The sequence below is a fragment of the Herpailurus yagouaroundi genome, unplaced genomic scaffold (assembly GCF_014898765.1).
Source record: "Herpailurus yagouaroundi ecotype Mexico unplaced genomic scaffold, PumYag 163, whole genome shotgun sequence".
In the NCBI taxonomy this organism is placed as follows: Eukaryota; Metazoa; Chordata; class Mammalia; order Carnivora; family Felidae; genus Herpailurus; species Herpailurus yagouaroundi.
In genome coordinates, this window is record NW_024412404.1 from 49672358 (window position 1) to 49783973 (window position 111616).

General features: G+C 45.4%; 1 protein-coding gene and 1 long non-coding RNA gene across 6 annotated transcripts; one reads left to right on the forward strand and one right to left on the reverse strand.

Moving 5' to 3' along the window:
- Nucleotides 1-15560: 15560 nt before the first annotated feature.
- Nucleotides 15561-79237, reverse strand: GPAM (glycerol-3-phosphate acyltransferase, mitochondrial). Of its 5 annotated transcripts, XM_040486428.1 has the most exons (22): nucleotides 52421-52598; nucleotides 50772-50941; nucleotides 50554-50684; nucleotides 49319-49441; nucleotides 46466-46539; nucleotides 42945-43058; nucleotides 40570-40716; nucleotides 39874-39970; nucleotides 39060-39196; nucleotides 36151-36250; nucleotides 35612-35824; nucleotides 32288-32401; nucleotides 30464-30549; nucleotides 29164-29279; nucleotides 27007-27077; nucleotides 25933-26197; nucleotides 25313-25455; nucleotides 24085-24162; nucleotides 23308-23448; nucleotides 21514-21703; nucleotides 20263-20321; nucleotides 15561-19594 (listed from the first exon to the last, which is right to left on the reverse strand). In XM_040486428.1, exons 3-22 carry the CDS (start codon nucleotides 50653-50655, stop codon nucleotides 19478-19480), a joined length of 2487 nt encoding a protein of 828 aa, XP_040342362.1. In that variant the 5' UTR covers nucleotides 50656-50684; nucleotides 50772-50941; nucleotides 52421-52598; the 3' UTR covers nucleotides 15561-19477. The 5 variants fall into 5 exon arrangements, with proteins under 5 accessions (XP_040342362.1, XP_040342363.1, XP_040342360.1 ...); XM_040486429.1 differs by lacking the exons at nucleotides 50772-50941; nucleotides 52421-52598 and adding an exon at nucleotides 79010-79237; XM_040486426.1 differs by lacking the exons at nucleotides 50772-50941; nucleotides 52421-52598 and adding an exon at nucleotides 79001-79237.
- A 27447-nt stretch (nucleotides 79238-106684) lies between these two features.
- On the forward strand, nucleotides 106685-108527 carry LOC121037232 (uncharacterized). Its single transcript, XR_005793665.1, has 2 exons — nucleotides 106685-106792; nucleotides 108269-108527. It is a non-coding gene; the product is annotated as an uncharacterized LOC121037232 (long non-coding RNA).
- The last annotated feature ends 3089 nt before the right edge of the window (nucleotides 108528-111616 follow it).

Genomic DNA, 111616 nt, shown 5'->3' on the forward strand with positions numbered 1-111616 from the left:
CCTCTGAAAGCTCCAGGGAAGAATCCTTCTATGCTTTTTCCCGGCTTCTGGTGTGGCCAGCAATCTTTGCTATTCGTTGGCTTGTAGACATCACTCCAGTCCACCTGCCTTCTCCACAGAGAAGACCTCTCCTCTTCTTTTAAGGATGCCAGTCATTGGGTTTATGGCCCACCTTCAACCAGGAAGACCTTATTTAAACCACATATGCAACAAATCTATTTCCAAATAAGGTCACATTCTGAGGTCCCAGGTAGACGCGAGTTTTAGGGAAACCAGTCAACCCACGACAAGATTTGAGGCAGGGGACAGGTATGATGGGATCTGTATTTCAAACCTATGGCTCTGGCTGCAATCTGAGGGATGGACTAGGGTGGAAAAGTAAGAGTCTGAGGAGCAGAGGGGAGATGAGGGAGGTGGGGGCTGGGCTGGGGGAGATTGGAAAGAAGAAGACAAATTCTACATCTGTTTTGGAGGTTGAGTTCACACCGTTGGCCATGGATGATGGGACATGAGAGACAAAGGAGAGGGATCAAGAATGCCTCCCCATGGTTTGCCCACGGGACCAAGCACACTTTGAAGGTATAAAATGATACTTTCTTCCCCCTGGGTATTTCTTCCCAAATACCCATGTGTTGGTGGATGGTTCAGTTCTGTTCCCAGGACAGAAATCCTAGGAGGTGAGCACGAAGCCTCTTCCTCCACTTTGCAGCTGTCCCCTCCAGGCACTGTCTTTGGCTTACGTGAGGGTTTCCATCCCGTAGGAGAGAGAGTAGACCCATGCTCCCTGATCTACCCTCCTGCCCTCCTCCTGTTTCCAGGGCACCCTGGGTGTTGGGGTGATCACTGTCACTTCAGCTTTCACGCCATCTCTGCCACATCAGCCCATGAGACCTTTGGGCCAGAAGCAGAGGCTCACATCTAACTTCTCAACTTCGGCAAAGAGCCAGCACTGAATAATGGGGGTGGGGAGGGGGAGGAGAAAGCTGGGTTCTCAGAACTTTCAGGGTCCCTGACAGGAAGGACTCTACGTCAAAATATGAGCCACAAAAGGAGGCAACAGCAGACCAGAGTGCAGACATCACAAAGAATTGTGTCCCCCCCGAAGAAGGCTTTTTCGAGGTAGCATCCCAGGGACTGACTTTGAGAAAAGGGATATTTTCTACAGCTCCTGGCCTTCATTTTGGCAAGTAGCCTTGAAGCAGCTTTGCAATCTTGAGAGAAGCCTGGGAACATCAGAAAACAGTGGCTTCTGGGAAGTGGCCAAAGGGGGAAGAAAGTAGCCCATAGGTAAATGCACATGTGTGTGCACACACTGGAAAACACACACACATTGCTCAACAGGCTGCCATTCGATTTTGTGCTTTAAGAAAGCCAGAGACACAGGCGTGCCTGGGTGGCTCAGTCGGTTTAGCACCCAACTTCCACTCAGGTCATGATCTCACAGCTCAAGGGTTCGAGCCCTGCGTGGGGTTCTGCACTGACAGCTCAAAGCCTGCTTCAGATTCCCTATCTCTGTCTCTCTCTGCCCCTCCTCTGTTCACACTCTCTCTCTCTCAAAAATAAACATTAAAATTAAAACAAAAAGAATGCCAGAGACACAAAAATTGCACCTGAATGGGATCAAGCCTCCAGATCCAAGTTCCAGATTTCCAGATTACAGGCAATACAGGGGACAGAGGAACATGTTATACAGGACATCGAGGATGCCAATGACAAGAACCAGGTGTGGGAAACCACAGAGTAACGCACCGGTGCCTTAACACACTCATTGCAAGGAGGAAAAAATGAGAGAGAAAAAGTACAGCTCAAAAGAAACTTAAAAGACCTCATTGCTTGCCGTGTGTGGCTCCTACTTGGATCCTGACTTGAACAAACAAGCTGTTAAAAAAAAAAAATTGAGGTAATTGAACATCGAACACCAACTAGAATGACTGCTGTTTTTAGGTGCGATCATGCTATTGTGATTATGTTTTTAAAGAGTCATTATCCTTTAGAGCTGCCTGCTGAAATATTTATGGAGAAAATGATCCGATGTCAGGGATTTGCTTTGAAATAATTCAGAGGTGGGGGAGCAGGAAGAAAACAGATGAAACGGAATTGGCCCGAAGTTGGCGGTTGTTGAAGCTGGCTGATGTAAGCGTGGGGTTTTGTGGCACGAGTCTCTCCACTGTCGTACGTGTTTGAAATTTTCCATGATGAACAGGAATTTTTTTTTTTTTTTAAAGGAAAGAAAAAGTCCCCTGTTCAGTAGACTCCCAGCCTCCACTGACCAGCTGGGGGCCCCTGGCCGCTCCCAGCCAGTCCCCTCAGGGTATGGATTCCTGCTTTGCAGGACCAGCGTCTAAGAACTCCATCCAGTCAGTTATCTCTGCTACTTCTCTGTCTTTTTGTTAGTGTGTCCTCTCTGATTCTCTTGGGACATTCTCAATGGGGTGTCTAATTCCTGGATTATCCTCCAACAGAGCTCCACTATCTTACACTTCCTCTAAGAAGTCTGGCTTTGTCCCCAACTCAGCCAAGGTGAGTCCTTCCTCTGAGTCACCCTAACACCCTGCCGGGCCTTCCCACACAGTGTACCCATCATCCTTATGTGGTAATGGCCCATCCATTTGTCCTCATCCCCCATCAGACCCTGAGCTAGCCTCAACAGCTAGCATGCAGGAGGGCTTGAAGATTATTTGACCAACTGAATACACGAAACCAACCACCTTTCCATGTCTCATTTTGCAGAAAGAACTCCGAAGCTCTAGAGGCAGAAGAAATCTGCCTTCTGAGCCTTGCTCTGTCTCTGCTTTGCTGTGTGGCCCTTGGCAGGAATCTAAGCCTCTCTGAGCCTCTCCTCTAATAAAGTCACACTACAATCACGTTGCAACACAGAATGAATGGAAATCTGGCCACGGCTCACTGCCGCCTGGTTTCTGGCGAACCCGTGTTGGTAACACAACCCCTGTATCCGTCCATCTTTGCCTTCAGAAGCAACACCACCACCTCCAACCCGCTGACCCTCCCTTCATCAGACTCCACCCTGTTCCACCCCAGCTCCCCGAGAGTCCTCAGGCTCTGGACAATTTCCGTCGCTAAGGCTCTCCTTAGGATGGAAATCCTCTACCAATGACATTTGAAACCAAATATATGAACATTTCAGACAAGCCCTAGACACAAAGAGGGTTTATTTTCAGACCCAAGAAATGGCTGCTGGAGATTGACAAACGAGCAATGTCCTCCAGCTGCCAGCGTGGAAGCTGTATCCGCTGGGGGAAGAGAAGGCCACCTGCCCAGGGTGTCTACAGCCCACACCGCGAAGGCGGCAGACCCAAGAACTTGAGGCAGCGTCACACGCGGTTGGCGATGTTCAGAGATGCCGGCAGCAAGACTCGCCAACCGAAACCGCTGCAAACAAGACACCTGTGCCCGCAGCTGTCAGGGCCTCAGTGGCCCCCGGGGAGCACAAAGGCAGCTTTGGATGGTGGGTCTCCCCGGGTCCTCCAGAGAGCTGGGCCCTGTGCTTAAAGGGAAACATCCCTGCGCCCCAGTGCGGAGCAGCCTGGAGGAGACAGCTTTGGGGGTGGAAGCAGAGCTGGCTTAATGGGTTGCTCCTCGAACAGTGACAGGCCACGGTGGCCACCGGGCCAAACCTTCTCTGGGTATAGATCCTCCCTGCCTGTCTGAACCCTCCTCCGCCCTCCCCTGCCTCCTCCTACCCCACTTCCTCCTCTAGGTGCTGTGGTCCCGCCTCCCCCCTCCTTCCGGCTCAGCCCTCCTCCCTCACTCAGTGTCCCCTCACCCTGCAGGACCCGAGGAGCCCCAGCCTCCTCACCCACTCGTTGCTTCCCAAGGCATTGCTTCCGCCCCAGCCAGCAGTGTGCAGGAGCGGACCCGTGTAGACACACAGGTCTAGTGCATTTGATGAGCTCCTACTGAGTGCCACAGCCAGCCAGGCCTGAAGGGCGGGGGGGGGGGGGGGCAGTGACAGGCCCACGGCGGGTTCTCCCCCAGGAAACTCACCCCGTTAGGGAGGAGGCTGGAGGCCCTCACAGGTTCCTGGACAGGCAGACCCATCTACACACACTGGACCCAACTCGGGGAGCCCTTCTAATGTTCACCACAGCGGCCCAAATACCCGAGGGCCCTGGCCAGAAGTCCCCACTCCCAGGGCTCCCATGGCCAGTTGTGGGGCCACAGCTGGTCTGCAACAGGCCCAAGGAAGCAGCAGCCACGTCTGAGCACCAGAGTGGAGGAGGGAGCCCAGAGGATGCGAGACAGCAGTTCCAGGCACTACAGTATTTCTATATGAGGTCCCCGAGACACCCCCCAATTCTCCCACCAGCGGCTTTCAAGCCTACAGACAACTCCGGGCCACACTGACGGGGGCTGGCGCCCTCTAGCTGTGGAAGTGCCGAAGGTCCTATTCCGCCGCGCCTGCCTGCCGTCTCCAGGGGCGGGAGCTGCTTCCCTCTGGGCGGGGAGGACGGTTCACGTTCAGGGTCCCAGAGGGGCACGACCAGAGCAAAACTGTGAAGCGCGGCGCACCAGCCGCCAGGCCCCAGTCCCTCCCTCCGCCCCTCCTCAGCGTTTGCCCATCTTCCCGCAGGTCCCGGACCCAAAGTCACACTTCCTCGCTACCCCCCTTACAGCTTGCTCTGAAAAGTTCACTAAAGGTGCAAAATTTACACTGTAAAGGAGACCTAATAGGGTAGCCTTCTCAGGAGGAAGGAGTTTAGAGCCAGCGAAATCTTCGTTAGGAGTGAAGTTCTGACTCGATTCAGACATCCAGGATGTGTTTCTGGGTGGCATGGGAGGGACACCCACTGTCCCTTCTGCAGGCCCATCTATCTGCCCTGCAGGACTCCTGAGGCACCCCACTTTCCAGAGGTGAAGAAGCATGCAGGTGGGCCACAACGGAGAACAGGAGGGATCTGGAGCTCTCTGCTTACGCAATAGCCGTGAGGGCCGAGTGGGCTCAGAGGCCCTTGGCACAGAGCAAAGGGGACAAGAGACAGCCCAGCCTGGCCCCTCACTGTCTGCAGCCATTACAAGCATTCCTCGGCCAGCCAGCGGCAAGAAGAAATGGGGGACCCTGCTTCAGCCCTGTTGGCACCCGTATCCCCAATGGTTTCAAATATTTATGCTTGTTTTGCCAAACGGAGCCCCCCCCCCCGCCCCCAGGAAACGCTTTTGGGGACACAACAATTAATCAAGCACAGTTCCTGCCTTCCTGAAGTTTTGAGTCTATGCATCAAATGTCACATCATCCTTCCAGGCCACACTGCCCTCCTGCACTCCCCCCAGGGCTGGCTGCAACCCGCGTCGGGTTCTGTGCTGACATCCCAGAGCCTGGAGACTGCTTCGGATTCTGTGTCTCCCTCTCTCTCTGCCCCTCCCCCACGTGTGCTCTGTTTGTCTCTCAAAAATAAATAAATGTTAATTAAAAAAAAAAAGTCTTAAACCTTGGGGGCACCTGAGTGGCTCAGTTGGTTAAGCTTCTGACTTCGGCCCAGGTCATGATCCCACAGTTTGTGAGTTAGAGCCCTGTGTCCGGCTGTCGGCTGTCAGCACAGAACCTGCTTCAGATCCTCTGTGCCCCCCTCTCTCTGTGCCCCTGACTGGCTCGCTCTCTCTCTCTCTCTCTCTCTCTCTCTCTCTCTGTGTGTGTGTGTCTCAAATAAATAAACATTTAAAAAAAGAACCAGAGGAAAAGTCTTAAACCCTGTGGATTTCCCTTCCATGGCTTCCTACCTTGTGCTCTGGTGCTGGGTTCCAGCCTTCTTCCAGCTTCTCTACAGCCCAGTATCTTCCCATCCCGGCACCCTACTTGTGCTGTCCCCTAGGCAGGAACGACCCACTCCTGAGCCCCTTGCAAAACTGGCTCTTTGTCAGACTTAAGTCTCTCAGCGTAACTGTCAACTTGCTCAGAGAAGTCTCCCCCAGTCCACACCCCACAGTTACACTCTCTCACAGCACAGCACCCCATTAGCTCCGTTCACTGCGCTCGTCCTAGTCTACACTCCCGTTTACTCCTTCCTGACCTATCTCACAGACTGGAATGCAAGCTCCCTGAGGGCCGGCATGTCATTACCGTTCACCATTGCACCCCCAGCACCTTGCTGCATGTAGTAGGTGCCGGAGAATACCGGGATGAAAGGATCAAAGAGTCCAGGGCCACCGGAGGGATGCAATGAGGCTTCAGAAGAAGGAACAATCACAAGACAAAAGGGAGACAAGAGACCCAGGGTTGCACGAACCACACCCAGTGCTGCTTATATCCCACCCCTCTCCATTTCTGTCTCTTCCCTTCCCTTTCCTCCACCTGGAGGCTCCATCCTGAGGTCTCATCTGTGGCAGTCATTGCTAAAGTGCATAAGGAGCCTCTCCAAGCCCTCCTGGAAGCACATACTATAGTCCTGAGGTCTGGGCGGTGGCCGGACTTTTTTTCAGTGCCGGGTCTGGGAGCCCTAGATGAAGTTCTAGCACCACCTAGTGGACAGAGCTGGAATGCGCGGCATAGCCCCAGCCTGCATCAGATTCAAGCAAACTGGCCTCTGAGACTTCATGACCTCAGGAAGGCTAAGGAGGCTAGGAAAACACTACTCCCGACCACGGGTGTCCCTGCGTGTGGCTGGCATAGCCTTTTTCAGAGTATCCCGGAGGTCGCTGGCGGAGGGAGAGAGTGGGCAGGTGGAAGTAGAAAAAGCAGAGGGTCCGGACAGACCCTTTACAGAGCTAACACTTATAACGCATTTTCCATATGCCAGACCTGATGCTAAGTGCTTCCTCAACATTTGTTATTTCATTATATCCCTGATGGGTGGAGGAGGTTAATCAAGAAATAACTGCAAGGTCTCTGGGCTGGTGAGTAGGGAGCTGGGATTTGAACCCAGGTAAGCCTAGGCAGATTCTAGGCATGGATTGAATCACAAAGCTATGAATGCCTCAACAGCAGTCACGTCACGAAGACAGTTAACCCAGAAGCCCCCAGACTTCCACAGGGGACTCTACCTGCTCAAAACTATGCTGGCAGTTCACGGCTCTGTACCCAAAGAAAGCCACGAAAATGGAGTCACCCGTGACTTCCTGGTCATGGCCTTCTTTTTCCTAATCCAGAGGCCCCAGACTTGGGGTTGACCCATCTGTCAATGGGTCAACACCAGCCCTCAGGTCCCCCCACCCCCGCCCCCCGGGCAGAGCGAGCGGGGGGGGGGCTGTGGCCGTGAGTGGGCGAGTTTAACCCCTGAGGCAGACGTGCAGGTCCTGGGAGCAGGACTTCAAATCATAGGGGTGACCCTAAGACCCCACCTCCAGGTGCGTCACCCTTCTCTCCCTCCCACTACCCCCATCCCTACCACACCCCCGAATGTGGTGACAGACTTACCACACCCAGATCCTGACATTCAAACACTCAGGAAGAAGCTCATGGTCAAGGAAACCCTGGCACTCGGTGGAAAGAGCAGAGGTTTGAGGACCAGGCTGGCCACGCTTCCCTGAAGAAACTTGAGGCGTTTCCCAAGATGTTCACGCCTCCACTTCTTCATCTGTAAAATGGGGAGTGGCTGGTTGTGCCTGTGAATCTGTTAGCTCAGCGACTGGCAATTAGTTTGCGCTCAATATGTACCACGTTTTCTCCCCTGAAAATAACAAATTTCCCATCTGCGCACTCAGATGGCTTTCTTTTTTGTCATTTTAAGCACAAACACGCATTTAGAGACATTGCTGTCTATTTGGGGGGAAAAAGAAGAAACTGCAAGCCCAGTGGTTCAGTGACCCCTGACCCTGACGCGGATGCCACAGGATAATCCGGGGGGGGGGGGCCCCGGCGCCGGGGCGCGGAGAGCTGTAGCAAACTAAAAGGCACACGCCTCACCTAAATAACCTCTACTCATCATCAACCCCCTGTTCCTGGTAGAATGCAGACCCAGGGCTGCCAGATCTTCTAGTAATCCTAACAAAAGCTAGAATTTTACTCGAACTTTAGAATTTAGAAACCTTTTGATAATCTTAAACACTGACTCCATTTGTCTGGCATTTCAAGTTACCAAACGAGGCAGGTCTGTGGGCTGAATTAAGCCTACAGGGCACACGTGTGCACGGGTCTGCACATGTGCACTCCATAGTGAAATTTGGGGCACCTGGGTGGTTCAGGCAGTTAGGCATCCGACTTTGGCTCAGGGCACGAGCTAGCAGTTCGTGAGTTCGAGCCTCACATCGGGCTCTCTGCTGTCAGTGCAGAGGCCGCTTTGGATCCTCTGGCCTCCTGTCTCTGCCCCTGCCCAACTTGCACTCTCTCTCTCAAAAATAAATAAACAATGAGGCACCTGGGTGACTCGGTCTGTTAAACGTCTGACTTCGGCTCAGGTCATGATCTCCGGGTCTGTGGGTTTGAGCCCCACATCCGGCTCTGTGCTGACAGCTCAGAGCCTGGGGCCTGCTTTGGATTCTGTGTCTCCCTCTCTCTCTGCCCCTCCCCTGCTCATGCTCTGTCTCTGTCTCTGTCTCTCTCTCTCTCTCTCTCAAAAATAAGCATTAAAAAAAAAAAAGTAAATAAATAAACATTTTTTTTTTAATAGTTTGATAAAATTTAATTATCAAGTGAGATTTTGTAAGGATTCCTGTCCCCACCATCCGGTTCTCACCCTTCCTTCCAGGTCCAACTGAAGACTGATTGTCATGTATCCCCCTCAGTCACCACCCGATCTCCCACAGCTGTTTCTGTATTTGCCACCAGGTGACTTTTGCTGGGAAAAGTCCTGCGTCCCCTAGGAGACAAACACCACACTTTATGCTTTGTATCCTTTCTCCTGCCTATTAAACTCTGTCAGTGGTGGCTACTGATAACAGTAACACTCCCTCAGCATTTACCACCCTGAATTCTAATCTCTCCAAACACCGTGTTGATCTTTCTCACTGGCAACCAGCAAAAGAGGCAGGGCGATGTTTATAGATCGTTCCTCATCGCCATCATTGAGCATGGATCTCAAACTGGGAATTAGAGATGTCGGGTTCTCTCTTTCTCTCTCTCTAATTGTTCGGCTGGCTAGTATGTCAGTGCACTGGTAGGTCCAACTTCACAGTCTTTGGAAACACTCTTAACATCGCTTGTAGCTCAGCATCTAGTCAATGAATAGTCATGAGGGCTGTCTTAGTTTGGGTTCCCCTAAAAGCAGCTCGTGAGACGAGAATTTGCCTCCAAGTCATTTATGTGTGAGCTGATGCCAGGAAGCAGGGATGACCAAAGGGACACAGTCTGAAGAGGGAAAGCCAAGAAAAAAGTATAATGAGTGGGTGACTGCCATGGCCAGTTGGAGCTTAATCCCATTGGGGATCCTCTGAACTGTGCCGACGAGGGGCAAAAAAGCCAACTATTTATCCCCTGGGTCCAACCCCTTCTTGGTTGACTCGTGGGATGTTAGCACCCCAGCGCTTCTGGCTTGCTCTGTGGTCCCCCCATGCTTCCCAGTCAGAGAAAGCCCTCAGCAGGGAGATCTAGGCAGACAAGGGGTGCAGGAATGTCCTTGGGTGACCCCCAGGTGGCCATGCGGGTATAGGCAGAGTCCTAGAGAATCTACTGCAAGGACTCTGCCTCCAGAAAACACAGTTCCATGACCCTAAGAGAATAAATCATACTTTCAAAGCATCGCCCACAGGCTCATTTTGGTTTCCTGTGATAGGTGCGGGGTCATTTCTCGGTGCTGTAATTTACAAAGGGGAGAAATCAAGCGTTTGCCCAGATGGATATAAACAGTAACTGACTCTAATTTGCAGACTTGATGAGCTTTCTATCACTAAAGACCTTGCCAGGAGGTTACTTTACATAGAAAAGCATTTCATCCTTCCAAACTATTTTATAACTTTTAGAGTTGATTTTCTCACATCTTTTCAGGAATTTGTCTGGTTCTCGGTGTCATCTGTCTTTGTGTGCTTGTGGGTCGTCTCTGCTACAGGAACCCCCATATTCAGTGTCTGCCATATTCTGGCCCCTTCCAGTGTCATGGGACCCGGATGCCCTTTCCGACAAGTACTCTTTCAATCTCTACATTTCCCCTTTATTTATGTAAAGCTATTTTCTGGGTACTGACAGAATTCTATTGTTAATAAAATTGAATTAAAACAGTGACCGTGGACACACCATTCTGCTGATGCTCCGGGTACAACAGACTAGAGAGCACAGTGAATTTTCATCGAGGATGGCCTCAAATGGAAGGTTGTTGCCAATAAAAATTAAGCTTCGTCCTGATCAAAGACAATGGCTGCGTTCCACCGCCCATTTGAAACATTCTTTCCAAATTAATTTCCCGCTCTGTGCTTACCGGGAGAGGGCACTTCAGTGGGGACAGTTAATGAGGCTGGAAGGCCCCTACAAAACAGATTCTGTACAACTTCCCAATCCAGAGATAGAGACAAACTTTCTATAAAAACTGACTAGCGGTTTTGAGCCTTACACCATTAGGTAGCTATGACCCTGTTAATATCATTACTGGCCCAGGAGTGCAGGTTCAGAAGTGTTTTACTCAGTGCTTTGTAGGGGAGGGGGTATCTCCTGACCCCAGATGGAGGGGCCAGGACTGCAGACTGCAGCGGGGGAGGACAGGTGGAAATGCCACCTCTTCCCTCCACGTGAGACAGTGACTTTTCCAACCCAGTGAACACAGTGGAAGACTTCAGAGTGAGCCCAACCAAAGTCTGCCTTGTGCTCAAAACACCTCCCAGATAAATGCCATCTGCAGATTCTGTTTCAGTGTTATTTGTTCTCTCTTCCAGACATGGACCCACCAGGGAGGCGGAGTGCCTCCACTGAGCATTTGTAAAACACAGTGCTGAAGATCGAGTCTGAAAACGAGCCCCACAGCCTGCGAGAAACATGACCTTGAGTAATTGCTTACATTCAGTTTCCCCTTAGGGTCTTTTGGACCACCACCAAGGGATCCGCGTGGTGCTGGATATGCGTGATCATCAAAAAGCTATCGTATGATCGGTTCACAAACTGCCCTTGTACACGAAGGGCAGGAGACACCAAAGAAAGAGGCAGACCACTCCAGATTGGTAGGTGGTGGACTTAAATAAGCAAGGGAACTTACGAGGCTTATCCTGGGCAGCTGAAAGACAGGGAGATCTCTGCACCCGCGTGTCGGGATCTTAAAAGTTCACAGACAGACCCTAACTGGGATCCGTGCCAGAAACTGGTCTGAACAACACCTTCCTCTGCCAACACTTCCATCCCTCAAATGGCTGTTAGCACGGGAATAATGGGCGAAATGTACATTCCACCGACAGGGGAGAGGGTGAGGACCTCCCACTGCCCCGGTTCAGTTTGCGGGTCAAGTGGAGGTCACATTCTCTCGATAACCTCCTCCAACACATGCGGTTAATCATTGCCGAGTTTTGGCTCTGTCTTGTATCAAATAATAAATGGTAGCCAGTTCTGACCATCTCACAACCTCAAAAGCTCTCCTCCTGCTCAACTCTGTTGCAAACAGCACAGTGGAAAGAAGGCTTCTGCAAAATTCTCTGAGCAAGTCACAGCACCTCAGGGAGCGTGGCTGTCCTATTGTGTGAGGGTGACCTCACAATGGATCCTCGAAGAAACAATTCATTGGAATGAATGTGGAAGTGCTTTGTAAATTTTAAAGGCTTGCAATTGGGTGGTATTTGCTGTTCCATACATCCACTTTAGGACAGAAGGTTTGGCTCTGAAAGGGAAATTAGGAGTCACCTAGCATCCGGCTGCCAAGCGTTACAGAGGAGAAAATTGCCCGCATTCACACAGTTAAGTTGATGACAGAATCTAGAACAGAAGCGTCGTTGTTTGCGGAGTGCAAACGAGTAAGTAAAATGATCAAACTGCCACGCAGCGATGTAGAGACGATTTACCCATTTAGTGCGGAACTTAGAAAATTACATGAAGATGTGAAACTACAAGAAAGTTGATTGGCTCCAGCAAAACAATGTGTTAGACATTTTATTAAAAATAATTTTTATGACAAATAATAAAAACTGGGACAGCTGGCTGGCTTAGTCGGTTAAGCATCCAACTTCGGCTCAGGTCATGATTTCTCAGTGTGCGAATTGAGCCCCGTGTCAGGCTCTGTGCTGACAGCTCAGAGCCTGGAACCTGCTTCGGATTCTGTGTTTCCCTCTCTCTCTGCCCCTGCCCCGCTTGTGCTCTGTCTCTGTCTCTCAAAAATAAATAAAAGTTAAAAAAATTAAAAAAAATAATAATGACAAACATTGATTTGAAGGGCTCTATAAAATTCACACACAGAACAACACTTGGGCATGCCTTTCTTTTCATAAATTGAGTGCTGAGAACCACCCAGATGACAAGTCACACAAGGCAGGAGGTATGCCTGTCCTCATCTAGAGACAGCTAAGCGATGACCAGCCTCACTATTACCGTTTCCCAATGCAGATGTGCCTCAACATGCATAGAGTCCAAGCTCTGTCATCCCATAGCCCAATTCGGTCAAGTTTACTTGATGGCTTTCATACTTTCCCGAGAAGAAGGCTTTTGGAAAGGGTATTTATTACCAATCTCTGTCCCCTCATCTCTACTTCCTGATTAAAATGTGCACAAGTGTGACACTTCAATTTTTGCCAAGGCAGTGTGTCTGGAGCTTCTCAAAGGTCTCCAAAAGAGCTTCTCAGACCACTGAGGGTTTGTTAAAACAGACCGCTGGGCACTGGGGTGCGGCCAAAAGTATTTGCTTTTCCAACAAGTTCCCAAGTGGTGCTGATGTTGCCTGTCTGGCGATCACCCTAGAGAACCACCAATCAACAGAGAGCAACCGTATCCATTCCCTCCTTGAAATCCTTATCCTGGGCCCCAGGCCGCTCTGGTTTTCCTTATTAGGTGAAGGGAGACAGGTAGCTCTCTTCCCCACCATGCACACCTAGAGTCATACAAAGAGAAGCAGGGTATTTTGCTCACCATTTTAACAGTGGTATTTAACAGGGAAATTACAAAGCATGCAGATTTGGCCTCAAACCCTCCAAAAGTACTAGTGGGGATGCACTTTGGGGGATCCTGAAAAACGGAAAGATTAGAGAGCATCGGCGTTGTGTCTCTGCTGTCCCCCCATAAGTGCTCAGATTTGCTCAAGAGGCGGCAGTTAGATGTTTATAAACATTTCCTTACAAGCAAATTTGAAGTTGGTAAAGTTCTCAAGTGGTAAACATCTGAGTATATTAAAAAAAAAAAAAATGTAGTGAAGTCCAAACTGCAACAGCCAGAGTCATGGCAGGACAGCCATTTAGAAAGTCTCTTCCCTTGAGGACGCCTGGGTGGCTCAGTTGGTTGAGGTTCGACTATTGATTTCAGCTCAGGTCATGATCCCAGTGTCGTGGGATCGAGCCCTGACTAGAGCTCCACACTGAGCATGGAGCCTGCTTAAGGTTCTCTCTCCTTCTCCCTCTCCTCGTCTCGTGCTCTCTTTAAAATAAAATGTAAAAAACTTTTTAAAAAAGAGTTTCTTCCCCTCTCTGAAAGAGTTTTAGTTGAAAAGAGAGCAGCCAAAACTGTAACAAACAGAGACATCATGCTTCCGGAAAAGTCTCAAGGAACAATACTGCAAGCAACAGTGGTAGCAATACCACCGGAGTGGATCAGACTCTAAAAGCAAAGGGTGGAGAGATTCCCCGTGAACATTGGAGATAGTTCTTCTCCTAGAATATGGAGGCACCAAAGTAGTTCAGATGACACGGATTATTTGAGAGATGGTGACAATATCGGAGAGGATGCAAACTGAAAGAAATCATTATTGAAACAGCATCAAGCAAAGCTGCCCATTCCAGTGAAATCGTCCACCATGCAAATAACGTCCATGTCTTTTATAATAAACTAATGGTATCCCAACAAAGTAGCTTCTTTCTCCAGGCTAGCAGGAGGATCCTCTCTGTCACTGACCGGCAGATGCGTATCCCCATGGATACAGTGACCACATGACCTATGATCTGCACCTAGTCTCTTCTGAGAGCCAAAAGGGCATTACTCATAGTTAGGAAGGGACCACAGCAGGCAAACGGGAGTCTAGGTATAGGATCAGCTCACCAACGAAGAACCCCAGAGGAGGTCTTTGCTGTATGCAGGCACCTCACTGAGTTCTCTACCTTGGCTGCACAACTTGAGGACTTTCGGCAGGTGTTTGACAGAGTATCTGTACGGATTCTTTGCCTTCTAATTTTCAACTGACCTGCAATGCGAAGGTGGCAAGACGTCTTCCCAGAAGGCTGGAAATTGAGCCTGTGAATTTATTCTAATCACTTCCTTCCAGAAGCAGCTTTTGCACTAACACCAAAGCCACCGCCTGTGGCAACACTGACTTGTTTGGACATGCACTTTCCTCGACGTGGGCATGGAAATGAGCCCAACATCAAAGGCTGACTCAGAGGCCCATTGCCTGCCTGGTTAAACACTAGACAGTGGTCATCATCAAAGCCTTGGCTTGAGACTTCATCCCTGCCGAACTCAGAGGAGCAAGGTCAACCTTCTCCCAACAATGGATCGCCCTCTGGCTCTTGGAAGGGGCCTCTGGAACTGGTGCTTTCGTAACTGCTTTCAGCCAGGCCAGAAGGCGTGAACTGGCAGCTGCCAAGATCTACGCGGTCCTGGAAAGCCGTGTACACCATCCACACAGTTTGTCGCACCACCATGTAAAAACCAGGTGCTTTCATATTAAAAAAACAAATAAAAATTTCGGACAAAATTCACTTTTTTTTTTTTTTTTTTTTTTTTTTTTAACTCAGAGGTTCCCGAAACAATACCAGGACCATCTGATAAAGGGTGGGAGGCAAGGAAGAGGTGAAGGGTGGAATCCTGAAGAGACAGAAGACCAGAGGGCCATGGAAACTGGAAGAACAAGAGAGCATCGCAGTGAGAAGACAGGCTGTGGCAGGGACAACACCACAGATGCTGCGGACAAGTAGGAAAATGACTTTGTATTCATCAAGGAGGGACATTAGAATTTTACTAGATAGGTGTGAGGACTGCAAGGTGTGAAAAGGGGGAATAAACAGGACTAAAATGAGTGAGCACAGAATTGAACATTAAGAGATGAGACTTCAAAATCAATTAACATCCATTTAGAGTAAGTGGTTGTAAAAAATGGAACTTTGTATGATAAGGGGAAGGTCACGTTGGGCGGCAGCAAGAAAGTTGCCAATGCAAAGAATGAACGCACCAGAAGGCAAGGATATAGTCCTGGCAAGAACCTTCCAGAGCAAATCAGAGGGAACAAAGTACCAAGTTCAGATAGAGGGTCTGGTGGAGAGCAGGGTTCGTGGTCTGGGGTGTCAGGGTTACAGACATGTCATGTACCCAAAGGGCATGGCTGCATGGTCCAGGCACGTGGTCGCCACCCTTTCTGGAGGGCGCACTCTCGAGAAGGCTGCATTTGAAGGCTTTCGAAGGATCCACAGAAAATAGTGCTCTAAGAAAATACTTGCCTTACTTGTCAAAAAAGTAATTTCTGAGCAACTATTATGAACTAGTGGAAAAAACCTAACACGTCAGTATAGAAAGATATGACAGAAGCACCAGGTTTAAAGGAATCTTTACAGAAACTCAAAGTAGATCTCTGTGATACGAATATTTATTAAGGAGATAAAAAGCTTGATCAAATTTGAAGAGCTCTGGGTCAGTGATAAAAACCATCCACTGGGGGTCCATAAATTTATGCAAGGCTATTTCCTATGAACATTTTATTAAAGTCCTATGTAAAGTCCAACAAGAGCAATGGTATAATAACCTATTAGGGAACTTTCAACTACGAATTTGAGATATCAAGAATATATTCATTTTTTGGTTTATTAAAACAAAACTACATTTCTGTGCTTCTGACAATACATTAACAGGCATAAAAATCAATCAACGTTTCCAAATAAGTTTCGTTCACAAAATCACATAGTATTATTTCACAGTACTTTATAGTAAGCCTTTTTACAACAATTTAACATTTCTTTGTACAACAGGAAAATAACACCTTCCATCAAGGCATTTCAGAGCTTTAGATGTTTAGAAATAAAGGCAAAATTCTTCCAAATGTGCGATCATTAGTTTGTATTAAACTAGAATGCCAGATGCCAAGTCTCAAGTTCCTAAAAAGAGTGTTTTAAAAAACAGGTTTACATCCAAATTACGTCTTATAAACTTCAGTGATAGGTCTTATCATTTCTAAACACTAGAACTATCTGTGGATAAAAATCTGCATTCAGTTGTGCAATATTTTCTTCTAGATCTGAATTAAAATCTTCATTATTTACCCCAGTTAATCCTTGTGTTAATTTTGCTACTTTCAGGGAAAAACCCAGGATCATTGACAGCTGATCTTTCCATCAAAGGAAAGATATCAGACTACCTATATTACAGTTTTCTGTGCTTATTGTCTCCAGGGGAGGAAATGTACACCCATTAACTAGAACATTAGATTATACAAAATGCATGCAAATTCTGCCTCCCTGCTGTTACTGTTTAACGTAGTGCTTCCCAAAATGTTTTCCATGGCTTCGTGGAGGTTCATAGGGGTGTAAAGGGGTTTTGAAAAAGATCCTGGGGTCACAATAGTTTGGAAATGCTGGGTTAAATAGGCTTGGGACCGGCACACCCTGAGCCCTTGCTACACTAGAGCAAACCATGAGTTTCTAAAAAAAGAGGATTCGCGTACACTTTTATTTTACCCAGCAACACTTCTACAAAACACCAATGAGCATCTCACAGCGCACTCAGATTACATGGAGAACCACGGGATGTGCTTTTCCCCTTTGGGGGACCGCAAGTTCCACAATCTGAGTTTACATTCATTGCAATCCGCTCACCTCTCTGACTTCCAGAGACGACAAATCCGAGAAGGAAGATTCGGAATACTTTCTCTGTTACTAGTGCTACACGGTTCACACTAGTGCCTTCCCTTTGTTTTTCTTCAAAGCTAAGCGAGCAGAAATTCCTTCCCCTTTTCTGAAATCACTTAGGACATTGGTAATTTGAAAGCGTGCAGTTTCGTATTGCTTGTTATTGGATTTTGTTTTTTAATTTGACTCACAGTCTTCCCCTGGAGGGCATGCATTTCAGGTTTACAGAAATGCAATAGAGTAAACTGTAATAAATTATTTACAAGCACCTAGTTTGTTTATTCTTACATGGAAGCCATTCGCTTTTGGAAAACAGTGAGAATAAATCTTTAAGCAAAACAGTGCTATCTGGAAGCCTTACTGTGATGATGTATGTTGTTTTCAGTAATGAGGCACTGAAGAATGAGTTGTGCTAAAATTAACTCAGGGTCAGCTTGTGTGGATGAGCATAACTTTGGTTGAGATTTTTCTTCCTTAAAAAAGGTTTTCAAAGCACCAGTTAATTACAAAAAGCATGCATATTTATTCTCACAGTGAGTTAAGTTGCAAGAGAGCTAGCAAATCATACGTTGCATTCCTCAAAGCATCTGATTAGATTTCTAGAAGACAAACCAACTGAAAAGGGAAATGAAGCCAGAGAAGCCATTGTTTCCTGCTTGGGCGGGCATGGCGGGAGCTCTTAGCAGAAGTCACAGGCAGTGCAGCCGATTCCACTCACGGTCAGTCCCAACCCTGACCCTCCAGGTAAGTAAGAGACAGCCTGAGTAATCCTTGATCTATAATTTAGAAGGGGAATGAGAGAGATGAGTGCAATGACTGCCTGCCTAGAAAAGGGCCACTCACGGGGAATAAGACAGCCTCCGTGGATGTTCCCCATGTGCACAGCTCCAGCCAAAAGCAGACACGTTCCTCTCTCCCGGTTAGCAAAATGGAGTGCTACAAGGTGAAGAGCCCGCTCCGCACCAGAGCCGCTACAACACTGACGATGGCTTAAGGGTACATGAGTTCCTACAAAGAACGAACATATTTTAAACGTGGAATTTGAGAAGACTGGAAAAAGATCGCAACGGCACAGCGTTATTGCTAGGAGTTTCAAACGAGCTATTTCATACACTGTGAAATACCAACCAGTACCCTTCCCTCTCCCGACACGCACGGGATATTTATGAGATACTATTAGTGTTTAAAGTCCAAGCTTATAAAAGTACAAACTTAATTCTCAGTACCTTTAAATTCAAAGACTATATGCCATATTCATCAGGAAAAATTCCTAATTCCATAATACCGTGAACAGAAAGAACAATAAGCTGTTAGAAAATGTTTTAATATCACATGATCTTTATGAAATCCACACCATCACTACAACAAATAATTATGCTCCTGCTCATAAAAAGGCACCTACCCATTACGAGCAATTTTTCATCATAGTTTGCCACTATGTGGCCTCAGGGTTTCGGCATATTAGCCCATACACGTTTTTAAAAACCTATTGTTTTTCCTCGCAGCTAAAACTCCATAAATGCTTTCAACCATTTGCCTGTCGAGAGGGCCACCACATGCTGTATACCACACAGCCTGAGTGGGTACCAGTCACCTGGACTGGGGCAGTGCACAACGTGTACGCAGTACATGAGAGCCCCGGGTCGGCAGCCTAGAGCCCCAATACTTAACACTATCACAGTCCATCAGGCCAAGCTAATCAAGTTAGGCCAGGTGCTATTTAGCGGAAAGATCCCTAAGAAGTAGCTGCACCTGTTGAGAGGCAGGTGCCAAGAGGGGTGGGAGACAGTGCAGAAATAAAACAGGACTTGTTCCTAAATACTTGCTGGTCATTTAAAACTCAATGGCACTTTTTATATGGGCAGAAGTGTTCAAAGTCAGTGTTCTGGCAAAGTTTACCTTGAATTTTGCCAGCCAAATTTACTTCCTGATGTTAACTGTTTGATCACATTAGCTCTATTTCTGACCTAACCTCATGTTTTCATGTAGTTCTTAAAACACTTTCTAAATCTGACTGCAAAGGACAGCACAGTGATAGTGATACCTGGGTGTGATACAGATCAGTCCGTTCATTTGTAAAGCACTTTGGGATGAAAGGTGTCCCCTTTAAAATTTAGCTACTATTGACAAATATAAAACTGGAAAAAAAAACAAAAACAAAACAAAAAAAAACAAAACCACACACAGTGAATGGATGACCCGATCATGTTTAAAGGAAGCATTAACCGTTAATCAGAAAATATACCGACGAATTATCCAACAGTATTAGGTACACTATACAAGATTCGGTTCTAAAATGAATCTACGTTTTTGTGTCCATCACAGGAATTAGTTCTTAACAGTTATGCTTAAAGGTGAATCTCTAATAGACTCCAAGATGATTTTTTGATATCTCATTGTGTCATCTACCGACGATTTGCAAGCGGAGGCAGAGGCCCCAGCGTCACCTGCACGGGGGCTGCTGTGTCATCTCAGGGTGGGAGAAGCACAGGGCCGCGGAGGGGAAGGCACTTGTGTTCCCGCAGGTCACATCAGGACAGGTCAGGCCTGACCACACGCCGGCGCCTTCAACTCTCGAGCCGGAGGCTGGAGCCCACGAGGGACATGCCCCACTCCCTTCACTCGCCACGGGGCCAGGAGTCACCTACAGCACCACGAAGCTCAGAATGTATTCTAGGAGTTTTTGCCGGTTGCACTGAGGTAGAAACGTGCTGCTGAGTTCTAAAACAGACACTCTCTTTTGTTTGGTCTCTTTGAAAACCTAGAGAGAAAGTTGAAATTAAAGACAAACCGAAGAAAGGAGACATTTTTGGCACCAACCCTGACCTGTGTCCTAGACCCCGAGAGGCAGGAAGGCACATAAAATCATATCCTGGCTTTAAGCAAATGTGCATGTGGGTGTTTACGAGTACGGGGTGGGGAGGTTATGGACGTGGGTGTGGTGTTCTTGGGCAGAGTCCAATCAGTATACTTTAAAATTTGTGTTAAAAAAAGTCACAAATAAGTCCCTTACAAAGGCTATCAGTACCTCCATGGAACTCATGTCCCACAGCAAGGTAAAGTACACTGGACAATACTTCTCGCAATACCAGCAAAAACACAACAACTGAAAATCATATGGCTTCATTAACATCCCTACCAAAACTGTATTAGCAGCTTGAAACACCCCAGCACCTGTTGTATGTAAATGGTTTGGGGATGAAGAAGAAAATCGGCAAAGTTCTGGAACATCCAAATAAGTCTGTACTGATGGGCCTCACCTTCAGCATAACCCGCCCTCTCTCAAGCCCCAGAAACGCTGTCATGATTCGTCCAGCAGAAACTGCTTTTCTCAGGGCCCACCCCAAACAAAGGTGGCTCAGATAGACTAGATCTGGGCGGAAAGAGAACAGAAGACACAACTTTGTACTGTAAGTGGTGGGCACTCACCCCAATATCCTTGAACATTTTCACAGCATTCTTCACAAGGCAGTAAGTGGCACTCTCGGCTGTAGAGACAGGATAAGACCTTGTCAAAAAGTTCAGCAAACACAAAAAATGCCAACATCCACAGTAAGAAAGCGCGGGAGGTGCTGGAGGCCTTGCGCACATCAGCAGACTGGGGCCAAGCTCCATTTCTGCTACCGCAACCCGTGAGGTCTCAAAGGATCTGCTGTTTCCTTAAACTTGCTCTGTCATCTTTTAAGGAAAAAACAGCAAGAAGACAGACAGAGAGAGGGAGGGAGGGAGGAAACGAGAGAGAAAAGGAAAAGAAGAAGAAACACCAACAACCATCTTGAAAGGTTCTTGAGAGAGGCAACCAAGACAGGGTGTAGAAATTCTGTTAAACTGCACAGTGACGCACAGACGATGCTCACTTCAGTGGAACCAGAATGGGCACAAATCTAGAGGTTAGAAGAAGAGAATTCTGGACCCGGGTTTGCCCATTAACTAGCTATGTGATCTACGATAGTTTCCTCATCTATTAAGTGGGTGGCTCTATCTCTAGATATTCATCTATATGGATATGGAGAGACAGAGAGAGATGCCTAGAGAGAAATTATCTCTAGATCCCTTCCAGCTCTAGAAAATATCGATTCCAAAGCAGTGTCAGTCCTAAGCCGTTAACTATATAAAACACTATTCCCACCAGATCAACTTCTTATACAGCGAATGCCAGCCAGGTGTGGAGCACTGGAAACACGAGGCTGCTGGAGTGCAAATGGGCACGACCACCCAGGAATCACCTGCAGTGCTTACTGAAGCTGCCAGACGACTGCTAGATGCACCCAGTGTACAAGTGGGCGTGTGTTTGCCCAGGACGTAGGACACATTCACAGTGGCGCCTGTCAGAGTAGCTCCGAAGTGCAGACAACCCAACTATCCATCGGTGATGGATAGAAATTATATGCAAGGAGTATTTATATGGTGGAGTACTATAAGGCAACAGAATGAACAACCGCCCACATGCACTAACATGTACGAACCTCACTTACGATGTTAGGTGAAAAAAGCCAGACATAAGACTACGTAACTGTATCATTCCGTTTATATAACGTACAAAAACAGACACTAACAGGAGTCTATGAAGTCAGAGGTCAGGTTAAGTGTGCAATTTTTCCTAACTGTCTACAATTAGCAGATTCCTATAATCGAAAGAGGCACAGCTTTTAAAAGAAGCCACGGTGGCGACACACATACCATACACAGCGACGCTTCTTTCCGTCCTGGCGATCAGGTATTTGTGCAACTTCTGCAGATACTCTGGCTCCGGAACCGGGCCGGCGAAGTTGTGGATGAAGATGGCGGCAGAGCTATAGGCCTCCAACAGGGGCCCCAGGAGCCTCTGCAGGAAGGTGATGAACTGCTGGTGCTCCTTGGACTGGCTCACCTGGGAGTGCGAGAGCGGGCCATGCGGTCACCCGGCGGGAGAGAAGAAGCAAGCGCGCGGACACAGGGGCCTCCCGAGAGGCGGCAACTGAGACGGCGGCCTCTCACTAGTCACCCCCCAGAAGCAGCCTGCCACTCCGGGGGCACAGACCCTCTGCCGGAAAGGACTCCGGATGTGAAATGGGTTCTTCACGACAGTCCTCTTTCCTGCAGTACTTGAGATTTACATTCACTAAGCAGCTGCCTGGAAGAACCGGTCATACTTAAATGACAGAATTATGACATTTTGCCATCACTGAAAATAGCGGGTCCCAAAGCTGGGCCCTCCAGGGTTCGAAGCCCAGCTCCACAGCACTCGAGTGTGAAAGAAGGCACCTGGCAAGACCACCTGGCAAGGCTTGGTCCTTCCCAGCCTGCACTGGCTGCCACCACTAAGTGGCCTCGGGCCCACATGGTAACACAGTGGGGATGACAGTAGTGGTGACGAGGTGCGTGTGGCAGACGGGGCTCTCACTGCACCCACCCCTAACAGGCCAGCTCGGACAAGCCCCTGGCAGTGCCAAGGTAAGACCGCTCCCCCTCTTAAAACCATGAACACTCAAAATGGAAAAACTCCTAAAGGTCATTTCGACTCTCCAAAAGCTACACCTCCTGAGTCTGTGGGGTGTGTGTACACGTGTGTGTGTGTGTGTGTGTGTGTGTGTGTGTGTGTGTGTGTGTATTAGAGGTATCATACCACTGCAAAAAGAGTAAACTACTTAGTGCCAGGCCGCCTGGGTGGCTCAGCTGGTTATGCAGCTGACTCTGGCTCAGGTCATGATCTTGCAGTTCATGAGTTCGAGCCCTGCGTTGGGCTCTGTGCTGACAGCTCAGAGCCTGGAGCCTGCTTTGGATTCTGTGTCTCCCCCTCTCTCTGCCCCTCCTCTGCTCACGTTCAGTCTCTCTCTCTCTCTCTCTCTCTCTCTTTCAAGAATAAACATTAAAAAAATTTTTTTAAAGAGTAATCCACTTAAAATACTCAGAAAAACATAGGTCATCAACTTATAAAATTACAAACCAGAGACAATCAATCTCTTAGAAATCTAAATTTTCTCCTCTGATGATCCGGATTTGTTTTAACTGAAGGCAAAGACCTCAATGTATGAAATTCTGAGAGGGTTGGCAAGACTGAGAATGACTCAGAAAGAGTCACCGGCCAGTGACAGAAGAATAGAAATCCCTCCCCAACTCTGGGCACTGCCTGGCTTTACTGATGACTGAGTGAAAGTCCTCCCTCTTCAGGAGTGAGCGTAAGTGTAGGGAAACACATTTGCACCTGTGCATTCTGATGACAGGGCTGTGACAGGTCTCCTTCCCGACGTTCATCTTCCCGAATTTGCACTTCTATGTCCTTTTCCATTGCCTACACCCAAGCTGAACCACTGGGGGGTATTCATTCACCTCAAACATTTGAGTATCTTTACCAGGCAGAAAGCACTGTGGCTGGTTTATGGGTGCTAGAGATAGGAATAAGCCACCCGAGTCCCGTTTATAAGAACCTCACTAAGGGCAACATAAACCCCAACTCTTCAGTGTAACGTCCACCAGAATTCTTCACCGAAGTACCTTCAGGTAGCAATCTCGCTGCTCCTCACCAAAATCACTGTCTTCATCTTCTTCATCGCTTCTCCAAGACAAAGGCTCCGGAAGCTTCTTGTCCCACTGCTGGTCAGCGAGACCAGGACTAGTATCTTCTTGGTCATCTTGCTATGCCAAAGAGATGACCAACAGGAAATAAATAGGCGCAGGCACACAGACATCTGCCTGGCTGGACAGCAAACAAAGTATCCTCTCTCACTGCCCTCCCCTACTCCTCTTAGCCATCCACAGCATCCACAGAGCACCTCCCTCTCCAAACTCAGAATCACTTGGGAGAGAGCAAGGAAGGAAACAAGAAAGAGGCAGCGGGGGAAGCTACCAGACAGAGCAAATAATAATACCCCCACCTCCTCTAAATTGGTATCTACTTTCCCAGGCCGTACTTGCTGTCCTAAATCTACAAAACTTAAAATCTCAAAAGAGAAAAACGTGTGTGTGCAAACCACAAGCACTGATATGTAAAACATCTCATCTTGGAATGAAAACTTCTGGGTATCACAGAATCAAGTCACAATGGGTTCTGGACAAGACCAGTGACACAAAAGAAACCAAAGTATTAAAAACAATCCCCAAAGACATTTACTCTCCCTATCCTTACTTTTCTTTTCATGTGGGCTTGACTATATACCAAATGTGATTACTGGCTGAAACAACTGCCTGTAACATTAGTTAAAATAATCGGGAGGAAAGAGAAGGAAGAGTGAGAACCTAAGCAAAGGCGAATAAAGCAAAGCCACCTCTCACCTCTGCCACTGTGAGAATGCCATACTGGATAAACCTTCCTACTGTCTCGTGGCAAATTTGGTAAAATGTCTGGCAGGGCTGAAAAGAAAAGACATTTAAATATAAATGTCGCCGACTTTTCTAAAGACAGAAACACGGTACAAGGTGACTGCCAAATGCTTCCGTATCAACCCCCTCCCGCCACTGGGAAGCCTTAAGATCCCCGTTGCCCACCCTCTCGCTAAATGCCTGGTCAAAGGCAAAGCCCATGAAGAGCCCTCGTTCTGTCAGAGCACCCAGGGTGCCACCACGTGCAAAGGGTGCCCCGAGCTCAGCGTCTCCCGCAGGGGAGCAAGTCCTCATCAGGACTGCCTGTCGGGCCCTACCACCTATTTCTTTTTCTTTCTGAGACAATTTCTCTGCAAATGCTACCTCACAGTAAATACTGTACATAAAAGTGGTAGATGAGGAAAGACAATACTCAAATAGCTCAAAAATGACTCAGGAAAAGGACAAGGTCAATCCTGGGAGCTTTACCTACCCCATTCCATCCTGCTGTCCAAAGTTCATGCAAAACAGATTCCCCAACGGGACGACAATATACCACACATAAATAATGCTGCTACGGAGGAGGGCTGTACTCACAATACATGTACTCATAAATGTTCCAGGACACGTTCAAATGAGTGGGAAAGAGTATTAGACTTTAAATAGAATACGAGTTCTTTTTGTTGATGATTTTGAGGAAACAGAATCTATTGCCTAATATGTATGTCTCATTGTGAATGTCTAGAACAGACATTGTCTGAATGTCTGAATAGAACATAATTGCTCATCAGTACTGCTGGGTCTTAGTTTTCCCATTTGTAAAATGACAAGGGCTTGCAAAGATGATTTTTAAGACTGTTTCTAGCTCTTATCTTCTGGGCATGTTAATAATTTACAAACCTCTGACCCAGTGCCTTATGTACAATAAGAGCTCAGTAACTTTGGATCTGATGGAGAACATTGAGCCATCTGTCCCATCACGCCTCCCAGCTGCATGAAAGGTTCACTGGAGCAGTGACCCCAACAGCAAACAAAGATAGTACACAACATGTTGACCGGATGGTCACTGAGACCCAGGAGTAGAGCGTACAGCTTTAAAAACAGACCAAACAGCCTCTGAGACAAAAACACAAAGGTGGCTCATGTTTTCACAAAAATGCTCAAGAAAAAGAACAGGCAACACGAAGGACTGTTCACTTACGAGAGCTATGGTGCCTTCATTAGAGAGCAGATAGCACAGGCTGGCGGCCTTCCGCACGAGCTGCTCCTGGCTGATCAAGTTAGGGGACGTTCCCGCAGACCCTCCGGAGCCCCTCTTGTGCAGAACCGCATAAAGGCTGCAGGCTTAAGGAAAGAGATGCGTCAATGAAGCCAACAGCCTTACAGCTCCAAGAATTTCCATAAATCCCTTCAGGATCCAGGGCTCATGATTCCATGGGATCCCAACTCCATCAAACACGTTCCTCAGGCACTTCCGACCCTCCTGCTCTCCTTCTCCTCTGCCCCCTCTTGATCGCAACTGAGCACCCTACACTCATTTTACTGCTACGTGTAGTGCTGTCTCAGTCATGTTTCCAGCTCCTGAGAGCAAAACATGTTCCCTCTCCTCCTCAGTAATAAGTATACTATGCAAACAGTAATTCAGTAACTATTTGCTGATAAATGTATGAATAAGCTATAGTGATCGAGATTCTATTTTTATTTGAAAACTGAAAATACAGCAACACATTCCCTTAAACAAGGGGCTACCATCCAAATCAACACCACTCTGTGCTTTAGGCCCTTTTCCTGCCCATAAGGGTACCCTGGGGCAGGCCATACCTATGATGGCCTCCATGATGAAGACGTGGAGTACCCCGTTGCTGTAGAAGTTGAGTTCAAAGACTGACGGGACAGTTGTGCTAGGAGTAATAAAAAACTCATCGTTCCTGCTGGTGTGAGTGATCGTGACACAATTTCCCAGCAGCTGGATGGCGTGCATAACTACGTCTTCGGAGTTTCCTGAGAACCCCAGGTCAAAATCTCGAGCCAGGACTTCCTCCTTCATCACAAAGAAGTCCTCCACTAATGTGGAGAGATCAATTCCCTAGAGAAACAGACAGAAATGGTCTCACGACAGTGGAAAACCTACGTCCCAGAAGGCCATGAGGCCATTCCGAGGAGTTTTCTCCTTGCCTTGGCTTTCCTGCAGCCTGCTGTTGGCACATACAGGAAAAGGGCCAGAATATCAGTGCACAGGTGGTCAGAAAACTGGTGAAAAGGCCGGTCCTCCAGAAAGCCAAGATATTCACATCCAGAGAACACTCTGGCCACCACACGTGATAGGAGCATATAAGGTGACAAAGGGAAGCAGCAGCCATCTAAAAGTAAGAAGTGCTTATTTCTTAGCAGTAATTTCCCTCATTTTAAATATTTATCTGACAACTACTTATTTGGTGCATATGTATACACACATACACACACACACACACACACACACAGGCACTATGTTTGGTGTTGAGAAATGATTGTGAATGGGACAGACACACTCTCCCGTCACGGGGCTTAGACAGACCCATTAAGGGAAGATGGTCCTAAATACAAATCAAATAGCTTGGAAACCGTCAGCTGTCAGAACACTTACTGCACATCAACGCGATATGCCTTATATACGTGAACTGTATTACTCAAGGCATGTCTTACTGCCACATATATCATGCAGTCTCTGAGGTTTCTTTTCACATGGACTTTCTCCATCAGAGTTGTAAGCTCCTGTGGGCAGGCTGCTTAGCTTATTTTACTGCGTATCTCACGAGCACAAGCCGGAACTGGGCCAGACTTATTAGAGAGCGAGTATCTGGACAGCTGCCCAAGCCTTCTCGTGCTTTCTCAACTCCAGTAACACTGCAGACATACCTGCCTGTGTCTGTAGAGGAGCAGGCAGGCCACGATGTGTGTTGACATAATGGCACAGGACTTGCTAGCAGCTGGAAGGCAAACACAAAGCTTTAGGTTCCCTTCTCTTTTAATATAGCTGGAAGTTTCTAAAAGTACCTAAATCTTTTATTTATTTTCAAAGAGAGAGAAAGAGTATGAGCGAGCAGGGGAGGGGCAGAGAGAGAGAGAGAGGGAGAGAAGGAATCCCAAGCAGGCTCTGCACTGTCAGCATGGAGCCTGACACGGGGCTCGATCCCACAAACCATGAGATCATGACCCGAGCTGTAATCAACCTAACCAACTAAGCCACCCCGGTGCCCCTCAAAGTACCTAAACCTCGAACAGGAGTATTTAAAACTCTAAATACCTCCACATCTGCCACATTTCCCGGAACTATGATTTACTGAAGGGAAATTACAACATTATACCATGTTCTGGGCCCACAGAACCTTATTAGAGATCACTATTATAACAGAAACTAGCCTAAGATGGCTCCACCTTCCAAACAGGCCAGTGGAACTTTGTTACTGAATGACTGAGAGACACCTTTAGGGAAATACCAAGACCCAAATTATACGCCTGTTGTGATGCTTCTATGGGGCATCACACTTGCGTGTTTTTGGACTTGTTCCCAGCTGCAGTCCACGAGAACTGTGCCTCCTGCTCTCCTGGTGCAGGCAGATTCACCATCACAGTAAAAGAAAGGTGTAGTGGGAGAAGAGGGTAGTAGGCTTGAAGTCAGAAAATTTGGGCTCAAATCCTAATTCCTACACTAATTTCATAACTTGGGGGAAATTGCTTCCACCCCATGCCACAAGTTCCGCACTGCTAAGATGAAATGTGCCGCGTGCACTGGACTGAGGGTACATGATCAACCTTCCAGGTCAGAGGGAGGGAGGGAGAGGACAGAAGTGTATCTGAGAGTTACTATGGCCCCTAACCCAGTACTCTGAGTTTGTAGAAAATTATCATCATATAAGTCAAATAAGTATCTATGGAATATTCCGAAACAAACACACAGCTTGTGAACATTCTGAGATAACGAATTCATGAATACTCCACTCACAGTGTTATCTCCAGTGTTTGAAAAACAACGTACCAAGTACCATATTTATTGCCATTAAAAAGAATATTTGTCAAGAGTTTTTTAAAAACATAAATATGTGTGTTACAACTGGAAAACAGCACTATATAAACCTGTAAAAAATACTTTTAAAGACCAGATGGCAACATCCCTGGTTATCTAGGCAGTGGGTTTTATCTTTATCTCCCAACTTCCCAACATTACGCACGTATTATTTTGAGCACACGGAACTTAAGCAGGAGAGAGACACAGACGGGAGCTTAAGAAAGGAGACTCCGCCCTCGTGTGAAGCAGGAGGGCAGGAGCGAGGCTGGGCGAGGAAGCCCCCACGGTGGCGCCACCAGGAGGGGCTGAGAGTCTGGCCTGACTCGCGGTGAGGCTCGGGGAAGGGCAGGGACAGCCCACCTGGGCTGTGCACTAAGGGACCACAGCACTGCCTGCCACAGGACGGCCAAGCAGATTCTACAACATGACACACGTTGCCACTTGGGGCTTAGAGGAGGCTGATTCTGTACCCCCACTCTCTCTACCCCGGCTCACTCCCACTTGAATTATTTGTGCACAACTATGCCACCAGGAGCAGCACAAGCTCGTAGAGAACTGCTAATTATTCAGTTTGTATTCCCCACAGCGAAAACAAAGCTTTACACATACATAATGGCCCCTCGATATCTGCTGGGTGAAAATAAGCATGGGGTCAGCAGGCAAAGGGACACGCGACTGTAAAACTAGATGCCATACTGCTAGTTAGTTCAAACAAACAAGTTCGTGAGCAAAAGAGGCAACAGATCATCCTGACGGTACTACTTTTTAGAAAGCAGAAGACCTACCACATGAGCACCTAATTACCAGGCACTGTGTGTGAGGTTTTCCTCGATTCGTTCAGATGCCCACAGCATCCCCTTTCTAACAACTTGCCATCACCACCCCTGTAGCGGGTGATGCCACCAGAGGTACAGCCTGACTACAGCGGTCTCCAAAACCAGTGTGGTCTGCCCTGCCTGTGCTGAGTCTGCAGGGCAGGATTATAAAGAGTCTGGCGTTGGACTTACTGAAGAGGATGTGCTCGGCCAGATTGGCAATTAATCTTCTTCGGAAGGATTCACCTGTTGCATTTCTGGGCTCGGTAACGGATGTGTCTGCACCTTCATCAGCAGCATCACTGGGTCTGAAAAGATTTTTTTTTAATTAGACTCTACAACCACACTCTTTTATAAGCAAACTATCTAGAACTAAGGCGTAAATGTATCAGACACTTCCAACCACTACACAGTCTACATTTAAACCACCAACAGATTATTTCTGTGCACTGTCTTCCTCCATAATATACTTTATTGGGTTTAACACACTCTCCTGACCAAAAGACTTTTATTGAATTAGGACTAGTCTATTGGTACATCACCCCCAAAACCCACTGGCTGGTCAAAAAAACTGCATAAAGCAAGAGATCTCATTTTATTATCGTTAGTTTTTTTTTTTTTTTTTGAGAGAGAGAAAGAGCACAAGTGGGGGAGGGGGAGGGAGAATTCCAAGCAGGCTCCGTACTGAGCACAGAGCCTCATGCGGGCTTCATCCCATGATCATGTGAGATCATGACCTGAGCCAAAATCAAGAGTCAGACGCTTAACTGACTGGGCCAACCAGGTGCCCTGATACCTCATTTTATTTTTGATTTTTTTTTAATCTTTTAAAAATGTTTATTTATTTTGAGAGAGAGAGAGAGAGAGAGTGTGTGCACACAAGTGGGGGAGGTAGGGAGAGAGAGAATCTCAAGCAGGCTCCATGCTATCAGAGCAGATCCCAACACGGGGCTCAATCTCACAGACCATGAGATCGTGACCCAAGCCGAAATCAAGAGTCTGCTGCTTAACCGACTAAGCCACCTAGGTGCCCCCGATACCTCATTTTGAAACATTTCTAAAATTTCAACACTTGAACACATTAAGGGAAGGGCTTAATATTTAATTTCTCTAAGTTACAATTCAATTTGAGTTCTGGAAAACTGACATAGGAAAACCCTTTCATACTCTGCACTAACAATATACATAACCTAAGCTACTACCAAAAGGAATTCAGTTCCCACATTCAAAAGCATAAATCAAATAAGAACTCTTACCCGATTCATACACTCAAAAGGATTTTATAAGGCAAATAATCAGAAACCTCCAGACTAATACGAAAACCCATCACTTCACTATCCTTTATCAAACCAAGAGAAAAGTTCCTCAAAGTGAGGAAGTGAAAACGAGAACATGCACATTCTTCAGAAAAGTAACCTATTTTTCTATGCCGTGGAGGGAACAATAGATACTTGTTGGTTTGGTTAGTATACAACATTTCCACAAATCTTACCTTGGAGGAAGGATGGCTGGTAGCAATGCCTGCTCCAGGGAGAGTGGAGCAGATGCGGGTTTCTGACTCTGGCTTTCTAAATATTCCTGGAGCCGTGGGGGAATACAACACAATCATTAACTCTCATTGTCTTGCTTACACAAACATACATAAAATACAATTTGCTCTTCAAAAAGTAAAAAGGGAATAGTTTATAAAATGAGCCACACTACAGGGCAGAAGTACCACACTCAAGGACCTTCAGAAGCGCGGACTCACCCCAGAATGCTGGCAAGCGCAAAACCGAAAGACTGATGATAGAAAGGATGGGACAGTGATGCTTAAGCTCAATTATTTAAAAGTTAAAGGAATGAGGGGCGCCTGGGTGGCGCAGTCGGTTAAGCGTCCGACTTCAGCCAGGTCACGATCTCGCGGTCCGGGAGTTCGAGCCCCGCGTCGGGCTCTGGGCTGATGGCTCAGAGCCTGGAGCCTGTTTCCGATTCTGTGTCTCCCTCTCTCTCTGCCCCTCCCCCGTTCATGCTCTGTCTCTCTCTGTCCCAAAAATAAATAAACGTTGAAAAAAAATTAAAAAAAAAAATAAAAGTTAAAGGAATGAGAAAGAATGAAATATGGCCTTTTGTAGCAACGTGGATGGAACTGGAGAGTGTCATGCTAAGTGAAATAAGTCATACAGAGAAAGACAGACACCATATGGTTTCACTCTTATGTGGATCCTGAGAAACTTAACAGAAGACCATGGGGGAGGGGAAAGGGAAAAAAAAAAAAAAAAAGAGAGGGAGAGAGCCAAACCATAAGAGACTCTTAAAAACTGAGAACTGAGGGTTGATGGGGGGGGTGGGGGTGGGGTGGGTGATGGGCACTGAGGAGGGTACCTGTTGGGATGAGCATTGGGCGTTGTATGGAAACCAATTTGACAATAAATTTCATATTAAAAAAATAAAATAAAAATAAATAAAAGTTAAAGGAAAACTCATAACTTTTCTCACATCTACACGAAATTATTTGACATTCCCAATTATTACTATTAGTGATAATCAACACAACCATGCTTTTTAAAGGAAATCTGACAACCTAAGGGTTACATAATAGTCAAAAGAACCTCCATCCAAAAGCAAATCCTAACAATATAGGGCAGATGTGCAATGGTTTTGAAAAAGACAAAATGGTAAGAAATGGCAAGGCTCCTAGAAGGTGAAAGCGTGTAAGGCCAGGAAGCGTCCAGCCCGGCAGTTAGAGTCTTTAAAGTAAAGGTATGAAAAAGGAAAAAGCAGGACTTCTGCTCCTTACCCCTGGGCTCCCGATTTCCATACTCATCCTTCTCCTTCTTTACCAACTTGAAAATCTTAGGAATTTCAAACTGCCAGGATCCCAGGGACCCACAGCCCCAGGCTCCTGCATAAGAACAGCACTATCCCTTTGAATGTGCAGGTGCGAGATTCCACTCAGTAGAACAGAACATCATCCTGGACTCTCAACTGTACCCTACTTTAGGGGCTAGGTTTTGAAATTTTTCCATAAAGGCGATTTTAGAACATAATATAAAATAGCAACATATATTATGAAGCAACATGCAAAATTCCCGCGAACTAAAAAAAATAATAAATACGGACCCCGCTATTTCCCAAAGACAGACATTTAGTATCATGCCAACAGGCATACTTTGGTGGGATAATTTAGGAAATGCCATTCTTGACATAGTCCTCATTTTACAAGAGAAGAAACTGAGGTCACACATAGAGGAGGCAACAGAGGCAGGGGCAGAGGCCACATCTTCTGACTCGGAGCTACACCAAGGCTTTAACAGAGCCTCATTCCACCACTCACCTTTAAGGAAAATGGTTGTGCAAAATCCACTCTGACACATCCGTAGTTTTTTCGTAACATTCTGATAACGCCTCTAGCTACGCTCCAAAGGCTCTCGTTCTTCTTAGGTTTTCCCTAAATTCCAATTTTCAAAATAATAGTGTGGATAAGAGATAAAGCTAACAGGTATTCTGCTATACAAAAACTACCAGTTATTTTTATGGAAACTGGAGGTTTGTATTGAAAAGGACAACACTGAATAAAGAGGGAAAGTACGTATTCATTGACTGAGACCTGTCAGAAAATGGTCAGCACGCAAGATGCTACAAGATGTAATCCTTTCATGAGGGGAGGCAGTTTGGTCAACGGAAAACAGAACACTTAACGCTAATTCATATAGTACACTGTTCACACCATTCACAAAAACACCACTACAAACTACGGTGCTGGCACAAAAATAAAAACATAGATCAATGGAACAGAGTACGAAGTCCAGAAATAAACCCACAATTATATGGTCAATTAATCTTTGACAAAGGAGGAAAGAATATGCAATAGGAAAAAGACAGCCTCTTCAACAAACGGCGTTGGGAAAACTAGACAGCAGCAAGCAAAGAATGAAAAACGGACCACATTTTCACCACACACAAAAATAAACTTGAAATGGATTAAAGACCTAAATGTGAGACCTGAAACCATAAAAATCCCTGAAGAGAGCACAAGTAGTAATTTCTCTGACATCAGCCATAGCAACATTTTTCTAGATAGGTCTCCTGAGGCAAGGGCAAAAAAAGCAAAAATAAACTATTGGGACTACATCAAAATAAAAAGTTTTTGCATAACAAAAGAAACATTTAACAAAACTAAAAGACGTCCTACTGAATGGGAGAAGATATTTGCAAACAAAATATGTGATAAAGGTTAGTGTTAAAATATACAAAGAAGTGATACAACTTAACACCAGAAAAAACAAATAATCCAATTAAAAAATGGGCAGAACACATGAATAGATAAGTCTCCAAAGAAGACTTACAGATGGCCAATACATGAAAAAATGCTGAACATCACTCATCATCAGGGAAATGCAAATCAAAACTACAATGAGATATCACCTCACATCTGTCAGAATGGCTAAAATCAAAAACACTAGAAATAACAAGTGTTGGTGACGATGTGGAGAAAAAGAATCCCTCTCGTGCACTGCTGGTGGGAATGCAAACTGGTGCAGCCACTGTGGCAAACGGTATGGAGGTTCCTCAAAAAGTCAAAAACAGAACTACCCTATGATCCAGGAATCGCACTACTGGTATTTACCCAAAAATCAAAAAAAAAAAAAAAAAAAAAAGGCTTTAAAGGGATACACGCACCCCTATTTTATTGCAGTATTTACAACAGCCAAATTATGGAAGGAGCCCAAGTGTCCATCGACAGATGAATGGATACAGATGTGGTGCATATATACACAATGGAATATTACTCGGCCACAAAAAGTATGAAATCTTGCCATTTGCGGCGACAGAGAGAGAACTAGAGAGTATAATGCTGAGCAAAATAAACCCACTCAGAGAAACACAAATACCATATGATTTCACTTATATGTGGAATTCAAGAAACAAAACAAATAACAAAGGAAAAGAGAGAGAAACCAAGAAACAGACTCAAAACTATAGAGAACAAACAGATGGATACCAGAGGGGGTAACCTGGTAACCTGGGGGTGTAGGAAACAGGTGAAGGGGGTGAAGACTGCACTTGCAATGAGCACTGAGTAATGTAGAGAATTGTTGAGTCACTATCTTGTACACCTGAAACTAACATAACACTGTGTAACTGTACTGGAACTAAAATTTAAAGCTTAAAAAAGAAAAAAAAAATACCACTGCAAATCAACGAAAGATAAAACTGGTGCAACAGGAAGGAGAACGGTTTGCAGTTCTGAGAAAAATAAGATGTCAAAGAAGCCACTTAATATGAAGTCTGATGATCACCAGCGTCCAAATATCTAACATTAGGCAACTGAACGCCAAATCCAGCCCCACGGTGGCCTTTAACCCTATTATTCATTTAGTAACATTTCCTGAACATTAATTGACATAAGGCACAATGACAGGCATATAAGGGACACAGGACTCTGATATGGCCTCATGAGACAGGGTGAGTGGTGCACACCTTCAAGACAGACAAATATACCCAAGGAGGGGTCTCCTAAGAGAAACTCAGGTGACAGTTCAGCTCATCACTTCATTCGTAAAGCCTCTAATTATCTAGTGTCCTTCAGCTTCTGGCATGCTTCCACACTCAACAAGAGCAAAACAAAATCTCTCGGGAACTCTCACAATGCAGGTAGGAATGGGAAGTTGGTAAGAGCACTCTCGAAAACTCAGTATCTACTAATGCTGAACACATGTATACTTTATGACCCAACCATTTCCACTCCTAGGTACATACCTAACAAAATGCATACCTGTGTTCATCAAGAGAAATATACAAGATTGACCATAGTCAAAAAACTAGAAACCAAACTGTTTTCAACTGAATAAACCATAGTACACTCATACACTGGAATACTACATGACTATGAGAATGAACACACTCTAACTATATGCAGCATGGATGAATCCCACCAACACCTACTTGAGCAAGGAAAACCAGAAGACCACACACTACACAATTTCATTTAGGTAAGAGTCCAAAAATAGGCAAAACCAATCTATTCTGTAAGAAGTCAAGATAAACAGTTACCCTTGAGGGGACAGTGAAGAAAGGGGCACAAGGGGGGCTCCTAGGGGCTAATAATATTGTCCCTTGCTGTGCGTGATTCCTCGGGCATGTTCACTTTGGGACAGGATAATTCAAGCTACAGGCTTATGATCTGTGCATTCTTCTGCAACTTACTATACTCACTTCAATAAATAGTTTACTAAGAAGTTACTGCCACCTACCAAGTTAATTTATTCTAAATTGCTTTATCAACATGATCTCAGCATTTCGTCAGGCTGAACTTACAATTTATACGCAAACTACAACCCCGGGGAAAACGACATATATATAACCCTCCAGGCAGAGATGGCAACATGGGGCCAAGTGTTCTCCCGTTTCCCGATCCCGATCCCACGATCGAGGCCAACACTGAAGAATCTAGCCACACCACTCCCTCCGAGAGCAGGGAAGCGCCACATTAGCACTACCCATCAGGCGGGCACAAAAGATGAAAACTACTCACCATGCCCATTCTACATGTATCCTGTTTTAAACAGTACCAGAAACCCTCCTAATTCCAAAAGCACTTCTCTAAAAGCAAAAGACTTGAAAGTGAAGAAGACTTTTGGGTGGGCAATCCTCTTACCAGTTGTTCGCCATTGTAGTGACCTTCAATAATGCGATCGTAGGAGATTCCAACAGGTATGATCAAGATGTCTGGGATGGTATTGGTAGACAGCGTATCAACCACAACTGACAAAAGTCCTGCCCGAGCACAGGAGGTTTTCCCACTCCTAGAGCGTGTGCCTTCCAGAAAAATCTCTAAGAATTGCTGCTGTCGAAGTAGTTCAACTATATGCTGGGACAGAAGGAGAATGTAAACATGAAATCAAGCCCGCACCACTTAGAACAAGCTCAGCCAAGTTAAATCTTCCAACAAATGAAAACCTAGAACTTCACTACTGACAAAGTGTTTTACTCACATAAATAATAGCAAGTCAGCTCCTCCAAGCTCTATTTTGGTGATTACAAAAATAATCATCAAACCCATACCCAAACAATACCACTCAAATAATTACACAGACAACATTCTTTTTTTTTTTTAAATCTCAATCAAGTCTCTTTTTCTTCTACTGTGGAATAACGACTATAACTGCTTTAAGGACACTGAGACAGCATACATACCCCGTGGAGCAAAGCTCTATAGAGAATATCCTTCCGCCCATCTGGCGTTTCATCTAGCCTTCGTCGGATGAAAAAGCCCCCAAGCTTATGGATCAAGGTACTAGATATTGAAGAATGCGTTAGTTATTTATATAGAAAAATATACGAATACTTAAGTTCCAACTTACTTCACAACATACACCATATGAATATAAACCACGTGTCGTTGGAGCTGCTGCTATTTCTCCACTTTCCATATTACTGATGTTTCAGTCGCTGACATCATTCATCAGCCTTCAGAACATCACTTTGTGTACTGAAGCCCTATTAATGTCTGTTCACAACCAAAAGAAGTCTGTACGATATCCCTGCAAAGGTGGTGTTACAGATTTTAAGAGGATTATGAAATACTGCTAAATTTTAAAAGCTGGCCAAGGGTCTCAGGGCACCAACCATTAGACATCCTGAAATGTGCTTCTGGCACACGAACCACAAAATGAATATGAGGTTACAAAAGCTCCTATGGGGACATTTTTTCAAGAAAGTACTGCTTAGAGAGTATCTCTGTGAGCCCATGATAATTTTATCAAACCCAAACCAAGCATAACCAATTTTCCAAAACGTGAAACAAGAATGTGCTTCATGTACACTTACACAGGGATAAAGCGATTCTTTTCTCAATCCCTTGTTTCTCTCTACAACATTGATGGATTTTTATATTACGATGAAATTTTACAATATGCAAGTCAACCTTTCCAAACACAGAGCCTCTTCCTAATTCTTCTCTAATAGAGTGATATTAAAATAGCAATATCAACACATATTTCCAGTATCTTCTGTAGTCAGGACAAGGAGGCAACAGTAAGATGTCCCCAGAGCTAAATTTCACTCTCTGAGAACAAGACTGCAGAGAAGTTCATAGAGAATGTGAGATGAGCCACCCACGGAACAACCCGCCCCAGAAAGTGACTTGTGAATGTATAGGTTGGCATGTATCAAAAGAAAGCTGCGAATCAACAGGTAAGGTCACTGACTGGCTGTCACGTATGAAGGAAAGACGAGCTAAGCAACGACTGGTATAGAGTTCATGAAAAGAAAAGTTGGATTATGTGAAATTATCAATTTTTAACATGCATTTCCATGGGATCCTTCCAGGAGCACTTCCAAGCTGAGAACCTGGAGGGAATGATTACAGGAGTTATTCTCATTGTAGGAAAGGCAAACTGTACAGGGCAGGGCCTCCTAGAGCCCGAAGGGAACACTCCTCTTGGCTCTAAATCTATGCCTGCCAACAACTTTCTGATGACACTCTTCCCCTCCAGTGGGCTTCGTGCCCAGTGCGAAGCCCAACATGGGGCTTGAACTCACAACCCTAAGATCAAGACCTGAGCTGAGATCAAGAGTTGGACGCTTAACTGACTGAGCTGCCCAGACACCCCAACTTTCTGATGACTTTCTAATGCAACTTCCCAGGTTCCTCAATACTGGGAAGAGGTGCACAGAAGAGTAAACAGATGTTCTAGTCCCTAGAGAAGCATGTCTGCCCCGTACGGGTATATCACATTGTATTAGAGCTATTTGTCTACATTCCCCAGTAGATTATGAGCAATTTGAAGGAAAGGACACAGCACTTCTTCACTCTTGTCTAAAGTATAGCTGGGTAAGAATCAGCTGACTGAATGAATGAATGGCTCTGCTCAACCATTCACATGAGTCTGGTTAGCCACAGAACTCTGAGCCCAGCAATTAGGAAGGAGCTCCTTGGACTGTGAGGCTGAGGAAAGGGAGAGGACTGCCACTTTGTGAGACCCTGTGTGCACAACCCACAAGCCCACTTCCCTTCCTGTTACTGTAAGTCCATCCTCCTCATACTCCCTACTGCTTGCTCAGAGCTGACCTCAGGGATGCTCTATGCTTTGAAATTTGAGCCATCAATATCCCAAACCAACTAAACCTACTCCTTGTTCATTCCCCATTGGTGCTCAGCTCCACTATGTACCTAGTACCCTGGCGGTAAAGATCAAGGAGTGTCCCTCCCTCATCAACCCCTCTCCCACTCTGGACTAGCATTTGGTCTTATAAATTCACCTTACTAAATACTTTTCAAATCTATGCCCTCCTCACCAAGAGCACCACTACAAATTTTAATCTAAGCCTTCGTTACCTTTTGCCTGAACTCTTACAATACAGTCAGAATGGTTCTAACTCCCTCTAATCGAGAGTGACTGTTCAAAATGCAAATCTGACCACTTCTCAACTACAGGATACACTCTAAACTCTCGGCTTAAAAATTGTTCTGACCCAGCTCTCACTCCCTACGCAATGGCCACCTCTGGCCTCTGACCCTTCCCACCGTATCCTGCACTCTAACCCTAACCCTATTGAACTGTCTGCCGCTTCCTAACCGTACCACACACTTGAAACTTTCTGCATCTTCACATGCTATTTCCTCTGAACGGAACCCACCCCATCCTCTGAAAACTTCTAAAATACACCTTCTGCGTCATGCTGAAATTATTACATGTTTCTAGTGTTACTAAATTACGAGGTCAAAGTTAACAGGTGTGGTTCTTCTCACCTACTTTGTACCAACACCACCGTCCACCCCCACCCCCATCTTCCCTACTGCCAACTCTGATACAGTAATTTGCTATGTGGTCTAATTGCCTTTCAGCCATTTGATAAATATTGCCCATGAAGTTGAGGTATTCACAGTTCACCAAGCATTCCATACAGAGCACAGGAAGAACGGTGACAGTCTTATAGCTTTTTTGTACTTTTCAACTTTTCCACAATAAATTTTTATAATGAAAGTAAAGCAGCTCATGTCATCTTTACAGTAACGTGGTTCAAACCATAAAAGGAAAAAAAAGAAAAATGTAAAATACAATCTTTTCCATACCTTACATTTCAAAACAAGCTGATCTTACCTGAAGATGGGAATGTTGAGATTGTTGCCGGAAGCGATGTATGGCGCCTTGATGTTATGGCAGAAGAGAATGAACGTGAGCAGCAGATAATCAATGTGTGATCTGTGAACTGGTAGAAACAGAAGTGGCAAATTCATCTAGTAAAAGAAAAAAATGCCAAAGTTCAAACTCAAACGCGAACTTGGATCACACTCTGCAACTTCATATTTGGTCAGAATCACTCAAACACAGGCTGATCAACGACTCGTTCTTGAAAAACATTTTCCGGTAACATGAACGTCTTGCATTGTAATACTTCCGCGGCTGAAAACCACCAGAGCCACAATAAAAAGGAGCTGGGGAAGGAGAAGCACAATGGAGAGTTCAAGTGGACTCTCTCTGTCTTCTGAGAGGCAGCCCTGATTATGTTTAAAAAAAAAAAAAAAGAAAAAAGAAAAAAGGCAAAGGGTTGAGAGGCAAGCCTGGTTTGGCTTGAAATCACAGGCGATCATTTACCAGCCATGACTGGGAAATCTTAATCTGTCTGTGCTTTATATTTCCTCATTTATAAATAGGGATTATTCCACCTGCTCTTTGAGTTGTTGCAAAGCAACCCACCCAAGGAATCCTGCACAGCTGGCAGGTCCCCCTTCACCCACCTCTCAGCCCCTCACCAAATGCCACTGTGGTACATCTCTCGGGGGGGGGGGGGGGGGGCATCTGCTGAATGGGCAGGAATGCACACAGCACACAAAAGAACATTTCCATACAGAAGAGCTCTAACATCATCCACAAACATGGGGAAAATGGAATGACAGATCACAGAAACTCTTGCCTCAGTTGCAGCTTTAACCATCTCAAGTTGGCCTTTGTGAATTTGAATATTCCAAAAGAAGCTGTTGAACAGTTTGAGCAACACCCATCCTGTCAGTCTAAGGGGGAGGGGGGAGAGAAGAAAAGGAATTTAAATGCATATACATACATTTATATAGACGTTGACTTTTATCTATTCAAGTTTCTGAACCTACAACCTAAAAGTGCTTTCAAGTGACTTAGTGTCTGTATCTGCATCTGAACTTTTACATATAGACTCATAGATACAGATTACTTATTACAGACTAAAATCTTCCATTTTTATTTATTACAGACTAAAATCTTCATTTCAAACAGCAGACTTTACACATCAGAAACAAATGATCAAATGAACATTTAGGTGAGCAGAATGCCATATAAAACCACTCCCTTTAAGATATGGGTGTGTGAACCCTGGCTCACAAGTCTAGAGAGAGGTCAGCAGTAATTCAGTGGCTGTTATTAGTTAACAAAGATTAAGGAACCTTAAAATCTACCACAGTGCTACTTCCCACATAATTTGAATACAAATATAAAAATAAAAAGGAGTTAGTTTTCCCATCAGATTATGTCCAATTTCTTTTGGACCAAAACCACTGTGCTAGGAAAGCCCAATGGTTCAGTCCCTGTTTGCTCAAAACAGCTCTCATTGAAAGCTTTTTGCTTTGCCTTTTAATACCTGATCATCGTTGGTGAGACAGTGGCAACCATTTCTTGAAGGATCCTTTTGGCTTTCTTTTTCACTTTATTGATGGCTTTTGACTGCTGCTGGGCAGAACCATCAGGATTTAATTCAGCAGCCACTTCTGCAATTGCCTCCTGTACTCTGAATTGAAAGCAGAAAGACAATGTAACTGTTTCTGTGTGACATCCTGCATTCAGTATTTTCTAAATCATAGATATAAATCACAAAACAAAACTTATCTTCTCTTTAATATGTGATTAACACAATAAGCTCAAGTTAGATGTGTTTTGTTTGGCTGCCTACTGAATATTAGGGATATTATATTCCTGAATCAATGAATCCCTGAGGAATCTGGAAGGCAGATTTAAGAATCTAACTCAAATTCAATGGGTAACAACGACATCAATTGAAACGTTCCAGATATGCTGTGAGGGACACAAAGTTGCACTCTAGCAGAGGGGAGAGAAAGGTTATCCCTTTAGGCATATAGTTCAGAGGTATCCAAAGCTCACTGCCAAAGTAACATGAGATTTTTCTCTTGAAGATCTAATTTATTACTCATTTATACTGTGACTTTATTAGAACTATATGTAAAACTCTCTAGGAGGGATCAAAGAGGGGCATAGATATTTACAAGCGTTTTCCATTTTAAACCAGTAATGTAAGAAAGGCGCCGCTCAAGATTAAAACAACACACAACAATAAACAGTGAAGTTAAGAGAGAAGATTTAATCCAGTTTGGTAAATCTTCCACGTGACCTGGGGAAGAACATACGAGATTAAACCTCCTTAAATCACTTTTAATATTCTAGTTACTAGTCAAAACACCTGGGTGGGATAAAACATACTTGGAGGTTTTTACCTAGAAAACAGAATATATAGTAACCCAAAGGAGTTTCAAATAATTCCTTTTTCTCCCACTGTTGCTACTGATTTTAGACCAGCACGGAGCAAAGCTCCACATAGCCCCATAACTCATCAATACAAAAGACCAATTCCACAGGACACTGATGCCTTTAATACCTTTATTTCAATCTGGCCAGGAATGTTTTTACAAGTAATTGACAAGATAATTAAATCTCCATTATCAACTATTTACTCATTCATTCAATAAATACTTACTGAGTACCTACCATGGGCCACCACTGTTCAGGTCTTCATAGCCACACTACAGGATCTGCATTTCTTTTATTTTTTTTTAATTTTTTTAATGTTTATTTATTTTTGAGACAGGGAGAAACAGAGCATGAACGGGGGAGGGTCAGAGAGAGGGAGAAACAGAATCTGAAGCAGGCTCCAGGCTCTGAGCTGTCAGCACAGAGCCCGATGCAGGGCTCGAACTCACAAACCGTGAGATCATGACCTGAGCCGAAGTCAGACGCTTAACCCACTGAGCCACCCAGGCGCCCCCAGATCTACATTTCTAAGCAGTCTTTTCAAACCACTGTAGTCTCTGGCTCCCCAAATCAAGGTAGATGTCCACCACAGGCCACACCAATGAGGCAGAGTAGAGACTGATCTTCATGCAAACTCCCATATTCTAATGCCTAAACTTGAGAATGACTTCTTTCCCTGTTCGATCTGATTTCAAGCCAGTCTCTGCTATTTTCTAAGCAAGTTCCTCTGAGAGCAAGGACAGAACCTTATTCTCTTAAAATTTCTAGTAATGATTTTCTAGTACAAGAATTTGTGCCTACATCCTCAAAAATTATTTGACAGAAATATCAAACATGCTTCTCTTTTGGTTATAAAATAGGAAACACAAGGGGCACCTGGGTGGCTCAGTCGGTTAAGCACCTGACTTCGGCTCAGGTCATGGTCTCATGGTTCATGAGTTCGAGCCCAGCATCGGGCTCTGTGCAGACAGCTCCGAGCCTGGAGCCTGCTTCCGATTCTGGGTCTCCGTCTCTCTCTGCCCCATCCCCACTTGCACTCTGTGTGTGTCTCTCTCTCTCTCTCTCTCAAAAATAAATAAACATTAAAAAAATTTTTTATGAAGTAGCAAGTTTAAAAAACAAGTAACAAATAAAACAGGAAAACACAAGGTCCCAAACATTTACATTACAGAAAACAGAGAACTGGAAATATGTGCATCTCTGAATTCCAACTCTCCTTTCATATATTAGAAACCCATTCATTCAATCGTTAATGCATAAAACAAGACTGCTGTTCCCGCATGGCACTGCTCACCAAAACCATCTCTTCTCCTGCCTTTCCTTGCTTTCCTTTGGAGTTTAATATCTGACATTTGGAAATGGAAACCCCTCCTGAGACAGAGTCCCAGAGTCCCAAGGTTAATAAAGGCAATACTGCCCTGCCCCACCTCCCTTCCCTGTCTCTTCCTTTTACAACAGCATCCCCACCCTTACCTACTGCTGTTCAGGACATTTTCCGTCACGTTGGCGGCAAACATGCCTGTATGGACATCCCGCTCTTGAACAAAAAGCACATAAGAAAGACGTCTTGCAAGCCATCCTCGATGCCTGCAACGTGAAAGGGGAAAAAAAAAAAAAAAAAAAAAGACTTAGGAACACTTAAAATGAACTGCTTAAATTATACAGCTGTTTCCCTGATGTAGAAACAAAGCCTCATTTCATCTATTCCTGCTATCTGGTGTTATCCTATAGCAAATTCTCCTTGGCAGTTCAAGATGATCCGTGGCAATTCCACTCACAATTTCTTTCATGTACTCTCAACTAAAATTTAAACTTGGAATTTGAGTACTAAAATGCCTGAATAGTGTACTCTGCAAATAATAAACCAAATCGGCTGTGGGCTATAAAGAGATAATTTGGAAGTCTTTTCCTACCATAAAGGGCTTTTTTGTTATTACAGTAATTCTTCTAAGATAATCGCTAACTCTCAAATTGAGTGGACAAGGCGAATCAGTCAAGGGAAGTCAAGGATAACTAAAGTATGGCCTGAACACCTATATACAGGGCTCATGAGGCCAGAAGTTCTTTCCCTTTTTCTTCCCCCATATTTGACATTTCTAAGGGATAGGACATATGCACACCAATGTTGGTGGCTATGTGTTATTTATATGGGGGCTTGGGGACAGAGAACTCAGAAAAAGAAGGTTAGAAACCTTCATATGCAATATTTTGAAACCATGTGTAATGATTGTGTAATGCCTCATTATCATTTCCCCCTTAAGGACATTCAAATGGCCAGATTTCAGATATAAATTCATGAACTCTGAAAAGCCTTCAGTTGAAGAAATTTGAGGAAGAACTATGGAATCACTCATTCCTTCATCTTTTTTGCTGACATTCTCTTTTTCTTCCTCCTTTCCTAGTTGTCTGCAAATTTGGTCCAATAGGGTAAGTATTTAATTCTAAATTCTTCCTTGAGTGAATACTTTCAGAACTGTTATTAGAATGTACAGTCTCAGGGGTGCCTGGGTGGCTCCGTCGGTTGAGCGTCTGACTTCGGCTCAGGTCATGATCTCGCGGTCTGTGGGTTTGAGCCCTGCTTCGGGCTCTGTGCTAACAGCTCAGAGCCTGGAGCCAGTTTCTGATTCTGTGTCTCCCTCTCTCTCTGACCCTCCCCCGTTCATGTTCTGTCTCTGTCTCAAAAAATAAATAAACGTTAAAAAAAAAATTAAAAAAAAAAAAAAAAGAATGCACAAAGTCCCAGTTCTTGATGAAATCCTTTTGTAATGGACTGAAAGCTCTGTGTGTGTGTGTGTGTGTGTGTGTGTGTGTGTGTGTGTGTATAAAAACGTCTACCCTTCACTTCATGTAACACACAGAGCAGCCAAACAGCCAGCTCAACCACACAGGCAGTTTATTACACCGAACGGTTTCATATCACCGAGTCATTATCACATTGAATGGTTTCATATCACTGAGTCAATATGGCATATGCTTTTTTTTTTCTTAACTGCCTCCAACTGAGGGCAACAAATGAACCCTCTGACTTTATACATAAAATGTCTACTTACATAAACAAGAAGAGGCTCTCTATGAGATCCCTTTTCTTAGGATCTTAATCAAGTCAAAAAGGGGAAAAAAACACATCAGTGGCCCAGAATTTCTCCTCTCTCCTTTAAATGTAAGATAGAGGGGCGCCTGGGTGGCGCAGTCGGTTAAGCGTCCGACTTCAGCCAGGTCACGATCTCGCGGTCCGTGAGTTCGAGCCCCGCGTCACGCTCTGGGCGGATGGCTCAGAGCCTGGAGCCTGTTTCTGATTCTGTGTCTCCCTCTCTCTCTGCCCCTCCCCCGTTCATGCTCTGCCTCTCTCCGTCCCAAAAATAAATAAATGTTGAAAAAAAATAAAAATAAAAATAAATGTAAGAGACAGAAGGGTAGCATGGGAATGGGAAAAAATATGTCCCTTGATTTTAGTTCTATTAAAAAAAAAAAGGCATTTAATATATATGCAAGTATTGTCATTCTCAATTATGATCTCATCACCAAAATATGATTAGTAATTCCAGAAAGCCTTCAAATTTAACTATTTGACTTCTTAGATAAATTTTCACAGAATTTAAAGCATTTCTCATCACCTGAGCCTACTACTGACCTATCCCAGGCATTTACTCTTAGAATTATAAGGACTGGTAGCATTTTTGGCTGCCATTCTCTCCCGCCTCACAGACTTTCACACAATCGTGGCGGCGCGCTCCCGTATCCCCTAGCCTAGATTCACTAAAACAAAGCCTCTTTTCTCTCACTCAGATGCCCAACAGCCCATCCCCATGTGTCTGAAGTCTGGAAGAATTCTAAAAAACGTCTTAAGCTAATAATAAATTAAAGAGCATTTGCTCAATATAGGAAAATATCTTCTAAAACTCCATAGATCAGGCTGATTTCAATTTTTAAGTATAAAATAATAATAATTTGTAAGCCATTCAACCCTACCCTTTCCTCAGATAAATCTTTACCATGTTTTGTCACACTTCAGATATAAAATCAGTATACAGGGGCCCCTGGGTGGCTCGGTTGGTTGAGCATCCAACTCTTGATTTCAGCTTAGGTCATGGTCTCACGGTCCATGGGATCAAGCCCCTCGTCAGGCTTTGCCCTGGCAGCACACAGCCTGCTTGGGATTGATTCTCTCTCCCTCTCTCTGCCCCTCCCCCACTCACTCTCTCTCAAAATAAATGAATAAGCTTTAAAAATATATATATACTGGGACGCCTGGGTGGCTTAGTTAAGCATTCGACTTCAGCTCAGGTCATGATCTCATAGTTCATGAGTTCAAGCCCCGTGTCGGACTCTGTGCTGACAGCTCAAAGCCTGGAGCCTGCTTTGGATTCTGTCTCCCTCTCTCTCTGCCCACCCCCCCCCCCCACCCACACACACACACCCTGCTCATACTCAGTCTCTTTCTCTCTCTTTCAAAAATAAATAAAACATTAAAAAAAATTTTTTTTTAATAAAAATATATATACAAATGGGGCGCCTGGGTGGCTCAGTTGGTTGAGCGTCTGACTTTGGCTCAGGTCATGATCTCGTGGTTTGTGAGTTTGAGCCCACATTGGGCTCTGTGCTGACAGCTCAGAGCCTAGAGCCTGCTTCGGGTTCTGTGTCTCCCTCTCCGTCTGCCCCTTCCCTGCTGGTACTGTCTTTCCATGTCTCTCAAAAAATGAAATAAAACATCAAAAAATTAAAATGTACACACACACACACACACACAACAAAAAGAGAAAGCTATAGGTGATATCTACACCCTCATGAAATAGTTACCATATAATTACATAGCAGTAATAGTAACAGATCTCTCAGGTGGCTGTACTGCTTCCAATTTTTAGATAAAGCCTCTTGTGTCACAAGCTCAATTCTATTAACTCAAAAACATGAAGAGATTCATCTTAAGGTATAGGCACTGATTATTACAGTTCTTCTTTTGAGATGTATTAGAAACATAAGAAATTTCTTTTTACCTTGTGTGAGTTTCATTGATATAAATAACATTCCGCAAACCCAAAGATGGGATACTGGAGTTGAAAAATTTATCCTACATGAAACGAAATACACACAGACATAAATATACAATTGGATTTCTGGCAAAGAGCTCACATTAGCACTTCTTGATAACTTTTATAACTCAAGTATGAAGTTTGGCATTGCAAAAATCTAAGTGATGAAGAAAAATTACATTTTATTGAGAAAAGTACTTTTTGGCCTTCAGAGAAGGTCACAAACTTGCAAAGGAAATTGTGCCTCCCTGTCCTGCCTCATTCCCCACCCTCAACCCAAAAGAGTTAAAGCTACAGAGAGCTTAAATCAACGACAGGAACACTGAAGATTTCAGTGTTTCCCACATGTAAAAATACCGTGCTAAGTACCATAGTTATCTTTAGATTACTAAATCTGGCAATAATGCTGACACAGTAATTATTATCCCCATTTTACAGACAGAAAAATTGAGACGGACAGGGGTTTTTAATATTCAAATCTACATCTTGCTCTAAAGGTTTACTTCATTAGAAAACGTATGGCTGGGGCGCCTGGGTGGCGCAGTCGGTTAAGCGTCTGACTTCAGCCAGGTCACAATCTCACGGTCTGTGAGTTCGAGCCCCGCGTCAGGCTCTGGGCTGATGGCTCAGAGCCTGGAGCCTGTTTCCAATTCTGTGTCTCCCTCTCTCTCTGCCCCTCCCCTGTCCATGCTCTGTCTCTCTCTGTCTCAAAAATAAATAAACGTTGAAAAAAAAATTTTTTTTAAAAAAGAAAATGTATGGCTGAAGGGGACTCTCTTTACAGGAAACCTTAAGGGATAATTCAGAGAGAGTTCTGCTCAAAAGAGAAAGTCTATAGCTTTATCAGTGTGGACAAAAAGGTAAGCTTTCCACAGATAAATGTTGGGAAAGCATAATGTACCTTCAATAAAAGATATAAAAATATTTAAGTGAATCTCTTTAGAGATCAGGAAAACGGTATCAGAGAAAGGGTAGCAAATATCAAAAAAAAATTATAAAAATATTATTTAAAATTATTTTAAATAGGGACACCTGGGTGGCTCAGTTGGTTGAACATCCGACTTGGGATTTCAGCTCGGGTCATGATCTCACTGGTCACGGGATTGAGTCCCATGTCAGGCTCTGCGCTGAAGGTATGGAGCCTGCTTGGGATTTTCTCTCTCCCTCTCTCTCCTCCTCTCTCTGCCCCTCCCCTACTCACGTTCTCTAGTAAGTATTTTAAAAATCATTTTAAATAAACATGCCATGGAAGAACATCAAAGATCAAGTTCAGCTCCAACAGGAACTGTATTTAAGCAAAAATCAATTATATACTATACTACTGACCTATTCCTACCCCAAACCACTCCTATCACCACCACCAAGTAATTTCCTATATTCTCTTCTGACTTAAGAACACATTAGAGTCAAGGTATTATTTTGATCTTTTAAGCATTTGAAATTAGAATTAGATAAGATGCCAGGTCTAAAAAGAAAGCCACATGATCATCTATTTAAATTTGTATTCCTACTGGCCTATTAACCTGAACTGGCCATACTCCCGGACCGCAAATTATCATGACCGTTCCATTCTACCAACCTAGCACTTCTGTTCTAAAAGGAACAATATTTATGATTAAGACATTCTTGAGCAGACCTGAATATTTAACATAAACTGCTTGGGTCCCACACAAATCTTTTCCAAGTTAGTAAATCCCTTTATACCAGACTCAGAATTCTACTTCCTGCCAAGCCAACCCAGAATAGAACATTCACGCAGTACAGCTAGATATTTACGCAGATTACAAGCAATCTCTATAAATGACAGGCACTTAGATGGCAGAATTTCTGTCCTGATAACTGGCCCATCCCAGAGAGAGCTGAACGTCCAGGCATACCTTTTAAAAGGCAACTCTACTGCCGGAGAACACAGCCACATTAGATTCTAAATTCCTGTGCTAACTCATCCCTCTAGCAAACTGCCAACAGAGGCTGACCACTCATTCGAGTGACTTTTCAAATACTACACTGTAATATGGATGATTTTACATGACTTGTGTCTGTTTCACCAAGATACAAACAACAAGCCCATATACACTCTATTTAAAATATTCATCCTTGAGGCACCTGGGTGGCCCTCACCTGGGAGGCAACTGGCCCTAGTTAAGTATCTTACACTTGATTTCGGGTCAGGTCATGATCTCATGGTGATTAGATGGAGCTCCAAGGGGGGCTCTGACCTGGGTATGGAGCCTGCTTGGGATTCTCTCTCTGCCTTTCCCTCTGCCCCTCCCCCACGTGCTTGCGCTCTCTCTCAAAAAAATAAATTAAATCTTCATCCTAACATTTAGTAACCATCCTTCACTATCATAGTCAACAGACACCCTCCATCCCTACTCACCCTCCCCCAACAGAAACTTACCAAAAGGAGAGTAGGGCAAAGCCATAGTTTTGAAGCTTTAAAACTCTCTCCTGCTACCCCTTGCTCATCTTGCTAGAAGTTGAACATTGAGTTAAAAGTTCAACATGTAGAAGTTACATGAAGGTTCCCACCAACTCTTAGTTATCTAAAAGTAAGATCTACTCTTCCCCTAAAGTCATACTAAACTAAAACAACCAAATTATCACTTAGCATCAACTGTTTAACCAATATTTACTGAATAAATGAATGGAAAGACAAATTGAGTCAACGTCATTACTTGCAATAATTTGGTTTATAAACATGCGCCTAAGTTCTTAAAACAAATTAAGTCCATTAAGACTACCCAGTAATAAGATTCACACAAAGTTGGAATTTCACTCTGTTTATTAAAGGTCAACAAGCAGTAACACTCTTACCCAGCTCTGGGGAGTACAGGAATAACAACATCTTCCAACAAATGGCCTTTTCCGGCTCATTAGGCTTTCTTTCCATTTTAAGGTTGCAGATCTGAAGACAGTAGGTCTGAAACCACACTCACCCTAATAAACGTTAAGGGGAAAAAGTGTCTGAATGGCCAGAAAACTATACTTGTCCACTTTCTCTCTAAAACTAAGATATTTCAGAAGAGAAACTTAGTACTTCGATTTCTTTTGGTAGTATAAGTTCCTCAGTGTAATTTTCCTTCATGGTACTCCCCTCCATCATCAACACTTGGAACAAAACTTGGAACATAAGCAAAAATTGAACACTGAAGAATGATAATGGCTAGCAAGGACGTCTGCACACTCAGAGGTTCAAAGGCAAGATTAAACAGCCCATGACAGTAGCAGGTAAATAAAATCAGGCTCCTGGATCCATACAGGGAACAGTTAATCTTATTCCTCTTCAATCACAGATGCCCACAAAAGCACTACAAAGTCTTACATAGTAAGCAAGTTGTTACATACAACTTGAAATATTTTAAATTAAAAAACAAGGTAAACTTATGTAACATTCCTTTATCCTGGCTGGAATTTAAATTATACCTGTCCAGTTAGGGTCAAATTCTGCTCCTGTTTTAAACATTTTGTTCATTGAGTTCATTAGTTGCTCAAATACCAGACAAAACATTCTCAAAAATTAGCAGAACCCCCCCCCCAAAACTCTGATATCATTTTTATATAAAGCAGAGTGCTCAAGAAATATTTTAAACAAGCCATGTTATGTCAAAATGGGGGGGGGGGGGTGAACACAATACAAGAAAATGCATATCCTTTGAATTGAGATTCATACTAAAATTTATTTCCCATTTAGAAGAAAAAAAAAAACCCTTTATTTCCATTACAAAATTCATACTTATTACATTATGGAAAACAGATACAGAAAGTACACCATCCAAAACAACTCCTAGGTTTTTTTTTTCTAGGCAAAGTATTTTGCTTTTTAACATAATCACTGTGCTTAAATATCCTACCCAACTGTCTCTTCCCAATTAACATAAAACCATAAGAATTTTTAAATATGAGGTCTCATAGGCATACCTTCTAACAGCTGGAGGCAGTTTCTTTAGATATTAACCTCTACTCGATATTATGTCGTTTCCAGTTCTCCACCTTCATAAACAACATTAAAATGAACATCTTTGAATGTTTTTAACCCCTATTCAACTTACCCATTCCTCGTTTGCATGCTTACATCGACCAACACTGTATTCTGATGAATTTGGCAGGTAAGAAACATCTATTGTGCCAAGGGTCAGTGCAGATTCATCCATGTCACAAGGGGTAACTCCCAGATCATGTGCTATAAAAAAAAAAAAAAAAAAAAAAGATATATACACCATTTAAATTAATAAGCCAGACAGTAGACACCAAAACTCAAAATTCTGACCTTGACGTTATTTTGTTCCATCATACGATGTCAAATGACCTCTGATGGGCTTCCACCATGTTTAGTTGATGTGTAAAAACAGTGTTTGATGTGTTTAAACTCAACAACATCTCCGGTAGACTGTTCTTATTTTTTTTTTTTTTTAAATCAACATCTGCATCTTTAGACTTCTTGAATAAAACAGCCATGAAAGGGCAACGTAAATAATAGCTTATTTCAGGTAGGTGACGAAGAATTATTTTATTTGCATTAATAACTGAACAGTTCCTGGGAGAATGGAGGCCATGTGTTTATTTGATTAAATATAAGTTACATGTATGCACACAAATAGGTAATTTTCCTTAATTATGTGCTGGTAATTTTTGGTCATACATACTATGCAATGGAAGCATGGGTAAAGGCAAGAACCTTTAGAGAGAGCGCCTCTAAAGTTCCCCACTTAAACTGAATTGAGCTCTCAATTTTCTCGTGATGTCTTAAATGCAATGGCATTTGCACTTTTAATACATCTACAAAGCTTTAAATCAAAACCACACCATCTTGAAATATCGGACTTAAAAGCTTTCACCCTTTTCGATGTCTTTTCATACCCTAAGGGAAAATGTTCACTAACGGTGCACTGCTAAAGAAAACAGAGATTAACCTAAAATATAAAAACTCCCTAATTCTCAAATTGCTTCAGCTTTTGTCTATTTCTCACCTGGCCTTAAATTATTCCTTTAAAATTCTGAAAGGTCACGTCCAGGGTAACTTATTTGGAGCGTATATTCTGATTTCGTTATAATCCCCATACGGGTTTGCTGCGGCAACTACTGTCCTCGGCACAACCATTATATAGCACATCCTTAACAATTTAACATGGCATCAACCTAACCTAACAGGCCAGGAGAAAATAGGAAAGCAATACACCTGGCATGAAAGCTCTTCACGATTGTAAAATAAATCAGCTATCAGTTTCCCATGCAGAATGTAGCTAAAACATGGGGAGCCCCGCTGCGGCCCGAGAAAAAGTCCCTGGTGGCCCCAGAGCTGGAGGAGTGGAAGAAGAGAGAGCAGATTGCCAATAGGAAGTCACGGCTTCGCTCCTCCCTCCCTACAGCGTTGATCCGAGGTCCCTAACTAAATCAAAATCTGGAGGCGCCAGACTATGGGCTGAGGGGAACCAACTCTGGGTTTTGTAAGAACAGCGATCGGAGGAGGCTCACCTCGGAAGCCAAACATACACGAATTCAAACCACCCACTGCTGACCATCTGTGTGACTTTGAACAAGTTGGTTAACTTCTATGCCTGGGTTTCCCCATCTGGAAAATGGGCATAATGCTAGATCCTACCTCCTGGGGGTTGCTGGGAGGGCTGGATTGTACCTATAAAGTGCCTAACCCAGCGTCTGACACACGGTGCCACGCTCAGACCAATCAATGGTCTTGTGCCATCGGACTGTTCTCAGCACCAGCTGCTTGCAGAGCACCCCAGCAGCCTCAAAGGCAATGAGGTGCGTAGGCTACTCAGTCCACGGGAACTTCCCTCCTCCAGCGGAGCCCACACCGCGGCCCGGTCTCCCAGGGAGAGAACCATCCCGACCCCCCACCCAGCACGAGCCGGGCCCACTTCTCAGGAGGAACCCCGGAGCTCGGGGGATAAGAACAACCTGCCGGCGTCGCGCCGGGTCCAGCGGAGAGGGCGACGACGCCCTTGGCGCGGCGCTCCGGGCCCGAGCAGCCTCCCGCAGCCGCTCTCGCCCTCGCGGTCCGCACCCGGCAGCTGCGCCGGCTTCGGCTGCGGCTGCTGCAGCTGCCGGCACTTCAAGTCTCCGCCGGTGCTGCTGCAACGTCGCGTCCCGATGACGCAGGCGGCGCCCGCGAGTGAGCGGAGCCGGAGGGAGTGGGCCGACCTCAGACGTGGGCGGGGGGGGGAGGAGGGGGGCGGCGCCCGGGCTCCGCGTTCGGATCGCAATAGAACGTGCGCACACAAGGGGGCCGGTGGGGCCAATAACGGAGCGCGAGCGCCTAATCGGAAGGTTACTCTGCCTCGGCGCAGAGTCACGTGTGCGCGCGCCTGCGCGTTGCTGCACGTGCGCCTGAGGCTCCATTGTGTCAACTCTGCCCATCTGGAGGTCTGTACCCCCGCCTCGCTCTTTGGGGAGTGTTCGCCTGGGCGGTTTGGTTCACTTGTGCGTGTGTGTGGGGTTAGGAAATTTGTAAGACTGCAGAAATTGTCAGGGTTGGGGGAGCTGCGGATCGGGAGCGGCCCTGTTGTGTAATGTCTGTTAACGGTGGCCGAGTGCCTTTTCCTTACAATGGAAGAAAATGAGTTGAAAGAAAAATAAATAAGGCTTAAAAGAGCCCGAGTCCAAATCTGCCTACCTCTCACCCTTCAAACAAAATAACTTGGGGTCACAAGGAAGTTCTTTCACAATATTTGTCATGCCATTGACAAGGCCAGTGGTTATCAAGAACATTAGCAATTCGGAAGGCAAAAGATAACGTTTTACCCCCACCTTAACAACAAACATTGTTTGAACTGGCAGATGGGAATATGAAGGTGATTAAGACGGAGCAGAGTCCGTGGTCTCACACCTCTGCTGCCAGTCCTCATCTCCTCTATGAACGTTAACCCCCACTTCTATCGAAACATGCCCTCCGCGTCCCCCCATCAAAAACCATCCAGAGCTCTCCACAGTCCACATGCCGGAGCCTGGCACGTAGGCCTCCAACAGATAGGCCTCCAATAGCCAGACTTTCCCCGCAGTCGCCAAGAGGAGCTCCCACAGCAACCTCTCTGGTTGTCCCTAGTCAAAACACGGGCTCCCGTAGTCTTAATTGTGCCCACACCACTCTTTTCTAAATTCTATCATTCTTTCCTGAACTAGGTCCCCAAGCCTTCCCTAACTTCTCCAGCCCTCAGTAATCACACCCTTCTGTGAAAGCTCACAGATTTACCCAGGTGCCACATTCTGGATCTTTATCAATTTGTGTCATTCTTCCACAAGAGTAGGAACTCATCGTCAATGTCTGACTTTTCTGGGTCTCAGTAAAAACAGCACTCCTTTATGGTAAACCCTCAATAGCTACTCTTGAAGCTGAGGAACAAGAAGAAAAACAAGAGTTCCTTTTCTTGAACTTTCTGCTTCTATTTCTAAATTCATCTCAGAATTCAGGGGAGTCCTTCTTTTAAAACAATCCAAAACTGTAGGAGTGGCGATGCAAGAAAAAAAAAAAAAAAAGATTGAGCTGCTTGAAGTCCAAATTCCTGTCTTTATTCAAACCCACACACACCTTAACTCCAAGCACACACCTAAGTCTTCAAAGGCTATGTTGACTAGAATACCATGAATTCAAATCCCAAAACATCATGACATTTTGTGTGTAGATTTCTGGTCCCTGACCAAAAAGAAAAAGAAAAAAAGAAAACAGAGGAACGTCTCAGGGTTTGAAGTCACAGCTAAAGAAAAAGTAATGTGAAATGAAAGAGAGAGAGCATTACAGGAATGGAAATGGAAGCCAGAGGGGAAAATTACATTCTCTTTCACAGAGTTTATTTGTAGTTACTCTTCTGTAACATCCATTGCACAAGGATGAACTGTACTTGCAGGAGATGTGGATTGCAATGCAAGGTGTTTCAGGTTACGTAAGGAGAGTTGTTTCAGAAACAGCTGACAACCTCAGCAATCTGTTTTATCAACAGAACAACAATAATTTATAGTAATCCAGCAGCTAAGGCAGCTAAGATGGAACAACATTGACTGTATTTACTCTTCTACTAAAACAACTAAAGAAATAAAATAGGCAGCAGGGCAGGGCAGGGCAGACCATAAGAGAGAGCAGACAAATAAGGTGAGCACTCTGCTTACTAAGGCAGGTGCCAGACAGCAGTGCAGAGAGGGGGATCCAGAAAAAGCTAGACAGACTCCCTGAGTTGAGGAGATAGAATCGGGAGACCAGGGAAGCCCAAACAGCTGGAGCTGGGAGTAGAAACCTAGAGAGAAGAGAACTACACGTGTTAGGAGGAGCTGTGAAGACCTACAGGTCCTGCTCCAGTCTTCAGCTGATTAGCACGTGAATGGGAGGAAACTAACCAAGGCCAGGGAAAGAGCCACCTAGACAGAGAGAGCGAACAATCACCAAAGGTTGCATGGGGCAGGGAATTGGTTCTGTTCCCACAAGTCAGAGTGGAAAGGTACCCAGCGATCATACAGGACCAGGAACAGGACCTGATCCTGGCACCCAGATCAGAAACCTCATAATTTATGACTCACTAGGTCTTGCCTTGGGAGTGGAGTAAAAATAACCTTAGGGTAATTGCTGTTCTGGTCCTACCTAACAAATGTTAAATACTAGCCCCAAAAGGATCAAACCGATTCCAAGAACAGTGTCCCAGAACAAGGCCCAACAGTACTTGGAAATCAGAAAAGGAAATGAAATTCCTTTTCTGAAGGAAATCAGAAAAATCCAGCACCCAGTTCACAGTGTCTGGCAACCAACTGAAAATGATCAGGCATACAAAAAAAAAGTGGGAAAAAATGGTCCATATACGGAGAAAAATGAATCAATTGAAAGAATCACAGAAATGACAGAGATTACAGACTCAGTAAACTAGGACATTAGAAAACAATTCGAGAGGGGCGCCTGGGTGGCGCAGTCGGTTAAGCGTCCAACTTCAGCCAGGTCACGATCTCGTGGTCCGTGAGTTCGAGCCCCGCGTCAGGCTCTGGGCTGATGGCTCGGAGCCTGGAGCCTGCTTCCGATTCTGTGTCTCCCTCTCTCTCTGCCCCTCCCCCGTTCATGCTCTGTCTCTCTCTGTCCCAAAAATAAATAAATGTTGAAAAAAAAATTAAAAAAAAAGAAAACAATTCGAGGGGCAACTGGGTGGCTCAGTCGGTTAAACGTCTGACTTCATCTCAGGTCATGATCTCACACTCCGTGAGTTCGAGCCCACCTCGGGCTCTGTGCTGACAGCTAGAGCCTGGAGCCTGCTTCTGATTCTGTCTCCCTCTCTCTCTGCCCCTCCCCTGCTCATGCTCTCTCTCTCTGTCTCAAAAATAAATAAAAAATTTAAAAAAAATAATTAGATCTGTATTCTATGTGGCCAAAAGAAGTAGAGACATGGAATCTTTTTAAAAGACCCAAAGCAAACGCCTAGAAATTAAAAGAACGTTGTCTGAGATTTTCAACACACACAGCTCTACATTTCTTTCAGATTAAATATTACTGAAAAAAAAAAACAAAAGTTAAAGAACCTGAAAACATTGCAATAAAAACTATCCCAAATGAAATACAGAGGGAATAAAAAGACTGAAAATATAAGAAAAAAACACAAAAGTTAAAGAACCTGAAAACACTGCAATAAAAACTATCTCAAATGAAATACAGAGGGAATAAAAAGACTGAAAATATAAGCAGAGTATCCATGAGCTTAACATACATGCAGGTGGAATCCCTGAAGCAAATATGAGAGTGAGGAGGAGTCAGCACAGGCAGAAAAAAAAATTCCAAGACATAGTGTCTAGAAACTTCCCAATTTTGGTAAAAACTATCAACTCACAAATCCCAGAAGCTCAACAAGCTCTAAGTAGAAATACATAGAAAACTATACTAAGGAATATCACCATTAAATTGCTTAAAACCAGTGCTGAAGTGAAAATCTTAAAAGAGTGGAAAAAAAGGGACGCCTGGGTGGCTCAGTGTGTTGACCTTTCGACTTCAGCTCAGGTCATGATCGCATGGTTCGTGGGTTTGAGCCTTGCGTCGGACTCTGGGCTGACAGCTCAGAGCCTGGAGCCTGCTTCAGATTCTGTGTCTCCCTTTCTCTCTGTCTCTCTCTGTCTCTCTCTGTCTCTCTCTCTCTCTCTCTCTCAAAAATAAATAAATATTTTAAAAATTAAGGGGCGCAGTCGGTTAGGCGTCCAACTTGGGCTCAGGTCATGATCTCACGGTTTGTTGGTTCAGGTCCTGCATCGGGCTCTGTGCTGACAGCGCAGAGCCTGGAACCTGCTTCAGATTCTATGTCTCATTCTCTCTCTGCCCCTCCCCCACTTGTGCTCTGTCTCTCAAACATAAATAAATGTAAAAAAAATTTTTTTAATTAAAAAAAAGATGTATATCTATGTAAAGAGACAAAGATAAAATGACAGCAGATGTCTCAACAGAAGTTTGCAAACAAGTCAGGAAAGTAGCATCTTTTAAGTACTCAAAGAAAAACCCAATCTAGAATTCTTTTCCCCAAATAGATGTATTTCAAAAATAAGATAAAATAAAGGCATGCTCTGACATACATAGTCCAGCTATCCATTACAGCCAAGATGGTCATGTGACCCAGTTCTGGGCAATGAGACCTAAGAGAAAGTCAAATTCGAGGATTTCCAGAGAAGATTTTCTTTCTTAGTAAAAGGGAACAGGGAGCTGGCACGGCTTCTTTTTCACTTTTTCCCCCCGTTTGTTCCGTAACTTGATGTCCAAACCCAATGCCACCAATCACATACCTCTGCATTTTGTTAAATCTCTATCTGTTTAAACCACTATAATCTTACTTTCTGTTACTCACAAGCAAATGAGTGTCTGGCTCATATTTAATTTTGAGCACAATTCTAGCCACTATAATGACTCAAATATATGGGGGTGGGGGGAGAGAGAAAGAGTTAAGAAATAGTCCCTGCCAATTTAAGATACAAAACAGATGAACATAAGGGAAGGGAAGCAAAATTAATATAAAAACAGAGAGGGAAACAAACCATAAGACCCTCTTAAATGCAGAGAACAAACTGAAGGTTGCTGGCTGGGTGTTGGGTGGGGGGATGGGCCAAACGGGGAAGGGGCATTAAGAAGGAGACTTGGGATGAGCACTGGGTGATGTATGTAAGGGATGAATCACTAAATTCTATTCGTGAAATCATTATTACACTATATGTTAACTAACTTGGATTTAAATTAAAAAATAATAAAAATTAAAAAAAAAAAAAAAAAGTCCCTGCCAGTCTATCTTGTGAGGGCTTGTAGCAATGGAAGTGACCTCAGAGCCAGACATGTAGAAAGAATCCTAGACCAGAAGAGAATGGAACCCCTCTGACTCAAGTTTACCACATTTGTGGCAGAATAAGGAGTTCAACTCGTCTAAAAACTGCTTTAGTAGTAAATTAAGCCACAAACTTCAAATGGCCCAAGCAGGAGGCCGTCAGGCTTCTGGAAGATCTGTCCTGGCATCTCCTACAGGATGGGCTACCTGACAGCTACCCAGCCCCCTACCCCCAAGGGGCTACCCAGCCCCACCCCCAGCCCCCTACCCCCAAGAAGGAAGGCCAGAAGGAACTAGGTGGGGATCCAGACTTTGTTTCAGCCATGAGCTATGCCTCAGGGCAGGGCACCGGCTCCAGAAGGGATCTGGGGCACTGGATCAGGCAGGCTAATTAAGAAAGAGCTTACAAGTCACCTTTTTTTTCCTTTTTTACAATTTGTCAGTTCATTCTTAAGAAATGAAAGGTATTTTTCCCCTTCTCCCAGGAGTGTAGCCAGGCTCTTTGGTTGAAGACCCTGGATTCCCCAAGCCCTTAAGGGAGGCTAAGTAATTGCAATTAGCAGCCTTTTTGTTGCTGAAAGCCAAAAAAAAAAAAAAAAAAAAAACAACAACAACACAACAACAACAACAACAAAAAAACCCAGTAACTAATGATTGGGTTGGCCACCAAGAAAACAAAACCTGAATGGGCCCTTTGTTTTTCCTGTGGAAATAAACTGGATTGTGTGAGAAGAGGTTGTCTGAGAATGGGTTGGGGACCAGCACGGCGCTGAGGAGGGGTTAGGTGTTGAGGATACTGGTTCTGGATTCCGTCTGAGATTGCTTCATGGAGGGCCTTGGAGGCGGCCGGTCTGCAGAAGGAGAGTCACCCCAGGAAGACTGAGAGGGCTGAATGTAGAGTCTTGGGAGCCTCAGTGAAGATCCCAGTGGCCGAGCGTGTTGTGAAGGGGATGGAGGTCCACACACTACGCGGGGCCTGGGCAGGGAGCAGTGGTCAAGGAGACTGGATTTCAAGCTTTCTGCATAAGTGCCTGGGTAAGGGAGAGGAGGAAGACCCCAAAAATCATCACTGTTGGACTTCTACGAACCCTTGACATGAGATTATTTCAGCATCTTTTCTTTTGTGACATACTGACCAAGAGTGCCTTTAAGACAGTCTTTCCTAGTCACTGAGGATACAAGATGAAGATATGGGGATGTCACACATAGGTCCTGCCCTTGTGGGGTTAAAAGTCTAATGGTGTGTGGCATGTTGGGACAGAGACAAGTCGTGGAAAGTACAATGAAGATCCAAACAGCCTCTGTCACAGAGGTCGACAGCAGTGAGCAGCAGTAGAGAAGGTGGTCAGGGAGGACCTCTAAGGAGGGAGCAGCTACCCCGAGGCTGTGGTGTGCGAAGGACCTTGTCTGAAAGGAGCCCAGAAAAGACCCTTCCAAGAAGGGAGAATTCCATGTGCCAAAGTCCTGCAGGAGGACAGAGTTGACAGACACAAGTGAGCGCTGTGGGCTGCAGTGGAGGAAGGGGGAATGGGGCAGAGGGAGGTGTTGGCAAGCCAAGCCTCCTTTATCCCAAGATGAAGCAGTGCTTTCTTAGCCACAGTAAGAAGTTTTGAAAATTAAAAACAACACTGTGACATGAGTCAAAAATGTCATGGAGGAATTCACATGCCCTTTATTCTGTAAAAATTAGAGTAGGATGAATCAAAACAGAAGCCCAGGTCCACAGACCTGGCCAGCCTGGAAGAAGGAGGACGGGGCATGACTCAGAGGCTATCATGCAGGCAGGCACCTGCCTGGGGCAAACTGGCCACAGAGTATGTCCGTAAGAGGAAAGTGAGCACATTTTGTAAGCTACCTTTGTTTGAGCACTTTTTATGTGCCAAGCCCTGTTCTAAATACTTCACGGGCGTTATCTCAAACAATCCTCTAAATCAGCCATGGCACAATCTAGAAAATAGCTCGGGCCAGACCACTGGAAGTGGGACTTTCATACAGAATCCTTCTTAGAAAGGTCTTGAAAAAGCTGAAAGAACAAAAGGGGACTGTGAGGCAGCCCAGAGATTTCCAACAGCAGACACCATCCTAGGGCTGGAACAACAAAGGAAGATATTAACAGAACCAGGAGCCAGAGCAACATTTGAGACCAAGGAAAGAGGGGCTGCCTAGGAGGAGCCAAAACCACAGAGCTGCCCCTGCTGGAGGAGCCACCTGAAAAACGGAGAGACACGCTCCCTGGCTTCCTCCTCTTTCTGCCCTCCCACCACCTGCAAGCCCCTCCTATTGGCTGAAGCAAGCTGCAGAGAAGCCTAAGGAATGAGATTGCAGGGTCCACTCCTCTCCCAGACATAAAGTAGAGCAGGGAAGGATGGAGAGGGCATCTGAGAACAAACAGAAAAACAAGGGCAGCCCCATAAGCCAGGAAGGATTATTACCCCCATTGTTCAGATGGGGAAACTGATGCACAGCAAGAGCTTAAGCGAATCTAGTACCTGGTAGAACCCCAGTTTGAATTCAGATCTATCTGATTCTAAAGCACAAACACAGGGGCACCTGGGTGGCTCAGTTGGTTGAGCATCCCACTTTGGCTCAGGTCATGATCTCACAGTTCGTGGGTTCAAGCCCTCCATTGGGCTCTGCGCTGACAACTCAGAGCCTAGAGCCTGCTTCAGATTCTGTGTCTCCCCCACTCTCTGCCCCACCCCTGCTCATGCTCTTTTTCTCTCCAGCTCTCAATAATAAATAAATAAACGTTAAAAAATTGTTTTTGAAAAGCACAAACACGTAACATACATTTCAGCCAGCTTAGGTAAGAGCCTGGTAGCTAAGAATAGTCACGTCCCATGTCTGAAAAGCATATGTTTTAAACCCCACTCTATAAAACACTCAGATGAAGTTGGTTTAAGAACTGAGCTGTGAGTCAGGACACCAGTAGGCCAACCCTGAACCTTCTAGCAGAATGAGAACTCGTGCGCGTGTAGGACTTTGGAGCCAGACAACCTGGGTTCCAATCTTGGTTCTGCCATCTACCAGCTGTGTGACCCTGGGCAGTCTATTTAACCTCTCTAGGCCTCAATTCTCTCATTTTTAAAGTGGATTTGCTCATGTCCACTTCCTTATTGGGTTAATTTTAGATAAAATAGAATCATGTATGCTGTAAGATTATTAGCACAGTCCCTGCTGCATGGTTAAGAGTTACTAAACAGTAGCTATTACTATGATTGGTAATAGTCTCCTCTTGCAGAGACTCAGGAGACAAAGGACAGATCCTATTTGTTTGAGCTTGCCTGGCAAAGAATTTGTTCTAAAATCTTTGGAACTCATATGAACTCTTAAGGTCACTTTGTTCTGGAAAGGGTGTCTCTATATCAGTCAGGATGGGCTAGGTTATGATACAGTAACAAACATCTCAGAGTCTTAAGACAACAAAGTTTATTTCTTGCCTATGATACATGTAAACTACAGGTTATTATAGGAGCTCTGCTCATAAAGGACACTGAGGGAAGCTCTTTATTGACATGCACTTCCTTATTTGCTGAGGCCAGGAATGGAGAGTGGAAACCAGGTACTGGCTCTTAATCCAGACTTAACTTCTGTTCCCATTTCATTAGGTAAAGCATTATATAAAGCAACTGGGTAAAGAAATGTAATCCTGTCGTGTGTCCAAAGCAAGCTAACCAAACATTTATGAACAGCCCTAATGACTATCAGAACAACCTCAGAGAACCTTCTGGTTGGGCTAGATAAAGCAAAGTTCCCAATCTGGAATGAAGAGCTTTAGGAGCTTCTGACAGGCCAGCCCCATATGATATCATAAAAGTTTGTCTTTGCTGTGCCTTTGTTGCATTTATGATGACAGCATGTCGGTTTAGGAAAACTGTTTGTTCCTAAATATTTCTTAAGTCATTTCTCTGAAAATCACTCTTGGTTTTTGGAAGGTATTGTCCAAGGTGGTTTGTGGAGTTGTGAGACTAGCTAGAAACAAAGTACCTTGTCTTTTGGAAGAGGGATCCTAACGTGGACTAGACCATGAGTGCCCAGACCTACCCAGAGCCCCTCTACTGTTGTACAGTTTGATGTCAGATTATTGGATACTGATGGTTTGTTGAGCAAGTTCAAGCTCTAGGGGAAGGAGCAAGACCTTTCCTCTGCTTTCACAATCCCACGCTTCCTGGATTTCTTTCTCCCTACCTAGATGTTTTTCCTTGGCAACTTTTACTGGCTCAAAGGCCTCCTTCATTCTCTCTTCTTACTCTCTCCTCAGCAAACCAGGAGCCTAGGAGTCATTTTTAACCTCTTCCTGCCTCCAATCCAACAGTAACTTCTAGCAATTTTGCCTTCTAAATAGCTTTAAGCCCATCACCCGTTTACCTCCTCGCTATCTGCGTTGTCCTAATGCAGGCCACCACCACCTTTCCTGGAAGGCACAAAACTTACTACCCGGACTCTTCATGTCAGCTCCCCACCCCCCACCCTCCCAAACTCCCCACACATCCTCCAGAGCAGACATTTGAAAATGCAACACTGAGCATTTCTAACACCCCCATTTCTCTGCCTGATCCCCACTGCAGGTGATTAAAATCCTTTAAATTGTTCTTGCAGTTTTTAGGACAAGGCCTTGGACTTTTAGGATAGGGACTTTTAGAAAAAAGTCTTCAACATGGCCTCTAATACCTGGTATTAAGTAACCTCACCACCCTTATCTTGCTAGCCTCACCACCTCATCTTCTCTCACTTGCCCTTTCTCTCTGACTTTGGCTACACTGGCTGGCTTTCAGTTCCTTAAGAAAAATGCCTCTGCCCTTCTCTTGCACTGCCCTTCTCTTCCTCTGCTGGCAGTGGTCCCTACTACAACCCCCTGTTTTCTCTACAACTCATGCTTCATAACACAGTTCAGGTCTCACCTCCTCATGACAACTTCCATTGATTCCCAGACTAGGTCAGAACCCCTTGTTGTATGCTTCTCCCCCGTGGGACTTATCACAATTATAATTGAAGACTCCATTGTAAAATTAGCCATTTAATGTCTGCCTGTCCCTCTTAAATTCTTGACTTCTCCCATTCCCATCTTGATTTCCTAGCATCTAACAGTGCCTTGCACAAAACAGATGCTCAAGGTGTTTGTTGCATGTCTAAGTACAAGATGAGATTGATCAACTATTCAATAAAGGAGAACGTGAATGGCTGTTACAACTGTCAACAATCCTGGACAAGCATAACGTTAAGAATAGAGGGATTCAAGGAGGGATCTATGAACCACAGAGCTTTAGGGGCTCAGTATTCTATGGGTCTTGGAGAAGCATGTATTCAAGCTTGGTAGAGAGGTAGGAAGCAGATTACCCATTCTTCTCCCACTCCCAATCTTTGGGTCAGAGGGGAGGGAACACTATGAATAAGGAGGCAAACATGCGTGTGCCCAGTACACTTGAAGGAAGGAATTTGAAAATACTTGAGAGCTAGACATGGCTGGAGATAGACTTATTTTTATTTGTCCTCCTCAGGATCCATTTTTGTCAAAAAGGAAAAAAAAAATTCACAACGAAGGCAAGGAGAAGCAGAACTACTTTGCATTGAAAGTATTCTTTTTTCTAAGAGAAGAAAGTACGTTAGAGCTTCACGTATTAAGTCTCAACAGGAAGATTAATCTAAGTTCAATTAAGTCTTGATTTAGAAAACTTTTAAAGAAATTTAGTTTTATTACTTTTGAGGATGTAGAGGCTCCAAGATTTTCCTTCAGAAACGCATTCTCTTGAGTGCTCTAAACATACTCCTTTTAACTATCTTTAGCTTTTAACTTACAGATTTCCCAACAGAAAAGGTTTTCAAAGAGTAATACCAACCCAGTTTCCAATTATCTAAATTACCTGGTATAAAGCAAAACTCGAATAAGCATAATAATACAACTGACTATGATTACTACCAAATCTTTTCTGACAGCCATCATATTATTCCATAAAATATTTGAAATGGATTACAAGGACGATCTCCAACATGAAAGTAAGATATTGTATAATAGGCTTTCCATAATCCAGAGTCACAGGGTACAATCCCCTCTCCTAGCCCTACTTGGTTAATACCACTGACTGAGCAGGTCACTGAGCCCAACCCTTCACCCAGGCTGACTTACACCTCACCCATTGCACCCTCTTGCACATCCAGTTCTGCTTAGGAGATGGCAAAACATGTGTCCCCTTTATCAAATTATTTTATAGTTACTTTTTCCAAAGGCTGTCAGTTCTGGTCCAGAGTTCCTACTTTACCTCTACAAATCATAGGCACATATATGTAAATTTAGCACGCATCCACAAATAGTAGAATTCCTAGCAACCATTATGGGTTACATATGGGATTAAAGAAACCTTAATATCCACAATGTTGGTTTTCTCTAGGTTAATTATAAACGATGCTTTTAGAGGATAGTCTGTAAGCTCCTAGGTCACCTTCTCATTAACTATTAAATATATAGAATCTAGGTAAAGGGTGAATTATATCTAAAGCCCCATAAATTGATCAAATCCTGGAATGAATGGAATTTTGACCTCCCAGAGATAAGGTTTAGTTAACTTTAAGCTCTACAGGGTCATGGCATGCCTTATGTTCATGGCATGAATTTTTTAGTGGTGATAATAGTCACAATAAAATTATCTACCAGGTCAGTAACCCCATTTTATAAACCACAGGATGCTTAGACAAATTCTAATTAAAAGAGGAGTCAGCTGGGCGTCCTCTGCACATAACCTACAATCTGTTCTTATTCACAAAACCAGAGTGGCACATAAGGGAATCCTATTATTGATTAGGCACGGGCTTGAAGATTACAACACAGCCACCATTCAGCCATATCCAAAATGGTAATTATTCTGAACGATTAATTACAGCTTGACAAACTACATTATCCAGAACTATGAAGAGTCTTGGAATGTTGAGTGCAAACTCAGTCTATGGTTTTAATCTCTCTGTGCCTCATTTTCCTCATCTGTAAAACAAGACTAATAACAGTATCTACTTTATACGGTAGATGTGAGGATTAAGAGTTAAAATATGGAAGGCACTGGGACACTACCTGGCACGTAGCAGGCAATACCTAATGTTTGCTATTATCCTAAGAGTTCCTGAGAAAATGTCTAATCCATTAAAAAGAGAAGCCTCATTTGATCCAGGTATCAATCCCACTTGCTTTCACAGGCCATAATTGATCAATGTGGTGTTTCAGAATCGCAGGCTTCCCCAGCTCCAACCCCAACAACTTCCCATTTCCAGTTACAAATCCGCATAGAGTTTTCCTTCAATGACTATACTACGGATTGTGTCACTAAAGTCTTGCAAGCCGTCGTTCCTAACTTTTTGGAGTCAGGGAACGCTGAGATTCAGATGAAGCTCTAAATTCTCTCCCAACGGCGGGGGGGTGGGGGGGGAAGGCACATGTAGAAGTTTGCATTTGATTTCAGGGGGTTCATAACCCTCCACTCTGCGGTCATTCAGGGACCCCAAAGTAAGACTCGGCATCAGTTTGAAAGCATGGCTTGGAAGACAGCCACATGTGGGATCTTGTTCTTCTAACAATGTCTAAAGCAAGAGGAGACCGAAACACATTTCTGCACACTGTAAAGGAAGTACGAGTTACTATCAGCCAGCTAAGTACTTTCCAGTAAGGGGTTTTGGTGAGGATGAGGATGATGAAGAAAGGGGAGAATGAAGATAAAGGCAGACTGTTAAGTAGCTAGGTATGCAGCAGGGCTTTGAAACTGGGAACTGCAGCCTGGCTGTTCCTATTAGCAACTCGAAAGGCAGTTTGGGTAACTGATGATATCGACAGCTTTCTTTAAAACCTCCAAAAGGCAAAATATTATCACTGGGGCTCTTCACGCCTGTTCAATGATTCAGACACAAAAGAAATGCTAATTGTGGGATCTGAGCTGTGAATTCTGAGTGAGCCTAGGGACAAAGTGATTATCTGGTGGTCTTATGTTGCTGGAAATTTATTAGAGTGTTTTAAGATTACATTAACTGGTTTTCACCGTAAGTGCTCTGCCTGGAGAAGCATTAAAGGCTCCTGATAAGAAAGATTTCAAAGAGGTAATAGCATCGGCCAGAAGATCTTTTGGGTGAGTCAGGGGTACTGTAAGGAGAAAAGCCCAAATGAGGGGGCCGGGATCAGCAGGGGTGGTGGGATGGACTTACAACAACCAAAAGCTTCCACTCTGCCGAGGGTCCCCAAGGTCCCTTCTCGTTTCTGGTTTCCAACAGCAACAAATGCCAGAGACCAAAGAGGAAGGATCATATATTTACAACAAACGTCGTAGAATGAGGCCAAGGACTTCATTTCTGCTCCATTATGGTCTCAGATTGCACCCCTGCCTCTCAAGTCTTCTCAAGACCTGAAAGTGTCAACATGCTGTTACCCATGCCAACCTCTGTCATCCCCCTCTCCATCACCGCCCCAGTCCCCGAGGCCACCTGTCTTCCTGGACCATCCCAAGCTCATCCCTGGTTCAGGGACTCCTTACTCCCTGTCCCTGCTGTGGAGAATATTTCTTCTCTGGATATGCACATGGCTGATTCATTCTTATGTTTAGGTCTTAGCTTGGTTAGCAATTTTCTATTCCCTGCCTCGTCATTTTCTTGTATGTCATCCTATTTGATTTTATTTACAGCGCTCATCACTATTTGATAATGATCTCTAGTTCATTTTCTTTATGCTGCCTCTCTTCTCCATTAGAACGTGAGCTCTCTGAGAGGCAGAACTGTCTGTGTCAAGCATTGCTGTGGCCCCCACCCCAGGTGTGGCACAGAGAAACTACTAGATATACATTTGTTGGCTAAAGCAATGAATGTTCAGGAATAGCTACTATTTATGGAGCATTTGTTCTGTGCCAGGCACAGGGCTGTAGTTTTTACAAATACTATCTCACCGAATTCTCACACCAACCCTGCAAGGTAGTAGGTATTTATCTATTATCTCCATGGTACAGCTTATGTTTCAGAGAAGTCACATTGCTTTTCCAATGTCAAAGCTAGCTTGTTACACGCTAATGAGTAACCTAGACCTCATTTGAACCTAGGCATGTTTGACCCCAACACTCATACTCTAAATCAGGAATCGGCACAATTTTTCTGTAAAGGGCTAGCTAGTAAGTATTTAAGGCTTTGGGCATATGGTCTCTGTCACAACTACTCCATTCTGTAGTAGTATGAGAGCAGACATAGATAATAAATACATAAATGAATGGATGTGGCTGTGTGCCAATAAAACTTTATTTATAAAACAAGTAGTGGCCAGGATTTGGCCCAGGAGCTGTAATCTGCAGAGCCGTCCTTTAAACCATCAGTTGACATGTGCTGTGCCAGAAAGGGGTTAAACAAAAGAGGGGGAGGGGAGTAAAAGAAAAGCATTAAAATGTGTATTCTGTGCGTGGTGAGCCTCTTCTTCAGATAAGAAGGACACCCACTTTCAGTTAAATTTTAATTTAGTTTAAAAAAAAGTGAAATAGGAGATAGAATTCTGGTAGGAAACAGGACTCTACTGATTCAACTTCTTGACTAAATTATGACCATTCTTTAAGACTACAGTAGAGTTAAAGCAAATGAGTTATTCCATTTATACCATGGTTCCACTTACTGTGTAATGACACGTGATGTGGCATCATGTGAATTATCATGATGTCAGAACCCGAACAGAACCACATAACCTCCATTGCAAGCAGGCCCCAAATAGTCAATATTGAAGGACCAAGTGCGGCAAGACACTCTGTTAAAATTCTTCCTCTTTGAACAATGAGCCTAAAACCTTCAGTCTTTTCTTCTCAAGCAAGCCCATGATTTATTGGCAAGAGGTGAAAGATAAGATATGAGTCACAGGTCTGAGCCAGCCCAGAGAAATCTCTTGCAGCCTCGTTGGGAAGGGAAACGCTATTTGTGCTCAGTTATATAGTCATTCATGGTGGCTCTCGAGACCAAGTATCAGCATTAAGGCAAAAGATGAACTCACCAGGCCCTTGGGTCTGGGCTGGGAGGTAAGGGCTGAACTTTGAGAAGGTGGGAGATGGAGGGATGAAGGCAATAATTGCTAGAGTGCTTGGTGGTATGTAAGGACCGGCTGGTGTAGCTGGAGCCTTGGGTGGCTAGGTATCCCCGCTCAAACCTTGATTTTCTCTAGGGCAGCCCTAGGTCATCAGAAACCCATTAAACAATATTTATTTCTCTCTTATTCTAAAGAAGAAATCCCTCTGAAAACAGCACATGGTACTTAAACCAACTGGTGCATTTTCCTCAATTTGTATGCAATTTTCTAAACTTGGCCATTAAATGTTCAAGCAGGTGACAAAAAGTCAAACTTTAGTCAGTCTCCTGAACCTTCTCCTAGGCCCATCCATGCATCTCCTTGTAAAATCCAGTATTCGCAAGAATGCTGCTAAGTCAGTTTAGCCAGAGCCCCAACCTTCGATATCTGATCAGGCTCCTAGCCCTCCACCATTCCCCAGGTGTTGTCTGACCACCCCAACCTGTGTTCAGGGAAGAATCGTGTTAGGTGGGTTTACCCAGAGTCCCCCTTAACCTTGTTGTCTCCTTTTAGTACTTTTCCATCCAAGGCCCCCACCCTGTTTCTTGCCCATGCTGTATTTGGAGTTGAGTCCAGTCTGTCTTCTATACTGTAAAACCCCCATCGTGGTGGTGCCTATACCTCTGGCGAGAGTCCTGAATAGTCTGCCATATCATGTTACAATTGTTATTGAGTAATTTCTTCTTTAATACAGGAAAGCAACCCCAGGACAGTAGAACCAGCATCTAGAGGGGAATCTAGAGATGTAAGATCTGCCCCAGCTCTGCCATTAACCTGGGTACCCTTCCCCTTGCTTCCCCTTCTGAGCCCATTTTCTCATCAGTAATGGAACAAGTCAATCTCATACATACCTTTTCATCCACCCAAATCCATCTTTTTGTTATGTAATACCTATCATATTTATTACTGCTTATAGTTACTCTTTAAGATGACACATATTATTAATTAAAGTGGATTTCTATTGAGCACTTATTATTTTCCAGGATTCAGAGCAGTCGATTAAGCATCCAACTCTTGATTTCAGCTCAGGTCATGATTGCATGGTCATGAGATTGAGCCCCACATCGGGCTCTGTGCTGAGCGTGGAGCCTGCTTAAGATTCTGTCTCTCTGCCCCTTCCCTACACTTGCTTGTGCTCCTCTCTCTCTCTCTCTTTCTCTCTCTCTCTCTCTCTCTCTCTCTCTCTCTCTCTCAAAAAAAAAAATGACCAGGATTGTACCATATGCTTTCCACATATTCTATTATTTAATACAACCTCCAAATGAAGAGGGACCCTTATGATTGCAGACTTCTCAGCTATGATAGCCAAGGTTCAGAGTAGTAACATACATTTCCCAAGGCCAAACAGAGAGTGACAGAGCTGGGATTTGAGCCTGAACCTATTTTTTCCAAGAGTTACACTGTCTTCATGTTCTCCATAGCCCCTGGTCAGTGTCTGACCCGAGAAGAAAGTACAGATTCAAACTCCCTTGCCCTGAACTGCTTACTACTGCACCATGATGCTTCTCACCATATCAGGCTACAAAATACCAACATGTGTTCCCTGGAGAAGGTGGTGTAGGAGCTCCCATGGAAGTCCAATGCAGGATCTTTGCCCCTGAGACACTCAGAACCCATGATAAAACCCATGGCCCAATCAGTGACCCAGGAGAAGCAGTGTTGATGACTCAAAGAGGAGGACCTGGGGCTTCCTCAGTTTCTTATTGTCACCGTGCAAAAGCAAACACAAAACAATGGCCTCTGCTCATCTCTGGTTATTCTCTGGAGAATCTTTTTCTTCACTAGGGAGAGGCAACTCCTTCAAAAATGCACCAAGTTAATAATCTGGCAATAGAAGACATTGGGGGTGGGGTGGGGGCTCTCCTTGAAACATATAGTTGGAGTTTTTTTTAATGTTTGTTTATTTTTGAGACACAGAGAGCAAGCAGGGGAGGGGCAGAGAGAGAGTGAGACTGAGGATCCAAAGCAGGCTCTACACTGACAGCAGAGAGCCAGATGTGGGTTTCAAACCCACGAACTCTGAGATCATGACCTGAGCTGAAGTCAGACCCACCCAGTTGGAGATTTTCAAAAGGACATATCAGTATTGGCCTGCCTGGGGAGCAGATTGGGGGCATGTGGTAGGAGAAGGGTAGATTCCTAGAGATAGCAGAGCAAAGCTGATAATGGTTTGTGCAGATCTGATTCTCTCAGGGGTGAGGAAGAAGAAAGGAGAATGAGGTTAATTACTGAATGTCTACTATCATTTAAGGTCTTTCATACACACTAAGCATCAGGTCCTGACAACAATGTATAAGGTTGATGTTTTATAGATGAGGCTAGGTAGAGTCCAAATAGAGATTCTCTCTTTTCTTCATTCTACCTCAGTGCCCCTGTAGACACCATTCTAGCTCTAATTCAGAGTTTCATGAAGTAGATGGCACTTACTCAATGGAATAGCTGTACAAAATACTGAGGCTACAAAACCTAATATAATGCCTAGCTTATGGTAGGTGTTTGATAAAACAGAATGGATTAACAACTCACTGTGGCTTCAGAGACAGAGGTAAATATAATCTGATCCAATAGTTCTCAACTGGGGATGACTTTGCCCTTAGGAAGACATTTGGAAGTGTCCAAATGTCTTTTGGTCGTTACAAAAGAGGGGAAGAGCACCACTGGCGTCTAGTGGGTAGAAGCCAGGATGCTGCTAGGCATCCTACAAAGCACAGGACAGTCAGCCCCACAACCAAAACTTATCTTACCCATAATGTCGCCAGTGCCAAGGTTGAGAAATTCTGATCTATTCCAACATGGTTCACAGGCCATGGTTCACATGACCCAGGGAGACAGATGACTTGCCCAGGGCCATATAACTGAGCAATGGCAAAGCTAGGATGACAAACTTCCCTAAGCCTTCTAGATTATTCTCTTCGGACCTCAGGCTGCTGACCAGCCAGAGGGCTGCCTGCCACAAGAAGGGTGAGTTAAGTGGAAAAGACTGTGTTGGCCAAACTGCCCAGGCAAACCAAGTACAATTATGCAAGGTCAAATGGACCGTGCCTGTTGCTCCCCAGACCCTGACTAAGCAGCCAATGGAGGTTCCAGAAAACTAGGTACCAAGGCTTGGAACACAAACTGCTCACTAGAGGTCTTTGATGCCCGCCATATGCCCACTTCTTCCTTTTTGTAGGGTTGCAAACCAAAACAGAATTGTCAAGTCAAAGAATTTTCTTCTAATAATTCAATAGGCAAGTTGAAAAAAAAAAAAAATGAATGATTGATTAAGTGATCATATTAGGCCAAGGTAGAAACTGCCAGAAATGAATTCTCTCCAAAATATATCAGGCATTTGCATTATTGGTATCACAACAACAATTTTTTGACATCTTATGTGCCAAGAGATGTGTTTGGTCCCAGCAGAGAGATAGACAGAAGTAGAAGAATGTGTTCACTAATAGCATACACAAGGCACACCCTTGACCTCAAGAAGCACTCAGTCCAAACATGAGAATCTCCTTTGCAATTGCCATCACAAAGTAAAACCAACATTGCAGAATGGTAAAGCAAAACCCTCCTTGCAGCTAAATTATCTAATGGGGCGCCTGGGTGGCTCAGTCAATTAAGTATCTGACTTTGGCTTAGGTCACAATCTTGCGGTTCTTGAGTTTGAGCCCTGCATCAGGCTCTGTGCTGACAGCTCAGAAAACCTGGAGCCTGCTTCGGATTCTGTGTCTCCCTCTCTCTCTGCCCCTTCGCCGCTTTGTCTCTCTCTCCTTCTCTCTCTCAAAAATAAATAAATGTTAAAAAACTTTTTAAAATAAATTATCTAAGCCTAGCATGAATCACTTATTTTAAACAATGGTTAACAGAAATGTTCAACCACAACCGAAGAGATTGAACTTTGCCATTTATATTACTGGGATCTGGCTTGCCTGATGGGCATTTTCTTCTATCCATCAAGCTTCATGGGGACTTCCAAAGCCCAAACCATATCTAAAATGGCAGGATAACCTGATGTAGTATGGGACTTCAATGAACTATACCAGATCCTTCGACTCCTAAAAGGCTGCTCCAAGCCAGACTGGCATCTTTTCCAGCAGTTTCTAAGCTGCATATCAATGGAAGCCGAAGATCTGGGTTAACACAACTCTCAAGATCACCTTTTATCTTGAAATTTCAATGAAAAATTAAACATCCTGATAACACTGAGTACGAATTGCTTTTATTTCCATTGCAACTACTTTCTGAGACGGATAATTCCCCTTTAGATTTTCATGAGTTTGGCCCAGAAATTGGATACTCAAGTCATTAAACATACAGCAGCCCGGGACGCCAAGAAAACAGGAGCATCCATTTAAGGATTTGGCCACTACAGCCAGCTAAGTGTCTTGGGGAAGTGAGTTGAATTTGAATACATCAGCTCTGCCAGTCTGCCACAGACTGGGAAATCAGACACTAAGAAAGACACCCCAGGGGCTCCCGCTTGAGTTTGGACATAGGTGTTAACCTTGGTGACAAGCAGTTTGTTAGGCAATGCTTCCCAGACTTTGAGCTACCACAGTGCAGTAAACAATGGATCCTAACTTTTTTTTTCCTGCCCAATGGTAATATTAAAATTAAATTCAACCTGAGTTGACATCTACAAATACCATCCTTTCATAAATGAAAGAATGTTTCAATATCTCGACAGACAGACAGAAGGGATAGCCTCTCCAAACGAAGGCAAGTTCCTCAAACTGAATACACACAGGTGTACTAAAGACTGGCTATTCTGTCCTTAGTTCTTAAGTCACCCTGGACTGGAAAAACGTCATAGGCCAGCACTCATCTGCAGTCTGGAATATGGGTACTGTGAGGAGCCACTGGAGTTGCTGGGAGAAGAATTAGGCTTGTGACCCAGATGGAACAGAGAAGATGTTGCAGGATAAGGAGAGGGACAGATAAGGGTAGGATTGGAGGGACTGAAGTTGCCCTGAGAATAAACCTCGCTGCTCTTTGGTGGCAGTCTTCCACATGGCGACATTACCCTAAATTGCTTGATTACTCATCTCTTCCACTGGGCTTTGAGTTCCTTGAGAGCAGTGGCTGTGCCTTGTTGCCCTGAGTCAAGGAGCTAGTTAGTCGTGGGGCAGGCCTGGGTAGTATAGCAAGGGAGATTGTGAAGGAGCAATGGCAAAGAACCAGGAACACACAATGCTGCTTCACGAACCTGCACAGTCTGACGATTAGAGGGCACATTTCTATTATCTAATCATGCGTGCTGTTTGTGGCTGGTGCAGTGGACGAGGGGCCCCACCTCCAACCTACCCACAGGCTAGCCCTGAGCATCATCCCTCAAGATAATTAAAATGAGCCCCAAGGGGAGTGTGATGGGGGTTAGGGCTGCTGCTGCCCCGGGAGGTGCCAGGGGACTACCGAGTAAAGGCTCAGCTCCTCTCCCAAGTCCCCTGAGCTGTCTGGGCTGAAGCAGGGCTGGGGTGTGGAACAGCCAGCCTCCAGCCTGCCTGCTGCTTGATCCCACTGGTACTGCCATTGCCAAGTCAGAGAAGAGCTCTCAGCCCCAGGGTGTTCCATTTTCCCAGGCCCCAGTGCCTCACAGTCACTTCTGATTCGGAATTGACAGAAAGAAAACATCAGCCACACTGTTACTAAGTAGTCCGCCCCCCTGACCCCCCACCTCCGCCCATGTTAAGATCCACAAAAACTGCTCTTCCCTGCAGAGAAAGTCCAGCTCATGGGAAAAAGGATGTTTTCTTTTAAAACTCATTTTGGGTAGTTTTGGATTTTTTTTTTTGGGGGGGGGGGTCAACCTGACTCCTGGCAGGGTGTTGAAGCTCAATGCACAGAGTCAACCTCAGCTAAACTTCCCACCAGACCCACAGGGCAGGTTAGAGAAAGGCCAAATGCAAAGCTCAGTAAGTAAAACACACAGAGGCAAGGAGAGAGGATGGGGTGGGGAGAGGGTTCCTGTTGCCCTGCTGCTTGAGAGATCAGGAGTGATGGAGTATTTTCATTAGTACTGGCTCAGCAGGACAACTTGGAGCCCCAATACACATCTGAAATGCCGCTCCTGGCTGCAGAACCAGGCTTCCCCTTGGCAAGATTAGCAAGGCTACAGGTTCTGGGGACCGAATGGTGAGGGTGGGCTTCCCACTGCAAATATCCTGCCACTTTCCTTTTATGACGTGTTGGGGAGAGTTTGCCTCTGGGTACAACTTGCTATTCCATGTCTCTTTGGAAATGCTCTTGGGGAGCCTGGGTGGCTCAGTTGGTTAAGTGCCAGCCTCTTGATTTCAGCTCAGGTAATGACCTCACAGTTTTTGAGTCCGAGACTCCCACTGAGCTCTCTCTCTACTCCCCCCACCCAACCCCCCGCCTTCTCAAAGTAAATAAATAAACTTTAAAAAAAGGAAACGCTCTGATACAACGTATTATCTATTGCACAGCATTTCTGATCCTTTCTCAACATCCATCTAATCTTTGACTCCCCAACCAAACAAAGGTTTTCAAATCCTGAGCTCATGTGAAGACAGTTATGTCCCTTGAGTTATCAAATCTATAGCCTGCCTTCCCACCATCATTGCTCCCTTAGGCATCGCTGGCTAAAACCCGTCCCTGGGAGGTCCTACTAAGCATTGTGGACAGTAAGCAGTAGGTGGGGATTGGTTAACAGACAGCTGAAGGCAAGAGTTAGGCCCCAGGTAAGGAAGAGGAGATGGAAAGAGAGTCGATATGCCCTTGGAGGTCAAGGGGACAGGGTCCCCCGTGGGGAAGGTGGAACAGAATTGAAGACCATTCTTTCAGGAGCCTGAAACTGATCATTTCCTTTCAACACACTTGGCAAGCTTAGCCTTCCCATCACCTCCCAGAGTTTCTGGCTTTGTCTGGAAAAAATGCTAACCAGTTCTTCACAAGAGCTGTCACTAAGTCCCTGGCCGCAGAGCTCACAAAAGACACTGTGTGCAGTGCAAAAGGAACATGGTGCTCCTGGGGGAGGAAGCTGAGTGAGTGGGTGGGGAAAGGGGCAGCCTTGGGAGCACTCATGGGCAGCCAAGGAAGATGATGGGCCCGTGCCCACATCCTCAGCTCTCTGCTCCCTGCCCCAGCCTGCCTGTGCTTGGAATTCCACCACCAGAGATGATTGCCCCAGGTGGGTTAATCATCCAGGCTGGATGTGTAGGAACCTGGGGGACAAGGACAGAGAGAACCTCTTTTCCATTCCTGGGAAAGGGCTTAGGGATTTCTGTCTGGTGGGAGTGACCATAGGGGAGTGAAGATGCTGAGCTCTAGCTGGGGAAGAGAGGGAGGCACTAGAGAAAGGGGTTTCTGGGAGACAGAATTAGCCAAGCCTTCCCCCTGGCCTTCTTGAGTTTGGACTCAGACTCTGTCTATCCATGGAGATAGCTGGGTAGAAGAGTACTGGACAGGAAGTCAGGGGAGTCTCCTTTAATCTGACTCTGTCTTGCTATGGAATTATAAATACCAGAGACGGACAACTCAGCCTTAGGAAGCATTCGGTCCACCCCCCTCACTTTATACTCACAGCCTCTGAATCCTAGAGTTACACGTGGTTGGCCAGGGTCACACGTGCTAAGCATTCTTGCTCATGATGGCGTGTTAGGTGCTCAGATGCTATCGGTTCACCAGGGAGGTCTTGCCTGACGAGCTTTCCTCCCCTACCTAAATATGGTCCTTTTTTTTTTTCTCTCATCACAAATGGGAATGATTTATTTGTGTGTGTGTGTGTGTGTGTGTGTGTGTGTGTGTGTGTGTGTTTTGTTCTTGTTTTTGTTTTAATGCTTATTGTCTCCTATTCAACTGTAACTTCCACAAGGGCAGGGATCTTTCTCGGCCTCATTCTCCACTGTTCCTCACACATGGCAGGCACACACCTGCATTTAGTGAACAGAACATCTCTATTCTCAAAATAACAGCACCAGGGGCATCTGGGTGGCTCAGTTGGTTGGGCGTCCGACTCCGGCTCGGGTCATGATCTCACGGCTGGTGGGTTCAAGCCCCACATCGGGCTCTGTGCGGATGGCTCAGAGCCTGGAGCCTGCTCTGGATTCTGTGTCTCCTTCTTTCTCTCTGCCCCTTCCCCACTCACACTCTGTCTCTTCATCTCTTAAAAATAAATCAACATTAAAAAAAAATTCTAGGTAACCACACCAGAGACATATGATACCCATTTTACAGATAAGGAAACTGGGGCTTAGACAACACAAATAACAAGTGGGGAAAGCAAAATTCAGCAGTGGATCTGAATGGCCTCCCCCCCCCCCGGCCCCATGCTGTACTACTTTTTCTAAGAAAGGTCTTCAGATTTTGGAGTTTCCCTTAAGCTGGGGGCCTTGGTTTAGGCTCTTTGGCTGTGATGTTCTAGGACCAGATGCTCCCAAACCAGTCTCTGGTCTTGTGAAGCTCGGGGCTAGATTGTGGTCCAGGCAGGAAAGATAATGCTGAAGATCACATAGCAGTGAGGAGGTCCCCACACAGCAACTGGAGAAGCAGACAGTGAGACAGAAATATCTGCCTGCATTCCAGAGGGGACCAGTCACCAGGAGGCAGTGAGCCCAGAGCGAAGTGTTTATGAAACCCCCTGGTATGCGGGTATGAGGCTGGATACATCAGAGTCTCAGATGCTGCACTTACCAGCTTGGGAACGTTAGTTCTCTTAGCCTTAACTTATTCCTCTAGGACATAGGATGATGCTAACCCCCTCCCTCACAAGGAGGGTAAATGAACTAAGGCAGGGAAAGCCCTTAGCACCATGCCCGATCTGCTGCAAGCATCCAGGCAGTGTTAGTTTCTATAAGTGCTTCCTTCAAGGCGGGACCAAATTCCTGACTTGGAGCCCCTCTCAGTCATGAGGTCAGAGCCTATAAGTGATTAAAACAAAGGTAGGTGGGAGGCTGACGGAGAAAGCAGATCCTGACAGAGAGGACGTAGCTCAAAACTAAAGTGAACTCAGGTCAGGGTCTGCGCCCATTTCCTACCATATCCTCAGAGCCTTGCACACCACCTGCACTGTGGCTCATGTGCGGTAGGCTGAGTGAAAGGGTCCAACAGAGCAGATGGGAGAGTGGCCTAGTGTTCTCTTCATTACCCCGCTATCATTCGTTTTTCACAGATTCATTCGGCACCAGATTGGCATTGTGGCATAGGAGTGAAAGCATGGGCTCTGAAGTCCACTGTTTACTAGGTTAACTCCTTTTTTTTTTTTTCTTTTTCTTTTCTTTTTTTTTTTTTTTGGGGGGGGGGGGGGGTGGGGAATGGAGAGGGAGGGAGGGAAGGAGGGAGAGAAGATGGAGCATGGAGCCCAATGTGGGGCTTGATCCCACCACCCTGGGATCATGAACTGAGCCGAAATCAGAAGTTGGACACTCAACCAAAGGAGCCACCCAGGTGCCCCAACTTGTTTCTTTATACAGTTCCCTTGTCTGTTAAATGGGTTGACACCTCCCAGTTTGAGGACTGAGTTAAAAAGCGTAAGAGCCCTCGGAACAGTGCCAGGCAGCTAGAAGGTGCTCCGTCAGTGTTACCTGTTATTGCCAGTAAGAGTCTCTTGGGTGCTGGACACTGCTGGGCTGGAAGCAAGGCCCCTGGCTTCACAGAGCTGCCAGTGCGAGGCAGTGGATGAGGAAACAAGCCATCATGAGACGACACGATTGGGGGTTCAGTGAGGTGAGGTCCAGGGGATCCTAACCTAGTCTCAGAGGAAGAAGCTTTACTCAGAGACCTCACTAATCTGTTCACTTGGCCAGAGCAGGGGGCAGGGAAGGGAGGAAGTGCTCCGAGCAGAAAGGGTAACATGCAAGAAGGCCGCCATGGTGGGTGCAAAGAATGAGTGTCCGTGTGGAGAACAGAGATGGGAGAACAGTGAGAGAGGAGGAGCAGACTCAGGCGATCCGGATGATGGTAAAGGGAGAAAGTGCTCCCAAAAGAGCAGGAAGGAACCAGGTCCAGGAGGTACAACTCCCTGCTCTGGGTTTGTCCTCCCTCTTGCCATTTCCCTTAAAATTGTGAGGGGGGAGGGGACTTACTTTGACAAGCGCCTCAGACCATTACCCCAAATAGTCTCAGGAAATCCAATGGGGCCTCTGCCTAGAAAATCTCCCTCCCCCCCACGCCCCCCTCCTGCAGAGCTGGTTGGCGGGGAGGGGGGGGGGGGGCAAGCCAGGAAAACATGCCGCCAAAGCTGACACAGCGCAAGCAACCCAGGTACAAACAGTTCACAATGAAGACAACCCGGATGGAAACATGTGGAAATTAAGACAACCACTACGGCCAGAGAGAGGAAATGCAGTAATCGAAAATGCACAGCAAAAAACAAAAAGAAAGAAAGAAAAAAACCCAACAATTTTAATGCTGATTTACTATGAAAGCGTGGTTTTCCACCCAAATAAAATGATGTTTTCCTTGTCTTGCATCATATCCTCCCCTCCTCGGGCACCTCCAGCCAAATGTAACAATTAGAGGGGACGTTTCCATCCTCTTCCCAGGTGGGTAAATCCCTGCTGGCATCATGTGGAGCCCAGAGCCCAGCTTGCATTCTTAGCGAGGAAGCCCTTTGACTTGACCTCTCAGCCCAAGCGCGGAAAACATCGCCGAGCTGGGGCCATGAGCGCGTGAGAACCGAGAGTGCACATCACACACAGATCCCAGGCAAAGCGGGAAACAAATTCTCATAAATGAGATGCTCGGCCCCATTTTTCTCTCTGTGGTCAACATCACAAGGATGGGTGTCACCAAGCAGAACCTTTAGGGGGCCTTGTCCCATTTGCAAATCACATCAGACAATGTTTCAAGCTAAAGCCACCAGATTCTCATAATGCCCAAAACCCTACTGGGACTTTGGGGTTCTGAGCCAGGGGGAAGGATGACAGACATACCAAGGGAGTGGACAGACCTGGAGAAAGGTTTCCCAGGGAGCAAAAGCCTGCAGATGTGAATGATACATCGCGATCATGCTCACGCCTCTCTCCAGCTGCAAATCACTCACACCTTGGCCTTGCCTTTTGTAGAATTTCAAGATTTCTTTTTTCTTGCACATCCTTTTCCCATTTCCTCTGCCTCTCCTGCTCTCCACTCTGCACCCCAGACCTCCACTCTACCCCCTTTTCGAATGCCATGACATCCTAGGAAATTAGACACACACACCCCCCCCTCCCGCCAAATTACCTTTAATACCTGTATCCTTGACTCTGTGGTGTTTAAGGAATTATTTTCAACCAGCTGATTAGCAAAGCTGATGGAGACTCTGGAGAACACAGCCCCCGCCTGGGTGTGGAAGTGGACAAAGCTCCTCTGGGTGTCTGTTTGTATAGCTGGAGACTAAAGGACTTTGGGTGTTCTGTAGTAACCTCAGAAAAAGTCCCTAGGCAGCAGTAAACTCTCCCAGCATGGTTTTGAAACACCACAGGAGGAGGCCTCTTTAATCAAATAATAACTAGTCGGAGATAAGGCCTGCTAGTCTGAGCTCAGACAGCCAATCAGCTGCTTCCTTCCGACTGCAAGGACAAACAGACCCAGGCTTCTGGAGTGAGTTTCAGGGCTTGTTATAATTTAATGATTCTGTGGGTGGTGTCTTCTTGGCTTAGCCTGATGAGGATTTTCTGACCAGGGAGTGAGCCTCAGGAGCTCAGGAGCCTCATTCTCACTGGATGAGCCTGACGCAAGTTGCTGTCACTGAATATCCTGAGCGATCACGTGGGGCCCCCAGTTCCCAGACTGGATGCTTCCATGTTGCCAAGAGAGTTCTCACTGCGGCCAAGAAAGCAAGCCTGAGTGGGTCTGAGCAGGGCTAGCTCATGGGGGGTAAGCGTATTTGGCACCAGATGAGCAACTCACGGACTGTGACCCTGAAGAAGTCATGTGAAGACGCTAGTGACCTGCTCCCACGTGTTGGAGATGCTTTACATGCATTTCCTTGGACCCTTAATTGGCAGGGACTTTGAGTTTCTCTATAATCTTCATCCTTCCGTGCCCCCCCTCCCCTCTCATGCTGTCAGTTCTCGGTTGGGCCTCTGAGGCCTCATGAAGAGGGTGGGTGCTGGGAGTTAAGCAAGACTGAGAGTGGATAATGGCCCTGCAGCTTTCTAGCCCTGTGATTTTGAACCTGTCACTCAGCCCCTTCCGGGCTAAATGACTTCAAGGATTCAATGGGAGAAGGTCCCGTCAGATTCTTATCTGCCCCTAAGAAATGTAAAAAGACCCTTAAATGGTATTGACCTACTAGAGCTCCATAGGTAAAGGAAATTCAGGGGGACCCCTTTGTTATGCAAATAACGCTTAGCCACCAGCCGAAAGAAACCCCTTCCCATTAGCAGTCATTCCGCCTTAGAACCCCACCCCCACCTCCTCCATCAAGGTTTCATTCAACAGATGTTTACTTTGATCTACTGTATCAAAGACTGAATTAATCACTGGGAGGAGGGGGACGGGAAGGAGCACCCTGGTGGACTCCCCTGCCCTCAGGAAACTGTCACAGCTCAGCAGGCAGGAATTTATTATAAAGAGTCCTTTGTGCAATCAAGCCAAAGGAAGGGGCCAGTGAAGGCAGCTTGTCACAGAGGGTTTGGGCCTGTCCAAGGGCAGCAGGGGAAAGCCAGCAAATGGTGGACAGGAAGTGGACTCAAGTTAGAGGGCCAAATAGAGCCAAACCATCTCCAAGGGAACTCCTTACAGGGCTCCGACTAGGGGAAAAAAGAGGAAAAGCAAAGGGGTGTGTGTGTGTGTGTGTGTGTGTGTGTGTGTGTATCAGCCTCCTTAAGATATAATTTACATCCCATACAATTCAACCATTTAGATGATATAATTCAATGATTTCTAGCATATCCACATAGCTGTGTGGTCATCGGCAGAATCAATTCGAGAACAGTCCATCACCCCAAAGAGAAACCCCTTCCCATTAGCCGTCATTCTTCATCCCATGCCCCTTCCTTACCTCTACCAATTCTAGATAACCACTGATCTACTTAGTGTCTCTTATGGACTTGCCTATTCTGAACATTTCATGTAAAGGAATCATATACTATGTGGCCTTTGTGACTGGCTTCTTCCACTTGGCATCACATTTTCAAGTTTCACTTCATTCCTCTTTATTACTGAATAATATTCCATTGTGAAAATACACCACAATTTGTTTATCCATTCATTCATGGGCATTTGGATAGTTTCCACATTTTTGCTGTTACGAACAATGCTGCTATGGACATTCATGTACAAGTCTCCACTCCCCTTTAGCCACAAATTCACAACCCCATAGCGGAAAACCAAGAAGACAACAAAGCAGGTGAGAGAGCTAGGCTTCGAAGGGTTTGTCTCTAGCTAGAAGTTAGGATATCCTAGCAGTAGCTGAGTCTGATATGTGCACAGGTTTTTACAATGTGGAAGCACCATCACACATTGCCACTTGTGTAATTGCCCTCACAATCCTAGGCATGAGGGAGGCATTATTTTTATTGCCATTTTAAAGATGACACCATAAGAAATAAAGTTTCAGTAACTTGCCAAAAGTCAACCATCCAAAAATCGAAGCCAGAATTAAGTCCTATGTTTTTTTCTAGCTCCAGCTCTTCGCACACAAAATGGATCTTTAATCTTCTCTTACATTCTCAGTCTGGCTTCCAAGATGTACTTCAAGGAGGAAAAAAAAAAGGAAGGAAGGAAGGAAGGAAGGAAGGAAGGAAGGAAGGAAGGAAGGAAGGAAAAGAAAGAAAAAAGAGCTCAGTTATTATTTATAAAGAAAATGGCAATTAGACCAACAAATAGGTGCTATCATCCGCATTTTAAAAATGTATACATTTCACTCAGAAAAATTAAATATCTTTTCTAAAGACACAGACCTATTCAAAGGCAGATACGTGATTCCCAAACATGGGCGAGATCAGCTTGCTTCCTTGCTAACATTTAACTGAGAGCAGTAGAGGTCTTGATTCTTCAGGTGGGAGGAAGGGTAACCTTGGAGGAGGCACTGCAGGTTAGGATAGACCTAGGTGAGGGAGGTGCCATGCATCACGGGGTAGATTAGGGAACACGAAAGCCTGAAGATGAGGAGAAAAGATGGCTGTGAAGACAAGAGCGGGAGATAAAACAGAGAGAAGGTGGGGAGAGTCCTGTTGAAAGGTTGGCCATGGTCCCAGCTTTCCTGTGGCCAGCAACGTTTCATCCAAACCCTAAGGTCACTTGATAAACAATACAAACAGATGTTCTGGATGGAATGATGTGGGGAAACATGAGCCAGGAACAGCAAGTCTGGTGATAGGGCTACGGAGCCCACCCAGCTTCTTATCACCTGTCTAGCCCCAGCCAAAGAGCACAGACCTGGCAAGCACCACCTACAGGGGATCCTCCCAGAAGCAGGAGGGCAAAGCTCCCCGTGGGGAGAGAGGAGGCAAAGCCGGTGATGGGCATGGCCATAGCTCACCTCTGAAGTAGAGATTCCAATGCAAAGTGCTTCAACCTGAGAGTCGGGAACATGGGATGAACAGAAGGGGTGTGAAAGGACAGGAAGTATGGAACCAGCCAGGAACCTCATGGCTTCTAGATCTTGACCCATTGCAGCAAGATCGTGCCAACTGCACTTGCTTTCCTTGGGCCCATTACTTGCGGACTGCAGTACAACACCAGGAAAACTGCCGGAAAGAGCCAGTTAGAAAACTCTCCAAGATATCAAGCGGTGCCAAGCCAGTTCCAGGCCCCTCATATCTCTGAGCTATCTACAGGACCCACTCATGGAAGATGAAAGGGTATCTTTAGATCTGCTCCCACTTCAGGGGGAGAACCAGAGAATACTGGGCATCAGGAAAAACAAGGCAAGCACCTATCAGCAGGTTCAACTTGCTGAAAAGAAACAATATCTGTTGTCACCTACCATGAGCCAAGTCCTGGAAAACCCTATAGGGTAGGAATATGTACACCCATCTCAGAGAATGAAATAGTAGAGCTCAGAGAGGTTAACTAAGTTGAAGTCATGCACTTAATAAGTGGTGCAGTAGGGACTTAAGCCTAAGGCCATCTGACTCCACAAACCCATGATCTTTCTGGGAGTTCACGTTAGCACTCATAAGAGATTCTTTTTAATTTTAATGTAATCTTATTTATTTGAGAGAGAGAGAGAGAGAGAGAGAGAGAGAGAGAGAGAGAGAAATCACAAGTTGGGGAAGAGGGGCAGAGGGAGGAAGAGGGAGAGAATCTCAAGCAGGCTCCATGCTTAGTAGCATGGAGCCCGACATAGGTCTTGATCCCACAACCCAGGATCATGACCTGAGCCAAAACCAAGAGTCAGACATTCAGCCGACTGAGCCATGCAGCACCTTAAGAGAGTTCTTAGATTCATTGCCTTTTTGTCTCTCACAAGCTGCCACTTATTCCCATTCTCCCTCAGTGATTTTTCCAGCATTCCCAAAATCATATGTGTGTGTTGGCATACAACATGTGCATCTAGATCCATATTCATACATATCTGGGAGAATACAGATCTATGCACATATTCATGCATGTGTGTCCTTGCTTTTAGATACATGTGTTCTGTTGCCTTCAGAGAAGGGCACAAGTAGATTTAGTTTTAATTTCCTCAAGGCTATGTAAAAGTCTGTCCTTACATAGCTGGTTGATGGCTGTCTTCCTATTTACGTCGGCCCTTGAGTAGAGAAACTGGCTCCTGTGACCAGGTAGCTTTTCCTACTTCAGGCATCTTCTGAGTACCTAGTTCCCGGATGGGTGTTTCATCTCTGAGAAGATCTGTACAAACTTCCATTAATAAGCTACCCATTGATGCCTACCATTGATGTCTGTGTCATAGCCAAACAAAAACCCTGTTTGATTCGGGCTTGAACTATCTGCACCGCACAAGGGCAGAACACATGCGCACACACGCACACACACACACACACACACACACATACTTGCCAATGGAGTTGGGGAGACTGTCCAGTATATATCACAAACCCAAAAGCATCTTAGCACCAGGCAGGTAATGTAAACAAGAAGAAATAGGTTAGCTGTAATTAATAGGGAGTAGTGGGGGCTGAGGTCAAATGCAGGGTACACACCCCATCTAAGGACGTCTACCACCTTCAGCCAAATATTACATGGGGAAATGTAGGCCATGCTGCCAGATTTCTTTATTTTCAAGAGAGGCTGGAAATAGAGATTTTAATGTGGAATCTCCAAAATTTTAAAAAATTCGGCAACTGTTCAGGCCAAAAAATCCCCACAGATCTTCAAGATAAAGTCAGTCTATGCACGGGTAGTTTTTTGCTCCATAATGTAAACAAAATACCCATTCACATACATGTACGTAGTAACTCTCTTTCACAGTGGCCAAAGGTTCTAAATAGACTATAAGAGCTGATCCTCCAAGGGGCTTGTGGGTTTCTCTCTCTTGCTTCCCTACTCAAGAGTCAAGAATCACTAATGTGCGGTCACAGAGGACCCCTTTATCAGAAGGCTCCAGGTACTTAAGAAGCATACAGATCTCCAGGCATCACCCAGGGAACCCGAGGGACGGAAACCAAGAAGCGTCCATTGTTTGCGTCTTGCTGTGAATAGCAGCAGGTTTCTAGTCATTAGGAGTCCCACACAAACCCACACACCTTTCTGTAGATTTGTTTTTGTTTTTTTTTAATGACTCATCGGTGTCTACAAGGCCCCTCAATATCAAAAGCTGGTTTATGGCCAGGGACCCACATAATCACAGTACCTGGCACAGAGCCTAGTCCCTGCTCGGTACTCAGTGAATGCTGAATGGGTGGAGGCAACACGTGGGTGTGGGCAAGGCTGTGTTGACACAGAACGCCCAGCATACACGCCTATCCTAATGCCTAATGAGAATATCCCAAGCTTCCCCCCAAGGATGCCTCTTTGAACCACCACTACACTTGGTTCCTCACGATCTCAGACTGCTCCGTCACTCTCCTTTCACTACCGGCTTCATCGTTATTTAATGCACATTCCCTGTCCGGGTGTGCGGATTGGTCTTCCCGGCTAGATCCTGAGCTCCCTGGTGATGGCAAAGATGTTCCTCGGATTCCTGTAGCTTCCAGGTCTGCCATAGAACCTGGCAAGAGTGTGCAGGCAAACAATGCATGCCGTGGCACTGTAGAGGTGTACTGAGCAGCTTCCCCTCCTGGAGAACCTACTGCAGGAGCCTAGTTGATGAACATCCTCCAGATATTGCCTCTTTGCATCCATGACATATTTCAGCCAAGACCACATTTCCCCAGGCTGCTGCTGGTCAATGGCTGGGCATGATAGAGGGCCAGAGCCAATCCTTTTCTGCCCATGCAACATCACTCCATCAGCCCAGCAGTGACGTTTTCAGAGCTGCACCGCTGTCCTCTGTGGCTCCTCCTTCCTTCTTTCTCTCCCTTCCCAGCTCAGACCTGCATCACGGTCCAAGGCCCACCTACTTCTGCTTCCTCCCTCTCCATCCTCCAAAAGCATTTCCCCCAATAAAGCTCTTGCACACCTACTCATTTCGGCACCTGCTTCTTGGAGAACCCAAAGTGTTGAACAATCAAAGTGCCTAAACCCCACCAATAGCCATGTCCCTTTCTTGCACATGAAAAAATAATAATCCATTGACCTCATTTGAACACATGGTGTGAGGGGCACCTGGGTGGCGCAGTCGGTTGGGCGTCCGACTTCAGCCAGGTCACGATCTCGCGGTCCATGAGTTCGAGCCCCGCGTCAGGCTCTGGGCTGATGGCTCAGAGCCTGGAGCCTGTTTCCGATTCTCTGTCTCCCTCTCTCTCTGACCCTCCCCCGTTCATGCTCTGTCTCTCCCTGTCCCAAAAATAAATAAACGTTGAAAAAAAAAATTAAAAAAAAAAAATTAAAAAAAAAAAATGAACACATGGTGTGAAATTCTTACCTTAGAACCAACTGAATAAATTCTGCTCTGAACTAAGATGTTCTCTTCTATGCAGAAGCCATGAGTTGCAGTGGAATGAATCAGGGCCCCTGGAGATCTATATAACTGTAGATGGCTTTGTGACCTTAAGCACAGGCCTTTCTTTTAGGGTGCCTCATTTGCGTAAGAAGGCTAATAAGATCTTCCTTAAGTTGAAGTACATTTCTAGGCCCCAGATGGAGATGTTCCTGCCCAGGACGCCACATCAACATGTCAAATCTTTGATAACTTTCATCTCCCTGTAATTGCTCTGCTCCGCCGAAAACACAGTATATCCGATCGGCTAATCCTCAGGTGTAAAGTTAACTCTGGGCTCTACAGTTCCTTTTTCTTTCCTTCTTCATTTTATATTTGTCTCTTCCCTATACCTTATTCTTTATCGTAGAAAAGCTTCCTGACTTCCATCCACCCTTGGTCCAGAGACTGCCTGCTTCATGAGGTATTAAATAAATTTCGCCTGTAATCAACTCAATTGTCTCTCTCTCAGTCATTGCTAACTCTTACCTTCCAGGATGCATATATTTGAAAAACATGTCTTAAGTGCCGTAAAACAAAATTAGCAAACTCGTTCTGTAAAGAACTAAATAGTAAATATTTAGGCTTTGTGGGTCTTACGATGCCTGTCACAGCTACTCAACTGCCATGTCGACAAAAGCTGCCATAGAGAATATGTAAAAGCAGTGTGAGTGTGTTTCAACAAAACTTTATTTTTTTAATGGTTTTATTTATTTTTGTGAGAGAGAGAGAGAGACAGAGCATGAGCCAGAGAGACGCAGAGAGAGAGGGAGTCACAGAATCTGAAGCAGGCTCCGGACTCCGCTGAGCAGTCAGCACAGAGCCTGTCGTGGGGCTTGAACCCACAAACCGCAGGATCATGACCTGAGCCAAAGTCAGACGGCCCAACTGACTGAGCCACCCAGGTGCCCCTCAACAAAACTTTATTTAAGTAAAAACGTGTTGTAGACTGCAGTGGGTCCAATGGCTGTAACCTTGCCGACCCTTGCCCTCATCACAGAATCTTACGGCTGGAAAAGGCAATAAACATTGTGAGGTTCAGGGCACCAACAACCTTCCTCCTACATTCATGGCAGAGCTGACCAATCAGGAAGCATCTTCTTGCAAAGCTTGCAAGTGACCTCAGAACCCTTAACACAGGGCTGTAGATGAACCTCAATTGGCAGGTACAGTGATGTGCTTCATTTTCCCCTGATCTTGTTCAGTCCCCACAAGTCCTAAATGAGAAAACTGAGGCCAGTGACTCAAAAACAATAAACATAAAAGTATTTTAGGGGCGCCTGGATGGCTCAGCTAGTTAAGCTTCTGACCCTTGATTTCGGCTCAGGTCATGATCTAATGGTTTGTGAGCTGGAGCTTTGTGTCAGGCTCTGGGCTGACAGCGCAGAGCATGCTTGGGATCCTCTCTCCCTCTGCCTCTCTCTCTCTCTCAAATAAATAGGTTTATAAAAAAGTATTTTAAAATGTGTGACGCACTTCTTCAATGCAAAATGCACTGATATGGGGCTAAAAATTAGCCATTTAAGACAAAGTGCAAATAATAATAAATCATTGCATACAAAATGATCATGATCTTCTGCAGCAGGAACAATTGGGTTGGAAATTTCTACTGCCCAATTCCTACCTCATGGAAAGTAGGGATTCACCATTTTAGTTTGTACAGATAAATGTTTGCTGTTTTCCCACTGGCAGAAACGTGCTGGGCTCCCCGGCCCTGGGCTGGAGCCAAGAAATGGGTCTGCATCTTGCCCCAGCAAGACCACACAGGTGCTGGAACACAGTTGCAAGCTGTCTTAGATTCCCTCCAAGCAAGTGTCTGTTCAAAGCAGCGTCCACATGGGCCCCTCCAGGTGCTCCTCTGGCTGGTGTCTCCTTGAAGTGGTTTTGTCATGGTGTTCTGGGAAGGCAACCTTGACATTTCTTCTCTCTGCTCGAATCGTTGATCAGAAAGATCAAAGCCTTTCGTAAAATACGCAACTGTTCAGGATTCGTGATATTGTGAGTTTCTTTTTAATAAGAAATGTATGTTTTGGTCTTCGTTCCCATTCCTGGCACAGAGTTCCTAAAACCCTTGAAATTTCTGAAGGGAAAAGGCGGTGAAGGATAAAGATGCCTTTTAGTTTTCCTAACAAGCCCCTTTCAACCACACTGCAGTTCATGTTAAAATGAGGTGATTCTTGGAAAGCCCCCAAGGATGGGGGGCTGGTGGCCAGGGGGAACCTCCATTAGTTGGTTGGAACTTTAGCTCCACCTCCCGACCTGGCAGGGAGAGAGGAAGGGCTGGAGATTTGAGTTCAATCACCAATGGCCCATTGGCCATTAATCACTCACGCTTATGCAATGAAGCTTGCATGGAAACCCAGAAGGACTGGGTTGGGAGTGCTTCCAGACTGGTGAGCTCACCGAGGGTTCCGGTACAGTGGCACACTCAGAGAGGGCGTGGAAGCTCCTTGCCCCTTCCCACACACCTTGCCCTCCCCACCTCTTCTACCTGGCTGTTCTCGAGTTGTATCTTTTATAACAAGTCAATAAGTAGACTGTTTTCCTGAGTTCTGTGAGCCACTCTAGAAAACTAGTTGAACCAGAGGAGTGGGTCATGAGAACCTCTCATTTATAGAAATACAGGTGTAACTTGGATTTAAGATTGGCATCTCAAGTAGAAGGAAGGTAGTCTTGTGGGACAGAGCCCATGAACTACAGGATCTGACACCAATTCCAGATAATGTCAGAATCGAGTTTAACTGTAGGACACCAGGCTGGTATCACTGAATTTCTTACTGTGTGGGATACCCACACGTCTGGTGTTGTAGTGAGTGCTGAGAGTAGAGACACGCAGGAGAGTGACTTTGCCTTTACAGGACTGACAGTTTACCTCCCCACGCCTAAGAAGCCAAGTTCCCTCACACGTTACATAGGTGAACTCCACCATTGAGAGCAACTGCCCTTTTAGAGTCTGATGATAGCCCCGGACCTTCTCCACAGGAAAGGCACATGCCCTATGGTCACCCCAAGTTTCCCAGTCTTCAGGATCACCTCCTTATTTATATCCAAACGATAGTCCCAGACTACCGATAGCATAATCATTGCACAGAATACAAATGGTCCTCTGTATCATTAAGCAGAACGCGTAACATCTCAGTTTGGAACACAGTCATTAGGACGACTTTGCCTGATTAGGGCCTCTCCGGGGATCCCGTGTGGATGCCAACCTCACAGCTGCCGGACAGAGAAGTGCCCCAGGGATCCCTCCCAGAACAGGTGGATCTGTTCCCTCCTTGAACAGATCTCAGCTTCCAGTCTAGAACACAGAATGTTCTACATCTCCACAGGACAGCACTTTCCAGGTTCCTGATATGCACAGGCACAAATCTGTCTACGACTTTATAATCTCAGAGGAGAGCCCAGCGTTGGATAAGCTATAGTAACCCACCTGGGGGACACTGGCTTCTGGAGGGCAAGTCGGGGCCTGAGGTTCAAAGCTTCAGGACACTCAGCCACCTGGCCCAGGTGTCACTGCCATACCTTTCCACACCATAATTTCACCCTCCCAGCTCTGCCACCAGCCAGCCTAATTTCACTACCGGGACGTCTATGTGGGGAAGTGAAGGAAAAAGAACGTTCTAGGGAGCAATGGCTTGAAGGTGGGAGGATTCTGGGTAGGATGCCCGGGCACTGTGATCTCTCATAGAACAGGACACGCTTCTCTTTTCCTAAATGAAGCCTTCTCTGACCTCTATGTAAATAATGGCCACTCCCACCCCACCGAGAAGAATGTCTGGCCCAAGGAATACTCTGTTCAATACGTTTAATATATAACGAAAGAAATCACAAGTGGTCATGTTTTTGGAGGCTGGCTGAGGCTCCACCCCTTCTGGAAACCTCCGCTGAGTACTCTGAGGATCGCACCATTTTTCATGTGGACACTCGTTCATTTGTTTTCGACAGATTCATATTGAGCACCTACAATGTACCAGATCATATAGCAGGCCCTGGATTTGCAGGAGAGACTAAAGGAAAGCCCCTGCCTTCAAACAGGTCACAATATAGTTTAGTACATACAAAGCATCCAGTTTGGGTTTCCAGTTGCTTCTGATAGCTTTTTCTCCCCAAAGAGCAAGAGGATGCTGGAGAAGGGGGAGGGCTGACACTGCCTGAGCACCGGCACATTCCCAGTCTTGTGATATGTGCTTTTCTGCAACCAGGTGGTCTGACCCTGGAAGAGGGACCTCAATAAGGAGATGATGGGAGAGGAACAGAGAAGAGACGTGCAGAGCACAGGAGTCAGAGCCCAGAGGTTGAAGGGCTGTGGACAGCTGTTCCCCATTGGAAATATAAAAGGAGGCTCAGAAAGGATGGAGGGAAAGACCACCAGGCCTGGTGAAAAGAAGCCAGGTTGCATCCGGAACCCATGTGACCGTGGGCACACCACCTTCTTGTCTTGGCATTTCCACATCAGTAAAGGCAAATGGTGGCCCAAACAATCTCCAAATCTCTTTATGTGCAAACATCTATGATCCTTGCTAACCTACACGTCTTCCTCCTTTATTTCCTGTGGACCTTCTTCTAATACCTCGTTATAAGAAATGACTTAGGGGCGCCTGGGTGGCTCAGTCCGTTGAGTGTCCCACTTTGGCTCGGGTCATGATCTCATGGTTTGTGAGTTCGAGCCCCACATCGGGCTCTGTGCTGACAGCTCAGAGCCTGGAGCCTGCTTTGGATTCTGTGTCTCCCTCTCTCTCTGCTCCTCCCCCGCTCTTGTTCTCTCTCTCTCTCTCTCTCTCTCTCTTTCAAAAAAATAAATAAAACCATTAATGAAAAAAAAATGAAAAAAAAAAAAAGAAATGACTTAATGGTGCTTCCATAAATGTGATCTTTGTATAAGGGAGGGCCCATTAAACCTGAACTTTTAATTCTTTTTTTTTTAAGTTTATTATTTACTTAGAGAGAGAGAGTTCATGCACACAAGTGAGGGAGGGGCGGAGAGAGAGAGAGGGAGAGAATCCCAAGTAGGCTCCACACGGTCAGCACAGAGCCCCATGCGGGGCTTGAACTTGTAAATCATGAGATCATAACCTGAGCTGAAGTCGGACGCTTAACCAACTGAGCCACCCAAGTGCCCCAGAACTTTTAATTCTTGAGGAAAATTAATTTGGGGAATGAAGGAGAATAAAAGAGCTCAGTGGTTTCTCCATTCTCCTCTTTCCAAGCGCTCTCCTTCATGCTTCACCTCCTCCTCTGGCACCACTCAGTCCTGGAGCTCAGCCACTGGCTGTGTGGGTTCTTCTCTTGCGCAGGTGACTCACCTGACTGGCTGTGCGGCCAGAGCCCAATAGGCTCCTGCAGTCACCAAGAGGCCTTGGCCTCTGGCCCTCCGGCCTCCCATTGGGAAGAGACCAACAAGACAGTCCTCCCGAGTGACATTTTCCTCATTGTGCTGGCCCCCTGGGCTCAAGAAGATGGGTTGAGACAGGTAAATGAAGGTAAAGGAAGATGCGAGCCGAAGACCCTCATTAAGGTTCTCATCCTGCTGTTGCAAATGCAGAAGCAGAGATCAAGGTTCCTGCCCCCACCCTAGCCACTGACCAATCACATACTGAGAACTGCATGATGAGTACCTGGTGCCTTTTGGAACCACAAACAGTCTGGGTCAATTTGTTTCAAAAGCTCATTTGGCAACCATACTGCTCTCTTCTGTCTGCCTGGTCATGAGGCTCCTGCTGACCCACCACCTGTTGAGACAGGCAAGAAAACCTACCCCTCAATTACAAGGGTCTGGGTACACTGAGCACAGTGCAACTAATTAACCACATTCCATTTGCAATCATGAGATGATATGAGCAGAACCATAGCCTCCTCACTAATCATTTCCAGGTCTTTCGAAATACAACCTCTTTTTCAAAAGGATAATCTTATCACTGGGCTAAGTTGCTGATAATAATAATTACTAAATGATGGAAGATGGGCAGCTGAAAATATTCCATAAACAATAGTATGACAGTATCGTCTTGATTATTCTGCTTAACGTCTTAAAAAAACAAACATCATTTTGTGTTTCTGGGTCCCGTAAAGATGTCTAAATCAATAGTCTCAGAAATCCTTACATATTCTGTAATCAAGAAACCAGAGAGTTCAAATCGGACCATCAAACCACTAATATTTGTTGAGTATCTACCACTCACAAAACACTGTGACACACAGAAACATAAAGCTCAGCCTTTGACTTGGGGATGCAAGGCGGTCACTGAAGAGGGTTTAGGAATGGAAAAATTAGAAAGCTACATAAAAATAATTGAGTAGCCAGGCATTAGGAACTCACACTGAAATGACCATCTGAAATAAGTACTTGGCTGGATTATTATCAATACAGCCTGACCAAGTTCTGATGTGAGAGTTGGTAATTTTACATGGAGCATAAAAAGATAAATGACAGACAGGAATAATACTGGATTTTATATGCGTCTCCAATCAGTTGGAAGGGCATTCAGCTGCAAGTGACAGGAAACTCACAAATGGTGATTTAAACCAGCCTGGGGCATGTTTTTCCTCAATAAGAATTCCAAAGGTAGACAGCTCAGAGCTGGAGAAGTTGTCATGAAAATCATCAATAGCTTCTACTATTTCCTGCCATACTGTCTTTTGTGGACTGTGTCCTCATGTACTCAAAATGGCTGCTCCACCCCAGGTATCATATTCACATTCCATGAAGAAAAAAAGAGGGAAATATGAATGGCAAAAGTCTTCTCTTTTTAAATTTATTTGGGAAGAGAAGCCTTCCTCAGCTATCTGCCTTCATCTCATTGACCAGAACAAATCATAGGGCTGTCCCTAGCTGCAAGGGAACCTGGGCATTTTTTACTTTCCAGGCTCTACAGTAGAGAAAGGCAAGGGAGAAGGCGATTTAAATAGATTTCATTGAGCCTACAGTATGAACTGTACTTCATTAAAAATTTTTTTTAATGTTTATTTATTTTTGAGACAGAGACAGAGACAGAGTGCAAGCAGGGGAGGAGCAGAGAGAGGGAGACCCAGAATCCGAAGCAGTCTCCAGGCTCTGAGCTGTCAGCACGGAGCCCGATGCGGGGCTCAAACTCATAAAGGAACCGTGAGATCATGACCTGAGCTGAAGCCGGATGCTTAACCAACTGAACCACCCAGGCAGTCCTGTACTTGATTTTAAATAGCCATATTATAAGAGACTATTTCCCTGGACTCACTGACTATACAACATGCCCTATTTTTACCTTTTTAAGAATAGGTTTTTAAATTTAATTGTGTTTTTAAGAATAAGTTTTCAAAGAATAATTAGATACATATTTTATAGTGATTACCTCCGAGAATGATGAAATTCAATTTTTTAATAATTTATTTCCTGTGCTATTTTTTAAACTTAATTTTATTTGTTAGTTTTCTCTAACAAAAGTATATTATCTTGTAATCAAGAAATATATTTTTTTAATTTTTTTAACGTTTATTTATTTTTTTGGGACAGAGAGAGACAGAGCATGAACGGGGGAGGGGCAGAGAGAGAGGGAGACACAGAATCGGAAACAGGCTCCAGGCTCTGAGCCATCAGCCCAGAGCCCGACGCGGGGCTCGAACTCACGGACCGCGAGATCGTGACCTGGCTGAAGTCGGACGCTTAACCGACTGCGCCACCCAGGCGCCCCAAGAAATATTTTTTTCTTAAAGAACATTCACGATTGCTTGTGATATATTGTCAAGTGAAAAAGCAGTGTATGACATGTTCCCGCTTTTCATAAATACATACAAGAGAAACCAATATATATGAGAGAAACAAACAGCTAGAGAGTTGCCTCTGAGTGCTGGAACTATAGATTGTTTTCATTTTTTTCCTTTTTCCTTTTGGTATTTTCTGAATGGGTCCCAGTAAGGAATATTCGGAAAACACAGCAACACTCCAGTCTCGAGTGTACCCTGAACAATAGGCTTTGAGGATGAAAATTTGAGCAAAAAAAAGAAAGAAAAAGAGAGAGAGAGAGAGAGAGAGAGAGAGAGAGAACAAAACATTCTCCTGAGGAACAGGCCTTATTTGTTAAGACCAAAAAGGATACAGGAAAATGCCTCCCTGGGTCCCTATTTCCTTTCTCCTAAAGCACTTTCTGCTAAGAAACATTAAACCCCCTTAACATTCTTCAGGGGATTCTCAAGTCCAAGGCTCAGAGACCCACAGAGGGCTATTTGTTCCTTCCTGGTGAGTCAGCTGGGAAATGTGGCTCATTGTTTTCTAGCCAATATGGCCACGGGAAGGGCCCTTTCATGGCCTCTTTTCTTCCCAGGAGGCTGGAACAGCTGAGGAGCAGAAAGATGGCCGATGGCTCCTCTGACTCTCAGGTGGCCCGGTCTCTGTACAACCCGGCAGCCATTTTCTTTCCCTTGTGTGTGTTTTTTTTTTTTTTTCTTTCTACTAAACACTCAGCTTTCTCCCAGAAAGCAAGAGCATCTGTAAGTCTCCTGAGTTTGCAGAACAAGAGGCCATACTCCCAAAGAACTGGGAAATTAATAATCTGGTGAAAGGTTTCTCCTACGAGACCAACCTCAAAGACAGACAGTCCATTCCTTAGGCATTCATTCATTCATTCACTCACTCACTCACTCACGCATCCATGTATCCATCCATTCAGCAAGAGTGCCTGGCTTGAGGATATAGTGAGAACCAGACAGATTAAACATGGCCTTTTTTTTTTTTAATTTTTTTTTTCAACGTTTATTTATTTTTGGGACAGAGAGAGACAGAGCATGAACGGCGGAGGGGCAGAGAGAGAGAGACACACACAGAATGTGAAACAGGCTCCAGGCTCTGAGCCATCAGCCCAGAGCCTGATGCGGGGCTCGAACTCACGGACCGCGAGATCGTGACCTGGCTGAAGTCGGACACTTAACCGACTGCGCCACCCAGGCGCCCCAAACATGGCCTTTAGGGGTATGTTTATTATACTGGGGGCACATGGGGTGGGGTAGACAAAAAATAAGAAAAAAGGAAACACACAATAAATACTTTCAGAAAGTAAGCACAGGTTCTAAAGAATATGAAGCAGAGGAAAGTTCTAGAGAGTCACAGAGGAGCAGGGTGGGTAGTGAGGAAAGGGTCTTTTGGGAGATGACGTTTGAATCGAACGTAGGAGGAGACTTGAGTGACAGGAAGGAGGGAGCCGTGAGCAGCTCCAGCACGGTAGAGGCAGGCACCTGCAGAGGAGGGAAGCTGTAGAAGCGTGGGCTCTCAGGGGCTATAGGGAGGGGGACAAGTGGCCATCATCAGGGTGTGACCCGCCAGAGGGAAGGGTTGCAAGCAGCCATCCAGCCATCTGCAACTATGTTCCAGTCCTGCTGGATGAGAACATAGACGATTTGATGAAAAGCTGCTTCTTTTCTAGGAGCTTCCAGTCTAGGCCCAGAACCAGAAACAACAACTAACACCATTGCGGAAGAAATCAGGGCTAAGTTGCGTGGTGCTGATTCTGCACAAAGGCATTTGGAGAAGGCAAGATCACTGTGAGCAGAAGCAGTCAGAGGCTTTCACTGGGGAGGAGCGAGCCAGACCTAGGTGGGGGGAAGGATGGCACCAGCACGGCTAAGCTTTCACGGCACACGCTCACTCCTCCCGCTGCAAACACCTCGAACCACTTTCTGTCCCACAAACCTTGGTCTCAAAAACTTTTCTCAAACTAGCATTCCAGGCAGATGCCTCCAGAGAATCAGACTTAGCAAGGAAGAGAAATCTCAGCCCGAGCCAGAGAGCGTGGGTCAGGGAAATCGACAGGGGAAAATGCCTCCCAAAAAGAGAGGCCCAAAGATCAAGTAGGAGTTACCTAAGAGAAGCTGGCCAAGATGGTGGGTCGAGCCACAAGGACAGCAGGTGCAAAGGGCTGGAGGTGGACAGTATGGGGCAAGTGGCTCCATGTGGCCAGAGTTATAAAGGGCAGACAAGATTATCACAGAGGGCAGTGGGAGCCACGGGGGGAGCTCGGGTTTAGGGGAAGCAGCGCAGAGGCTTTGGGAGGCTTCAACCAAGGAGGAGTGTGATACTTGTCCAGCTCTAAGCATCACGCTAGCTGCTCCGCAAACCAGGGGAGACAAGGCTAGGGAGGCTGTTACAGGAACCCGGGGGACGGCACTAGGGTGGTACCCAGGGGGATGCAGACAGGTGGGTGGCTCGGAGACAATTTAGGACACGAAATTGCTCGAAACTGGTGATCCGCTGGGGGGCAGGGAAGGGAGCCAAGGATAGAGTGCAGCTTCCTCATGGGAGTTCCAAGACCCCCCCCCCCACCCCTCCCCTTCACCGACCAGGGAGAGATGAGAATTGACAAGGTCAACTGAGCTGTGCATCCTGACCTAAAGTACCCACAGGAAGCGATCGGCACCCAAAGCTTTGTCAAAAGACGTCTACATCTTCCCTGAGAACTCGATACCCCCAGACACGCAGCTGTTTGTCACTTCTGCATTAGGTCTCAGACAAATGGTACACAAAGGCTTTTCCATCCAGGGCCTCTCTCGAATGGCACTGAGCAGTAGCCCAACCTTTGAAAACCACTTCCTACTCTAATTTGCTGGTGTCGCTTCTTTGCAGAAGATAATCCAAAGGCTCAGAGAGGTTGGGAATGTGATTCAAGGCCACACAGCAGGTTGGCGATGAATAGAGTTAGAACCAGACTGTCCCAATGTGTTAGACCCCTAACACACATCCTAAGTTAGGTCACTGCCCACCTCAGCATAGGGAAGTACCCTCTGAACACTGTGTCAGCACCTCTGGTCAAGCCCCTTCCCCCTTGTAGGCAAACCTCAGGGCGAGGCCTAGAGACGGCACCTCTGAATCTCAGTTCTCACCTGAGCACCTACTGTGTGTAGATGCCACCATCGGCACTGTGCACGGGTTCCCTATGTGCACTTCTGTTGAGGCCTCTGATAAGCACTTTTTGCAGAACAGGAAAAAAAAAGATTTTTAAAGTTTGCCTTCCCTTGAGCTCTCTTGAACCCCTCTTGGCTGGCCTCTTCGTGTGGGGCATGCAAATTCAAATTCAAAGGAGCTGAACTGCTGTGCAAAAGTTAGAGACATCTGGAGATCTGGGGGCGGGAGGAGGGAGGGAGGGGCAGGGGATACAGGAGTCTCAGAGACTAGAAGCACCCAAGATTGGAAACCCCCAGGAGTTGGGGCGGGAAGGCAGTGAATAAGGTGAGCTGGACAATACAGGCCCTCCTCATCCCTCACATCTTCATTCATTCATTCACTCATTCATTCATCCAACAGTTACTTATGAAACACCTTCTAAAGTGTTCTGGGTGCTGGATGTTATGCTAAGTGAAAAATGTCGGGCAGAGAAAGACAAATACCATATGATTTTACTCATAGGTGGAATTTAAGAAACAAAACAAGTGAACAAAGGAAAAAAAAGAAACAAACAAAGAGGCTCTTAAAAATCCAGAGACCACACTGATGGTTACCAGAGGGGAGGGGAGTGGAGGGATGTGTGAAATAAAGGGGATTAAGGGCACATTTATCACAATGAGCACTGAGAAATGTAAAGAATGTTGCATCATGTTGTACACGTGAAACTAATATAACACTGTATATTAATGACACTTGAATAAGAAATGTAACTAATTTTTAAAAATAAAGTGCCCTGGGGGCTGGGACTATAATAGCAAAGTCAACAGACAAAGTCTGTCCACATGCAGTCAGCACAGGGGTAGGGGAGACGGTCGGTGAGAAAGGACATCAGATGTCAGGGTGAGATATGCACTAGGGAGAATGCCCAAGCCTGGGAAGGAGACACACGGACTGGGTGGTAGGTGAGAGAGGCTCAGCGGTGGTACTGGGGAGGCCAGGGAAGGCTGCAGGGAGGAGGTGAGTTTTCATCAAAGACTAAGGGAAATGAGGGAGCTAGGGCAAGAGCAGTGATCCGGGCAGTCCCCACGTCTGAGACCCCACACCACCTCCAGGGCGGCCTTCCCACCACAGGGTTCCACCCAGGTCTCTCCTGAAACAAAACCCAAACCAACCAAACAGCCCGCAAAACAAGTCTCCCCATTCCTCCTCAATTCAGTAAGAGTTTTTGTGCTGGATCTGCCCACCCGAGTGGTCCACCTGAGTGGTTCTAAACACCATTTAAAGATACATTGATGGACTCTCCCCCATGTGAGTAGTTTTCTCTTTCCAGAGTCTGTGGACCGACAAATAGCTACTGTGACTTCAGTAACACTTTTTTTTTTTTTTTTAATTTTTAGTGCTTATTTATTTTTGAGAGAGAGAGAGAGAGAGAGAGAGAGCGCGCGCATGAGATGGGAGGGGCAGAGGGAGAGAGAGAGAGGGAGACACAGAATCCAAAGCAGGCTCCAGGCTCTGAGCTGTCAGCACAGAGCCCGACGCGGGGCTCGAACCCATGAGATCATCACCTGAGTGGCAGCTGGAAGCTAACCGACTGAGCCCCCAGGCATCCCTAGTTCGGTAACACTTTCAAATGAATGGCATGTCTTCTTCATCAGTTCCCCGTGTGCTTCAAAAATACCACCTACTGGGAGCTGCCACGTGATTTGCTACACATAGATTCATTGACTTGCAGGGACTTCACAGGCCCCAGGGCTGGTCGCCCACAGAAACCACCGATGAAGGTCAAAATGAAAACTTTATTGAGCAGCAAACTGAAGCCAAAGGAAGACTAGAAGGTTTTCCCAAAGCCACACCATGAGAGGTGAGGCAGAGACCTGAGCCCTCAGCTTCTAATGACCCATGTATCACTCTTTACCGCAGAATACTCAAGACTCTCCTATCCCGGGCACCTGCGTGGCTCAGTCAGTCCAGCGTCTGACTCTTGGTTTCAGCTCAGGTCACGATCCCAGGGTTGTGGGACTGAGCCTCGTGTTGCGCTTCGTGCTGAGCCTGGAGACTGCTTAAGATTCTCTCTCTCTTATGGCGCTTGGGGGGCTTAACCGGTGAAGCGGCCCACTCGTGATTTCAGTTCAGGTCACGATTTCACAGTTCATGAGTTGGAGCCCCATGTTGGGTTCTGCGCTGACAGTGCAGAGCCTGCTTGAGATTCTCTCTCCCTCCCTCTCTTATCTGCCTCTCCATCGCTCCTGTTCTCTCTCTCTCTCTCAAAATAAATAAATAAAAACTTCAAAAAAAAAAAAAAAAAGATTCTCTCCCCCGCTGCCTCTGCCCTCCTCCCCCAAGTTAAATTAAAACAAAACAAAACAAAACAAAACAAAACCTAGGGGCGCCTGGGTGGCTCGTCGGTAAAGCGTCTGACTTCACCTTGGGTCATGATCTCGCGGTTTGTGAGTTCAAGCCCTGCGTTGGGCTCTCTGCTGACAACTCAGAGCCTGGAGCCTGCTTTGGATTCTGTGTCTGCCTCTCTCTCTGCTCCTCCCCTGCTCATTCTCTGTCTGTCTCTGTGTCTCCATAATAAATAAATGTTAAAAAAAATAAATTTTAAAAAAACCTCATAAAAAAAAAGCAAGATTAAAAAAAAAAAAAAAGGCTCTCTTATCAGGCCACACCCACCTCTGCGTATTTGTGTGGTATCACCTCCCCATAAGCACCAACATGCCTGATAAAATCGATCACTCACACCATAATTCCCCTGGGAGAGAGAATAATGGCCTCCAAAGCCGTCCGTGTCCTAATCTCCAGAACTTGTGAGTATGATACTTTACATGGCGAAGGGAACTCTGCAGATATGATGAAGTTAATCATATGGTTAGGCCCGATGTAACCGTATAACGTTGGTAAAAGGGTGATAGGCGATAGGAGAGTCAGACGGGGAGATGCGAGGATGGGAGCAGAGGTCAGAGTGAGGCAGGGCTGGGAGCAGGGATGCAGGCAGCCTCCAGAATCTGCAAGAGAGCAGAGGCAAGAGCCTCCAGAATGAACGCGACCCTGCTGACGCCCCCTTGAGGCCGGATTTTGGATTCCTGATCCAGGTTCTTGGCCACTAAGGTAGTGGTAACCGTCACAGAAGCAGGGCGCAGGTAATATACCCTTGCACGTCTGTGATAGTTTGAGCCAGATTTTACACTGCGTATGTGCGCACTTACAGGTGAAGGGAAAAGAAAACACACCAAAATATTAATAGTCATTAGCTCTGAGCGTGGGATTATTGGCGCTTATATTTTTATCCTTCTGTGTTTACAACACTTCTACGATAAACATACGCTGCTTTTATGATCAGAACAATAAAAAGACTTCAAAAGCCTTACCCATTCTTGAAAACCCGTCTCGAGCGCCAGATTAGCAACGACTTTCACTCTCCCAGAGCAGAGTGAGAGTGATTTGCTCCTCCCTGGTGCTTATCTTACGCTGCCTTTTACTGGCAGTTATTTATTTACTTTTCTTATCATTCCATCTTTGCGGAGAGTGCTTCAGAAGTGAGCTGTATTTATCTCGAGTGTGGCGAGCACACACGACGCATACTTGTGACATACAATTGCGTTGGCTACGTTGTGCTAATACCTTCCAAACACACCAAGGGTGAGACCGCCTCTCCCACCTCAGCCGTAACTGTTCTGGTCCAACCCTACGACCCAGCAATACTCTGGCCACTGGTACCGCTTTGCTTCCAGGGGACCAAATGAAGTCAAGCCAGCACCCAAAAAGGCTCGGAAAGATTTTTCTCAATAGCTCCTGGTTAAGGAAATTCTATGCAACCTGCTGACTCTCACCTTCTGGACTGATTTTTCCAACCATCTTTGGGGCTCAGAGAAATTAAGAAACTGGCCTGAGGAAACCCAGGCAGTAACTGTGGAGCCAGGGTTCCCAACCAGGTCCCCCCTCCCACCCCCGCCACCCCGCTCCCAGAAACACTGGATGTGGGCCCTTGGGGTGAGATTGAACAGCCAGCATTGTCCGAGTACTCACCCTGCCTGGACTCCTGCTCTCAGTCTCCCTCACAGGAACCAAGGGCAGGATTTCGGCTCCAGCTTCCCCTTCTCTTACCTGAGCACCACCTGACCCACCAGGTGCCCTGCCTGCTGCGAATGCCCGTGATCATCATCAGCTGTCCCACTCACTGGACCTTGAAATTGCTCTATTCTGGTATTACTGTCTGTACTTCCCAGTGGACAAAAGACACCTTGAAGGCAGAGCCTGTGTGGAATATGTCTTTGTGTCCCCCGTGGCATCTGGCACAAAGCCTTTGTGGGTTCTTTTTTTTTTTTTTTTAAGCTTATTTATTGATTTTGAGAAAGAGAGACAGAGAGAAGACAAATGGGGGAGGGGCCGAGAGCTAGAGGTTCCCAAGCACGCTCCGCGCTGATAGCGTGGGGCTCGATCCCGGTGAACCGTGAGATCATGACCTGAGCCAAAATCAAGAGTCGGATACCAGGGGCACCTGGGTGGCTCAGTCAGTTAAGGGCCTGACTTCGGCTCAGGTCATGATCTCACAGTTCGTGGGTTCGAGCCCTGCGCTGGGCTCTGTATTGACAGCTCAGAGCCTGGGGCCTGCTTTGGATTCTGTGTCTCCCTCTGTCTCTACTCCTGCCCCACTCACACTGTGTCTCTCTCTCAAAAAAATAAACATTGAAAAAAAAAAAAGAGTTGGACATTTAACTGACTGAGCCACCCAGGTGCCCCGGTATAAAACCTTTCTTCTTTTTTTTTTTTTAAATTTTTTTTTTTTCAAAACCTTTCTTATTAAAGCTTGAGGAGAAATGAATTTCCTGTAGGTGTCATGAAAATGGTAAAGAGAAGCAAACTTCACTTCATTACCAGAAAATGCTTGTCGATCCTTCAATGATTGGGCTGTGAAGTTCAAGGTGAAGTACTAAGCAACTAGGTTATGAGTGACTTGGGAACAGAAACTGATTCAAGGTTGAACCCTTAGATCAAAAGCTCTTCACTTGAAGCCCATGACCTCAATGGACAGACTTGAGTAGGTCCAATAACACCTGAAAAATGTATGTAAATATTTGTCTGCCACAAGGATCCATACCTTTCATCAAATTCCCAGAGCGGGTGAAGACCTATTTCCTAAGTCTCACTCACACCTCCAAGGAGTGTGGAACAAACACTTCCTGAACAACCATTTGCTACATGGATTAACAAATTAAGGAAAAGAAGTAAACAGGAAGCAGACTTTTAAGCATGGGTCTATTTACTTCACTGGTCTTAGTGAAAGCCTTTGGAGTCCTCCCACGTGGTCAAATTCTTCTTCTCAGTTAGAGGATCCCTTAAGTCAACACTCACAGGCCAAATCTTAAAAAGTGGCAACGTGACACAAGTTTTGGACTGGAAACCGGGAGACCTGAATTCTGATTCAAGTGGTTACTAATCAGTCAGAGTGGCCTTGCGCAAGTCCCTAAAGGCAAGGTGGTTTGTGACTGTTCTTAAACGTATTCTGCCACAGCCAAATGACAGATGATTGTCCCATAGGGAAACAAGGAGTACTTTTAAAACAATTTTTTTTAATTTTTTAATGTTTATTTATTTTTGAGAGAGAGAGACAGAGCACGAGTGGGGGAGGGGAAGAGAGAGAGGGAGACACAGAATCCAAAGCAGGCTCCAGGCTCTGAGCTGTCAGCACAGAGCCCGATGCAGGGCTCGAACCCACAAACTGTGAGATCATGACCTGAGCCCAAGTCAGACACCCAACCGACTGAGCCACCCAGGCTCCCCTTTTAAAATTTTTTTTTAATGTTTATTTATTTTTGAGGGAGAGAGACAGAGCGCGAGTGGAGGAAGGGCAGAGAGAGAGAGGGAGCCACAGAATCTGAAACAGGCTCCGGGCTCTGAGCTGTCAGCACAGAACCCACCATGGGGCTCAAACTGGCCAACGGCGAGTTTGACCTAGGCCGAAGTCGGACACTTAACCAACCGAGCCGCCCAGGTGCCCCTAAGTACTTGTTAATGTATTCAAAAGTAAAATGTGACAATAATTCATAAACGCTATGCATATATTAACAGCATATTCCAGAACATTCTTTATAACACCACACACCCCCATCTTTCCATGCCCCTATACTCCTCACCCACTTGTAGCCTCCCTTTCATTTCCACCCAAGAAAGCATATAAGCAGGCGAACCACAGCAATTCCTCCTAATTTAATCTAAAAGTTCGTTGTTTCCAGACACGAGCGCTTTGACGAGTGTATGTTACAAACTCCTCTGACATATCTCCGGGCAGATCATAAGCATATTGAGCTCAAGGACCACAGCGGAGGTGGGGAGACCCCCTGCTTTACCATCACATCAATTGGAAAGCAAATCTTAACTCTGCTAACGGGCTGTGTGACTTTGGGAAGTTTAATGACTTCTCTGAGCCCCTATTGCTCCAACTGAAAAAATAGAGATGATACCCCTTATTCACAGGGTTGTGGGGATTAACAAGGTGGAAAGGGCTTTGTAGCCCTGTGCTCAGCTTATGATAATTTTAATGCCTGTCTCGTCCTGATTCCCCTCTTGGACCCCAGGTTCATAGTCATCAGGAGGAGAGGATCAGATTAGACCTATGTTGGTTCCCCTCACCTCCTACCTTTAGCTTAGCTACCAGGTACCTTGGAAGGAAATTCTTATTAAGAAGAAGAAAAAACACAGAAACCTTGTTAGTAAAATAATGCCTCAAAGATTTGCAACGTAAGTATCAGCTAATGTTATCAAGAGAAACCTGTTTGCTGTCGCTTCTCTGAAGGACAGGAAATATCAGCCTTCATTCGCCCCTCTAGCAGCCACAAAGGGAAAACTGTAGGGAGTGGTGCATCCAGGCCTTCCATACTCTGCAGAATTAGGTGGCATTGGGTGCTTCTCAGATTCAGGGACTGGCGGGGCACCTGGGTGGCTCAGCTGGTTGGGCATCTGACTTCAGCTCACGTCATGATCTCATGGTTTGTGAGTTCGAGCCCCAGGTTGGACTCTGTGGCCACGGCCCAGAGCCTGGACCATGCTTTCGATTCTGTGTCTCCCTCTCTCTGCCCCTTCCCCGCACACGCGCACGCTCTCTCTCTCAAAAATAAATAAACATTAAAAAACATTCAAGGGGCGCCTGAGTGGCTCAGTCAGGTAAGCGTCCAACTTCAGCTCAGGTCATGATCTAACAGTTCGTGGGTTCTAGTCCCGCGTCGGGCTCTGTTCTGACAGCTCAGAGCCTGGAGCCTGTTTCAGATTCTGTGTCTCCCTCTCTCTCTGCCCCTCCCCCGTTCACGCTCTGTCTCTGTCTCAAGAATAAATAAACATTAAAAAAAAAATTTTTTTTTAAAACATTCAAATTCAGAGACTGGTACCCTCGTGGGAATGAAGCAGGGCCTAAAGACACAGACACAGAGTGAGCCAGCCTGTCTTCCTAAGACACCAGGCTTCTTCCAATTTTGTTTTTAATTTAATTTTTATTTTTCATGCTTCGTTTTTCAAGCGGCAATATAAAACCTTATTTTTGCTTTCATTAAAACAAACGGAAATATTATGGTGTCACAAGGCTTTTATGAATTCTGAAGATGGGGGGGGAGGGGGTACAATCTAGTCCCATCCTTTACCATGAGAGAGAAGTTTCAGAAACTTGGAACAGGATGATCTCCCTAAGATCTCATGTGGTTGTGTATTTGCATCAGCTCCAGACCTGCCTCAGACTGTCACAGCTTAGCAAAAACAAACAAATAAATTAAAATGTAAAACTAGGGGAGAAAATTCAAGTTCACCTTGAAAAGAATTACCTTCCAAGGCAAGCAAGCCAGGGATAGCCCATGAACTAACAGCTCCCTGCTGTCAGCCTGCAGGGCTGCATGATCCTGGGAGAATGTTCCCAACTTATGCCAAGAACGGAAGGCACTCCCGGACATGCCCTGGGCTGAGGCAAGTGCTCCTATGATAGATGTTAAAGGCAGGGAGGGAATGGACCAGCCATTCTTCTTGTGTGTGAAAGGAAACCCGGAAACTGTAAACGTTCCCATAAAAGAAAGCTCAAAAGTCAACCGAGCATCAAGAAGGACAAAATTCTTGACATTTCTGGGCACTGCTCGCATTTTGAAAGCAATTCATTTTAACATATAGAATTGAGGAAGTGCTGGCAAGTGCCAACCAGAAGTAAAAGTTACACATAATCCTTGTCTTCGTCAGGTGGGGCTGCTCTAACGGAGTATCAGATCCTGGGTTGGTTGTAAATGACAGAAATTTATTTCTAACGGTTCCAGAGGCCGGGAAGCCCAACGTCAAGGTGTCAGCAGATTTGATGTCAGGTGATGGGCCACCTCCTGGTTCATGGGTGTCATCTTTTTGCTGTGTCATCAACGATGGAAGGGGAGAGAGCTCTCTGGGCATCAACCCCATTCACGAGGGCTCTGTCCTCATGATGCAATCTTCTCCCAAAGGCCCCATCAGTGAGGGGGGGGGGGTAGGATTTCAACATATGAATTTTGAGGGAACACAAACATTTGTTTCATAAAATCTGCCTTCCCCGAGATAATAAGTGAATAACTGTTACCACTTTTGTATAGCTTTTCATCGATGCATGTTCTTTGCATTTGCAATTGTCCTATAAGCAATGTTTTGTAGGCTTTTCTATCACTAAACATTAAATTATCAGCATTTCCCCCGTGTAATTATTCTGCAAAATTATGGTTTCTATAAGTCATTATATTTCATTGAATATAATATACACATTCAATACACATACAGACCTTCCTCCACTTACGTTAGGGTCGCATCTTGATAAACCCATTGCGACTTGAAAATACAAGTCGAAGTGTATTTAATGTGCCTGACCTACTGAGCCCCACAGCTCAGCCCAACCCATTCTAAATGTGCTCAGAATGCTTACATTAGCCTACAGTTGGGCAAAATGATCTAACGCAAAGTCTATTTTTTTGGAAAGGGGTAAATGTCTCGTGTCGCTTACTGAAGAGCGTGCTGAAAGTGAAGGACACAATGGCTGTAAGTGTGTGGGTTGTTTGCCCTCACGGTCGCGTGGCTGACGGGACTGTAGCTGCCACCAGTTTCCAGCATCACAAGAATCATACTGCATACCACTAGTGCAGGGAAAGATCACAATTCAAAATCTGAAGTACCATTTGTAATAAATGCATGTTACTTTTACACCACTGTAAAGTCAAAAAATCGTTAAGTCAAATCACCATAGTTGGGGAACCATCTGTGTAGTCAGACAATATATATGTATATATATGCGTATATATATATATTTTTTCAATTGCACAGTTATGTATACATTTTAATATACGTATCTGTGCATATATGATTAACTAAACAGTGTTATTAATTTATTTCTAATTTTTCACTATTATAAACAATAGGAGCAAAATAGCTCATTTTTATTGTGTTAAATGCTCAGACTGAGCTACCCAGGCGCCCCTTTATTATTAAGTTTCACAACAATGCCATGAGGTGGGTATTATCAGTCCCATTTTATAGATGAGGAAATAGAGGCAGAGAGAAAGAAGTAGATTGTCCCAAGTCACAGGGCTAGTAAGAGACACAGCCAGAATTTAGACCCAGGCAGCCTCTTAACCACTCTGAAATCTGACTGGGTCTCAGTTTCTTTCTCAGTAAAAGGAGACTGTTGTGGCCACTGGTCTATAAGGTCCCTTCCAACGACACATCGCATTTAATCCATTCCATTCCTAGGAGAGATATAACAGTGGGGAAAGCAGAGGTTTTGAAGCCAGGTTAGTCTGAGTGCATAATCCGAGCTCTACTGTCCACCAGCCTGAACTCCTCGCCTTAGGGCCCTCATCCGAGAGGGTGATGGGAGTCCTACTTCATTGGATTGCCCTGAAAAATTAATCAGATGATACCTGCTAAGTGCTTCAATGTTCCACAACGAAAAGTTTAGCTCCACTACTAAAAGACGAGCGGTTTTGCAGTTACCACCATTGAGGTCTTGACAAAGGATGGCGACTTCTATTATTCTAGAAGGTAGAAATGAATTCAGGCAACATTCCAGGAATGGAATTATATTCACATCACACCAGGAACCTCACCTGAATTTTACCATGTACCAGCTGGGACTTGGCAAAGGATATCTCTGGGAAACTTCAGGCCGGATTTGATAATCAGCCCCTCCCCTGCAGACCAGACATGGATGGAAGTGAGTTCTCTGCCCTCCCGGAGCCCAGACTGGCCAGTCGTGGACCCACACAGGGAAACCTGGCCCCTGTGGCTAAGATCCAGGATGAAGTCCTTGCAGAGGGTCCCAGAGAGGCAAGGAGCCCCTGGCCGGGGATATGAGGTTAGGGACAAGGAGGCATCAATCACAACCTATGGCTTCTCAAAGGTCTCCAGAACAACCCAGCCATAGTCTCTATTTCCAAAAAAAGGAGCTTTTATTTGGTTTTACTTCTAACCGGTAAGAGAAATAAAGAGATTTACCATCCCAGGGAGGGCACCAGCCAGGGGTTTATCCAGAAAGTGTCGTAGGATGGTATCATCCATAAGAAACGATGAGGCAAAGGGGCGCCTGGGTAGCTCACTCTGTTAAGAGTCAGACTCTTAATTTCGGCTCAGGTTCTGACCTTGCTGTTTGTGAGTTCGAGCCCCACATCTAGCTCCTCGCTGACAGTGTGGAGCCTCCCTGGGATTCTCTCTGTGCCCCTCCTCTGCTCACTTTTGTGATCTCTCTCTCTCTCTCAAAATAAGTAAGTAGACTTAAAAAAAAAAAAAGAAATGATAAGACATCACTCTCAACATACACGAAACAACACACCCGTTGCTGAACCAACTTACCAACACCTTGTTTTTCTCAATCACTCCGAACCTTCCTGAAAAGGTAGGAGCAGGAGTATTATAGGAGGTTGTAAAACCACTCTGGTTCATGGCCCCAACTTCTCCACCTCGCCCACCTCTCTACTGCTTTCACAAATCTGATAAAAATCCCTTTTTCTTGCTTCCAGTTTCTCATGTTTTCTTCCAACAGAAAAGGCCGTTTCAGAGGTTGGAAAATGGCCAGTTTTACCAAGAACCTCCCCGGCCCTCCCACCCACCTCTGAAAAGAGCTTTTCTGTTTGAAGCCAATGAAGACCCTTCTCCATTTTGGCCCCGAGAAAGAGGGGAGAGGGGTCGGCTGAGGAGAGATGAGAGAACAAACCACACCTGTCAACATCTCCCTGGGGACCCTTCCTCTCTACCGCAGCCTTTGGAGAGGAAAACAAAACTTTTTTGGAAGGCAGTAGAAAGCAACAAAAAGCTCCTTGGAACAGCGCTTTGTTACAAGATTCCTCTAATAATATTAGGACGGGAACCAGATGATACCAGAATGGAATGTTCCATATGTTCTCACACATCCTCCCCGTTTGCAGGAAAGAAAACAAAATGCCCAAAGTATTATTGTTACCACACTTCCTGCCCTCAGTCTACCAAACCTGAACAGGATGGATAGGTTAGGCTTCTAGAGAACCTGATTGTTTTTCATGCAAAACACTTCCGTTGTTTTGTGTGTTTTCGATTTGTTTGTTTCAGCTTACTGTTTGTTAGAGCACAGACTCCTGGATAGATAAACTTTTAAAAACAAACCACAGTACCCACCCTGTTTGTAATCAACTGTTGACTCTGTGAAGTATCTTTTCAGAACCTTCCTGCCAAACCCCTTGTTCTTCAAGCAACATACCTGCGTCTGGGGGAGACATGATTTACTCGGGGTCAGACACGGCCACGATGACCAGGAAAGGGAGATGGCTCCTCAGCAACTGTTGACCAGACCAGGGCTGTGACAATGACCTCGGCCAAGCACAAGCATCCCCCACTCCCTCCACCACCCTCAGAGAGAGTGTTTTTAAAGAATTTGTTATTTTAGATTTCCAAAAGAGCATTAAAAATTCAGAACTACATTGGATTCTTGATTTTTTTTTTTTTTTTTTTTTGCCATACACTGTTTATATTTTGAATTGCAAGTAGGAGAGGGGGAACACATGAGTATTTGGGGCTTAGGGACTCTGCACTGCCCACTGTAGCTTTGCTCTGTGTCACCTCCCCAAGCCCCCCTGCTCGTATCTCAAACATCCACCTCCCTTTCCCCAAAAGTCACATTTGCAACCCACTCGGGCAGCATGATGACTTCCTGTGACATTTTTCCCTTTCAAGAGGCTGCGCGTGATTCTCTCATTGACCTTTAGCTGTTGGAAGCTGGAGGACAGCAAGAGAAGAGGAAGGTACATGGATTTCCCCTAGTTGCCCCGAGTGGGAGGGGATTAGAATTAATTCCACACAGAGAGAAATGAAAGCTAGGCCAGGCTCACTGGCTTCCCTTCTCCCATTGCACAGATGAGGCAACTAAAACCCAAGGGAAGGACTCAAATGCCCTGGCGGCAGTCCAGACCCAATCCAGGACTCTGCAGTCCTGCATCAGTGCTGTGCCCACCTCAAACCCCAGGCAGCTGAATAGAACACCTGCTCCATGGACTCTAACGTCTTTTGAAGGGTAAGTAACCTTTGAAATAAATAACTGGAGTTAAGGTTAAGCAATAGCTCTCAGGTAGAAATTTTAGACTCCAACAAAGACAGAGAGAGAGAGAGAGAGAGAGAGAGAGAGAGAGAGAGAGAGAGAAATTTAGAGGCAAGGCTAGTGGAGCCCTGTCAATCATATTGTGAGCATGTTGGGTAGAGGCCAGAGGGGCTCTTCTGAAGTAAGCATCTTTGCCCATATTCCTTACCCCATCCCCTCTGAACCTACCTAACTTGGGAGAGAAAGTTCCTTGACACGGTATTGATACATAAAACCGTCTCCTCCAATGGTGCTGGTAAGAATAACAAGCCCAGCCCCTTAACCTCCTCCTGTTCCCCCTCCATGCCCCCTCCCCTGGTGCTGTGTGAGGATTTCCTGTAAACAACACCATCCGTGAGGGGATGACCCAGGAGAATGGCTGACAAGATGTGTCCTGAGGCCTTTTGAAGGTTGTCACACCCATTAGCTGGTTACCTTCTGCCAGGTTCCCAATTCCTGTGCCGGCCCCACCCCCAGCTCCAGGATCGGTCTTCCCCTTTCGACACACAGGCCCAGAAGGATCCAAAAAGGATTCTCTTTAGTTCCTTTCAGCACAGCTAAAACCAAGTAGCATTGTCGCTTACAAAGAAAACAATAAAAACCTTTGGAATACCATGGAGAAGCAAAAAAGAAAGAACTCCCCAAAATACAGAGTAACTATCACCACATTGTATACCAAAATGTCATGGTCTCCATGGAGGTCATGAAATGCTTTGCTGACAACCGAATACATTCACCCAAGGATGCAAACGCGCGTCAGGCATTTTGTTACTTCCAATTCGATGTTCATAGCAGACATCACTAAGTCCAGCACAGCATTTTATCCAAATGTCGATGTGCTGATCTGAGAATCTATTTCAGCACAGCATTCTAGACAGCCACAACCAATCGGTCTGAGTGGGCACAGGAGATAAAGCCCATATGCCATGCCTGCTCTTGCCAAAATAGATGGGAGAACAAGAGAGCGCCTTGTCCAGTTTCTTCCCTCCTAATTCCATTTTTCTTTGGACCAAGAGGTCTTCATCTTGATTTCTTTTTCCCCAGGAGATGGTCTCACAGTCACTTTCAACTAATTCCCAGTGCGTCCCTCATTGAAGCAAACTCAGCCATGTTACAACAGACCATGGAACGTAGGAATCTCCACTAGTTCTGTCTCCAGGCTGAGCAAATCTTGTCTTCCCTGATTGGCTTAAATGCAGTGCTGGTCCCACTGAGTCAGGCTAGCCCCTTTGTCATCTTTATTGTTACATGAATTTTGAGATGGACTCATCCTGACATCTCCCTTCTCCCCCAACTTCTCTCAGTGTCTGACTTCCACAGTTAGAAAAGCATTCCTTGTGTTCCAGAGGCTTGCGAGCCCTTTAGAGGAAGCCCCACTATGGAGTGGTTGAGTCCAGTCTTGGGAGCCACTCAGGCTGACACTTGAGCCATGAGACGTTGGGTGAATCACTTCACCTCTCTTGAGATCAATTTGTACATGTGTTAAATGGATGAGCTGGAGATCTGTTTGTCTTCCCAATTTCATTTCCAGCCTGTTCTCTGCCCCAGGTGTGTGACCTCTATGAACCACTTCAATGAGCTCCTTTGTCCTCTGCCTTCTCCTTGGGTTCGTCATTGGAGAGACAAGCATGAGATTGGAGGGAGGAGAATAAGGTTGGGGTATGTAATCCTCCCTGCATCCCTCCCCAGTGCCATGTCAGGTGGGTGTTTCTCTTCCCTGCCAGGGTAACCCATCCTCATAGCCTTCTTTGTCCCCAAGTTCCCTTGTCTGTCCTTTCTTTCACTTCTGCAGTCCTAGCAGTTAGCAATCTCAGGGTCTCACACTATTCCCTGAAGTTTTCCTATATCCTGCCCACCCCTGGGAAAATACTCCCTTTATTAATCCTTCTCTAAACTATTCATATTGCTTCGGGGCTCCTGACTGACACAATTGGGCGTAAAAGACTTCGGGCTTCGGTGAAGAATAAAATAATGTAACCGAATTCCAATTTCACACATCCTATTCATGTTCAACATTTGCAATCAGATGCTGTGTTAGTTTCCTGGGGGCTGCCTTAACAAAGGATCACAAACTAGGTGGCAGAAAACAACAGAATTTTATTTTCTTATAGTTCTGAAGGTAGAAGGGGTCAGCAAGGTCATATTCCCTCTGAAACCTGTAGAGAAGAATCCTTTCCTGCCTCTTTGAACCTCTGATGGTCCCTGGCAATCCTTAGGGCTCCTTGGCTTGTAGATGCAGCATTTCAATCTCTGTCTCTGTCATCATCACACAGCCATCTTCTCCCTGGTGTGTGTTGTCTTCTGTTGAAAGGATCCCAGGCATACTGGTTTAAGCGTCCTTGTGGCTCTAGTAGGACCTTGTCTTAACTGATTACCTCTTATTTCCAAATAAGGTCACATTCTGAGGTACTGGGAGTTAGCACATCAATCTACCTT

Bases quoted from the DNA above. Each gene is read 5' to 3' on its own strand.
- GPAM (XM_040486429.1), bottom strand. From the start codon at position 50,655: ATGGATGAATCTGCACTGACCCTTGGCACAATAGATGTTTCTTACCTG. The intron at 35,825-36,150 runs GTATGTATGCTG...CTTCTGTCCCAG, and splicing joins ATAGAGCTTTGCTCCACGGG to CATATAGTTGAACTACTTCG. The intron at 32,402-35,611 runs GTAAGAGGATTG...ATTGGAATTTAG, and splicing joins ACTACAATGGCGAACAACTG to GGAAAACCTAAGAAGAACGA.